General features: G+C 40.2%; 2 protein-coding genes and 1 long non-coding RNA gene across 3 annotated transcripts; 1 reads left to right on the plus strand and 2 right to left on the minus strand.

Moving 5' to 3' along the window:
• Window positions 1-2061: 2061 nt before the first annotated feature.
• LGR4 (leucine rich repeat containing G protein-coupled receptor 4) lies at window positions 2062-99009 on the minus strand. Its single transcript, XM_059931293.1, has 18 exons — window positions 98326-99009; window positions 47718-47789; window positions 30760-30831; window positions 29433-29504; window positions 20873-21088; window positions 19958-20029; window positions 18010-18078; window positions 17031-17102; window positions 16777-16848; window positions 16373-16441; window positions 14327-14398; window positions 13155-13220; window positions 12374-12445; window positions 10323-10394; window positions 9943-10068; window positions 8980-9095; window positions 8641-8724; window positions 2062-5085 (listed from the first exon to the last, which is right to left on the minus strand). The coding sequence occupies exons 1-18, from the start codon at window positions 98508-98510 to the stop codon at window positions 3809-3811; spliced, it is 2856 nt and encodes a 951-aa protein (XP_059787276.1). The 5' UTR covers window positions 98511-99009; the 3' UTR covers window positions 2062-3808.
• Window positions 34419-40431, plus strand: LOC132369907 (uncharacterized). The gene is made up of 3 exons (XR_009504487.1): window positions 34419-34536; window positions 34658-34841; window positions 40040-40431. It is a non-coding gene; the product is annotated as an uncharacterized LOC132369907 (long non-coding RNA).
• A 15824-nt stretch (window positions 99010-114833) lies between the features above and the next one.
• LIN7C (lin-7 homolog C, crumbs cell polarity complex component) lies at window positions 114834-123315 on the minus strand. The gene is made up of 5 exons (XM_059929619.1): window positions 123264-123315; window positions 119617-119735; window positions 119289-119360; window positions 117542-117751; window positions 114834-116945 (listed from the first exon to the last, which is right to left on the minus strand). The coding sequence occupies exons 1-5, from the start codon at window positions 123298-123300 to the stop codon at window positions 116790-116792; spliced, it is 594 nt and encodes a 197-aa protein (XP_059785602.1). The 5' UTR covers window positions 123301-123315; the 3' UTR covers window positions 114834-116789.
• Between the last annotated feature and the right edge of the window lie 20864 nt (window positions 123316-144179).

The following is a 144179-nucleotide window of genomic DNA, read 5'->3' on the forward strand; positions in this document are numbered from 1 at the left end:
AAACCCCCAAGTTTTAGTATGTAAGGGACCTGTATTTGAATCCATGGTTTTCCTCTTAATTTGCTAGTTTTCCCTAAACAAGCTGTTTGGCCTGTCCAAGTTCTGACTTACTCCTCTGTAAAATAGGGAAATAATCTATCTCCCAGTCATATTTTATTAATTCTCAAAGCTTCTAGCACAGGACCAGACAAGAGAAAATGGTAAATGGTAACTTGTATCATTCAAACTCCAAAACTTTCCCACTGTAACCTCTTGCTATGGGATCTAAAATGTTTTAAACAAATTATGCCCTTGACGCCTCAGAATCATCATCATGACCAACTACTGCATTATGCTGTAACAATCCTGGAGCTAAGAGGCTAAGAGCCGCTGGTGCTGGTGCTGGTGCCGGTACTTGAACATAATCAAGTCCTGTGGTCTCCTTTCTTACAGCGTCTTTTCATTACTGGGACAGAAACCATCATCAAGTTTGGTTGCATTATATAAAATGTATAAATAAGCTCAAAAGAGGGCCTCTCCCCTTAAGTTTCAGGGTATTAACTTACTAACTTCTTACTACTCATTTATTTTCACTTTCATGCTATATTTGAGATAATTCCTATTTTTTGCTGGCTTTGTAAACTTGTGTAAGTGAAGAGTGACCCTTGCTTGAAAATCTCTTTGTTTCAAAAATAACATCATTATCAGTGAGTCCTATGGCAATATATTACCCAATTTAAAAAAATGTATCCCTGGACATATTGAAATATTTTCAGATGAAACAATTTGTTTTAGGTTTGCTTCAAAATAATGCAGGGAGCAGAGGGATTAGAGAAGGTGAGTGAATGGGATGAAGGGGAAACAAGATTTACCATGTGCTGTTGACAGCTGCCAAAGCTGGATGTTGGGTATGGGCAGTGAGGGCCTAGGGCATGGGAGAAGGGGCAATCATAGTATTCTACTTTTGGTTATGGGAATTCCAAACATATACTGAAGTTTAAAACAAACAAAAACAAAAAACATCTCAAATTAAGGGGAACTGGGTGCTGGTTTGGGTTCTAATTTGCTGTATGTGTCAGGTATTCACTTAAATTTCATTAGGCCCTCTATTTTCCCATCTGTAAAATGAGGGCTTGATGACTGTGAATACTGAATTATTTCTAAGCACAACAGACCCTTCTTATCTACAGGGGATGTGTCCCAAGACCCCCAGTGGACGCCTGAAACTGTAGATAGTACCAAACCCTATGTATACTATGTTTTCTTTCCCATACAGTTTAATTTAGAAATTAGGCACAGTAAGAGAATATCTGAATTGCCAGCATCACTATTCTCATGCTTTGGGGCCATTATTAAGTAAAATAAGGGTTACTTGAACACAAGCACTGAGATAGTCAGAGACAGCTCCTAAGTGACTAACAGGCAGGATACACTGCACAAAGGGATGATTCGTTTCAGAGTAGAACAGCGCAAGATTTCATCACACTACTCAGAAGGGTGTGCAATTTAAAACTTATGAATTTTTTATTTCTAGAATTTTTCATTTAATATTCTTGGACTGCGGTTGACTACAGGCAACTAAAACTATGGAAAGTGAAACCTCAGATAAGGGAAGAAAGGGAGGACTACTGCATTTGAGCAATTGACTATATCTGGAATCATGCAGTTTTTTAAATAATTTGCTTTTAAATAAGATCCAATTGATGGTATCCTCTTAAATTTCACAGTTTGTTTTCCATGAGTATGGTTCAGACTTAAGATAGAATAAAACCTCACTTCTAAATTTCAGCAAAGTGTCCTCTCAACATTTCTTCTAATACTCTTAAAAATATTTTACTTCAATTTGCTTAGTTTAACACTAAGCAAATTCATTAATATACTAGTATACATTAAGGCAAAATAGATTGCTTTCCAGAAACTTTAATAATTCAACACACTGCATACAATATTGTATTTCCTACCATATGTATAGCACAGTTTACCACATATTTTAGATATCTGCTATTCTATTTTTTAAAGGAATGCACTGAAAGTATTCAGTAACATGACTTTTGAAAAAAAAAAAAAAACTTTTAGCTAGACTTTTTTACCAAGTTATGATTTAATATTTATCAAATGTGTAAATATACAAACATGATAGCAATTTTAAAAACTTGTGAATAGTTGGCCTTACAAAATTACAACACACTGTAAATAAATCCCTCCCACATTTTATACAAACTACATGATTTTGATATACAAAGATTCTGTTTTTATTACACTGACAATATACAACCGAGACTATTTACAATGCAAAAAGTATATAAACCACAATTTAACATTCTGCTACTGGCAGCCACTATAGTGTAGGAGGTAGCTTTAATTAAACGAAATGAACAGAAGCCACATTTCCCAACTTGTGTTCTAAAAATAATTTACATAAGATAAAAATTCATTATATGCACATTATATACAGTTTAATTTTTAAACTGCAATCTAGCTTAATGTTTTTTAGTATCTCCTGAACAACTAATATGGCAGTGGGTTTGCTACTGATTTAGCATATTGTTCAAAGAACATATTGAACATTTATAACTTTAAGACTCCACATAGTGAACATGTCAGAAGTCCATAGGTGAGAATCAAGTAAAATTTTTGATTTTTAAAGACATAGGCCTAAGCTTTATGCCTTTTTTTTTTTTCCTTAGTGACATATTTGGCTTGTCTCACAAGAACACAGTTTCTGAGCTGTTGCACAGGCTCTTGTAAATCAAAGTAAGGGGGAAAATGTATGGCAGCTTCCATGTAATAGTATAGGTTCAGGAGAATCCAGCTCACTAAGAAGTAAATGTAAGTGCTTTGTGTCATAATTACTTCCAATTTCTTCCAACTAAATGAAATCACTTGCCACAATTTACTTTCTGTATAATTTAAACTATAGGTAGATCACATACCAACAAAACTGGAAAATACTGATAGCTCCAAGGATATTAGGATGTGTTTTATCAGTGAGAACATTACACGGAGCCATCGAATCGCTCAGATACTATTAAAGTCCCACGTACGTAGTTTAGCCAAATCTCCTGATTCACGCAGCAATGAGCCCTTTACTTTTTCCTAATAGTGTGATCACAAAACACTGAAGAAAAAATTACTGTGATCGAAACAAAGCAGTGTATAATGACTGAAAACAAATGTGTTTGGTTATTCTTTTAAAATCTAGCAGGTGTTAATATTGTTTTAAAAACATCTTCAGGTTTTAGATTTAAATCTCTTAAACAAAATCGATGATTCTATTATGTCAGAGATGGATTAGAAAATGCAAGACGATGAGGCCTACATGCACCCTCATAGTCCTATCTGGGAAACAATCCCTTTTTTTGGCCCTGCAGTAAGTTGTCCTGAGATTAATGATGAAACATTAGGTAAAATTAGCAAGACTTTTTCTTCGGTTATACAAAATCACCATTTAAAATATTCTTAAAAAAATATTAACAGCTGTTCTTTATCTTGTGCTTAATTCAGAAATAGGTATAAATTTGCTTCTTATGGATCAGAAAAACCTAACGCTATATTGCTATGACATACATAGAATCTTTTTCAAGTTATACATTTGTTTCAAATAGACTACACATTGCTTGGACACTGCATTTTTTCATCCATTGATAGTTTAGGCACTTGTTCCTTGCAAAGGTCTGGTTTAAGAAATAAACTGCCGCCTTTCTCCTTCTTCTAAGTGACACCAGGCAGTGATCACAGAAGTGCTTCCCAGATGAGAGATCAGACTAGGGTTCATTCTATAAACACTGTGATTTGGGTTGATGGGGGAAACAGTCACAAACACACTGATTCAGTCTTTAACTCTTGGGAGATTGTAAGCATAGCGCACCAAAGGGAATCCTCGACTCTGATAGAAGCAGGCTCGTCCACAGGCCTGCACCTGGTCAGAACTGTCCGAGACAAAGGAATCTTCTTCATCTGCGTAATCAGAGTGGGCAGACTGCGTGCCACAGTCGGACCAATAGCCGTCCGGTCTTTGGCAAGAACCCACTGCCAAGGCAGGACAGCTGTGTGATTTTATTAAGTGTTTGCAGGACACTGGCTTTGTCAACAGAAAGGATTCACAGCAGTCACACACAGTCAGGTTACCCTGCAAGTGTGAGTACATGCCGCAGTCGTAGTAGAAATCCTGTTCCACACAACCAGCTTGGCTGCTGATGGAAACCGACACGGATCCGCTTTTCTTGGTAATATGTCGCTTCAGTAACTTCCAGTCTTCTTTAAACTTTGGGTTGAAGAAGACATACAGGACTGGATTCAGGCAAGCAGGCAATGGGAAAAATATCAGAGTAACAGACTTCATTATTTCGGGGCTGATAGAGATGGCAGTGATCAATGGCGCAAACGAGAAAAACGCTACGGGGCAGAAAAAGATGCAGTTGGTGAAAATGAGCCAAGCAACATGCTTAATCATGCTAGAATGGGAGTTCTCTGAAAGGTCTTCTTTTTCCAAGTTGCAGTAGAGTTTAGTGTAGATGATGGCCATTAATAAAAATGCTAGTGAGTTTAACAGCACTAAGGTTACGGTAAATCCCAATGATGGGGTCTCTCCTGTGGGAAATGGCAAGCACAGAGGTGATGCAGAATATTCCCCTCTGTGGAAAAGGGGAAAACAGCCTGCTACTGCAGCACCCAGAAGAGCAAAAAGGGCAGCAATCCGGAACTGTCTGAGATGATTGCTTTTCCCATTTTTCATTATATCTTTTGCAGATAAGCTTCTTTCGACGGCTGCTAACATTAATAAAAATATGGCACTTTCTGAGGAGAAAACGGCAAGAAACCCAGCTATTTTGCAGCCACTGCCAATCTCCCACCAAATGCCAAACTCGGCAAATCGGCCCCAGGACACAGCATCCAGAAAAGTTAAGATGCCGGTATAGGCTCCCATGAATAAGTTAGATACAGAAATCAAGCCTATGAACAATTTGGAGGAAGGCAGTGATGTACAAGATGCAAATGTTGTTAAAATGACAAGCAGGTTGAAAAACAATGCAACCAAGAAAATGAACCACACAGTAAGACGGATCATCCAACTTCCCAGTAAATGTTCACAGGGCTTAAAAGCACCTAAAATGAAAGAGAGAAAAGACAGTTTATAAAAGACCATATTCCATATGATATGGCTTGAGAGAGAAACTAGAATAATCTACTACCAAATTGAACTGATCCAAATTGAAAAGATTACCATTTCTTAGATATTTTAGTCATTGGACTGGGCTATTTAAAAATTTATTTTAACATGTTATTTTAATATATATTTATTTCATTTCTTTTATTAACTATTTGGCAAACCATACAATGATATTTAAAAGAAAATTTTCACTTTTTCTTATACCTAAGTTAATATACATAGCACAGTGTCTAGTACCTGAAAGGTACTTCATAAACTGAGGGCTCGCAATCAGATATACTAGAGTTTGAGTTTAGGGTTCATAACTTGCTGCTCTTACTTGAGAGGGCAACTTAAACCTCTAAGAATTTCATTTTCTCACTTGTGGATAATAACACCTATTTCACAGCGTTGTGTAGCTTAAGTAAAATTGCATACACAAGGTACTTAAGCGGGCTACTGGGTACATAGTTGGACTTCAGTAAATGTCAGGTCCTTTTCTTCTTCCTTCCTAGTTCCTAATATACTTTATACTAATTATATATTATATGTATGTATAATACATATATTTTTTACACATTTCTTATAGCTTTCAAAAGCAATCTGATGAAGCAGGTTAAGATAGGTATAATTATCCCCATTTTTCATCCAGAGAAACTGAGATTTCAAAGTGTTTGGTTGACTTGACAGAGGTCATTCAGACAGTATGAGAGCCAAATCACACCAATGTTAACTAGTAATGTAAAACTATGTCCAATAAAACCCTGCATAACAAACTAGGATTGCAAGAACTAATTTAGTAGCTGAGTTGTACGTTCTAGCAACTGACTGGCATGCTAGTTATGTCCCAAATGACAACTGTTTTATTTAATTTTTTTTTTTTTTTTTTTTTTTGGCCACACTGCGTGGCTTGCGGGATGTTAGTTCCCCGAGCAGGGGTCGAACCCAGGCCCTTGGCAGTGTAAGCCTGGAGTCCTAACCACTGCACCACCAGGGAATTCCCGACAACTGTTTTATTTAAAAGTTAGTGAAAACAGGGAGATCAGCTCAGTGCTTTGTGACCACCTAGTGGGCTGTGATAGGGAGGGTGTGAGGGAGACGCAAGAGGGAGGAGATATGGGGGATATATGTATATGTATAGCTGATTCACTTTGTTATACAGCAGAAACTAACACACCATTGTAAAGCAATTATACTCCAATACAGATGTTAAAAAAATAATAATAATATTAAAAAAAATAAAAGTGTAGTGAAGAAAAACAAAATTTTGTCTACAGAGCATAAGAAAACTATGTACTGCAATTGCCCAAAAGACACGTTCTAATTTATGTTTCTGGATTGTCCTGAAGTTTGATACATCCCAGAAAGCAACTTAATCATTGAGATATTCACAGACCGAACAAGCCAGCTCTGCACCATTTGTATCGATCTGACTCAAGAAACTTTAAAAAAAAATTTTTTTCTAATTAATTTTTTTATTCCCCCATCAGGGAAGTGTTAAGAGGAACCTTTCACCTTTATCTCTGTATCTGAACTCCTCCTTCTACAAGGAACTAGGAGTAGCTAATCCGACCTGGGAGAACAGGACACCCTTTGGAAAGTGTCTGATTAGTGGGTGGAATTACTTTCCCTCAAAAGCCTGGGAAGCCGATTCCACCCAGTCTGTCTTTGGAAACCTGCTGCTTCCTCCAGTTTTAAAAGAAGGTTCCTGCTCTCCTCCACTTCCTGCTTCTGTGTCAGCACATGGCTGTCTCTGTGCTACTACATACTACAAGTGAGCGGAGTGGAGGAAGCAGACCTGCACTTCACTCCTATTGCCACCTGGGGAGATGAGCTCAGACCAACTCTCCTCCTGGTTGACCCCCAAGGTGTAAAATCAGTGTGGAAGAAATGGAATCTCTGCATATTCAAGTTTAGACTCCCCTTTAATAAAGACATTCCGGGCTTCCCTGGTGGCGCAGTGGTTGAGAGTCTGCCTGCCAATGCAGGGGACACGGGTTCGAGCCCTGGTCCGGGAGGATCCCGCATGACGCGGAGCAAATGGGCCCGTGAGCCACAATTGCTGAGCCTGCGCATCTGGAGCCTGTGCTCCGCAACAAGAGAGGCCGCGATAGTGAGAGGCCTGCGCACCGCGATGAAGAGTGGCCCCCGCTTGCCACAACTGGAGAAAGCCCTCACACAGAAACGAAGATCCAACACAGCCATAAATAAATAAATAAATAAATAAATAAATAAATAAAAATTAAAAAAAAAAAAAAAAAAGACGTTCCCTTCCTTATGTACATTCTCCAACACAAGAACCCCAGCAGGGCAAGTGACCCCTTAACTCCTACCAATCAATACAGAAACTAAAGAACTGCATAGACATAAATGATTCTTGTTAATCCCATTCACTCAGCTGATCACTTTAAGATTATTCTCTGCACCAGGCACTGTGCTAAGTATTAAAAGAACACATACACAGCCTCTGAAGAAGCTCACAATTCAGTAGTAATCATTAAAGAATCCATAATATTTATGATTCTGAGTTATAAAATTAATGTCCAGATCATCCTGTGTGACCATATTAAAGAGGAATCTACTTCATAGTACACAGTTTAGCCATTATGTAAATTTTTCTTTAACAGTAAAACTCTAAATCCATCTTCTCTGATAGATTAGGCAGAATACAGGCCTGACCAAATATGTGGTGTCAATTTAATAACTTTCCCAAGTCTACTGAAGTTCAACAAAATAAAACAGAAAGAAAAATAATGGCAACCCGCTCGTCACAACTAGAGAAAGCCCGCGCACAGCAACGAAGACCCAACGCAGCCATAAATAAATAAATAAATTTTTTAAAAAAAATTTATTTATTTATTTATGGCTGCGTTGGGTCTTCGTTGCTGTGCGCGGGCTTTCTCTAGTTGTGACGAGCGGGTGCCACTCTTCATCGCGGTGCGCGGGCCTCTCACTGTCGTGGCCTCTCTTGTTGCGGAGCACAGGCTCCAGACGCGCAGGCTCAGTAGTTGTGGCTCACGGGCCTAGTCGCTCCGAGGCATGTGGGATCCTCCCAGACCAGGGCTCGAACCCGTGTCCCCTGCATTGGCAGGCAGATTCTCAACCACTGCGCCACCAGGGAAGCCCAATAAATAAATAATTTTTTTAAAAGTAATGGCAAGGTTTCATTAAAAAAAAAAAGGGTAACACTAAAAATCCTTACAGAACAGTAACCTCTAGAACTAGACCTAGGGTAAAAGTTGCATGAAGAAAGAGCCTCCCCATCCTTAACGTGCCTAACTCTCGTCTGGGGAGCTTGTTAACACAAAGATTCTGAGTCAGTGGGTCTGGGCCTGAGATTCTGCAAGAGATGCCTAAGCTCCTTGTATACAGACCACACGTTGAGTCAGGCCTTAAGAAACCATCGAGTTGCACTCCTGTTACAGAAATCACATCTCTCCCTGGAAGTTTTAGGTATATTTGCCTAATGTTTGTTTAAAGCGAGAAACTGCAGTCCAATGTGTTGGGCTTACCTGTCGAGGGTGTACAGTGGATAATGATTTGACTGTGCTCCTCATTTTCAGCACTGCTGGTGACAACTGCTAGGTCAGTGGGACCTGAATATATAACACAAACTGTTTAATTCAAGGTTCAGGCAGTTCAAAAGACCCATCTTTTCCTGCAGTCTTCTCTCTTGTACATGATGTAAGTTCAGCTTGCACCAGGCTTAATAACATATTAAAGATGTCAGGAACACAGTACACAAAAGCCATTTTTCTCCACAGATTTCACATTGATCCTTTGCAAACTGATTACAATAACAGAGACTTTGATTAATGCTGTGTTCTATTTTCAAAAGTTCATGCACTTGCCTTTATCCTTTGCCACACTGTGATCTTGGAGGCTGTTATCTTCTGTGTTTGAATGTGCATAAGAGTCACAACCCCAAAATGCACAGCACTGATAAGCATATGGTACAGATAAAGACCTGGAAAAAATGGCAAAATCTATACTGAAATACCAACTTCACAGACATGCTTTTGTTCTGTAAAAAGTAAATACTTTAAGCTGGTCATTATCCTCTCTGGACTTAGTTTCCTCATCTGTTAAAAAGCTCTGGTATCAGATGACACCATGAGTTTCTCCATTTATATAAGGTATGCTTTTAAAAACAATTTGAATCAAGCCATCTTTAAAATTTAATAGCAATACTGCAATTTAAAGTGAAATCTTATCAGACTCCTTTTATAAATGAATTAACCACACCCAATTTATCATATGAAACTGGTAGTTTCATTTAAAATTAATGTCCCAGGTCATTTGTGACTTTACAACATTAAATGAATTCACTTTGTTCATATAAGTATAATGAAAATATTTATTCGCTTCTCCCATAATAATATTCCCAAACCCTCTCTCTGCTATATCTAGTGAGGTCCCCTCTCTACTATATCTAGTGAGGTCCCCTCTCTAACTCTAATGTCTCTGTGAAGTATTATCACATTGTATCAATTTTCTGTAGGTTCACATGTGCTTTCTGCCATCTTGTTGCAAATGACAAATCCCACTATATACAAAACCATTCTGATGAAGGGCTAGATTATCTCTTTGACAGCAACATGGTCTGCAATTCATGTTCTCAACAACTATGGACTAATGCTCATGTTCTATTTTTTTCCAAGTTTGTGAGGACTGAGGTTGAAAATACTCTTAAATGACAGCCTCCCAGAAAATCTGGGAACCACAGCAAAAAAAAAAAAAACAACCCCAGGACACTCTATAATCTGGAGCCTTACCAAAACTTCCACAAAAAAGAAAAATAAGCAAAAACACACCTGAGATTAACAAAGTCTTTTGCTGCTAAGGCTTCTTTCAGCTTGAAGTTGCCCACAAGTTTCAGTTGATTTAGTCCATTTAGGCCTTCCGTTGGAAATGAAGTTAATTCATTGAAACTTATATCTCTAAAATGTGAATAAGACTTCAAATTAACTCCTAAGACACAAATCTGTACATGCGTTAACATCACAAGTATCAGAGCTCTAAGAGGAAGTTTAGGTGTGCGAAAACCATTTCAGAAGCTGCCACTACATCATAGCAGGTTAGCATTTATACAAGGGAACACTAAAAAGAGAAAATGATTTGGGTAGGACAATGCTGAAACACAAGTTTCTGCAGACTGGTCACTACTTTCATGATATTGCTGCATGGAACTTACAGGTTGGTTATTGACCCAAGCTTGGCAAAAGCTCTGTCGTGAATTTCATGGATCAGGTTTCTACTCAGATCTCTGCAATTATAAAAATCAATTGTTACTCTTTTAAAATACATTCCAAATGCAGACTACACTTTAGAATCTGCTGTAGTCACAATATCCCTGATAAGATAACAAAGATCTTTAATCTTGTTCAACAACATTTTTAATGTTTATGTTAAAGTCCTTCCCTTCACAGCCAAATATTTCTTGGAACGTGTTCCAGGGAGCAGTAATTCTAGCTGGCATCTGTTTCAAACAGTTGTGAATTTTCTCCACCTTATCATTCTGATACTAGTTCAAAAATATAAATGATATGATATAACTTCTGGTACTATTAACTAGGTGAGGAAAAGCACAGCTCCTGACAAAGCTGAAAATAAAAACAGGCTTCAGGTTATTTGCCTTCTCAAAGGTTAGTGATAAGGCCATGAGGGAAGACAAATAATCAATATGCAAACAAGAGCATTCCAGAAGGGCTTCAGATATCATTCTTTCCCCAAGCAGGAAATAAAAACCATATCAGCACCAGAGCCATATACTATATTCAGGAACACACCCTGAAGAATTCTGATATTACAGAATTAATAAAACAGAGAAATAATCTGCAACCACACTTACACGGAGCCTTAATGGAAATTTAAAGATAGGTTAAATTCATTCCATGACACATCTCCTGGATAACAGGAAAATTCGACAGACTTGGTTCCAAATCATGAAAAGGCCAGCTAGCTTTTCATTGTTGTCACTTATCAGCGCTCTAGAAGTGATGGCAGCTGGGAGCCAGTCCCCTTCCCCACTACTGCCCAGACCCACAGGAAGCCTGTTAGCAACAAGGAGAGGTCCAGCAACCCAACTACCAATAAAGTATTTTTCTAGTAGACGCATGTTTAATTTCTTAATGGGGAACTACTGGAAAACATGATTTTAGTATATGTAATTTCACTTCACTGTCAATGTTTCAAATTCTTTTCTGTATAAAAAAAAATTGTTCCCTATTTAGTGTATTGCGTCTTGTGCATTGCATGAAGGCCGTGACATGGTTTGTCTTAGTCATCTCTGTATTCCCAAGTGCTTAATAGCATACCGGGCACAAATATGCACTCAAATACAAATCACTTTTTAAATGAGTGCTTCTACTGCATATTAGCTGTGTTTGCCATGATAGGTACCCCAGTGCAGGGGTCAGCAAACTTTTTCTGTAGAGGGCCAGATAGTAAATATCCTTCACCTCTGGGGGTCACACAGTCTCTACTGCAACTATTTGACTATGCCTTAGTATGGTGAAAGCAGCTTTAGGCAATTCTTAAACAAATAGGCAGGGCTGTGTTCTAATAAAACTTAATTTACAGAAACAGGAGGCACGCTGGATCTGACCCACTGGCTATAGTTTGCCCACCCAGCCCCTAACGAACTGACAAACTTCATTATTATGACTTGAAAACACACAAGATGCGTTTCTAAAGCTATACACATTATACTTTTTCACTCACAAATGGGCAATCTCATAAATTAGCTAAGGTGAAAAAATGCTGAAAGGAAATTATTTATGAAGTACCAGGTGGTAAAGTTTGAAAAACAATATTCACGCATAATAAATCCTATATTTAAGTATATCTACTAACATGGGAATTATAAGGATACATTAATTTACAGTTTAACCAAAATTTTATTTGTCTTTAATAATCACAGAGGAACTGGGCTTCGCTGGTGGCGCAGTGGTTGAGAGTCTGCCTGCCAATGCAGGGGACACGGGTTCGAGCCCTGGTCCGGGAAGATCCCACATGCCGCGAAGCAGCTGGGCCCGTGAGCCACAGTTACTGAGCCTGCGCGTCTGGAGCCCGTGCTCCGCAACAAGAGAGGCCGCGACAGTGAAAGGCCCGCGCATCGTGATGAAGAGCAGCCCCCGCTCGCCACAACTGGAGAAAGCCCTCGCACAGAAACGAAGACCCAACACAGCCAAAAATAAAAATAAAAATAAATTAAAAAAAAAAAAAAATCACAGAGGAACTTACAGAATCCTTAGGGATGTCAAGCCTTGAAAAGTATCTTCCTTTATTTGGTGGATCTGATTACGTTGCAAAGAACTAAAAAAAGAATAAGAATTAAAGATGAAAGAAAGAGAGAAAAAAAGAGAGAAAATATTTTCTATTTTGAAAAATAACATTTCTTAATTAAACTTTTTCTAAGTTTAACCATTCATTCATGAGTAACATTAATTGATCTTGTTGAAAGTAAAACAAACTGTTGTTTCCTCGTCTAGAAGATGAAAGGGCTAGACTAATTGGTATTTCATCCAAAATTACACTGAGAGTTAAGGTACACTATCTAAATTCTTCACCAACTCCACACAGGCGTGAGAGCAGGAAGACAACATAGTGAGAAAGGACCCAAGACAATGCAACCATACCAAGTACCACAGAAGGAAGGTCAGAGGAAGGAGGAGATAAAACGTGGGAGTATAAGTTCCTCCCTTTCCTGACCTCTCAGTCAACTCCCACCAGAGCTGTCCTTTATAGCTACACTGTAGATATCCACATCTGGACCAGTTTTTTGTTTGGTTGGTTTTTCATATACACCGCCCTCCTCCCATACCATCTCATAGAATGCCTGACAGGTGCCAAATAAATGCTGGTCGCATGAACACACTTGGTACCATTGGATATTTATTCATAGGAACATCTGATAATGTGAATTTCTAAGATCTTAATATGAAAGCCATTTATTTACAATAGGAAAGGCTCAATGAATTAACCATAGACCATAGCAAAAAGAGTAAGTCAAAGACCAACTTACATTTCTTCCAGAGCATGGCAACCATTAAAGCTGGGAAGGTCTTTTATATCGTTATAAGATAAGTCCCTTAAAATAATGGAAATTAACAAATTAATTTTATCTTATCAGAATACTACATTATGAAAGCTGTACTCAGAAGCATTGAAAGCAGTGCTAAGATCTGTAATAAAGAGATACGGCTGAACAAGAAAAGCAACTTTTTTTTTTTTACCTAAGACTCATAAGCTTTCTAGAGCACCTACCTCAGTGACAGAACAGGCTTAAGACTGGCAAACTTCAAGTACATAATGTTGGGTATAGACAATATAAAATATATTTTAAAACATTAAGAATATACAATAAATATGGAAAATACAGTGCAGAAAATATATAAAAATTATGTCCAAATGGTAGAGTTATGAGTTTTTTAATTTATATTTTTATAATATCATTTATACCATAAATAATTTCTATGTTGTTATTGAATTTAAAAGCTGTAAGAGGAGTGTTATATGTAATCACATTTTTAAAAATATTTATAGTAAATAAAAAATTGGGACTAGTTAACTCTGTTAATCCCATGCAGTGTTTCCTCAGTGTTATCATTGTGTTTGATACCCCATGACACCATTTAATTACTTGCTTGATCAGTCAGTCATTTATTTTGTTACTATCTCTTGCCACGGAATACTTGTTAACAACTTAGTAACTTAATTGTTTGTTCTTGTGACAATTTTACATCCTTTATTTACTTTTAATTTCCAGGGCAGCTTGGAGATTTTGGAAAGCTCCATGCTTAATTGGTTCCTGATCCAAGGAAAGATTGGGGCTCTCACTTGGGTTATGGATGAAAGAGCAGCGTACAGAGAGCTAACTCCCCTGGGGCAACTAGAATAAGGGTGAGGAGTCAGGATGAAAAAAGAAATCAAGGAAGAGCCTATTTTGGTTTTACTTTGTTCAAAGTAAAGTCACAAGATGTGAGATATACACATAGCTGTAAAATCAAATACAGATAAACATTACCTACCCAGGGGGATACTAAAATTCCTGCTCATTTCCATGAAGGGAACCAATAAGAAATAATTATACCTTAATGTCACCTAATGAAAAGAGTTCATTAAAAATAAAACTCAACATGTGTGAAGTACATAAAACAAAGAAAGGCAGGAGAAGGGAAGAAGAATCCAACTTACAAAGTTCTAAGCATCTTTTGTTCTTGGCACAAATTACTGGATATGCTGCTTATCTTTGTACCGGTCAAGGTCCTATGGAAAAACATGGTCTAAGAAATGATTCAAGTTGAGATGGTAAACAAAATGCTGTTCTCATATAGAAAAATACATGTTCACATACTTGCATATGGACTAGAGTCTATGTATCCCACTGCCTAACTACTCCCTAAAGTAAGGCACGTGGGAAGAAGAATGAACCCTCGATACCCATATTATTTTCATAGTAACGCAGAAGAGCTTGTGACACGAGAAGTAAATATTGTCCAGGTGACAAGCCTGAGTTCTCATGTGGACCAACAGAAAAAAATGAATCCATAGTCACAGCCTGACCACAGTCACCTGCAAGTTCTGTCACCCCCTCACACCCAAAACATTTGAAACCAGGATAGCATCCTGCCCCCCCAAACCATGTTTCTATCTTTTCTTTCAATCAACCTGACTCAATGTTCTGAAATTTTCTTTTAATCCCTGTATGATCAGGCCACTCAAGATGGCTGTTCTCTTGCTCTCTGTATAGCCCCTGCCTGACCAGGGCCTGCTTTACCTACACCCTACTCACATGACTGACATTCCTTGCCCCAGACCTCAGCTAGTGATAGTTCTTATCAAAGGGTGGTTAGGGGCATGCCCCTCTGCTGGTTTCCCTGGTAACTAATGAGCCAACCTGATGTCAATTCCTATAACTGGCAATCTCCCCTTCCCCTCCCGGGAGTGAAGACTGCCGCCATGTCCTGCCTGCCGTGTGCCAGTGGGGTGTTGCTCCAGGACCTTGCCTGAGACATGTAAGCTCCCCCATCCATTAAACCACTGCTCTCTCTGTTACTGACTCTGGGCTCTTTCTTCGGTCTTGAAGCTGGACAAGTACAGGTCTTGTAGACCTGAGGGGTGCAGCCCAGCAATCCCCTCCCTTTCTACCTCCCCATCTGCAGTCAATCACCAGTTCCTGTTCTTTCTTCTCCTGTAGGTCTCAGCATCTGACCCTCTCCATTTTTACTGCTACTATGCAGATCAAGGGTGAAATGATGCAGACAGGGGTAGAGGAATCTCAGGCCACACGGAGGAACTCCAGTGATGGATTGAAGACACAGAACTCTCATGGTTAAATGTGTTCATTTAGCCAAGTGGAGTATTCCCATGGCCTCCTCACCGTTCTACCTCTGGTCTCTCTCTTCTTACCCTCCTCACGCCTCCTCCTCCAACATTTTCAACACCTCCAAACTGCCGTTAAGAGTTGAGTTTAAACTCCTTAGCTCCATGCTTCCCAACTTTTCTTACATCTTGGCATACATGAACATTGTAACTTCTGCAGCACCCTGTGGTAAGGCTCCTTGTGGCAGAGACCCTAACCACGTCAGGCCCCACGTGGCTTCTGGAGGGCTGAGGTCATCAAGATCTTAGATGCACCTGCAACCCATTCACAGACCACCCACTGAGAAGCTTGACCATAACCAAATGTTCAATACTCAAGGTTTGTCATTTTAAAATTACAAGCCCAACAACTTTCCAGATTTCTCCACATCATTCCCCATTTGATTATAAACATGCAGTTTTAGCTATATTTGATCATCTGTATGCCATACCTGAGTATATTTTCAGTATCCCCGGTTTTACTAAATCCTGCCTTTCTAAATAAAAGACCGGGTCTGGGAAACCTGACAGTATCCAATTTTGAAACATTTCACCTCTTCCATAAAGCCTTTTCTGATAGTCTACATCGATTGCTCCACTTCTGAACTCCTAAAGCACTGCTTCTCATTTGGTACTTACTTACTGCCTTCTATTTTCAGTGACCTTTTCAGAACTTACCTCTCACATACTAGGCTATATACTCTACCTGAGTTGACTGACTCCAAACCCAATATACCCATCTCTATGCATGATATTCACAAACCAAGATTGTAGAAATCAACATTAACTCATCATCATCACCAAAAAGCACTGGCAACCTATTAGCAGGCCAGTGTGGTGTTATCTTTACACAGCCCTTCTTCAAAGGGCCACACTTACAGACTCTCCAGATGGACAGTTCCAGTCAGATTGGGGAACCGCTGTACCATGCTTGCACCACGAATGACTCTTTAAGAAATTGGGAGATAAAAAGTAATTTAAAATAAAAAATTTTCATAGATAATATTTTCATTTTATTTTTTAAACAGCTTACAATTACAGTACCATTATACCTAAAAAGATTAGTTTCATCTCTTGATTGAACCTGAAAGTGTGATAATTTTGACCAAGTGTTCACATAAATAAGAGCCATCATAAATTTTCAAAGTTGTCTTTTGGATTTCCACCCAAGAAAAATAAAATAAAAGATTCTGTTTTCTGGAGCTACAATGATAAATTCTAGTTTTCCATTAAAGCAACTGTGTAAATATTCAGGTTTGTTTTTAAATTTCTATAATACTTACAAGGAATGCAGATCAGATAAATTGTGAAATGCTGAGTTCCCCACAAAAGACAGAGGATTATCATACAAATGTCTGTAAAAATAGCCAAAAAAGCAAAGTTTTCATATGTTCACAAGCACTCCAACACTAAATCTATGTTCACAAAGCTCATATATCTAACAGCCTGAATTTTCATTCTTTATCCAGATGTTTGGCATTGTACAGACATTGCTTTACATGATTACATATTTAAAAAAAATTTCAAAACTACTTACATAGTTCTTAAGAGTGGATTACCATCAAATGCTCCATCAGGAATAACAGAAATAGAATTACTGTGAAATAACCTACAAAGATAGAAGAAAAATATTTTGAAATGCTTATCCCCTTGTGAAATAAGTTAAAACCTGAATATCTACTACTGTTCAGTAGGATGTAAAATATAACTGATAACAACTACATGAAAATTTCAAAAATGTGGGGAAACTGAATTTTTAATTCCATCTCATCTTTTTCAGGACCATACCTAATTCTTTTTAAACCCACTGCTTAACCTACTACCACTGCCAGGTCCCTTATATACATTTAGCTTGCTTCATCCTCAAAGAACTTTAGACTGCAAGAATCATAGGTATTCTAACCCCAAAATCTCTCTCACTGTCACCTGCATTTAGTTTTTAAGCAATGCATCTCAGAATATTAGCTATCAATTCATGACACACGATCTCTGTTATGCCATGTGCATTCTTATCTCTGACCTTGACAAATCCAACATCTAAAATGCTCCCTCATCTCTTTCATTTATCTAAATATTTCCATTCTTTCAAGTCCAGTCAAATTCCTTCTCTTTGGTGATGTCTTTTCCAATGACCCCAAGCCTCAATGAGGTCTTTTTCTGGAATGATTTATTTATCCTATTCATTCAGCACTTATTTCCACCTAGAAACTGCTCTCTGTCTGTCTTACATGGTCAGCCTCCCCAGTGGGACTAAGACCACAGCTCCTACAAAGCAGAGACCATACCTTATGGCTTGTTTCACCGGAATCCAGCCCTATACAGTAATCTATGCTCAAAATTGTCAGTGCTAGCCAATATAATCCAATCTGTATGATCGTGTGTGTGTGTGTGTGTGTGTGTGTGTGTGTGTTATGATACATGTAATGGAACAAAGATGTTCTAAAATCTCATTGTTGGAACATTAAGTGCTGAGTTCCAGGGATATTAAGGCACAGATAGAGCAAAGCAATACTCACAGCTCTTTCAGGCTGGGAAGGGCTTTAATAGCCTGAGGAAATTCCCCCAAATTATTATAGTTCAAGTCCCTAGAAAAAATTGGAAAAATACGTAAGAACATTGAAGGATGGTCACAATTTATAAGGTGTTTTGGTACAATTTTTTTTTTTATTTTTAAATCACATCCTCTGGATGGTAATCTTTCTTTGACAACAAATTGCAAGTCCATTTAATTAAATTTACACCTTTTCTTAGATTACTGAATAGAAAAAAGTATCTTAATTCTTCTATGATGTTTTAAGTCAACAACTTTAAAAGCGCAAAGAATTCTCAGAATCACATATTACTGGTGCATTAAATAAACAAATCACCTGAATGGCAGTTCTCCATAAAATAGAATTTATTGACTATCATTTGTAAATGACAATAGCCTGAAACTGAGGTTTCTATTTTAGGTTTAGAGTGGCTTCCTGAAATTCTGGTATGAGGGCAGCTGACCTCAGCCCTAACATCAGCAGGATGACCTAAGTATGAATAAGGAGAAGGACCAGGACGGTTTCATACAACTACGGTCCTCAAGTAGGTTACAAATTGTTGAAAAAGTTCCATTAATTAGGAGAGAGAAAAGCCATAGTGATCTGTACTTTTAAAAGTCTTAATTCTGAGTGTATTTTATTTATTTATTTTTTGGCCATGCCACAAGGCACGTGGGATCTTAGTTCCCCGACCAGGTATCGAACCCTCATCCCTTGCACTGGAAGCGCGGAGTCTTAACCACTGGACAGTCAGGGAAGTCCCTCTGAGTGTATTTAAACTTTAATTTCTTTTAACCTAAAGAGAATGTTAGCATATGATCAGCGATTGATTTCAGAATGAGAGTAAATAAAATCAAAAGGCCAGCACCTTAGAGACCAATGTTGTTTTCCTTTTCTACATAGAAAAAAATGGTAAATAAAAATTTAACTGGGAAGAAAAGGTTTAATTTTAATATAATTAGAATAATATATTGGAATAATACAAGGTTTAGGATCAGAAGACCCGCCCAGTCTTTTGTTCCACTGGTATTTACATACTTAGAAGAACTGGGTTTGGCAGTATCTTCTTCAAGAGCTTCAACTTTCAAATATCCACTGATGCTTACTATCTTTTAGTGGTTTAAACAGGAAAGTGAATTAATAGAGTACTAAAAGATTTTAAGTCTTCTCATTGACTGACAGTTAACCCAAAAATTCAATTAAACAAAATATTACAAACCCTAAGCATTCCAATCAGATGTTACTCACCCATCTAACTGGGACATTCTCTGAATCATTTACTATACCACAATGGCAGATATTATAAATCTCTGAATAAAGGCAACTAGTACAAACCAAAACAACAAAAACAAAGATCCTACTCTTGATTACACACAGCTGCACTATGTCTTTTGCTCATATCGTGGTACAATGGACAGTTTTGAAACAGCCAGAATTCTCAAACACTTTAACAATAGAAACAACAATAAAAGTATCCTAAGCAAAATGGAAACCTTCATCGCATTTAGCATATAAAAGCAGAGATGGTATTCAAACCCACTGTTAACAATTAGCAAGGCAACTGAGATGAGGGAGAAAACAAAGAAATAAAACAACTTTTCCAGTATTAATTTTATAAGGTCCAAAGTTCCAAAACTGCCTATCATACTAACAAAAACCAAAGTTTTTGAAAAGGTGTACAGCTTGGCAGACTGAGCTGGTTTTACCATGTCCTTTTGTAAGAAATATCAATCTTGTGCGCCATTTTTAACCAGAAACCTAGATTAGTTTTCATGACTGTGTTATCTGAAGGCAAGACTTTAGTCATGTATTAAAGCAAATTAATAATGAGCTGAACTTAAGACCGTTACTTTTTTTCCTTTTTCTGCAATGAAATGCAAAATTGCACTGTCAACTTCCCAAATGTGATCATCCAAAATACGAATAAACTTACAAGGTCTCCAGGTTATCGAGTCCATCGAAACAGCGTTGACCCAGGCTTTTAATTTTATTGTTATGAAGATGCCTATGGAAAAAAGCATCAAAATGACTTTTGCCTCACCCAGAAGCAAGTATTATAATGTTTTACATGTCTAAATTGGTAGAGCTTAAAGGAATGGTGCAGCTAAACATTGCAACACTTGACTAATGGAAAACAAATAGCATTGGGTAGATATCTCTTGATAAACGCTGCACAGACTCGGATTCACTGAACATAGGAGGCCAGTGGAAAAGGAACATATCTCTAGTGGAAAAGGGGTGCACACATGGAAGATTCTTGAGTATTTACCCATATCCAAACAAAAGTTTTGATGAGCTTTTAATTATATGAAGCGAAACTTTGATGAGTTCTCCTATGGGGAGGTGGGGGAAATGTCAGCTTACATCAGTGAGAATCGGTAACAGATTTTACAAGAAATGCCACTTTATTATGTCCAAGTTTTTGAAACAACAGTAAATCACATACTCTTTGAATAGACAGTAAAAACATGAAAGATCACTGAAACTCATTTTCTATGGGCGTCTCCAAAAGGATTCTGCCTCTTTTAACACTGAATGCATTGCTGGGATACAAGTAAAAGCTGTACCAGTGTTTGCTGAATGACCCACTTTCTTCTCCTGACTACAAATGGCCATTTATTTTTGAGAGATTCAACTGTTATCATCGAACGTTACTTTTTAAAAAATTATCCTGTTTTGTATTTTTAAAAGTCAGCACATGTAATTTTGTAAAAAAGGCAGATCCCCCAAACACCAGCTCTCCAAGAACATACTCAGTGAGGTACTTTCATAACAATTTGTCACAAGAACTGTGCTGTTGCCCCCAAATTAACACAAATATATAGTATTAAAAGGGGTGGATACTTACAGAACCACCAGGCTGGACAGGTTAGTAAATGCAAAATCCGGGATGCTGGAGATTTTGTTGAGAGCCAAGGTCAGCGCCTGCAGGGTCGGCAGATTGCTGAGGGGATGCACTGGCACCTCTGTCAAACTGTTGTCATCCAGCCACAGATGCCGTAACTGAGTGAGCCCCTCAAAACTGTCCTCAGGCACTGCGGTGATATGGTTGGCATCTAGACGCCTGACAGAAAAAAACAACCACCTTCAATAATGGATTCTAGCAGAATGAGTCAAGGCAAGTCACACAACTCTCAGGGTTCAAAAAAAAAAAAAAAAAAAAATGGAGTTATAAAAATGACCAAAGACACAGCATCCCTTATTTCTTTAATTTCACTAGAAGTTTTCCTAAAATCTAACAATGTTTCCAAGACCAGCATATGGAACTCAGTTGTCTCCCTTCCTTCATAACAAAGGGATGCGTACAAATCTGAATCCTTCAAGAATCCTTGGCTAAGCACAACTGTACGGCAGAATGATATATTAAAGAAAGAAAGAAACCCTCAAAGCTCAAGCTCGAATTTCATGTTTCAGAATGTACTTATCAAAAATATAGAAAAACAGGGACTTCCTTGGTGGCGCAGTGGTTAAGAATCCGCCTGCCAATGCAGGGGACACGGGTTCAATCCCTGGCCCGGGAAGATCCCACATACCGCGGAGCAACTAAGCCCATGCACCACGACTACTGAAGCCTGCGCTCTAGAGCCCGTGCTCTGCAACAAGAGAAGCCATGACAATGAGAAGCCCGCACATCGCAACGAAGAGTAGCCCCCCCTGGCTGCAACTAGAGAAAGCCTGCCCGCAGCAGCGAAGACCCAACACAGCCAAAAATAAATAAATAAATTTATTAAAAAAAAAAATATATATATATATATACTTACAGTTTTATAACTAATATTTGATATTAAATTTAATTGCTATTCTGACTTGGTACCAAAGGGGAAAGAGTAAGAACATATTTACAATTTTTTTCTACAGCAACAAACCATTTCAATAGATTCTCAACAATCCTTATTACCACCAGGCAAGTTAAAAATATAAGTGTCACGTACTGGCAAAGCAACCCTCTCCTCTTCTCTTAGGCCTAAGTACATTTGAAAAATTAGTTTGTCAAAATTAACAGATATTAAGAAAAAGGCAAACTGTCCCGAGGAAAAATTAAACAGCTCCTTCGATCAACGTTACTGTGGCTTTACAGTTTCTTTGATTTTCCCCCAAATTTTGGAATTAATGACACCTCACTAATAGGATTACCCATACTTAAAAATTAAATCTCCATCTGAAAATCTGAGAAACCAAGTCCTAAATGTTAGTGTTGACATAACCAGGCGTAATTGTTGGAAGAACTGCTTTTCGCCAAAATGACAAGTTAGTATTAATATGATGAGGAACTGTATGCACCAGGCAAATCACAACTTTCTTCGCAAATACCTTGTTGATATAACCTCACTATTTAAATCCATATCTCACAGGCTTGGATCTCTTGGTGAAAATTAGGGAACACTAGAAAACAGCTGCAAGGTCAAAATGGCAGCCCATTTTTTTAAAGAAATCAACTTTGGCAGCCTTCAAGTTCAGGAAATTCTGACTTCAGAGTGGTTTTCGTGCCTCCTGTTTCCCTGTGCTGCTCCAGCTTCAGATCCTGCCATAACTGTCCCTTTCCCCTCCATGCAAGTGCTGAGCCCCCGCTCCCAACTGACTGCCCCAGCCCCAAATGCAGTCTCCTTTCCAGAGGCAGATTGGCCGAGGTCAAAGACCCTTGGTCCCGGTAAGGATCTGATGGAAGCCTTCTGTTTGATAATATAACTTGAAGAGCACTAAAAAGTGGGGAGATTCAGAAACTGAGCAGCTGCCTTAAGAATCCACTTAGAAACAAACAGTTTTAGGTTTGTTTATTCCTTGTACTTTCTAGAACCTACTTATCCCTGAGAAGAGATAGGCATCCTTTATATAACAGACTGGCAAAGTACTGGCTACAGAGCTGCTTAGCAGATTTTCTTTAATGAGTAGATGGCAGTGTGTTCAAGCACACACACACATACACACATACACACGCACATGCTTCACAGCCTCAAGGAACTTCTACTTAGGGAGAGAGAGACATTTTTTTGGGGTGGAGGGAGTTAAGGACATTTATTTCACATTCACACATCTGGACATTTTCTATAAATAATGTGGAGCTGAAATATAATCATATAATTAACCATATAATGTAACTAAATCATGCAATTAAATTCTACACGCAGCTAATCTATCTGCAATTCATTCAACACATGTAAACTGAGCATCTTGTTAGGCACAAAAGGTAAAAATGGTGAACACGACAGGAATGAGGAGACTGACCCACATTCTAGTGAGGACGGACCCACAATATAATTAACAGACTGAAAAACGATTGCAGAGCGCTTAAAAAGTGCTATGAAGGAAATAAGCAGGGTACTGAGATCAGGATTAGCAGGGGCTGAGGCGGAGGGTAGCTTCTTACAATGTATTGGTCAGGAAAAGCATCTCTAAGAAGGTACCATTAAACTGAGATCCAGAGCAAGTGGCAAAGGAAGCTTGGCAAGGAGTGTTTGAGGCAACGGGAACAGTGAGGGCAGAGACTCAGTAGCAGAAACCAACTGGGTGTGGTCCCATCAACTCCCAGAAGGTCCGAGTGACTAGAACACAGGAGGAAGAGAGTGGAGGGTCCAGGGAGACACAGATGCGAATGCAAATGGGGACCAGATGACGCAGAGCCCCATTAGGCCAGGTGAGGATTTAGATTGTATTTTAAGCACAAATTGAAATCCCTCCCCAGTTTCTCAGTGTCACAACAGTTTAAAAGTTTAAATTGCTCATGTTATAAGAATGAGGATAATGTTCATTCACACTCAAGAAAATAATGAGCAGCGCTCTCCACACACACACACACACAACACTCCACTGACATTAAGTCCTCTCTATATGTGTTTCATTAAGATGTACATCCAGTATAAGGTGAATAAGTATTAGGGATGTAATGCACAACATGATAGATATAATTAACACTGCTGAATGTTACATATAAATGCTGTTAAGAGAATAAATCCTGAGCTCTCATCAAAAGGAAAAAAAAATTTTTTTTCTATTTCTTTAAGTATCTGTATGAGATGATGTATTTTCACTAAATTTATTGTGGTTATTATTTCATGATGTACATAAGTCAAATCATTATGCTGTACACCTTAAACTTATACAGTACTATATGTCAATCATATTTCAATAAAACGGGAAGAAAAAAAAGATGTGGCAAAAAACTATAAGAAAAGTTGTCTAGGGCTTCCCTGGTGGCACAGTGGTCGAGAATCTGCCTGCCAATGCAGGGGACACGGGTTCGAGCCCTGGTCTGGGAAGATCCCACGTGCCGCGGAGCAACTAAGCCCGTGAGCCACAACTACTGAGCCTGCGCGTCTGGAGCCTGTGCTCCACAACAAGAGAGGCCGCGATAGTGAGAGGCCCGCGCACCGCGATGAAGAGTGGCCCCCGCTTGCCGCAACTAGAGAAAGCCCTCGCACAGAAACGAAGACCCAACACAGCCATTAATTAATTAATTAATTAATTTAAAAAAAAGAATCATGAAAATTTATCAGATTGTATTTTCTGTCAACAGGATGAACACAGTTAAAAAAAAAAAGAAAGAAAGAAAAGTTGTCTAGACGTTTTTAAAAAATTTATTTATTTATCTATCTATCTATCTATCTATCTTGGTTGTGTTGGGTCTTCGCTGCTGCGCACAGGCTTTCTCTAGTTGCAGCGAGCAGGGGCTACTCTGCGTTGTGGGGCACAGGCTTCTCATTGCGGTGGTTTCTCTTGCTGCAGAGCCCGGGCTCTAGGTACGCGGCCTTCAGTAGTTGTGGCACGTGGGCTCAGTAGTTGTGGCTCACGGGCTCTAGAGCGCAGGCTCAGTAGTTGCGGCGCACGGGCTCAGTTGCTCTGCAGCATGTGGGATCCTCCCCGACCAGGGATCGAACCCGTGTCCCCTGCATTGGCAGGCGGACTTTTAACCACTGTGCCACCAGGGAAGTCCCTTCTAGACCTTTTTAACATAAGTCCAGTATTATATACACCATTTAGGCTCCTGCAGAATTCTGTGCTACACCCCACCAAAGAAAAGGGGTGGTCTTAACTTAGCAAGATAACCAGGTGAGTTCTGAGCTAAGATAGTAATGAAACTACCTTCTATGCAACATAATAATACAACAATAAATGCACAGACACAATTTCCTCTGTTAAAAATTTCCCCAAATTGTAAAGTCAGCCATACGTAAGAGATCAAAAGGAAGAAATCTGGGAAAATGGAACCCTTAAATAAAAAGTTAATGAGAAAAAGGATTTGTGGTGACTCAAATGGTTAATCCTTATGCCTCAATCCACATGTGGGTGTTGGTGGCACACCCATAAATGTAATGAGTTTGCACTTACACTGAGATCAATGTTTCACAGAGAAATGGTCTTAGCGTGGGTTTGTACCAAGGACCTACACTATTAAAATTCATCCTAACTAACAGACCAAAAACCAAAATACTGTAACTGATTCTTTCAATAGGGGCAGTAAATGGCATTAGATATCTCACAACGTGAAGAGATTATGTGGCTTAAGTTATTTTACTATTTCAACTTCATTTGGCAAGAGATAACTATTACTTTATTTAAGTGCACTTGAGTTGTTAAACAGTTAACAATGTATTAACTAAATTCCCTTACTATTTTCGTCTTTAAAATGTGCTTCTTTTCCCTATTCTCAAAAGCCTGTTTTATATCTTACTGAGACTCACATACTTTTTTCTCTTGCCGTAAGTGAAATTACAATAACAATTTTAAATGCAGCTATTTACTGATGAATGTCTATGTTATCATAAACACTTGTTCTGTGTAATCAAAAGCTCTCCCTTTTTCTCTCTACTCCTCACTTACCAATAATGTAGACATCATAGTATTATATTCTGTTACCAGTTTCAAGTTCAAACTACTTAAATTCTGTTACGGTAGAAAACCTAGGAAATGTAGTCTTTGAAATCCTTTAATAGTCAATATAAGTGTGAACAACTATAAAGAAAAAAATTCTAGTGGAGCAAGTTCTGACATGTCATTTTAATATCCTGCTCAGGCAACGCTTTAGCCATTTTCATGGCTTCATGGAAAGTTGTTAGGTTAGCTTTTTATTAATATCTACAATTCACTTTCAGATTTTATAGCCATCGTCACCCACTTGCAGCAAACCACTTCTGGTCAATTTCAAGCCCTAATGAACTTTGCTCCTTCTGAGCACTATTATTTCAAAACCACAAGGAAATCTTTCATGTAATTCAGGTCTGAAGATCAGATTTGCAAACTGACTCAAGTGTTGATAACACTGTTTTACACCAGGACAGAATTTCAATTGTATCTAACTTGACCACTGCACCCACTATGCTAACAAACCCATGAACATTTCCTTCTTAAATAAAACAGGCCTGGCACATAGCTCCTTATATTTCTGATACATATAAAAAAATCCCAATGCCTTTATTAAAAAAGTAGTTTGACTCCTCTCCTTAACCCTACCTCCCTCCCATCCCAATTTGGGAGATAATTTAAACAATGCACTGCACTCAGTGAGTGATGAGCACAGTATGCTTGTTTAAAACATTATTTTAGAGGAAGAAACCTATGATTTTTGTGAAAATACTTTATTTTTTTTAACTTTTTATTTTATATTGGAGTACAGTTGATTAACACTGTTGTGTTAGTTTCAGGTGTACAGCAAAGTGATTCAGTTATACATATACATGTATCTATCCTTTCTCAAATTTTTTTCCCATCTAAATGATCAAAAATACCATGTGCACTTTAGAGTACTTATGGACCACAAGTTAGAAAAAAATCTATTTGTATATTTTCTTGGTAATTTTTCTAATGTCCAAAGACTTTAGCTTTCTCTTTTTCAGCCTTCCAACTAGACAAAATGATTATTTTGATCATTAAGTCTTGGGAAATAAGAACAATCCTGTATGAAGGTTTTGAAGGAAAACAAATTCTGAAGAAGCAAAAGAAAAAGAGAACTATTTAAAATGTCTAATGAATTCAGATCCAAGGGAGGTAAGATGGCTCCTTCTGTGTACATCCGTCCAAGGTTAGAAATGGTGCAGAGGCAGCAAAATCACGGAACTCATTCCAACCTATTCCCTGAAATAGTCTATTTGGAATCCTATTCAATTAGTGATGGCAAATAATGAATCCGTATGTTCCATAACTCGGCATTTGGTGAAATGAGCTACTTAACAAATATCTACCTTAAATTAAACTTATATTGAAACCAGAACTTAAATGGCCAATATCCCAGATACTCCTTTTTATGATAGTAGATACACTTTAAAGTTTAACCTTTACAGCACATGCTATGCTTTACTAGTACATATTTTCATTTTCATATTACTGCCCATTAACTACCAGACTATCTAATCTAAAATCAAAGGTAATCTATAATTTACAATTTCCAGTGATGTGCTTTTGGAGCAGTTATAAATGGTTTTATATCAGCGAGTGGAAGGGACAAGCCCATCAGTCACTTTCACCTATGTCTTCTCTAGCTCATGTGCATCTCTACAAATGCTCACCTTTACAGTTATTTCAAAGGGCAATAAAAAAAAATTTATGGGACAGATTAGTACACAAATATGTGATGTGGTTATACCCTAATTTTATAATTAAAATTATAAACACCTAAGTGTGATAACTATTACAGTTTTTCATTCAGTGATTCTCAGAACTTCTGTATCCATGAGGATGATCTGGGGAAATTTTTTAAAATACAGCTTCTTGGACCCTACCTTTAAAGAGACAGTATCATGACTCCTAGGGTATGGCCTAAGAATCTGCATTCTAGCAATATCCCCCTAGTGATTTTGTTGAGGGTGGGCCAAGTGCCACACTTTGAGAAACTAGGCCCTAGTCCCACTGTATTTAGTGTTAGGACATGAACTGAGGCAATGCAAATTTGTGTTCACTGTAGTAGAATAAGAAACTAATGAAATTGCTTGTTTTAAAGACTACTTTTTCATTACTTTCAGATGATTCCTTCACCTAGTTAGGCAAATTGGGTAATCTAGTAATCAAAAGAAAGAACAGATAAAACAGTCATCATTATTAATATTAATAGATTCTACAAATGTTTACTGAGCACTTACTACATGTCAGATATTGTTAAAAGTGCTTTTCATGCATTAGAGTACCTGGTAGGTAATAAGCAAACTACTGCACAGAGAATTTTAAATAACGTGCCCCAAACCAGCTACCAGCTAACAAGGGGCAGAGTGGGGATGCAAAACCAGACAGGCCTGTTTCAGAATTCTAATTAATCTGAATTTATCTGAACTTCCTTTGAGAGCAACGTAAACATTCTGACAGATAAATATGCAAAGGGCTTCTCCTAATCTTGGTGAAAGATTACAATAACCACATGCTTCAGTTCAGTGCTTCTCAACCTTTTCTAAAACCGAGCCCCTGAAGACAGAGAAGCTGGATCTTCTAACCCAGGGATGGGGAGACCTGACAACACTAGTCCACAACACGCAGTCTAGTCATGAACAAATACCTGTTTATGTAACATAAAAATGGTTGTTTCTTTAGAATCTTCTGTGGGTTTGCATGGTTCCTGTGATACTACTGTTGCTTACCTGATCCCCCCACTCTAGGGGGAAGCGGGGTGTGCATAGCTAAACCATGGAGGTAATGACCCCCGTTCTCCAGGTTCATATACATATTAACACATACATATGTTTATATGGGAAAGAATTCAAACAAGAATAAAGTGAAGTGCTATGCAAAAAAGCTTTTGAAAATAGTGGCTAAACATGATAAAAACCAAGAGCTGAAATCTTTTTTGTAATTTAAGTATAGTTGATTTACAATGTTGTGTTAGTTTCTGGTGTACAACAAAGTGATTCAGTTTTACATACACACACACACATATATATATATTTCATATTCTTTTCCATTATGGTTTATTATAGGATACTGAACATAGTTCCCTGTGCTATACAGTAGGACCTTGCTGTTTAAGAGCTGAAATTTTGAACATTCCACATCAAACCAAACTTTCCTCAAAAAAAAACCTGAGAAAAAGACAGCACAGGCGATTAAGTCACCACCCCTGGTGAGTGTTCAACATCCACAGATGAGGACCCATAATTAATTTGCTCTGATGATCATTACCACCTGAAACAGAAACCTCTCTGTGGCTGTTTCTTGAGCGTCATGGCACAAGACTCTAGAACTTCTGTACACACATAACCCTGATTCCACAGAGGGTGTAATCACCTGCTACATGCAAGCTTATAGCTTTCTCCCAGCCTTGGAGACAGGATATTTCAATGGACATTTCAGTAACAGCAACTAGCCATCCCCATTTTTATCCCAGATGAGAGGATACATCTCTTCTTTCCCTAGGATTACAGTTCTTTACCTACTTAGTAGCCAGAGTGGTCTCCTAATGATTCAAGAATGCAGAAAACCAAAAAGTTACTTACAAAGACTGCAAAGCACTCAGTCCTCGAATGGCTTCACTGGGTACTGTTTTCAACTGGTTGTTCTGGAGAGTTCTGGAAGGAAATTTTTGGTTAGTGAATAAGAAGCAATTATGACCATTTTTTCTTAGAAGAATTTAGAACCATTTCTTTCCAAAAAAAAATCTTTCCAATAGCAAAAAAAGGAGGAGGAGTCGAGGTGGAAAGCACCCAAGATAAGAGAGTTGCCACAGAGCAAGAGGCATTTGTCGTAAAGCCAGAAATGAAACCTAGGCCACTGTCCCAAGCCATCTCCTAACACAGACCTGCTGGGTCAGCCAGGATTGTTTCATTCTCAGGAATTAAGGCACCCTAATTAATATTCATCACCCAAGGTACCATTAGTGTTAACTGGGAGGTATAACAAGTTAACTGGGAGGTATAGCAAGCAAACCCACTAGAATCCCTAATGCCTTTTCAAATTGAAATAAAGCACAGCCCAGAAACACATACATTAGAGAAAGACAATTTTGTTAAGAGGACAGCAGACCCTGACTTCTTAGGGGGCAGTGGCCACGTCCCCAGTGAATGCAGGGCCAGGGCAGAAATAAAGCTTTAATTATCTAATACTCTCCGACCTGGAGAATGGAGGTACAGATCAGTAATGAACATGAAGTCTTTACTAGTTTTGCCTAATGTCCTTCCTGGTCATATTAATGAAATGACTGCCTGACAAGAATCATCACCACCAAATGGAATGGAAAACGGCCCGTCTAACTCACTGAACCAGAGAGGTCTAGTGACTTATAGATGGTCACCCAGCGAGGCAGTGGCGAGGTGGGGCCAGCAGTCAGTTCACCGGCTCCCCAGTGTGCCAGTTCCTCACCACTACCAGGAATTTATTTCCTGATCTCTCGCAGGCCCTGTAAATCATAGGCATCTCAATTCCCTTTAGCTCTAAAATGATTTTACATTTGGAGATCTTGGAAGCCTTTTTCCCTTTAGGGTCAGCTCATGCAAAGTTCTTAGAGCTATAAACGAGGTAGAAACAAAACCTTACCAGTGAAGTTTAAATACGATTTTGATTCAATGCATTAGCCACACAAAAAGCCTAACATTCAATTGTAATGCACCAGAGGTCAGAGCGCCTGTTATTTAGACGTTAACTTTTGTTATCTAGACCCAAGGTTGCCTAAATCAGCCTCTAGCCTCCCACACTACCCATTGGCCACTCCTTAAATCTTTTAATCCTGAACTAAAAGAAACTGTGCTTAACCTAGCTCCGAGCATGTTGACTACGCAGAAAGAAAATACACAGCCAGCTGTGAAACTCTAAAATTGCATTACTTACAGAACTTTGAGTTCTTTCAACCCCGACAAGGCCTTTGGGTGGATAAAAGAAAGGTCGTTGCCAGCCAGTCGTCTAGGAGAAAAAAAAAGTAGCAAGAGAAAAATAGTAATTCAGACTCTTAAAATTCATAACTCACAATAACCCAATCTGCTATTGAAGCTCTACATTAAACATCTCTCTAGTCTATCCGACATTAAACATGGACTTAAACCTCTGCTAAAGCGATCCCAAGGTTCTTCCAATGAGATAAATGCCTCTAGAATTTTTTTTTTTAACTTCAATACAATAATTTAAACAGGCACATTTTTATTCTGGTGAGGTCAAGCAAGCCAAAACATATTAGACCAAATTAAGTTTGCTATTCATGGTCACTCTCGGTCGCTTGCGGTGTTTTCCAGGTGCCTCATAAATACAGAGCACTGGGCAGCAGGCAGGAGTTTTACACAGATCAGAGCACACCAGTCTGTCAAGGAGGAATGAATGCCTTCGGGAGACAAGGAGAGCCTGTTATCTCTCCATAACCAAGGGCAGCATATTCCGTGGAAAAGAGAGGCAAAAAGTGAAAGTCACTATAAGCATGACTTTCCAAACAAAGGCATGTTTTTTTTTAAAAGATAAATGTTTTCCTAAAGACATTTCAAAGTGACAAATTTAAGTGCGAGTAAGAGTGGAGTAAGAAAAGGATAAGAAGTCCTTGGGTCCTTTAGTAAGAGAGGAGCACGCAATTCATCCTGAGCCCCCACGTTTTCTCCCATTTTCCCAAACACTCAGACATGGGAGGAAAAGTTGGACAGAGAACTTTAGGGAGAAGAAGCAGGAAGCAGGGCAGCAACTCGTATGAGTGACTTGTAAACAGGTGAACGGGAGGCAGGTTTTCAAGTACAGTTGACCCTTGAATAACAGCGGGTTTGAGCGGCATGGGTTCACATCCACGCAGATCTTTTCCAATAGTACATACTGTACCACACAGTCCGAGGTTGGCGGAATCCGTGGATGTGGAAGAACCTTGGATAAGGGGTGGGAGTGGGGGTGACGATACATTATCAGTGGATTAACCCCCATGTTATTCAAGGGTCAATTGTATTGACTTAAAAATGATAGTTGCGTGCCCCGATGATTAAACATAGGACTGTTCCAGCTTCCTGGTTCCATCAGGGGAACTCTCCCAAGCAATGAGATTCTGTATGCGTGATTTTTTTAAAAAATGCTTTCTCCCCATCAGGTCTTAGGATCATAGTCATCAAGTCATATTAAATCCTCCTCGAATGGGTCTAATTTCCATTGCCCTTTCTCTTCTTTCTGTAAGCACCCTGCCCTCCTGAGCCTTATTCGGCAATTCATTCATTCACTAAAAAGTTTCATTCACTGATTAACAAATATGAGCACCTATTCAGCTCCAGGCAGAGGACATCCTTTCCTTAGACTTCAAGTCCCCCCACTTCAATCTGTTCTTCTTAGACACCCTGATTTTAGGGACATAAGGAGGGCTCCTTTACCCTTCCTAAAACTTGAAGTCACAGAGATCTGAAACTCTATTTTTTAGATGCATTATTTTCTCTTGAAGTTTTTGTCCCAGTTAAAATGCAAATAGCCCTGGAAAGGATAATATTTGATCCTTACTAACTAAGCATTAACACAGAAATGTGTACTGAAGGTGTGTGTGTGTGTTGCAGGGAATGGGAAAGTGAAAGAGGACTCAGAAACCAAGAGTGAGTGTGTAGAATTATTTCTTCAATTGCAAGGACAACCATGCTGGATTCTCAGGCAACACTACAGGTTTAACACAGGGTTCATGCCCCTAAACTAAATTCTCCCTAGAAAGCCCTCTCACTGTGCACGACTTTGCTTCTCACAAGGCACCCTAGCACCTAAGCTCTAAACTGCATGCCCTTCAAGGGCATCCTTCAACCCAGGCTCACAACAGCTTACTCTGCACCATCAGCCTAATGGCCTTTCACCTCATGGGGTCCACCATATGTAAAACGAGGGACCGCAGAAGATGGTGTTAAGACTTTTCAACACTTCTATTTAAAACTATTCCTCCTCAGCAAATCCTCTGGGTTCTAGACTAGCCAGCTTGACCACTATGTCCTTAAATGCTTCACCTCACAACCTCATCTTCACCCCTTAAATCCCCGACTCCAGTGTGACTTCCCTAGAAAATGTCAGTTCTTACCAACATGCCTTATGTGTGAATTCTTGGAAGGCATAACTAAACAGGCTACCTTCTACTGGCTGTTTCTAGCACATTAGTTTTATAGGCCAAGTACAAAAGCTTCCAAGAACAGAGCATGCATCCCACAATTCTGTCACCACCTACCAGTGTGTCAACCCATTAGTCAGAAATTGCATTCTCAGCATTTCCTCCTTGAAGACAGATAGCATCCTATAGTCTACCTTAGTGCAGGCTTAGTACAAGCCCTCTCGAGGGGCCTTCTACACCCCAGACTCACTAATTACATTCAACTGATAATGCTCATAGCTGTAATGCAGTGTGTAAAAGGTCACATTTTATAAGATCAAATTGGACCATTAGGACTAGAAGGGACAATAGCCTCCTTCCCCCCAGGGCAGCAAGTAGTCACGTGACTCGCAAGACCAGCCTTAAGAAGCTCAAGTCCACCAAAAAATGAACACTGTAAACAGACCAAGGCTGTCACAGGATTCTTGTGCTTTCGTCTCTTACTTTTGAATGTCCCCCTATCTATGGGCTGTCCTTGAGGAGTTCAGTCTATTGTACTAGGGCTCAGGAAAAGAGGATTTTACAAGGTGACAAAGGAAGTGGCAAAGCACAGAACACCTGATTACCTTTACTTGTCAACAGAAAACAGTGCTGAGCCACATTAGCCAAAACATTTACTTCCTTTTCCCAATGAGCTGCCTCTTTATAAGCCTGGGAAAGCTAAAGGAGCCTAACCTCCAAAAGCATCCTTTCTTTCTACACTACTTCCAGTTCAGAGAAATGACCAAATGAGCTGTGCACGTGACTTATCCTGAAACCCAGGCTTGCTCTCTGGAGAAGCCAACACTGCTAGGATGCGGGCAGGGGGCGGTGATAATGCTGAGCGAGGGAGGGCTCACACCACTCTGATTACTTCGTTCCTTAGGAGAGTAAACAGATCAGGTGGAGCCTTCAGGAATGTATCTACCCATGTTTACCTAGCTCCTGGGTTAATGAATAATAAACACGGCAGCCTCTGCAGCTTCAGCAATTGCACCCTCTCAAGCCTCTTTATATTTTGCTGATTTTATGACCCAGTACTTCTTATAGTAGACCCTGGGGATGCTTCATGTCCAAAAACTCAGATCCAGGAGAGAGCAAAGTGAATAAAGAACAGGGTTAGGGACAAAGTCCCAAAATCTCTGGGAGAAAAAACCCTACCATGTCATGTGCCCAGAGCAGTTAGAGGCACTGAGCTAGGTGGTTTACATTCTTTCCTTTTAATCATCTCCTGACAGTGGCCTCACTCCTGAGTCCCTGAGAGGTTAGGTGACTTGGCAGAAGTCACACATCAGGTAAGCAGAGGAGCCAGCTTTCCAGTTCTCGCCTGACTGGCTCCAGCGCTTATCCGCGTCCTTCGGCAACTCGATGCCTCTGGTGTGTCACCAGGAGGCTGGGAAATAATTCCCAGAAGGTGAAACAAAGGGGACCTGGGCAAGTTAATAGCCTGGTTTGAGGAGCAACGGCTCTCACCCAGCAGATCAGTGCTCACAGCAGGGACTACGGCATTAGGAGCTCAGAACTGCAATTATGGAGGAATTTCCCCACAGCCAAAGGTGACCAGCGGGAAACGGGGGAAGATGGGATCCCTGGGTGGCTAAGGGTGGCGGGTGGCATGCCCTAAATTCACTCTGACTCTATTTAGGGTACAGAGCAGTCTCCACTGTGCTTTTTTAGCAACTCCCAAAGAAAAAGAGATGGCTGATCCCGAGGAAGAATTTGTCACCCATGGCCCTCTACTAGCAAAGGGCAGCGCCTTCCCCTTTTAGGCCTGCATTTGTCTGCACTACACCCAACAGTTTTCTCAGCGTCTCACTTCATGAGGACCTACTGGCTGGCTCCAGAAAACTTTTTTAATGTGGTAAATAATGATATTTATATCTTTTACTATTCTTCCAATGACTGTGAAGCCCTAAAGAAAAAACTCATTGGGGTGAGAACAGAAGAGTGAAAAGTGGTACCATTTTCTGCCTGCTAAATGTGGGCGGTCCCAGGCATCACTGCCTACCCCTCTGCATCCCGTAGCTCTTCAGTCTCCAAAGCCCATAGGGAGCCTCGTGCAAAGTCTCCATCCAGCCACTCTTTTACTCTTCCTCCTGCCACCTGAGTCTAGACCCTCATTTTCTTCTTCCTGGATTATTGCCATGAACCTCCACAAGACTCCTGCCTCAAACCACTTCATTATTAACACTGTGAGATCTAAATCTTAAAAAGCACAACTCTGAGCATTTTCCCAAAGGCTTCTTTTCCCCACTGAATTAGCTAGACCTTCAGTATGATCCTCTCTTCCCTTTTCACCTTATTCCCGAATGTTCCTTGTGCCCTATGTTTTAGGACACCCTGCTTTCCCACCTCGGACTCTTTGCTCACTCATGGCACTGCCTTTGTCTGCAATACCTCCACTCCAGTCTCTGCCAGCTGAAACCTTATTCATCATCATTGCAAACTGCATGCTACCAACAATGTGGAACTATTATGATATACCCTTTCTTGGATTCCACAGGTTATATCAGACGCAGCTCTCTCATCGGGTGCATCTTATTTTGCCTCTGGTTACTATGAACTTGTTGCAACTCCTTCAACTGTATTATAGGTGCCTTATGGGCAGTGACTAGGTCGTATTCATTTTGGACCCTCTTGTGTGGGACCTTCGATGAAACAGACACTCAGTATTTGCTGTAATGCCTCAACTAAACCCCAGTATAAGACTCTGGATTCAAAAAAGGTAACACTGCTATTTAAGGTGTGGGGAAAGCTGACTTCGCTTTTCTGCATGTTTTCTCCTCTTGTTTCATTGCTACTCCCCCACTCCCCTCTGCTCTCCTAACGGGACAGAACTACTTGGGCTTGATTTGAAAGTGCTATGGCAACAATTTTCTTTCTTAACCTGTTCTGGTAGTATATTTTCTTAAGGAAGTGGGATGGACCTTGAGCATGAGAACACCATCTCCCGGTCAACAGTGTTATCTCAACACACGCTTGGTCGTGCACACAATCACACAGAATTAAAACAAGTCTAGCAGGACTTCAAATGGGGACACAGTCTATCTCAAGGCAACTCCTATTTATTCTGCTTGTTAAAACAGTCCCAGAAGCAGAGATGGAGAGGGTAGAGACAGAGAAAGGGTGGAGGAGAGGGAAACTGATCCATTAGCCTTCCACGTTCCCTTCGGATTTGGAACCGTTCCAGGAAAACAGGATACAAGTGTCTCAGCATATGATGTCTTTATGAGTCTGTTTTGTGTGCACTTTTATTCATAAGGACCATGGATTCACATTAGGGGCTCCTTCTAGGGGAGGCTAGAGTTTTCAATTATATCCTCGATTCTTAATGCATATGCTACATGATATTTTCTATCTGCCATCCCTCCCAGAAGAAGGAAAGCAGGAACAGCGCTGGTTAAATGGACACTGGTCCATGGTCACCTGTGCCAGAGGGTTCCTACCTTCGTGAGATGCGCTGAATAGACTGGGATTTCTTCACTTGGGAAGCAATTTAAAGCAACAAGAGAGGCGAGTGTGAAATAGACAGTATGCCAATTGGTGTCATGTCTCTGAGAAGTGCCTGGATCTAGGTTTCTTCTGGTCTATGACAGAAATGTCCCCGTAGCCATTTGGCTGGAATTCCAGCCAAGAATCAGTGGGGTAAGGACTATACTATCCACACTGACTAGACACATGGGCTGGCTAGGGGGAGGGCGGAGGAGGGGTCAGAAGCTTCCAGCAGCTGTTGTGAGGAGCCATGGGGAGGAGCCAGCAGAGGGAGGCAAAGCAACTGCAGCAGGAAGGCCCAGGCCCCAGCACGCGCTGCAGGCAAACAATAGAGAGATTTGCTTGTGGCAATTTCTCCGTCCCCTGGTGGAGAGGACCTGGACCATAGGTGACAGAGCCACAGCCTCCCAGCCGCTCACATGCCCACCGCCACTCTGCAGAGGTGGTTACCGGATGGCCTGGCCTTGTGGCAAGTCCTGCCAGAAGAACGACAGTGAGCACCACCCTTCCCTTCTGGGCCCCGTTTATCTACCCCTTGGCCACGGCTTCTCGCCTCCCTCACCATTTCTTTCCACACCTACGTGTCCCCACCCCCAAGAGATCCTCATTCAACGCCATGCATACGACCTCTCCCAGATGGGACCCACACACATCCGGGCTGCCCCTCCTGCGGTGCCATTAAATTCTCTCGAGTGGGTGCACCAGCACGGTGCCACGCTCTGGGCCAAGTTCCACAGATGCAACCACGAGCCCTGACTCTGCCTTCAGAGATGGCGCGTCCAGTTCAAAACTGAACTGGGCCAGGAAGGCCACGCACGGGAAAGCGTCCAACAGGAGGTGAGCGACGCTCTCCTATGAAATATAATTTGACATCAGCAGGACCCAAAATGTTTGCAACAGTTTTAAAAGTAAAATTTAAAAAAAACTGATAATGTGTACCTCTAATAAGTCCTTAATCATCTATTTATTTATACCTTAAGGCCCTACTATGGGCTCAGAACTCTGCTGGCTCCTGTGAAAAATTGAGAGCTCAGGAAGTGTACTGTTCCCATTTAGGGATATTTGGTATCAGTACATCTTAACAAAAACTAACATTTGTGTAACAGTTTTCATTGTCATTACCCCACCATGTTGCAGTGGGCCTGCTCCTGTTATTTTTTTTTTAAACAGGTGAGGAAAGTGAGCCTCTGTTTCCTCTGTGCCTTGTCTAAGATCCTACAGCATAGCTAAAGAATGTAAATCTTAGAAATAAAATAAGGTGATCAAAACAAAATAATGGAAACTCTAGAAACAAAACCATGTTGTTTTGTGACTGACTTCCAAAGGACCAAAGGATGTGGCTCTTTTCTTGGTAATGCCGAGGGCCAACCACTGACTAGCATCCTTGACAGGTCTCCTTGGACATTCTTCCCACCAAGGTTAAATAAACTTCATCCGCCACAGTAGAGCAGAGAGTCCTGAATCAACTAACAATGTTTTACCCTATTTCTTCACATACCGGGGAAGAGTTTTATACTTTCATATAACTTTCATGGAAGAATATGTAAAAATTAAATATATTTTTTAAACATGCATGTATTAAGAACCCTTATTATTCCCAAGGTTTTTTAATGTAGTCTTCCTTTGCAGAGAGGGGAAAATTATTTCATATATATATCATATTACATAGTTCTGTCTAAATGCACAAAAATGAAAGTAGTAATGTTTAACAAAAAATAAGCTTGTCCTTGCTAAAACTCAGTCTACAGGCCATCTAGAACTCTTCCACATACTAAAAGAGCTTTATTCAATTCAAGAAACTTAAGTTCCATCGGCACCCGACTGCCCTTTTGTGTCTCTCACTTCCTCTTAGAGTAAGTAACCCATAGAAGGCTTTATTTTATAGGTAAATCAATAAAAACCCCGGCAATAGTTACATTTCCTGAGCAAAGTTTATCCTGACAACCTAGTCATTTATCTTCTGGCACTAAACACATGTAATATCTAGCCATATGAGGAAACATGTTACAGCTTAAAAAAAAAAAATTACAGCTAACATCAACCAACAAATATTGACCTTCTACTACAAGCCAAACACCATAGGTATGGCAAAGTTAAGTACTGAGTTTTCCCAAGACATTTCTCATTTCTTTTCTTTTAAATAAGGATAATTCATTAAACATAAGACGTCAATGGAATTTAGTTTTTATATAGGCTGATAATAAACTCAAAATAAGAAGAGATCCTTTGTCTTAACCCTTCCCTCAATTTCAAATTCAAAAATGTGGTCACTGTCACCAAAGGTCATGCAGGAGGTGTGTGACAATAAGTGCTGCTCTTAGAGGAAAGTCCATGGAGTTGAATAGACAGGTGCATACTGACACGCTTAGAGCACAAAATAACAAGGCACTCAATCCAGCATTAAATGGTGAGGGGCAGAGAAAGTGCAAGAGGAATTTGGATAAGGACCAGGGAAGGCTTCTTATGGCAGAAAGGGCTCAAAATAGACTGAATAAAATGGGTAAGCTGTGAATTGGATAGAGAGGAACTATGGTACATACTGTTGGTTGCCTACCACATACCCACTCAAGACTTCGTGGCAGAGCCTGGGTTTATTCAAATATGACTTAGCTCCATGAGTAAATTCTGATTGGTCTTAACCAATCATGCTGAGAAAAGAAATTACATACATATACTAAGAGAAAAGTCGGGAAGTATAAACAACAAAATATTAACCGTGGGTATTGCTCAGTGCAAGATAATAGGTGATTACTTTTCCTCCCTTCTCCTTATCTTTCTATGCATCCAGACTTTAAAAATTGAGTATCCATTAATTTTAGGATCATTTCCTTACAAAGGCAAGTGCATCAATGATACAAATATTTCTAGCAGCTCTAACGTAATCTTTGACGTATACATAAAGTCCAGCAGGGGAAAATGATGAACAAATTCTGAGTTAAAATTCTACTAAAGCATAAAACAATTGTGTTAAATAAGCATGACTTGACTAAGAGTGGACAATACATGAAAGAAATGACTTAGCCTATTTCCTTACTGGAAAATTCAATCATGCCAGTAGAATATTAAAGACATTTTCACTTACTTGTAGTCAGTACTACTTTTAGTCAAAGAACAAATAATTAGCTTTGATTAAAATAGGTAAATGAGCCAGCAAACTGTGGTTTCATTAGCCTCTCTACACTTTCTGAATCCCACCTGAAACACTTTAACAACGAACTGTTGATTCTCCTGCTTGATTTCCCCTAGTTGCTTATGAAACACTAACTTATCAAACCCCAATTCTGAGTATATCACATGTTTCACTGCCTCTACTTCTAAGCTGCTAAGCACTATAGGACAAAGTTACAGAGCCTGTTGGTTCCACTGTAAATTTATATTATCTAGGCTTTAACCTTCCTATTCTTCAGTGATCCTTTGTTCATTTCAGGTTGACCCAAGTAAACAAACATTTCCTACAGTTGTCTACTCACTAGGTTCCAGTGAGCCGTGATAACTATGGTTTCTTTCTCTCAGGCGTGTCTTCCTTCCCCCTTCTGCTTCCTTTGGGGGACTTCTTCTCTATTCCAGGTGGTCCTAGTGAGGATGAGCCCAGGACCCAGGATGGACCATACCAACCCAAACAGAAGAGAGTGACTGGTTCAAGGATAGGCACATGAAGCCAGCCTGGACAACGAAAGTTCTCCTAGGACTTTTCTGCTGAAAGCAGCAAGGAAGACTTTAGATATTCATCTTGGATCTCAAGATGCAAAGATGTACGTGGGGGCTGCTGAAGGTTATTTCTCCCACTATAGAACAAAGAACAAAGCCAAAACACAAAAGTAGAGACAACTGAAGCTGAGAAATGGAAAGCATGAGAAAACTCTCTCAACTGTGAAACCTCGAGATCCAGGACAATCTGAAGCCAATTCCACCTCTAGACTTCCTAGATCTACATGAAACAATAAATCTTCTATGCCTCAGCTGGGTTTTTGTCTCTTACACCCTGTGGACTCCTGTCAGATACTGGACATATTCCAAACTTTATCTTCTCTCCCCAAACCAGAAACTACCTACTAGCAGACCCCAAGTGCCTGCTTCATGATGAACTTCTTTATCCCAAAGTTACTCTCACAACCCTCAGTAGAAATGACTCTTAAAAAAAACACAACTTAAATTCAAGGCCTTTTCTCATAATCTGGCTGTGGGCACCTTTCTCTAGCATGTCAATGTTGAGCCTTCATTTCTTGTGAAAAACCTCCCTTCCTGCAGCTCCCCGGGCACAGTTCTGCCCTAGTTCTCCTGCTCCTCTGGCACTCGGTCTTCTTCCCACACCCTGATTCAAGTGTTTCCCAGCAAGTTGTCTTTGGCCTCCTTCCTTTTCCTTCTACCCTCTCTTCCTTGGCAAGCTCTTTCAACCTAATGTTTCCAGTAATCCCCTCAAAATAAAAGACTCTGAAATCTATACCCATGAAACTCCATTCTATAATCCACACCCATAAATCTCTAGTCTCAACTCCACACCTGTATTTCCAGACACCCCTACCCACCTCTCACCTAAATTCAAGATGTATGTTCAAAAACTGCATATGCTGTCTTCTCTTCTGAAACAGTTTCTCTTTCTGCATGGTCTTTCATTTTGTCAAAGCACCACCAGACTCCTGGTAATCTAAAAATGAAGTGTTATCAATGACACCCCCTGTCATCCCAGCTGAGATGTCCTCTTGCTTCTATTCCCATAACATCTTTGGCTGAGTTCCCTCCTCCCTCTCACTGCCTCTCATCTACCCTAGTTCAGAGTCTCACAAGTCTCACCTGGACTATTGCCATTATCATCTTCATCTGTCTCCTACCCTCTCTCAATCCCAAGCATCCTAACCTCTGCTATGAGATTATACTGATGGAAGGTCACATCTGATCAAGTCATTTCCTAGCTCAAAAAACTTCCATAGCCACTCAAAACTTGATACCCCTCCATGAGTCTGCCAAGAAAGGTCCTCAGCCTGGCCCTGAACTCCTTTCAAGGTTTCTTTCCCATAATTTCCTTTCAGGAATTCAGCCCTAAACTCAGACCAAATACCACAGCTTTCCTCCTCCCTATCCCAGTCTGTCGCCATATCTTTGCTCAACCTCCTTTTTCCACATCTCCTCATGAATAGCTCCTACTATCCCTCGAGGCTCTCCAGAAATGCCAGCTCTTTGATGAAGCCTCCCTTAATCTTTTTTGCTTGAAGTTATTTCCCTTCTGCTTTGAACTCCTGTAACTCTACAACACCATTCACTCATCTCTCTCGAAGGCAAGAATCCCAGTTTAATTCAACACTGCACATAGTGCTTTACCTAACACAAGTTTGGTGAATCAATGGATTGTCTAATAAGTCTTTCCTCATCCTTTCCACATCTACCAGGCCCATTACTAAAATGCTGTGTGACCTTGGGAAAGTTACTCAACCTCTCTGAGGAAACACTCAGCTTCCTCATCAGCAAAATGGGAATAAATATAGCTTACAGAATTTTATGAGTTAAAACAAAACAATGGTTGTTCTAGGAGGGCCTATCTGGTACATAGTAGGTCCAATTAGTACAAGGTCCCTCCATTTCTCTTTTCATCCTTATAACCTAATCTGAGAGCTCTCCACATGACACACAGGGAATGGTATGAATCAGAGCATTGATACTCCTCTGTGAGATGATTATGTACTTCCCAACAGCAAGTGTAGGGATCATCGCTACCAAGTCATCCTATCAGAGCACTAAAAAGTGGGACAAGAGAATGCTTCAAAGAATGTAATATTTTTAACTGTCAAATATCACTGGAGCAACTGAGGAACTCTTTTGCCTTTTGGGGGAAATTATTGCACTTGATAAAACTTATCTGAGAAGCCTTCATCAAGGGAGTAAATGTTAAGCAAGTCAAACGTTAGTTTGGAAGCAAAGGAAATTCCTTGTAAGTACTGGAAGAGAACAATGGTCAGCTATTTTCTAGAACTCTAAACAACCCAGTAAGACTATTTGAGACTACTTATGCATCTCAGAGATATGAAAGGTGACAGGATATAGTGGACATGGCACTGAACTAGGTAGGTCTAATTCTGGCTCAGATACATACTCACTGCGGCACTTGGAACAAGTCACTCATCTACTGCTGAGCCTTGATATTCTCATCTATAAGATGGTGTGGCTAGACCAGAAAACCTCATTCTAGGAAGACCTCCCTGTTAACAAGTGTTTTGTTCAATGAACTTATTACTAAGGGGAATGTTGGGCAGCCAACCACCTTTGATCGTTAGCTGTGGACATACTTAGAATTGTAGACGACAGTAAATAGATGTCCTCTTAAGCTTCCTTCCAATCCTGTGCCTCTTGAGGCAGTATCACAGCTTAGAAATTAAGAGGAAAGACTTGAATCAGATCGACATGTATTCAGATCCTGGCTCTGCTATTTACTATATGACCCAGAGAGTTTATCACCTCTCTAAAACTTCCATGTCCTCATCTATAAATCAGGGTCATGATAAATTCTATCTACCTCATTGGGACAGGGGTCTTGTGAACATTAAACCAGATAGTATGCACTAAGTTTTTGGTACATAATAAACTCTCAATAAATGTTGGCTGCCATTATTATTTCTATTGAACCCTAAAATAATTTCCCTTTGCCAGGCTTGACCAATTTTAATTATATGCAGTAACTCAAATAGAGACCACAAAACATAGTTTTAGAAATTCAAAATGGATTAGCAAGACAGCAAACAGGTGCAGCTTGTGGTTCTAAATTGTATCCTGAACCAGAATTTTTTTTTTTTTTTGCTATAAAGAATATTAGTGGAACAGCTATCAAATCTGAATAAGAATTACAGACCAGATAATACATATCAATGCTAGTTTTCTGAGTTTGACAATAGTACTGCAATTATTTAAGCAAACGTCCTTGTGTTTTTGGAATAAACAATGCACTATTTAGCGGTAAAGGAAAATTATGATTACACCTTACTTTCAAATGGTTCAGAAAAAAATCTACACACATTGAATATTGTGTGCACGTATGTGTGTGTATACAGTCTTATATGTAAGTATTGGCTAAATTAAAGTATTTAAAATTTTTAGTTTTGACCCACTCTGTATCTCCCTGTTCAAATTACTTACTAGTCCTCTTTTGTAAAGTAATGCCTCTACTTAGAATTAATTGTCCTACGTACCAAAAAAACGAGTACTCAGAGACCTAATTTTCACTTTAGCATTGCAAAGAGTTCTAAAGTCAAAGTACATTTTGACATGGATAGAACTAGGCCAGTCTTATAGTATGTATTAAACAATAACTGTGCAAGTGCCAAAGCTGGCAACGGTTTCCACTGCTGTTGCAACATCTAAGCTCAAAGTAACATCCATGGATTTCTCAGTGGGAGCCTACAGAAAAGTAGTTGGATATTCCTTCTGCTGTTTCTAATTAAATCAATTTCACAACTCCACATTTCAGCCATTCCCTAAATGGCTACCAATGCCCTGACAGGTCCCAAGGAGAGCCAAAAATAGTTGCGGCGGCATCACATCACACAACCAATCCTGTGGATGCTAAATTAATATTTTCCAAAAATTCTGCCTTTCCTTTCACGTCGCTAACAGAAACCTATATCGGCCCACTCCAATTCCCATCTCCAGGCAAAACAACCTCTCCCCCAAATACTTCAAGAAAGACTGCAGTGTTTAAGGGGATTAGTGAAATTTACATTACTCATGTCAGTGTAGCACTTCATGGTCACAAAGCACTTTTACGTAAATAATCCCCTCTTCCCTTTACAATACTACTGTGAAGAGTCCCATTTTAAAGAGTAGGAAACTGAGGTGAGAAAATCAAGAGACTGTCCCAAGATTTTAGACATTTTATGGATTGAATTCAGGGCCAGAGCCTATGTTTTTAGATACCCAGAGAAAGAAGGGGGAAAAAACATCAGTGAATGGCATCTAGTCATTCAGGACAAAGAATCCTAGTCGCCTCCCTCTAGCTCACCCTCATACCCAATTCAACTCCTTCAGGATAAAGCCTAGACTCCTTAGCTTAAAAAAGTCCCCTGATGATCTGGCCACATCTCCTAACATTTCTCTACCTTTCAGTATTTCACATTTCTCTGTATTTCAACTGGAATAACTAACAACTTCCTAACACTCCCTAAGTGTCCTAACACTTCTGAAATGTCTACCTCCATGCCTTTGCACATGCTATAAGGGTCTTCCTGGAGTGCCCTTACTACCCATCTTCACCTGGCTAATTCCCATGTGTCCTTCAAGACTCAGCTGAAGCTATTCTGCAAAGCTTTTCCCAAATCCTCCAGTCTCAAGTAAACAGGTTATTTCAGGCTTCTGCTGACCCAGCATTCACTTGTTGGACAGTCTTTACCACGTCACACCAAGTGTTGGTTCCACCTATCCCTCTGGACCCATGTTATCCAACTGAACTTTCTGCAATGATGGAAACTTTCTATATCCACACTGTCCATCACAATAGCCACTAGCCACAGGTGGTTACTGAGCACGTGAAAGATGGCTAATTCAACTAAAGAACTGGGTTTTTAATTTAATTTTAATTTTTGTAAATCTAGATTTAAATAACCACCTGTGGCTACAGCACAGCTCTAGACTAACTGTCAGCTCCAAGGACAAACACCATACTTACTTGTCTCGGTATCCCTGGCACCCACCACAGAGAAGGATTCAGTGTTTGTCGAAAGAATAAGTGAATGTGTAAGTATCTATAAACACTTATTAAGTTGGGAAGTGATTCCACCCAATATTCCCAGCATTCTGGATTATCATATAAAATTCGGCCAAACCAGTCACATCTTGTAAAGCGCACCTTATTAACTATCATGGGGGAAAAAAAAAAAATCCTCAGTAAATCACTCATTTCTGCTCAGGGCACTTTAGCTTCACAATCACGCTTAAATGACTTCCAGATGACTTCTGGACAAAGGGTGACGCTGTTTATGAAATATTACAATACTCATGCAGCATCATTTTGGAATGTCGAGCTCAACTGCAGTGTTTTATAAAGAAAAAACATGGGCTTCTTACCCTGATTCTATTAACATAGAAAAGAAATTCCCTTGAATGCCTTAAGTATTCCCAGCATATTAAAGACTATTCTGAAGAATTCTGTAAAATTAACCATCAACTCTCCGACTGAATTCATTTTTGAAATCCCATACAGTATTTGGAGAAGCTGTACAGACTTGATTTGATGGGCTTCCTCACTGCCATAAGCAGAATGCAGAGAGAACATGACCTCCTACAAAGAACTAGCAGTCAAATCCAATTTGGTTCCAATTAAAACTCTCGGTTGACAGAATTCATGAGCTTGACATATGCTCGGTCATTTGAGATTTTAAGAAATCCAAGATGCGAACTTCACAAAGCAGAGATTAACCAGGGCGGACTCTGCGTCCAGGCACCCACTACCAAATCCCTCCAAGTGCCCTGGCTGGCAACCAAAGGCATCGACAAACTGGTCGGCACACACCACCCACCCAGAGCATCGAGGGCTTCTCCATTTCCCACCTGGTGCGTCTCACATTCCTGGTGGTGATACAACGGCTGAACAACTGCTCATTAATGGCCTTTCGCTGAATAATTACTTCTGTAAAGGGAGACTAATCCTAAAGTCTAAAACTGTATGTGAAATAAAAAGAAATAGGTGAAGCATCCTAGAGCTTGATTGGGAGGGAGGGAAGTGAGGGATTCAAATACATAGTTCACTGCTTTTTCATTGAATTTAAATGTTTAATTAAAACTGAAGAGCTATGTCTTACAAAAGAATTAATGTTCACTCAAGAAAAAAAAAGGCAAAAATAAAGTAAAACATAACATTTAAACCTTGTACCAATGGCAACAGTTGGTATATAGGCTGCAGCTTTGTTTCCCCTTTAGGCACTTTTAAAATAGTGAAATAAATACCAGCCAGCATTTACATAACACTCACTCTGCTTCATGCACTGTCCTAAGTACTTAACATCTATTTAATTCATTCTGTCTTATCTGCACCTTAAAGACAAAGAAACTGAACAGAGGGAGGTTAAGTAACTTGACCCAGTTCACAAGCTTGGAAGTGGCAAATAATCTCTGTCCAATTTTTTCTGTGGGAACATTATGTTCAACTAAGCAGTGTGGGAAGGAAAACTTCTCCTTAACTTCACTAAATCCTTAACTGCTGTTTCAATACTCTGTCAGAAGAGGCGAGCACAACCTGCTTGGCTTATATTTGATTCCTGTTCCCCATGTGCGGGGAGGGGCCGAGTTAAGATAGGAGACAGTCACTGACTTGGATCTAATACTCAACAGCTGGCTGTAGGGCACAATCCGTAATATGAATTTAGATTCCTTCAGGGCCATAGCTCTTTGATGTTCTTACCATCAAACTGTCACCTTCTTGCCTCTACATATTACATAACCCACTGGCTTAGCCGTTTTTAAAAGCCTCCATTTAACTTGAGTCAACTCTGCTTTTATTTTTTTAACCTGGATTCTTAAAATCTATCGTTCCCAATTCCTATAAAATCTAAAAGTGCTTATTTTGATGATGAACTTCAAATAAGTGTGGAGAGCAAAACAAAATGGAGGTTGTAACAGGTGGAAAGAAATTTTCCCCCATGTAAACTGTTAAATTGGAAATTTTAAACTGTTAAATTTCCAATTTTGGAAACTGTTAAATTGGCAGTGAGATGCCACTGCCAAGTTCGGAAACAGCCTTAATGTTAAAGGTGTTCTCAGAGACCCGTAAGATGCTCCACGCCCTCATCCCAACCCCCAAGACCACCTGCCAATGTCCAAGGAGACAAGTTTTCTGCTCATTCACGTAGAGGCTGTCTGCCGCATCATGACCCTGAAATACTTTGGATTATTCTTCATGGTTCTGTTATCCACACAGCAAGTCCTGTGGCAACCACGGTAATTACACTGCAGGCTTGTTATCTTGGGATAACACTGTAATTAACCTGTGTCACTGCAGCATTCATGGTCATAAGAATTGCGGCAAAAAAGTCCTATGGAAGTAGCATTTTTCATTCTGGCTTTCAAAAATAACTTCAGCAATCATACTTCTTAAAAACTCAAATTTGTTTTGCCCCAAAACATATGATTTCCTCTGTACAAAGGCCACTGAACCAAGCTCTCTGAGTGCCCCCTGAGAAACGGCAGACTATCTCTGTCATAAGAGCTCCCAAAGAGAACAGGAGAAACAAACAAATAACCAAAAAACATTTCTCGAAAGAATACTTACAGCTCCTCTAGAAAAGGGAAGTTCTTAAATGCATCTTCTGGTAAGTGAGTAATGTTGTTCATGCTGATATCCCTGGAAAACAAAGTTAAGAAGATTGTTAACTAAGTGATATTAGACTTAAAGCACTTAAGTCAACAGAAAAATAATTAGGTGCCGAAATTTTGTAAAGAAGCAAGAAAAATGAGCATAGAAGACAGACATAGGAATAGTCATAATTTAGCTTCAGAATGCAATGCTCGGAAAACAGAAAAGTTAAATCTTTTATTATAAATTACGTCCCATCATTTATAACATACCCAGATCCTGGGTTTTCACCCTTTAAGTATTCTTGGAAAAAAATGTCTCCAAAGACCTACAATAAGTGAGCCGATGTGGCTTTTCATTGCTCTGGTATTCAAAGTGCTGTACCTGATAAAAATAAACCAATGAATACCCAGAACTTGATAAAAGAGATCTGCAGGTACGGATGGCTTCTTAAGCCACTGTCTGGGATAATAAAACAGGTCCTAACTGTACCCCAGTTGTATTTTCTGCAAAACCTATAAAAGTCCTCCAGGTAATAGCTGTAAGTAGATTTCATTTTTAGCCTATGAACAGATGCAGGCTGCAAACAAGTGCATACATGACAGGTATGCGGTCCATTTCCAGTTTTTCCTTAAAGAGGCAGCAGCAAGGAGGGTACTCACTCGACGATATCACTTGACAATTAACTAGTTCAAGCAGCTGAAAAAAATTCTTTATTAACCATTTCCTTCTTCCCTGGCAGCTGCCTTTTGAACTGGCTTTCCCCTTCCACACTCTACTTAATCTGGACACTGTGAAAGGCAGCTGAAGGCAGCCTCACCAGGGACAGCCCCTGCAGGCTCTGGGTTGCCTGCCTTACCCAGATGCCTCTGCCTCTTATTTGCTGTTAAATTATCTGGCTCAGCCCAGAGGTCTCTCCTTTCTAGAAACCACCATGAAAATTCACACGTGTGACTTTCCCACAACTGGATTAGACATAATAGTCTAAGGAGGTGGCAGAGACATCAAGCACACAAAAACCAGCCGACAACAATACCACTGTTCTTTTCACTACTTTGGTCAGGTAAAAATTTCCTTTAAAGGACACCTTGAGTATCAAGGTAGGTGAGTCCCTTCTCCCCATCTTTCCTCTCACGAACATTTAGAAATGGTACTTGCATCTCTTCTTACTAGCCTTTCCCAAGGCAGGTTTGGAAAACTTCTTGGCTTGGGAATAATAAGAATGGCAGTTGCAAAAACAGCAGTAGCAGCTAACATGTTGAGAGTACTGATCATGGGATAAGACTGCGTATCAAATCTCACTTTACGATTGGGGAAACCAAGGCTTACTGGGGCAAAGTAACCTCCCTGAGGCCACCAACAAGTGGTGTAACAGGAAATGTGAGCTCCACAGTCCAAGATCTTAACTCCAAACTCTGAGTCTTCTAAAATATCATTTGAATCCTGCTACTTTGCTCCAGTACGTAGTTAAGACATAAAGCAAACCCTGAGTCCTACCAAGGTTAAAAAGAGGGACGGATACTGCCTCCAAGACCTTGGCACAATCATCAATGAATCTCAGGAAGAGCGCTTCTGCTTGATGATTAAAAACAAGAGCTATAAATAGCTTTAGCCATTGAAGAAACAAAGTTCTGAAAATTCTCTGGAGACGAATCCCAAGACCATACGGATTCACATGCATTCCAAAATTGTCTATCATTAAAAACAACTCAAATTCTACTAAAGATAACTTACAAGAAAAACAAAATTAATATACTTCTCAAGGAATTATTATTTTTAAATGCAGGCCCTGATACTAATTTAATCAGCTATCATTATCCCTGGAGAAGGGGGAGGGGGAACCCTTCATTTTTCATAAACACTGGAGCAAGGTGAGAGAGAAATAGCACCCAAATAGGGGTCAGATGGAATATTGTTTCATCCTGGGCCTCAGTTTGCTCATCTGTACAATGGGGGAGTTGAACTGATTGACTGGGGGGCTTCCTGGCCTGACATTATATACTTCTGTGATTCACTTTTTTCTTCTTTTTTTTGGTAGTTTTCATGGAGGGGCTCATCCTCTCTGATGAAGATATATGAGGTTCATCTGATGGAAAAGGCATGTTTCTGAAAAATTTACCATAACGCAAAATTTAAAGACTACTAGTTTGCCATTATAAAACTACTGAGTCACTCCCACTGGAGCACATTTGCCCTTAACCAATAAATTCACTCTTAAGAATGCAACAAAACTTTTACTCACGTTGAAAAGTAAAATAATAATGAGTAAGCAGTGATTCTGTAAAACATCATACAATTTTGGTGTTCTTTTGTCATTCCAATAAAAGGAGAAAGGACAACCATAATTTATTACTTTACAAAAGAAGGCACTCCATACTGTTTCCTCTTAAGTTTGGCACACCTGAATTCAGGTGAGTATCACAGCAACAGAAAAACTGACTGACTGCCTCATCAGAAAAAGACACATAATTATGAGAGAATTTATACCACACTCTTCCCTGCATTCCAATTTTTAAAAATGCATACATCTATGTGTTAAACACGTGGTGAGGTTTTGTTTCAAAGCTTCAGGTTCAGAAACAACACTTGTTTCCAAATGGATGTGAATTTCACAGACTCAGAGTTCTATCTTTCTAGGTGTTTTCCATCATATTTTCTAGGCCTCAGTTACAAAGCATTTGTGAATAAGGAAGAGAAAAAAGTAAATAAATAAAAGAAAGGGAGGGGGGACCTGGAAGATGTTATCTCCAGAGAAGCTCTGGAAACATGTAGTTACAGAGTATAAGGTGGGTGGGTACTCATTTAAAATAATGAGGACTAATGGTGATAAACAACCTACAGACAGCCTTAAGAGTATATTCCAGACCTGACATCACCAATACCGACAAGAGAGCTTGAGGCTGGAAAGGATGCTGGGGGTGACGAGTTAACTGTAACCATTTACAAATGGAAGTCCTAAGCCAATAATTACAAGTATATTGGGCTCATATGCCTATAAATTACTAAAATACATAAGTAAAAGAAAGTGGTCTAGAAAATTTTCAGCTAGAAGGTAACACCTCTGGGTCAGTGCCTTGACGTTCCTTATGAGCACCACAATCTTGCCAGGAATATCTGTAATTAAACCGAGAGATCTACCATCCTGCGTTCCTACAAAGAAAATAAGTGTACCATAGAAAACAAAATAATCTTACAAGGTCAGAGCACCACCGACTCATAAACACCTCTGAAGAGTAATATCAAGAGAACTGACGGCCTTACTTGAAGCCAGCCCAGCATGGATGGAAGGGCGCAGGCTTGGGAGACCAAGGCTTACCTATCAATTCACCAGCACTAGCTCTGTGATCTTGGGCAAGCTGTTCATCTTTTCTGAGTCCTAGCTTCTTCATTTGGATAAATGGAGGAAGTAGTAACTAAACCTTGCAGAATGCTGTGAAGATCAGAAAAAGTCGTCACATGTAAGAAGCTAAATAAGTAACAGGTGTTATCTCATCATCCTCCGTGTTTTGGCTGCTCCTGGAAGCTGTGTGAATCTAGTGGACAGAGAGCCAGCAGGCCAAGAATCTCACCGCCTTTGGTGGCCTTCCTTCCCAGAAAAGAAACCACTTTTACACAAGGGAAACACTCAATGGTGCAGAAGGTCTAGAACCTGGAGTTGTTCCTAACTACAAAACCGGATTCTAAACTCCAGAACTCCAGGAGTCGAAGCTGTTAAGATAGAAGAGCTCTTTGAGATCAAGTACTTTGTTTTAAAAGAAAAAAGTTGAAGCCCAGTTGTTGACAGAGAAGGGAGGGAGGGAGGAAATTACATTCTTACTGGAAACTGTTAGAAGGACCGGAAAGACAAGAGCCATTTTCAAAAAGATCAGGAGGACCTCCAGCGGGGTAAGTGATGAAGCAGGGGACAGAACCTAGAGCTTTTGCTTAGTAGGGGGAAAATGCCTGAATGTATCTTTTCTATACATACTGGTTCCCTAACAGATTTCTTTATAGTTGGGCCTTTCAAGGTACAGCAACTGGTACAGGGCACATGCCTGCATATCACACCCAATGCGATATTCCCCAACTTTTACAACAGAGATCAAAAATGCAAAAGCACATCACCCCACGAGGAAAATAAAGGTGAATGCTCCAACACCAGCAGTCACTGATTTCAAAATTAACAGTGAAATGGTGCAATTGTTTAATTGAAACTGCTAAATCTCCCCAGTGCTTAAACTCTCATCTTTTTTTTCCCTCATAAAATTCATTAATATTAAAGTATCTACAGAGTAGAGAGGAACATCATGTTTCAACAAGGTACCTTTTAAAATCCCTGTAAAATGCTCCCAAAGCGAGCCTAACCTGTTTGCTGATGGCCCAGCGTGTACCACCGTGGACTCTGCCACCACATGCTTGCTGGTCTGGGCCTTTTGCCATGGAATTATTTAATTTTAATATACTGTGATTGACCCATGTTATCTAACTTTGAATAAACCTTCCTATTTGTGTTAGATAAAACTGCACTGCTGCTGCCATAATGTTAATAGTAAGTCAAATATTACCCGGCAGTCTGAGAATTTGATAAATTATGTTTAATAAATTACAAACAGGTTCTAGAGAAAACATCATTCTCTAATATATTCTCCAGAAAGTGGTGGTGATGTCCTTAAACTCAACAGACACATGCTGATAATGATTAAGAACTAATACTATTCCAATGACTTTTCTAGGGTCTTGTCATCCACCAAAAATTTTCAGGCCGCTCTCCAGTTAACAGATGTCTACTGTCTGAACAAAAACAAAAAACTAAACCTAAATTTGAAAAATGGCCTGGGTAGAACACATTGGAAGGGAATGTCTCTCTCACGCACAAGTAGTGTAGATAACATACACCACCAAAGTTCTAGACAAAGCTTACGTAGAGTTTAATTTCTTTTCTGACAGGGTTCCATACCTTTGGGCAAGTGATCTCTTTTTGCTCCCTACTTTTATAATAACAAAGCAACCTATGTTCACTGTTTTTAAAGAATTGAAATACAGGGAAAAGCATCCACAATATCAATACCCAGAAATAACCACTGTCCTATTTCATGGGTGTCATTCCAGCTTCTTTTTCTCTGGATGGTATGTATTTTTGCCAACATGAAATGCTATCGTTCTGAACATATGTATCTCCTGACACCTAAGATTCTTCATTTGCAAAATGGAAAAAAAATTCTCTGAAAATATATTTTAATGAAAGCATAAGTACTTAATATATCTCAATGCTATTTTTGGCAGGCCATACATCATGGGAGGGGAGCTTCACACCTGGAAGTCACCGTGCCAAAAGGAAAAGAGGTTAGTTAAGTCTCTTTTCCAGAGACAAGGAGATATACTGTCACCCATTTAACAAATATGTACAAAGCACCCAATTATCCGCATAGGTGCAAAGCACTGTGCTAGGATGGTGAAGTTTTATATCAAAAGATATATTCACAGTTCTGTTTTTTACTTTCTTTTAATTAAAAGCCATCACTCCACTCTATTCTTAACTTATTACCGCTTGAGACACTGTTGCAATGTGTAATTAAGTTTAACCTTTCTAAAATGCATTCTTGCATTCTGGAAGCAATAAGAACAGCTACATATGTGTAAAGACACTGCTCTTTAGTTACACTGCAGAAATGGGGCCAAAATGGTATGGATGCCATTTTAGTCAGATTTTGCTCTAGAGATATTTTTCTGACCTTACGTGTTTTTGCACTGCTAGAATCCAACTAGATGGCATGATGGACACCCTTCTGACGCCACGTGAAATATCTCTACTCCCATTTTAGGCAGCAGGATAAATTGGCTCCATACTATCTGGCATCTTCCCTGGTGTTTCAAGCACAAAGGCTCAGCGCTTCCCAGTGGACAGATCCAAAACTTGATTCTCCAAGCCCTGCAATCCTTAAGAGGAGAACTGCTACAACAACCATACTGTCACTTAAAAGATAAATGTTCATCACTGCCAAGAAGAGTTACCACCGTGTAAAGTCATTATCTGTTTAAGGTATTTGAATATCCTAGTATATAGTCTTCAAATCTTAAAAAATAATAAAAATACAGTCAAAAGTTCTGGCTACAGGAGATATAGAGAAGAATGTTTAATTCATTTTATGATCTTCTACTTTCATGGATTAAAACCCCTGTTTTAGAACCTTTTAGCATTTTTCCATTAAAGACTTCCAAAGCTCTATTGCCACTGTTATGAAAATGAAAAAATACAAAACAAACTGGAAGAAAACATTTGCAAAACGCTATGGGATAAAGGATTTGTATCTATAACACAGAAAGAACTCTCAAAACTCAATAATAAACCTGATTTTTAAATGGACAAAAATATTTGAATAGGTGCTTCACCAAAGATGATCACACAAATGGCGAAAAGCACATAAAAAGATGTTCAATGTTAGTCATTAGGGAAATGCAAATCAAATCACAATGAGATAGCACTCAGCTATTAGAATGGCTAAAATGAAAAAAAAAATCTGACAATAACAAGTGCTAGTGAGGCTATAGAAGAACTGGAACTTTCATACACTGCTAGTGGTACAACCACTCTGGAAAACAGTTTGGCAGTTTCTTATAAAATTAAACATATAATTATGACTATGACCCAGCAATGTTAAGTATAAATGGATGGGTTAGGAGAAAGTTTGGCTACAAAGGGAAAGTTTGGCCCACTGGAAATGCTCTATATATCTTGATTTTGACTGGTGGTTACATGATTGTATAACTTTATCAAAACTCTTAGAACTGTATACTAAAAGTATGTATTTTACTGTATGTATCAATAAGTTAAACGTCAATTCTTGTGTTGGCCTTTTATAAATAAGTATATATATGATACTACCTCTTCACGTTTCTCCCACAGGAAAAAATAATTCATCCTGTGGCTAGAAATCCTCTTTTCCAGGACTTGCCCAAAACCAAATAACATGAGGCACAGCACTGGCTTGGCTTGAGAGTCAGGAAACCTGCAGGTATTTTGCGTTTTGTTTTGTTTTGTTTTGTTGCCTTTTTTGTTGTTTTTTGGTTGTTTTTCCAGCCTCTGTTATCCACTTGCAGGACACTGGGCCAAGCCTCTTCATTCTCTCTTTACTGAGCACCTATTAGGTTTGCAACTGACTGTATGCTGGGTCCCAGATAGATAAAGACAAATAAGACAGAGTGTTTATCCTAAGGGCGCTCTGCAATAACAAAGCAGTAAGTAAGTACTGTGATCCGCGTGGCAGAGCAAGGGAAGATGGTCAACCTAACGTGGGACCAGAGAGAGACTTCCAAAGGCAGGGCAGTGGTGCCAAGTTGGAAAGGGCAGATATTACTTTATAGAGAGCTGCTATTTCAATCTCTGGTCTCACTCGTTGTGTCGGCACTATTTCCCAGCAGAGATGCAATTGGCTTTTGTGCAGGCCAGTTCTTCGTTATGCAAGACAGTCTTGCTCACTATTGGGTGCCTGGCATCCCTGGTGCCCCGGTGCACTAATTAGTGCAACCGAAAACATTCCCCAAACGCTTCCAACCTTCCCGCAGGAAGCAGGCAGCACAGAGAGGGATGTGAAATCTATTCAGCGGGTGACAAACGGCATCTTTTAAAAAGAAATATAAGGAATGGTTAATATCAAAGTTAAGCACATCACACAGAAAAAGAATAAATATTGTTTCATGACAGTTATTTAGATTTCATATATATATATATATAGGGTCATGATGTAAAACGTAGTCATTACTGGATTCATAGGAAAAAAAAAAATTTAAAGCCTCTGAATCAGATAACTTGTTTGTTTGGGTAGAGGGTGCCTTCCAGGCAGTGGGAATATCATGTTAAATGAGATAAAACCAGAGTGGTCAAAGAGATAAAACTACACAGGAATTGGGGTATTACAAGCACAATGGCTATAACTGGCAAGAGAAGCTACCAAGGCAAGCAGAAAGTATGTCCCCAAAGGCCTTTGTGTGTGACCTCTAGAAATCACAACTTTATTCTAAAAGCATGGAAAGATGCCAGAGGAAGTTTAAGCATGTCACGTTTGCTGCAGAAAGATCATTTTAGCAGCCATCTACTGCCATGGGATGAAAGGAAAGGACGTTATTAGGAAGAAGAAATCCCAGCTCCTCTGGAACTCAACCTCCTCTACTGAAAAATATTCTGTACTTGCTAACTTCGAAGGTCCTTTCCAAATCTATCATTATGACTCCTCCTTTGGCATTCCTGCTCCTGCACATTCCATGCATAATTAGTAGAAAATAAGAAACCCTGCGATTCACTTTTTTCCTATACGTGCAGGCACATTTGCTTGCGTTAGCCAGTGTGTGAGTGAGGACAGACTTAGACATAACCACTTCAGAATTACAAGGGTTCAGCAATTAAGAAAGATGCATGACTTCATTTCCAAAGGTAATATTTTATGCTGTAATTGTTTATGGTCTCGGTGAAGCAATACAGCCTAGGAGACACTGAAGGGTGTGTTCTTCAAGGAGATGCTAACCCAACAAGGTAGAAAAGAGAGAGAGCGAAACACCAATGTGTAAACCTCACACCGCCACGAAAGGCATGTGTCACGTAAATTACACATCCTCAAAAGGGTAACTTAAAAAATAAAGCTAGTTAGGCTAATGCAATAGTATTTTCTAATATTGAAAGAAGTTCCACTTGTTTTCGGGGCTTTTTTTGTTTTTTGTCTTTTTAAACAGAGCCTGTTTTCAAGTGTGAGATGTGTTCTAAAGAGGAAAATATAAAATACTCTAAATCCGGAGCACTGTTTACTAAATGGCAAAGAACAATGAATACCAAAGACAAAAAAGAACATTCCTTTCTATACTTTGATCGAGGACCCCTAGCATCTGGCATCACATGGAACAGACAAGGGTTAAACTGTAATATTCCTTGTTTTCTTGCTACTGAACGGGTGTTCTCAGGCATTCTTTGGGTGTCAACAGCTGTTCTGGTAACCCTAACGATGACAAAACAGTGCTCATTACCAGCCATGACACACAGACAAAATGCAATTTCAATAGTCCATTTAACATCAACAAGAAGGATTGTAAGGATTGTCGTCTGGGCTGATTGGAAACACTCAGTTACTTCATCCTAGCAGACAAAATGCACTATTCACAAAGAAATCAATCCCACAGCATTTATTATGGTAAATATTCTAATTAACTAAACGGTTGATGTTTTATTATAGCTACACTTATTAACACCACTGATAGGAAAACATTACCTCATGGTCCTTGCCTTCAGACATGCATACCCACCCACGAAAACTGCTGTTTAGACGCTCATTTTTTTAAACTTCAGCTCACAACCAATTAATGGGCAGTGAAATCATTTTACTGGTTAATAGCCAACTTTTTTTTTCAATTGAAATAAGAAGGAATAGAGAATAAAATAGAAAAATATCAGAATGCATCAAATGTAATAAAGGTAAGTATTGTCTCACGAAATTTTGTTTCTGCACTTGTGGGCTTCTGTCTTCCTGATGGCAAAGTCTCAAGTTCATATATATCGTGTAGTTTTAAGTTCATATATATGGTCTGTGTAATATAGCAAGAACCATGAGTTCAAGGACTTGGCTATTCAAGCCAAATCTTTTTATTCCTCCTGCCAAATGGATTCAAAGCTACAGCTGCTTCCCCAGCACCACCAGGTTGGCAGAATGGATTTAGTAACCTTTAAAGTACTTCCTTCAAGTACACCCCAGTACTTTCATATTTTAGTGACATCGGTTTTCTAAAACTGACAGTAGCAGTATGAGAGAATGTCACACGAGCTACCCTGAACTTTCTTTATTAAAAAGAGAGAGAGAGAGGGAGGGAGAGGAAGAGACATAGAGGCACACATTTAAAAGACTTTATTACAGTATTACTTTTCAACTGTTTCAACAGAACTGTGGATAGATCAGCTGAGTTAGCTAAATTTCTACTTGGCTACCCTGGGCTCTATCGAGATTTCTAGAAATATATGATAACAGCGTGACAAATTTCCACTTACATAAAATGCATAAAATGTTTACAAATAACCTGACAAAACCATCCTTCAATAATGTAGTGATTTGAAGGTTAAAAACAAAAAAGACCCCCTCACCAAAAAATCTACACTCCAGTAAATCCTTTCTAATGCCCCAAATCCAAAAGGGGCCTCCCAATAAACACTGTTTGCACATCCAATAATCATCCCAGGCAAGAGGAGCTTCAATTTCCAAGACACTGAGGCACTGACCTCATTATGTTGAGGCAAGAGGAAAATTCCAAATGATGAGGCAGTCTATACCCTGAAGGCCAGCTGCCAACCGTCAAGGCCTGAACCCAGGGGCAGACTCTGGGGTTTCACCATCCCTGTAATGCATGCTTTGTGGGGCAATTGCTTCCCTTCAAGCCAGGAGGCATGCAATACACACACACCACACACACCCTCCCCCTTCTCCGCTCTGATGGCCATTTTTTAAAAGGCTTATAAAGTGTATTCTATCCAAAGAGGAAGGACTCAAAATTGTAACTGGGATGACTCAATCATTTCTGTTGACTATTAGACAACAGACATTGATAATGCCAGTTGATAAAAAGTCATTCAAGATATTCCCTTGGGAATGACTTACAACTCATTAAAGTCAATATAGAAGAAGCTAGGCAATCAAATCTGAGATGATCCTGGATCTTTGGGAGCAAAGATTCTCAAATCTGGTTTTCTAATACTTCTGGACAGCTCTGTTTGTGATAAGTCCTCACGTTCTAAGAAGTTCAGGTCACAAAAAACTTCACTTTCCTTTTAATTTTTGCAATCATTATGGGTCATATGGTCCTTTGTTTTTTACCCTGGACAGAAAACAATAGGCTACCCTGAAATCTGTTTAATAAAAAGAAAGAGAGAGACACACATACACACTAGGAACTCCAAAACACAATACTCTGTAATGACCTATATGGGAAAATGACTATATGGGAAAAGAATCTAAAAAAGAGTAGATACATATATATGTATAGCTGATTCACTTTGTTGTACACCTGAAACTCACACAACATTGTAAATCAACTATACTCCAATAAAAAATTTAAAAATAAAGGCACAATGGATAGTTAAAAAAAAAAAAAGTTATTGCTTTAGAATGTCCATCCAGGAAAACCTCTCAATTCCTCAGTTGACTTGATGTTTTGTTGAAGCAGTTTTGTTATTAAATTGGAAAGCCAAGAAGAAATAATGTTTTAGAAAATAAATTCCTATAAGGAGGAGGATCTTTAATCCCCCCAACCTCCAGTGAAACCAGGTACACACTTCTGATCCATTTGTGCATGGGTGCACGCACGCACACACGCGCACACACACACACACGTACACTCTCCCTCTCTCCCCCCCCCCGCCCCCATAAAGAGCTTAACCACAATTAAAGAATGTTTCAGATTAGGAGGCCAATTCAGATACCAATAAGGAGGACGACAACTCACTCCAGTCTGCCTTGGACAATCCCAGTTTACATCTATCGTCTCAGCATAATTATTAATAGTCCTCCTTTTCACTTTCAAAGGGGTGGTCATTTGGATGATAAATTAAATCATCATCCCACTAATAGCTACAGGTATGACTGAATAGTGTTGAATGAGTTGCGATGGGAAGAAGTGGAAATCCTGGTTTGGATTACCTTGGGGAGGGCTTAAATAAAAGGCTAATTCCTCATCCGTATAATATTAGGATGATAATAATAATATGGAAAATATCTTATGAGCATCTGTAGTGTTTGTAAATATCACTTTGATCAATTTCCTGCTCCTCCACCTAGACCTTATGTCCCATTAGGGCAGGGTCTGTGTTTTGCTCAGGAATGTATCCCAAGCCTCTAGCTCAATGTGTGGCCACAGTTTAATGAATGACATGCCAGACACTACATTAAATGCTTTAACAGTCATGTAACAAGTACTTACTTAGCATTTCCCAAAAAAGAGAAATGTTTAAAAAGGCTTAATTTCCCAACCATCTAAAGATCGTCAAAGGCCTGGCTGCAGGAGAAAAGAAAGGAGAGGCATATAAAATATCTTCACCTTGACAACTGACACCTGATCTGCGTCCGGGACAGACATCAAGAACACATTGCTTATGAAGAGCAAAGAGCATTAATGACAGATTTCCTCCCAAAGTCTACTGCTATAACCAAGTAATAACCTTACATGCAAACACATTTGGGGAAAAGCAAGAAAGAGAGCAAAGCTTTCATTTCAATACAAGTTCCTGGATTTAAAAATAGCTTGGGAGGAATGATGTAAAATTGGATTTCAGTAAAACTAATTTTTCTTCCTCAAAAATTCAAAATACAGGCTTTGTCCTATAAATAGCATCTCAAAGAACCACTGAACTAGAAAGCAGAGTGATTAAAAGTTTCTCCCAGAAGCCTGACCAAGAGCCCTGGGTTTGAACACAGCTCTGCTCGCTCACTGGCTGTATAACCCTGTATAACCCTGTCGTAACCCTGTATAACCCTTAATTTCTCTGTGCCTCAGTTTCTTCAAGTGTAAATGGGGATAACACTTCTGACTTCAGAACATCGCCGTGAGCATTAGAGGATGTAACCTCCAGCCAATGCCCAGCACAGTTAACCTAGCCCACAGCAAACACTCAAAGTCAACTATTATTATTTTTACTATTATCATCATCCCCCATCACCACCTAATCTAATCATCTCATTTTAATAATGAGGCAAGAGACCCAGAGGGGTTAAATATTTAATTAATCAAAGAACCAAGATCAGAGTCAAAAAGATAAATCCCAGTTCAGGGTTCTTTCTACTACCTTAAACTAGAGCATGTGGCAGTAATATTTTAGCAGTATGCTTTGGGACTGGGGAAAATAACTTCCCCAGAAACAACGTGTTCAATGGTGCTTAGATTCTGAAGTTAATGGGTAAGAGCTGGCTGAGCCCCTCAACTGTAGCTCAACTAATGAGCCAGTACTACAATCAAAACACGGAAAGAAACAAACCAATGCTACCTGTACTTAACCCAGTAAATGCATGAAAAGTCTCTTTTTACTCATTAAGGATGTTGGTCCTTGAAGAAGTCTTATGTTTAAAATGAGGACAAACTGTAAAATGGAACTCTGGACACTTTTAAAAGGTGTTGATGTATTGATGGATTGATATGTTCAGTTTTATGTAAAGAACTCACAGCTTTTTTTTGTTGTTCATCATATCTTTAGGGGCTTCCCTGGTGGCAGTGGTTGAGAGTCTGCCTGCCGGTGCAAGGGACACGGGTTCGAGCCCTGGTCTGGGAGGATCCCACATGCCGCGGAGCAACTAGGCCCGTGAGCCACAATTACTGAGCCTGCGCATCTGGAGCCTGTGCTCCGCAACGGGAGAGGCCGCGATAGTGAGAGGCCCGCGCACTGCGATGAAGAGTGGCCCCCGCTTGCCACAACTGGAGAAAGCCCTCGCACAGAAACGAAGACCCAACACAGCCATAAATTAATTAATTAATTAATTAATTAATTTTCAAAAATAGCTAAAACTTAAAAAAAAAATCTGGTAACTTTTAAAAAAACAAAAAAGCATATCTTTATTGGCTTGATGATTAAAACATTCCCTCTGATCTTAGGGGGCGGGAAAAAAGGAGCGGTATGCAAACCAGGTAAAAAGGTAGAGGGCAGGGCCTCTGATGCTAAAGGAACAGCATGTGTGAAGGACAGAGAGGTTCAGGAAACAGCAAGTAGGCTGGTCTGGCTGGGATGTGGAGTTCACAGGTCGGGGGCAAACCCAGAAGGATCACATAGGCTCAGATTACAGAGCACACTGCATGTCCGTATAATAAAGAATTTGAGGACAGAAACAAGGAACTATGGAAAAATTTTTAAGGCACATAAAGAAGGCTGCTTTACAAAGAAATTCTGGTGGATGGGCACGACGTTTACCTTCTGTACACCTTTACGACTACCTTGATTGAAATGACACACTGGCACTCTGCTCCTGGCCCACGCTGAATGAGGTCAGAAGCAGCAGCGCCATGAAACGATTGCTGTGGATACTGTAAGAATGAGATGAGGTTATGATTCATGAAGCCACACAGTGTTCCCTTCAGCAGAGCCCTTGGGAAAAACTTCTCTCTGACCTCAGTTCCAAGAACAGCTGTGTTTCTCCTGCACAGTGTGTCCTTCTTATCTTATAGACACTGTGGAATCACAGCAGTGGATTCTCTCTCCCTCTTCCCATCAGCTACTAAGATTTTCTGAGCCAAAATTGTAACCCCCTCTTTCACAAATGTATATACATTGGATGGGCAGCTTCAGGAATTCCTGTCTTCAGTTGATCTTCTCTGGTCCTAATCTGGGGGGAGGGGATAGTCCCAGTCTTCTAGCCAGTTATTTTGTATTTAAGCATTTTGGTAAAAGCTATCTTGAATTCTTTTTGGAATAAGCCCATTTGGGTGGTTTTATAAAAAGGGTGATCATGAAAGCGAGAAGGTTGAGAGGGAGAGAGACAACAGCACAACGGCCAGAGAGGAAAAGGAAGAAAAGAGCCCCCTCAGAGGCAGAACCAGAAGAACGTAGCGATTAGAGGCTGGGGAAGAGGTAAAGTCGAACCTCGAAGATGACACCGTGGTTTTTCGCCCACAGATCTGGGAGGGGGACGCTGCCATCAGTGAGGGACATGACAGGAGGGCAGAGTGTGTTGGCTCTGTCAGGTCATGAGTTGTTATGTGTTGGATGGTAACAAATGCCAGCCCAGAATTGAGGCACACTGTCAGGGAGGGGTAAAGTCACGGGAGAATGAAAACTCCAAAGTGGGTGGCATCGCCCAGAGAGGACATGCAGAGATAGAAAGAAAATGGCTGAGAAACAAAGGTTTAGAAATAACTCAATTGGAGGAACAGAAAGAGGAAGGGAATGATCAGGAAGGGGAGGGAAGAATCTGAAGGGAAAGCTTCTGAGAGATCAAGTAAATACGCTGTCCAATGCCACCACGGTAATCAGGAAATAGATTAGCCACAGGATTTGGTAATTAGATCACTTGTCCATAGGCTTATCAGAGCATGAATCTCATAAATACTAACCATGACTAGAATTTTTTCTTTCTTATTTTGGCTCTGGGAATAGAACAAAGAAAGGGAGAGAATTTCCTGAGGTAACTGGGCAAGATTTAAAAGAGGAAAGGAAAAGAAACACAAGGTTTAAAGAGGATGTGTGTAAACATGTGAGAAAGAGACCGCCTGAGGTGGAACTGACTGGGCTAGGATGCTGATAGATGAGGAAAGGGGGACCTACAATGTGACGATTCCCCCTGCTGGGACGGAAGGGGCGGGAGGGCGGGCTCCCTCAGCAGAGAGCGGGTGGGGCTCCTGGCTGACCACACCTCCTAAGGGTGCGGCGGTGTAGACAGAACCCCAGATGTCTGTGAATACTTGGCATCTATTCCTTCATTCTCGAAGTCCAGGAGCACTGATTCCAGCCTCACTCTCACACTGAATGTATTCCTTTCACTCCTACAGCACATCACAACTACATTTTTTTCCCTAATGTGTTTTCCCAGCTCTTTCTCAGCTACAGTAATTAATTCAAATACACCACCACTTAAGTGCCAATCAAAGCTCCATCCAGATCTAAGAAGAACAATGGTGTGCTTATATGCAGTCTATTAATTTAAATTACCAGTTGAGTCACTACATGCCAACAATTAAGCAATGACACACACACAGATTATACTCTACATGAATATAGCTGAACCAGAGATTTCAGACAATGAGTTGTCCCGGATGGCCAAGTTTTCCAGATAACTGAGTGAGGGTTTGCCCCTGGGGGTGGCGGGGCGGGCGGGGGAGGGGGGGTGGTGGCACCAGCATCCAAATAACTTTTTTTTTTTTTACTTATTTATTTATTTATTATCTCCTTAGAACTCTATTCACTCTCCAGCAAGGCCCTACCTGACCTGCCCCTGGGCTCCTCCCCAACCTCATCCCAAACCATTCATTCCCCTGCCGCCGGCTCACCCAAGCTCCTTTCTGTTTACCACTCTGAAGCGCTTCCCCAGCTCCCCTCAGGGCAGGTTCATGCTCACCTTCTGGGTTCATCTCAAATGTCAACCCTTAGCCCCATGACAGTGGCTTCCAGTATACTCTCTCTCCATACACTTTATTTCCTCTTTCTAGCTCTCATCATTCAAATTATCTTATTTGTTACCTTTTCATTTTTCTAAATTAATTAATTAATTAATTTTTGTTTTTTAATTTTTGGCTGCGTTGGGTCTTCGTTCTAGCATCATCTGGGAATCTCATAGATAGGTACAGTCTTGGGTTCTACTCCAGACCTACTAATCAGACACTCTAGGGGTGTTAACAAGCTCTCCGGATGATTCTGATGCACGTGCAAATGTGAGAGCCACTGCAGTACATTATATTATGCTGCTTCCTTAAGTATTAATGGTCTTCCCCCCTAGAAAAGAACATTTACAAGGGCAAAGATCTAGTCTGTCTTGTTCACCACCAATCTTCTAACTCCTAGTCCATGACCTAACACACTGTAGTTACTTTAGGAGAGGAGGCATCTCATCCCATAATGAAACTGCGGGCTACTGAACTAAAACTACTCAAACGTTTTGAATGTTTAAATGCCTATCGTTATTCAATACCCCGAAGACACCACTAAACTCAGGTACCTTTTTCTTCTGCTTTTCTTACTTCTTGACGCTTAGGTCACTATATTTCCCCCCATATTTCTTAGCACTCAGGATAGAATGATTATCTCTTTGTAGAGCTGACAAAACCAAGGCAAGGTGACCAATCCTTAGAGCACTCCGGCCACACTGTAGAATCACATCTGTCTCAGGCGGCCAAACACAATTGGTAAACACTGGCTTTGCAGCAAGGCTGCCTGGGTTCAAATCCAGGCTCCACCACGTATTAGCTGTATGAACTTCAACAAATTGGTTAACTTCTGTGCTTCAGCTTCCTCATCTAAAAAATAATGAATAATGGCACCTACCTCAGAAGGTTGCTGGGAGAAGTAAATAAGGTAACACACGTAAATTGCTGAGATCGCTCCCATCATACAGAAAGTACTCCATACACACTGGCTATTATACATCACACCCTGCCGGTTACTAGCCCTCAGACTTTGGGTAAATTCTTGGCCATGGTAGTTCAGGACCAAAATAGGGGTCTCTATAGCAGAGCACTGCCACTCTGTAGTAGGCAAAAAATTTAAAAAACATTCCACATACCAGGAGCACCGATCCTACTTAAGATGGGCTACCTTTACAGTTCCCTGAATACCTCTCCCACATAGACTCTTCCACCTCCATACTCTCTCTCCCCAACCCCCATCTTTGACCTTGTGTTCAAAGTGCTCAGAAACAAAACAAGTACAGCCATCCCTTGGTATCCTCCAGGATTGGTTCCAGGACCTGTAGTGGATACCTAAATCCTCAGATGCTCAAGTCCCAGAGTCAGGCCCCTCTGCATCCGCGGATTCAACCAACTGCAATCGTAAACATGGTACATGGTCTGTGGTTGGCTGAATCTATGGATGCGGGACCCGCGGATACGGAGGGCCAACTGTATTTGCTTTAAAAATCAGAAATTTTCTGAAAGACAACTGCAATTGACTGCAGCTGCACAGAGGTGGTAAAGCAACAGGCGAGGGAGTGCGGGAAACTGGCTGATCTACTCTAGACAAAAGTGTCCCCCGGTGAAGGTCCAAAGGCAAAATTCAAGAAGAAGGATCCTGCAAAAGCAGCCCATGTCTGCTCTTCGGATGATATAAACAGAGAAAAATGAAGAAAACCAGAAATCATGGAAGAGTAGCTGGCATGCATCAAAGTAGTTTCAGATACCCACAGAGCTTACCAAGGCAGCAAGTATCTTAGTCACTGGGAATATCCAAGAGCATCATTCAGTGCAGCACTGACAAGCCAGCATTCTTGCTTAAGAACTTGCAGAGGCTCCCTGTTGCTCATGGTGCCAAATTTAAACTTCCCTCTCCCCGCTCAAGGTTGGGATTCTCTATCACCTAACACCACCTTCACCTCCTTTTTCTTTCCATGCTTCACCTACACACACCTGCTCTGACTATGTCCTCCTCCCTCAGAGCCCCGTGCCCCATCCCCTCCCCGCCACTGAGGACTAAGCCTTCTCACTTTTGTTCACGTGAGACAGTGCTCCTCAAAACGCGGGGACAGTGTGTAGTCTGTCAGCAAGACACATTGAGACCACAGAGATATTCAAAGTTCACCTTGGAGCAACCTGACAAAGTAATTTTATGCCTTAAATCAAATAATAAAAACTTTACAGGTTTGTATCTTTCCATTTTACTTTTTTTCATTTTAGTTTTCTAAAAATTAATCATGATTATATTTTACAAAAGTATCGAGCCACACTGGATTGGAAATGTAAAAGAACAAAGCTGGCCCATCACCAGAGATACGTTAAGAAACACTGCACTAGACCCCTCACCATGGGACACGCTTCTATTCTCTCCTCCCACAGCCTAATCTAATTTTTTTCAAGGTTGCCTATAAAATACCCTCCCTGAACAACACCACTCAATGTGAACCTTCTTTTCAAAGTTTGTACCCATCATCATTTCAGCTGCTGGAAATTGTGTAAGGAGCTGAACAGAAAGGTAAAACTAACCATTTGCAAATTCCTTGCTCTAAGGAGCCCTGTTTTATTTGCGTTACGCTTCTCTGCACCTACTGCAGAGCACAGAGGCAGCACGGTGTAGTGGTTCAACTTCTGGACCAAAACCAGACTCCAAAGTGGAACCCAATGCCCAAGGGCCATCACCAAACGCTGGCCATGTGGCCTAAGACAAGTCCCTTAACTCTTCTCTATTTCCGGTTTCTCTTCTGGGATGTGAGGCTGTCATGGTATGCAAAGCCTTCCCAACTCTAAAATTAAATGATGTCTGTTTGTTCTTAGAAAGGCTCTCAGGTTCCTCATGGGCAAATGGGAAAGCATCTGCCTGCCACAGGGCTGGGGAGGTAGGAAAGCATTTCGAAAACTATAGCGGCCTCTGTGAACTTGAGGATTACTATTATTACGCTGCATATACTAGGGGCCCAAGCAGAATGCATGAACTAAATAAGGAGACTTCATGTAGCCTGCCTGCAAAACTGAAGGCTGGGATGGTGACGGGCCTCGAAACTCTGACTAGGGGGGCCACAGAAAATACAGGCTACCTGGTCTAGAGAAGATGAGCTGGAAAGGAGGAACGGAAGAGCTCTCGTGGAGATCAGAGAAAATGTAGATGAGCAAAGTAGGTACAATGAACAGATGCTATAGATGGGAGAGGAAGAAGGAAAGAAACGATTTCCAACTGTCTTATATAGGCTTAGTGTTTACACTTGTGTCCCTTGTAATATTCATAACAACTCTGGCCTTACATACCCAAAGTAAGATAAAATTTGGAGTAGAAGCCTTTGGTCTTTCCATTATACTGAAACTGCAAGGCAGAATATATCGCAAAATATAACATAAAAGGACATTCTTAATGCTTTAGAGATGTTCAGTAAGAGAAGCCGCTGCTTTGTCGCCGGAGATCTTGGGCACTGGCTAGAAGACCATTTGTCAAAGACACAAGAGAGGATGCCTACTATGAATTCAACTCCCAGAATTCTGGTACCTAAAATCAGTAGAGCTTCCAACCCTACCCCCTAAATCCCACACGACTGGGGAGACCAAAGCAGGGTTGCCAATTTTTTTTTTTTGACGTGAGAACATCTATAAAACATCTATTTTAAGGGTGTGGGGGGCATTTAATATCAAAATAAGCCATAAGGACATAATCTTAGAATAAAAGATGGTCCTTTAAGATGACTAAAAGACTTATTTAAAAATCACAACATTACCCCTAGTCTTCATTTTTCACCCTGCAATTCGTCACACAGGCAGTTGGGAACCAACACCGTTACATCAGACGACCTTTCTGACTACTTACAATTTTTAAGTAGTTTTTAAAGGATCAATTTTTAAAGGATCAAATTCTAATAACAGTATTATCTTTTCTAGATAACATTTTTTGACCAAATACCACTTCCACTAAACAACACTACTTTCAGTGATAAAAAGAGCTGGCACTTAGTGCCAGGCACTGTAACAAATGATTAGCATGCTTTATTCTCACAACAATCCATTACTATTCCCATTTTCCAGAACTGGCAATGGAACTGCCCAAAAGTATCAAGCCAGGATTCGAGCTCCCAGACAGCTTGTCTCCAAAACCCTGTCTCCATAATCACTATACCATAAGCCTTAAAACACATGCACACCAGGAAACTAACACAATATTGTAAATCAACTATACTTCAATTAAAAAAAATTTTTTAAAACACACACACACAACTGTCAGGCACTAACAAATTATTTTAAGAAATGTTCTGAAACCATTTACTTTTCCAGGAAATTTATCCTATAAGAATGGGAGTGTCCTTTGGTTTGGTGGAAAGTGAAGCCACTTATATAATTAAAACATTTATTGTGTAGTTTTTCCACCATAGTTTTCCATCATATATGTGGAGAGAGAAAAAAAAAAAAAACAGAAGAAAAATCTCAGGAAAATAAATCATGAGAGCAGTAAAGATGTTTCCTAAGAGCCCTACAATTTTCGTAATTATAGTTTACAACATGGTAGTGAAAATCGCTAGTGGAGTGTTTGCCCTTGTCACAGGTGTTAACTTAATATTGCTTGTTCATAATGTTATCATGCAAATCATATTCCTATACGTAACTCCAGGCCTACATATCATGTGTTTGCAAATCCTGTATCTGCATGATGGGCCTCCTGCTTGGCTGGGCACTGCAACCAGAAAAATGGGTGGGGTGGGGTGTTGAAAGGAGGTTGAGGGGGTGAAAGATGGGTGACACTAAAAAACCTGGCACACATCATGTCTGTTCGGTTTGGTTACTAACTAGTTTTAATTTCAAATAATCCCCCCCAACGCTTTATTTTGGTTCTTCTGTTGTTTCCACCCAATATTTAGACAGCAACACGAGCCATAGAAAGTTGGGATGGGTCTAAAATTTGGGGGATGGCAAGGCTGAAACGCTTGGCCCAGAGTGCAAACTGCCACTTATGTGGCTGAGCCAGGACAACCAATGTAAACATGTAAGTTAGTCCAAATATACACACTCTCATTTTTATTTTAAAACTGATTTTGCATCTTAGTAATTTCTTCCTTAAAAATAACCGAAGAACCTTATTATCTTGGCCAATTTTTTTTAATAAGTTGCTATTTTGAAAAGAAATCATAATTAGCCAAGCACAGTGGATAGACCCATGACACGCTGCTATTTTCTAGTGTTGAAGAAAGTTTCAAAGTGGTACCTTGTAGCACTCATTCAAACCAATGTATCTCCATAATGTGCACTTTTTACAAAGTGCTTTACAAATAGTGAGTTAAAATTCGAAAAGAGTGGCTATTTTTACTGAATACCACCTGGTCAGGTATTTCCTATAAGAATAGGGACTAAATCTGTCCTTCTAATTCTTGTCATGCCAGGCATGGAAAGAAGATGGTTCTAATTCTAAAGTCTTTGTAGTTTTACCTGAATCTCACTTAAAGGACTAGAGTCGTGTGTGTGTGTGTGTGTGTGTGTGTGTGTTTGTGTGTGTGTGTGTGTGTGTGTGTTTATGCTAAAACAAGCCACAGAGATGATCTAGTCAAAGCTGCCTCCAACCCCAATCCCATCCCTAGAACTTGTATTGATGAACAATTCTAAGCCCCAACATGGGACATTTTCTTTTTTCAAAGCTACACAACCAAAATCAAGACCAGATTCTTTTCCTATATTCCTCCCAAATTAGTAATTAATGTGTATTACATACAAATATCAAAATCTAAAAACACATAAGAAGATAGCAAAACAAATGCCAAGTCTAGAAAGAATATCTATTTTCCTTACCTAAGATCTGAAGAATGTACAACGATGGTTCTCAAGCAGGCTTGATTTTTGTCACCAGGAGACATTTAGCAATGAGTGGAGATAGTTTTAGTTGTCACAGCTGGAGAAACAGGGGTTCATCTAGGGAATAGAGGCTAAGGATGCTGTTAAACCTCCAACAATGCATAGGATAGGCTCTGAGATGGTTAATTTTATGTGTCCGCTTGACTGGGCCACAGGGTGACCAGATATTTGGATAAACATTATTCTGGATGTGTCTGTCAGGGTATTTCTGGATGAGATTAACATCTGAATCAGGAGAGTGAGTAAAGCAGATTGTCCTCCCCAAGGTGGGTGGGCCTCACTGTATCTGCTGAAGGGCTGAATAGAATAAAAAGGTAGAATGAGGGGGAATTCACTCTCCCTGCCTGTCTTCAACCTGAGACATCAGTCTTCTCCTGCCTCAGACTCAGGCTTGGACTGAAACTACACTATTGCTCTCTTGGGTCTCAGGCTTTCAGTCAGCTCTCCTGATTGTCAGGCCTCTGGATTCACATGGAAACTATGCCATTGTCTCCCCTGGGTCTCTAGCTCACCAACTGCAGATCTTGGGGCCTCTCAACTTCCATAAATGCACGAGCCAATTCCTTATCATAAATCTCATATATATATCCTACAGAGTTCCATTTCTCAGAAGAACCCAGCCCCACAGCAAAGAATTACCCAGCGTAAAATGTCAATGCTGAGATTGAAAAACCATGATGGACAAGAATACTGACATTGTCTAATGAAGATATTATTTATATATAACATAAAATTTACCATTTTAACCATTTTTAAGTGTACAGTTCAGTGGCACTAAGTATATTCATATTGTCATGCAATGTCCATCAACCACCATCCAACCACAGAACTTTTTTCATCTTGCAAAACTGAAACTCTGTACCCATTAAATCATAATTCCCCATTCCTCACTCCCGCCAGACCCTGGCAGCCATCATTCTACATTCTGTCCCTATGAATCTTACTACTCTAAGTACCTCAAATAGAATGGAATCATACAGTATTTATCCTTTTGCAACTGGCTTCTTTCACTTAGTATAATGCCTTTAAAAGTTTATTCATGATGTAGCATGTGTCAAGATTCCCTTCTTTTTCAAGGCTGAATGATATTCCATTGTACCCATATACCACATTTTGCTTATCCATTCATCGACCAGAAGACACTTGGGTGGTTTCTACTTTTTGACTATTGTGAATAATGTAAGTGTAGGTGTTCAAATATCTCTTCAAGAGCCTGCTTCAAGTCTTTTGGGTATATAACTAGGAGTGGAATTGCTGGATCACATGGTAATTGAAATTTTGAGGAACTGTCATACTGTTTTCCACAGTGGCTGCACCATTTTACATTCCTTCAGGTGCATTTTGAATTGACAAGGTTCTCAACATCTGCAGTTTTTGTCTGTCCACCTCTCTCTGCTCTACTTCCCTCCCCATATCCTGGCCCTTTCATGAAGCAGGTAATGAGCCAATACTTTAAAAACTGGAGCACCCTGAAAGAAATCCTAGGGAATGATGTTTTAATATGAATAATCATTCTCTAATGTTCCTTGAGGTACAATTTCTATCATGCATCTTAACCAGGGTGAGGGGGCGTGCAGAGGCATGGAGAACGTGGGAAGGAATACACTTGCATGCCTAGGAGATCCTTCTCCAAACCCATTCTGAAAGCCACCTCTGTCTCCAGTCTGTGAAACCTGATAGAAATAATTCCCACATCATCTTCAGTTTTCTATGTGGTACCTTCTTTGAGAAAAAGGGTCTTCCTGTTTTTGAGACCTCTTATTTACAGACACCTTATGGAAGAAGATTCTGGTGTTACACAGTACAGTACTATTGAGTAGTCTTTTGATCCAAGATCAGTCATTTCCATGAGTTAATTCCCGGAGAAATATAGTTTTACATACTTAGGCACAAGACAAGAGTAGGTACAAGATGCTCAGGAAGTCTGAATTCCAATTATTTTGTAACTTTGTTCCCACAAAGACCCTTAGGCTTGTCCTGATTTCTGACTAAAATGTATGGTCAACAGGCCTACATGGAACAGTTCGGAAGGATAAGAAAGTGGTATCTCGCATGTCTAGAGTGCCTGAAAGCAGTGGTTCTCCAAGTGTGCTCTCACGACCAGCAGCAGCAGCATCACCGGGGGATGTGTTAGAAATGCAAATTATTGGGCTCCACCCCAGGTCTGCTGAATCAAAAAGTGGCACATTTGAGAACCACTGCCTACTTTTTTTTTCTTACTTTTACATTCCTGATATTATTTGAACTTCATAACAACCTTGTGAGGCAGACAAAGCTGGGATACTGGTCCCTTTTTAAAAATGGGGAAACTGAGGCCCAGAGCAGTCACCTGACTTACCTCAAGTGATATAGCTAAGGAAATGGAGGGTTAGAACAAATTAGTTTTTTATCAAGTCATGAATTACATTACAGGTAATGTAATTATTGATAGTATCATACATGTGAAGGGCTAGGAAAAAACTGGGGGTCACATAGCCAAGTAGTCTCATTATACAGATGAGGCAACTAGAACCCAGAGCAGGTTTTACATCTGAATAAGACCACACAGCATCACAAGGGAAAGCTCCTTCTCCATCAAGCCATTCCATCTGAGCAGTGAGCCTCTAATAGTTAGCTAGCTCCTCAAATCATGAGTCACTTTTTACTTCCCTGAGGTTCATGTGATAAGTATTTAGTTTGGGACCAACTAGGTATTTCACAAAAATAAGCAGCACTGATGACTAAATAGACTGTTCTCATCATTAAACAAAAAGTCACCTTTGATAAGACAACAGGATAAGAAGGTTAAGAATATAGGATGAGAGACACTGAAGGAACGTCAGTGGACCTTTATCCGACCAGGGAAAGAAACGATTAAACGATGGAGAGAAAGTAAAAGGATCCAGGGACTTGAGGACATGATGAGGTTGAAAAATCTGAGTAGTGACAGTCATGGAGAAACTGAGCTAAATATTTTCATAATAATAGGTTATGGTCAACAGGTATTTAGCAGCTTGGGGTGTTGGCAAGGTCCAGGCTGCAGCCATGGCAGGAAATGGCTGCAGTGGAGGTGATCAGGGCTCACTCACCAGCGTGATGAAGAGAAATGAAATGAGAAGCAAGGGTGTTGGAAGGCATACCCACGTGGGATAAATAAATGACAGGGCTTACAGTAGCGCAGAGTTGGCAGAAATAAGAAGACCATGAGCTTAGCACCTAACTCTTTAGAGGGAGCCAAGAGAGAAGCCAGCCGATGACAGTACTAGGGAGGGATCAGAACTGAAGGTCATGCACCACAGAAGGAGCAGAGGTCGTAATGACCTCCGGGCAGAAATGGGGCCAGGCAAGAACGTCAATGCTACTCTCTAAATGGTGTGGGAAGATGAACAGCATCTAACCAAAAGGCTGTAGGGAAGCAGTGTCCTCAGGAGAGAGCCAGCAAAGAGGCTGAGAATGTAGCAAAGTGTTTCAACCTGAGAAGGAGAGTTAGAAAGAACATGGGGCAAAGGTTTAAGATGGAAAAGAGGAATGGGGAACCAAGTGAGGGGAGAAGAGATACACAACCCACCTCCAACACCACGTCTTCTGGGAAGTCTACAATCATAGCAAAATTACTCTCCCGTGGGGATGAAAATGCTATCCCAAGACCCCAGTGAGCCCCAAACCGAACTTCAATATTAAAAAGCTTGTCCAAATGAAACAATCCCATGTAGCTACACAACTAGGTTACCTACCTTGCCATAAAATTGTATTTTATTTTGTGGTACAATTTGGGGGACCTCGCCCTTCCATTTTAATGTATTGAAATGATATCTACAGAGTTCTTTAAAACCACCTATGAGGTAATCATCTTCAAAACAGACCTGCAAAAGTGGGAAGTGAGCTAAGTGTTATTAGCACTATGTTGCCAATAAAGCCCAGAAGTTAAGTGACTTTCCCAGGGTTACAGAGCAAGACAGAGCCAGGCCTGAGAAGACTCTTAAATGAATTATGACAACAGTTCTTAAAGAACAAGTCCATATTCCAGGATGTTCCCAGATGGTCTACAAAGCAGGGAAGAGTCACACTGGTTCTGTCCTAGGACAAGGATTAAGAAAGCATAGCAGAGGGAAGCCATTTATTCTCATTAAATTATCCCTTACAACTCAACCCTCTGCTACTAGAAAACCTTTTAAGAAAAAACCAAATTGGGTAAGAAGTTACTGAACTCTTGCCCCCTGGCTTCAGATTTAGGTATGAGGTGACTCAAGCCTAAAAAGGGAAAGGGAATTAGCACAGATCAAACATTTATTACTGAACTGAACTTGGGTCTACTGGCCCGCCATGCAGCAAAGCCAATCTACTGACCCCAGGTTGTGATGAAGGAAAATACAGCGTTTATTGTAGGGTGCCACGCCAGGAGAACAGGCAGCTTGGGGCTCAAAAGACTTGAACTCCCCATTGGCTTTTGGAGGAGGGTGTTTAAAGGCAACATTTGGGGTGAGGGTTGCAGCTTGTGAACTTTCTTCTGATTGGCTGGTGGTGAGGTAACAGGGTGATGTTTTGGGAATCTTAACCGTCAACCTTCTGGTTCCAACCACTCTGGGGTCTAAGTGCTGGCGGTCAGCACGTAGTCACCATCGTCCACCTGAGTGGGGGTCTAGTTTCTGCAGAACAACTCAAAGCTATGTGTCAGACTGTTATGTGTATCCCCTGAGGAGGAACTAGGCCTCTGTTTTATTGCTGAACTATTGTTCAAGCTGTCATTACTTTTCTTGTTTAATCTCTTTTCCTTTGCTTCTGCACTCCCTCACTTCCCTGATTAGTAACTGCTTGAGTTTGCTCCTTGGAACTCAGGGAAGACCTAGGAGACTAAAGTCTTTTTCTACAAACAAGAAACAGGGGACAAGGAGGGGCTTTTGTATCTAGGAAGGCCCCGCAGGGTCCTGCTCAGTTTCAATCCTCCCTTTTCTTTGATACTCCTCAATTCTTAGGGGAACAAGGCCGGGACAAGAAAAGGCACAAAGTTTTGGACAGAGAAGTTAATCTTAAACTCAGCAGGGGGACTCAGTTTTAGGGGGGCTCAGTTTCACATTTCCTATGGGCCAGGCACTGGGTTAGACACATAACAGGCTCAGTTCATTTAATTCTCACAACTACTCTGAGAGACAGGTATTATTAACTCCAACTAGAGGAATAAACTGAGGCTCAGCAAGGTTAAGAAACTTGCCCAAGTAGACTGGACACGGTGCCTTGTCCACTGCACCAGGATCCTCAACAGATAAAAATGAAGACCTGAAGTCTCACTGAAGGAAAGCACAGCTGACCCTGGTGCCCCAAGCCCCACCTCTTGCCCCATCATCTAGGAGTGTATCTATCGGAGGAGGGTGGATCCCGAGAGCTGATCTCTGTGCCCCTCCCCCAGCTCTACCCCATTATTACATGTTAGTTTAATACCAAGGCTCATGGGAGATTCCTCCCAAGTTACATTCCTATTACAGCAAGCCTGAGAGGCCGGAAGTCTGCACTAATGAGTAGGTGGTCTCTGAGACTCATTTGCCCCACCTAAGTAGCCTATGTATCAAAATAGCTTGAGATCCAGGCGACACCACTCCATCTTCCACTAATTACTCTGCAACTTTAACAAGCGGGGGGTGGGGGTGGGGGGTGAGGTGGGGGTGGGGCAGGAGTGAGGAGGTATTAAAATTAAAATAGGGAAAAGTTGAAAGCAGCTTACAAATATACATATTAACAAATATCTTATGTACCTTTAATGTTGGAATCTCATACCTACAAAGCTGTTTAAAAATGAGTACATATATGTATTACACACACATACACACACACACACATAGATGTGATTTTTAAAAAGAGAACTGTGGAACAGCTAGAACATGAAGATCACCCTTTCATGATAAATTCCAGGGCATATTCATAACAGGAGTCAGACAGATTTTGTTTTCCACCACATAGTTCTATAAAAATAAACTGTCATCACAACATCCTTGTGGTAGTAAAAGGCCATATTTGCCTGCAGTTAAATCTAACAGCAGCTGCTCTATGGAAAAAGACGGCCCAATAATTGGCTTCTTTCACCTCTGTTAATCACGAACAAAAGTGTCATTCAGTTTCAAAATGGACAAAATGCTCCAATGGATGGTCAGCTAGCTGAGCCAATGGGGTGGAATAACAATAACCCTGTAGCATTTTCCTTTTTCCTTTTGTTTGGTCTTTCAAAGCCCTTAATTAAGACCTGCACAAAGCACCCCTACAGGCCTTTTTCAATGAGGCATTACACGCCTGTTTTCTTGTATTTAAAGAAAAAAAATAGCAGGGATTTTCTGAGACACATTAAACAGAATACACAATTTCCATTTATTTGCAACTGAAATACTGTTAAAATTTTAGAGCTTAAATATTATCATCAGTAACAAAGCAAGTTCTTTGCATGGCAGGCTTGGGGAGTGGGGCTGAAGGAGGGGTTGTTTAGAAGGGGGTGGGTAGAAAGCAGAAGCAGAAGTGCTGTGCAACCATTTCTCCAGAAATAACAACTGTTAGCAGACCTCATTTAGAAAGATCTAGATTGGGCTCCTAAACCTTTCCTTAGCTTCACATATACACACTGAAAGAAACAGCAAAACTCAAGAGGTATTCTTAAAGCGAACAGCTAGACAAGAGACAAAAAATTGGAATTGAAACTGCTTCTTACAAACTCGTTAAAAATCACAGAGAAAAAGATAAAACATTTTTACAGTTAAGCAATCTCGATAAGAACTTTGTGCAGTTCTATAATTCATCTCTGCCTCTTTTTTTTTTTTTTTCCTATCTTGGCTTTAAACAAAGCTTCACATATTATAGTGGATAAGAATCAGAATGTCTAGCTTTTTAAAATCTCCATAGCCTAATTAACTTTTCATTATTCAATTTTCTTTTTGCACAACCTAAAAAAGGCCGTTGTGTTCATTTTTAAACGCTCTGAAATATAATCTTTCCGGGTTGGAGACTGTTCTGAAAATACCTTGTCCTGCCCATAATTTGTTCCTCCCTCCCCCTCTCACAAATATCCTGAGTGACAGCTTAATGTGACAGCTTTCTTGCCACAATTCACTGAAGGGGAGTGGCAGGTAGGGTTCTTGGAGAACAAATACCTAACAAAGCCATCATTCTGGGGAGTTACTTCCAAACTGTCAATCCAATCCATCAAGTAGAATGTGCTCCACTATTCTCTTGTAAATGTGCTTATTTCAAACAGGGCAGAACTCGGGCAGCTGCCCCGCAGAAGACTAAATGACCCAGCTCAAATGTCACCTCTGCTGCGAAGCCTCCCAGCTCCCCAAGGCAGAGCAAGTTCCCTTCCTCTCTGCTCCCACAGCCCTTTGTTCATCCCTCCTGATGGCACTCCCACGCTGTATTTTATTTGTGTTTATGTCTGTCTTCTCCACCCAACCAGATCACCCGTGGACACTTGTGAGCCAGCGTGGGAGAGAGGAGGAGGGCACAAGCTCTGGAGTAAGACTGCTGGGTTCAAATCCTGGTTAGAGATTATTAACATATGACCTTGAACATGTTACTTAAGCATTCTGTGCCTCAGTGTTCTGAGCTTAAAATGGGGATAAAGAATACCTTTCTTATACATTTCCTGTGATGATCAAGTGAACTTGCAGATGTGAAGCTCTCCACACGATGCGTGGCACACGTAGGAGCTTGATCAATGTTAAAACAGGAAACGTCATCCTTATCGTCCCTCCTCCCCCCATGAAGACAGGAGCATGGCTGGAAGAAGAGGCACACACTCGATGTTCATGGAATAAACTTTTGCTAAGCATATTAATTTACTAATAAAATGTCAATTTCCAAAGGCAATCTTTCCAGGTCTTTCAATGTATTCAACATTTAAGAGTGTGTTACGTGCAAGGCACAAATATAGGCAAGGGAAGAGCTAAAGCGATGCTAAGTGAGACTTGATTCTTGCCCTCATGGAGCTTATAAGCAATTCTGAGCATGAGGCATCCGGAAATATATGTCTGTGGTATTAATGGCTGAAGTTATGCTTTCACAATATATTTGCCTGATACGAGTTTTCTCAACAGTGCGTATATTACATCGTAAAGTATTTCAGAGACTTATGTACAACAATGTGTCTCATTTTGCTAAAGAAACAGCAAGTAAGAGAGTTTAAGGATGTTATATTTCAGATACTTCAATGAAGTCTGTAATTCTTACGAATCCTCATGCTAATACTAATATAGCACGTGCACTGGTTCCAGGGCCACAGCTTGTCCTATGACAAGAGTCATTGCTCTCTGGAGCCCTGGAAGAGTCAAAACTACTTAGGAATGAAATTTAAAGATTTGGGTCATGAACAAATGTGTACCAAATTATTGTTTCCATTACGCTCTTTTCAAAGACTTTACTGTTAAGTATAGAATCACTTGTTTAAATGTTACAATTCTAGGAAGAGCTACTTTAATGAAATCATTGCTAATTAAAAACCATTGTTAAATTAAAATAAGTCATGCAGTGTTTTAGTTGTTCTCTAGTTGAAAAGAAGGTTATGGAAACAAAATGATTTTGCTACACATTTGCCCACGACACAGTTTCTTTTGTCATAAAACACTAACTTCATGAGAGTGAATAAATTCATGAAAGCTACCAATAAATATTTGCCGTTGACAACGTCAGGCAGATTTACTGCATCCCATTCTCTTTAGAGGAGAGTAATAACTGAGGAATAGAATTAACTCCATAAACCAGCCATTGGAGCAAACCCCCTGCAGGCAGGCAGGGGCACACTGCCGCTTCCCTCTTCTGTCACCAGGTTAGAGCACCAGCGAACATCTCTCACTCTCTCATGGATATTGCAAATTCAAACAAAACAAAACACCATGATAAATTCTGGTGCTTTTCTTATTTTTCCATGGAGGTATGCAAATGGAGGGGGGAAACTCACCTAGTTGACAATATCTGACGATCAGTTACCTAAACTCTAATAATAAATCAAACTGTGTCGAGTCTTATTTTCTTCATCTAAGAGCAAGTGGTGTCCAGCATCTTAACACTGTCCAGATATTTACTGTCTGTCTGTACAATAATCAATGCCTACTTAAATATAATGAATCCTTAAAGCATCCCTGAGAGTTTAAAATGAATAGTATTGAATTTATTATATTCTCAGGATAATTAAAGTTTAGTAGAAATCGATCTCAATCATTGTATGAAATTTTGAAAATATTTATGAGCAAAATTCTGTTACTTGAGATGCTACTTACAGAAATCAAATGGCAAATGTCTATACTATTTTAAACTCTCAAGAGTATTCTAGAACACATATTGCGAGAGGGCTTCAATTTTCTGCCATGCTTCCTGACCAATTCTTTAACAACTGTAACGGCTTTATTAGCTATTCAGTAAGTATTCCTTCGATTTACTCCTTATGTTAGCAAAATGAGTTGGTTCTCCTAACAACAGATCATTTAAGGCAAAAATGTCTCGTAAGCATGAAAATTGAAATTGTTTATGGATACATAAAACACCTCCGTTAAAAACATCTTTAACTAATGAGATAAATGTGATATTCTATTTTCTAAGAGTGTACCCTGACCCAAAACAGACTGGCCTACAAGTATTTTTATTGTAGAATAGCCAATGACCCTATGAAGCCACTGTTATTCTAGACATTTTCTGAGAGAAATGGAGCAGTTAATATTGTTTAAGGACATGGGAAGGGATAGAATTTTGAAGCTGGGTGACAGGGGCCTGGGGAGGAAAGTTCTGAAACTATGCTGCCCCCACCAAAATGACACTGAACAGTTTAGGTCTTATAAAGCGTCTATAGGAGGCATGGGCATATTACTCTACTTGAAACAAAGCCCTGGGTAGAATTAATACTTTCAATTTCTCCTGGTGGAATATTTTCAATTCCTCGGAGCAAAGAGACACTTTCAATTCCACAAACTTCCACGTGGGAGATGAAACAGAACTTCCTGCAATGCTGTGGCTGTGAAATTAAAAAAAAAAAACAATACTCTCATGGAAACTTTTTCTCGCATCTCCATGCCATGCTTTAGGGCTCTAGATGCAACCAAACTTCTCTTAAAAACTAAACAAACTGAAACAAAGACATCTCTTTGCCAGCCCCTCATAAGCCTCTCAGTTTCATCCCGCAGGTCGGAGCCTCATCTTGACAGTTACATAATGATCTCTATACTTTGACTATGACAACATGCGACTGCCTTACAAAAACACTTCTTAAAAGTACTCAAGTAAAAGTACTTGCTTTTAAGAGTCTAAGCTTATTTTCGAAGTTGGCATAATTGTTCACTTAAAATTAGGAGACAGTAACTTGAAAAAGAGAGACTGTACGAGAATTATTTAGTACCATCTAGTCATGAACTTCTCTGCCTGCAACTTCAGACAAATGCATCGCACCACTGCTCTGATGAAGAGCATCCACTGGGCACATCACGCAAGAACTGAGGCCTAAGTCACTATGTCAAAGGTATAAATTATGGTCCAAAGACAGCTCCAGGCACTGCTGAGCTTGGAATTGCTTGCTGAGCAACCGTGTTGTTCCAAACAAACTCAATGCTTAAGAGGCTAAAGGGCAGTGTAGGCAATTATTGGAAGGAAATTTCTCACTAGGCCAGAAAGGAATAATTAAGCCTTTGCATGCTAAATCACATCACTGGGGTTAACAATGAAGTAATCAAGTGTAAATGGTGACAAAGCCCATCTATAGGACTCATGAAAGGAAATTAAGGTTGTGGGTAATCTAAACTATTGTTGCTTAAATACCACAAAAATTAGTCCTGAAAACTTCATTCATTTATCCTCTCTTTATACAAATGTGTGTGCTTATGGTGGGAGGCAAGAAATTGGTTAATCCAGCAATTAAGGCAAATATACTGAATCATCCGAAGTAAAACACCACTCAGCTACTAATTCACAGGCAGAGATCCAACACAATGCCCCATACTACTTAGACTGGACCAAGTGCTCAGTAATGAAGAAGACGCATGTGGGATTTATTCAAATATATGGCTAAAACCATTTAAGTGATAAACCTAACGCCTACTTTATATATTACACTTTCTATGCCGCAGGGCATAGAAGAGAATTCACACACACACACACACACACACACACACACACACACACAGCTAGGTGGGATGATGTGGGGAGACAAATTCGGGGAGAAACATGGAGGATACACACATCATCTCCAACAACTGCTCAGTAGCAGTTAAAACTGGTTTAGGGGGGACTTCCCTGGTGGTGCAGCAGTGAAGAATCTGCCTGCCAATGCAGGGGACACGGGTTCGAGCCCTGGTCCGGGAAGATCCCACATGCCGCGGAGCAACTAAGCCCGTGCGCCACAACTACTGAGCCTGCGCTCTAGAGCCCGTGAGCCACAACAAGAGAAGCCACCACAATGGGAAGCCCGTGCACCACAAAAAAGAGTAGCCCCTGCTCACCGCAACTAGAGAAAGCCCGCGCGCAGCAACGAAGACCCAACACAGGCAAAAATAAATTAATTAATTAATTTATTAAATTTTAAAAAACTGGTTTAGGAATTCCCTGGCAGTCCAGTGGTTAGGACTCTGTGCTTCCACTGCAGGGGGCACAGGCTCAATCCCTGGTTAGGGAACTAAGATCCGGCATGCTGCGCAGCGTGGCCAAAAAAATTAAAAAATAAAAATAAAACTGGTTAAGCTCTAAAGGGAGCAAAATAATGTGGGCCTGACAGTTAAAAAGTCTAGATTTGACTTGGGCTTTGCAACCTCAGGTTATTATCTTACCTCAGAAATAGAGTTTCCTCGTCATATTTCAGGAGTGAGGCCAAGAGTAAGATTTCTACTAAGATTTCTCAAGACTCTAAACTGATCTGGTGTAGTAGTTGCTGTTGTTGGAAATAATTTAAGACTCAGCAAAAGTTGCAAAAACGGTGCAGAGTTCCTATGCATCCTTCACCCAGCTTTCCCAATGGCAACATCCGACATGACCAGAATACATTAGCTAAACCAGGAAATTTACTTTGGTACAACATTATTATCTTAAACTACAGACCCTACTCAGATTCCACAACGTTTTATATGCACTCCTTTTTTTTTAAACCACACGTACGAATTCATATGATCACCACTGCAGTCAGGATAAGGAACTGCTCCCTCACCACAAAAAAAAACAAAAACATGGGCATTTTACTCTACTTGAAACAAAGCCCTGGATAGAATGAATACTTTCAATTCCTCCTGGCAGAGTATTTTCAATTCCTTGCAGAAAATAGATAATTTCAATTCCACAAACTTGGAAAATGAAATAGAACCTCCCGTAATGTTGTGCTTGTGAAATAAACAAATACTCTCAAGGAAAACTCTGCTCTCACCTCTATTCCTCGCTTTAGGGCGCTAGGTGCAACTACAACTTTGTCAAAAACTAAACGAAATAAAACAGACTTTTCTTTGCCATCACTGCCTTGTCACTCCCTCCTGCTACCTCTTTAGAGTCTCACTGTCCTCCTATCTCTAACCCTAGCAACCACTAACCTGTTCTCCATCACTATAATTCTGTCATGTCTAGAGTGTTTTAAATGGAATCACCAGCACATGTAACCTCTTGAGATTGGCTTTTTCACCCAGCGTAATACCCTTGAGAGTTACCCATGCTGCTGCATGTATCAATAGTTGGTTATCTTACTGCCGTGTAGCAGGCCACTGTACTGATATACCAGTTTATTATGGCATGTGGATTTTCAACTTTTTATGTTTTAACTAAATTATAATTATGGGGTGGGGAGGAACTTTTAAAACCTTGCTTTGCCATTGCTTAAGATGGGTTCATACTCCAAGAGATACTGATTCTCTTAATTGGTAATTTCCTTAATCACTCCAAGATTCAAGGCTTCCCTGACAACCCTACTTAAATAGTGAGCCCCCTTCATCCTGCTTTATTTTTCTCCACAGTACTTAGTATTACCTGATCTTATATGTTTATTGTATTTATTTTTTTACTGTCTACCACCACTCCTACCGCACCCCATGCCAGGTAAGTTACATGAGGGCAGGGACGCTGTCAGATATCATCAGATGGGACTTCCCTGGTGGCACAGTGGTTAAGAATCTGCCTGTCAAAGTAGGGAACAGGGGTTTGATCCGTGGTCCGGGAAGATCCCACATTCCTTGGAGCAACTAAGCCCATGCGCCACAACTACTGAGCCTGCGCTCTAGAGCCCGCGAGCCACAACTACTGAGCCTGCGCACCACAACAACTGAAAGCCCATGCGCCTAGAGCCCATGCTCCACAACAAGAGAAGCCACTGCAATGAGAAGGCTGTGCACCACAACGAAGAGTAGTCCCCACTTGCCACAACTAGAGAGAAAAGCCCGCACACAACAACAAAAACCCAACACAGCCCCAAAAATTAATTAATTAATTAATTAAATTATTTTTTAAAAAGATATCATCAGTTATCTGTGTCCCCAGCACCAAGAATAGTTCTTAAGTTTTTTTTTTTTTTTTTTTTTAAAGGTAAAGCTGTTTTAATTTTTTATTTATTTGTTTATTTATTTATGGCTGTGTTGGGTCTTCGTTTCTGTACGAGGTCTCTAGTTGCGGCAAGTGGGGGCCACTCTTCATCGCGGTGCGCGGGCCTCTCACTATCGCAGCCTCTCTTGCTGCGGAGCACAGGCTCCAGATGCGCAGGCTCAGTAGTTGTGGCTCACGGGCCTAGTTGCTCCGCGGCATGTGGGATCTTCCCAGACCAGGGCTCGAACCCGTGTCCCCTGCATTGGCAGGCAGATTCTCAACCACTGCGCCACCAGGGAAGCCCCAAGAATAGTTCTTAATACTTAATAAATGTGTTGAACAAATTAACGTTTAAAATGACTTATTATCTCAATAAGTATTACTTTAGAGTTGAAAGACTACTGATTCCATGAACCATTATACCAATATTAGTAGCTCTCAGAAAATAGCTTGAACTGATAAAATTATTTGCACAAAACCTTTTTATTCACCTCTACAAATTAACTGCCTCCTATTATACAATTTCAATAAAGTACTGGGTCCTGAAAGACTGAACAATAGACAAGGAAGAAGCATAGGAAATCTTACCATCTGACAAGCATAAGCCATAAGCAACACAAGTCAAAAGTCTCATCAAATATTAAAGGTTTACATAATCAAAGAAAGGACCATCTACTCTGATAATGTGCTTCCTCCTGCTTTGTTTTGTCAACATACTCTGGAGGGCTACCAATGGTGCTGGGCAACTCATACAACTAAATGTAACTGGATTTCTTCCATGTTAAATGGAGAATGTGAGACAGATCAACTGTCTTCTACCAGTTCTTAAAAGAAGTGAACTTTTGGGGTTTCCCTGGTGGCGCAGTGGTTGAGAATCCGCCTGCCAATGCAGGGGACACGGGTTCGAGCCCTGGTCTGGGAGGATCCCACATGCCGCGGAGCAACTAAGCCCGTGAGCCACAGCTACTGAGCCTGCGCGTCTGGAGCCTGTGCTCCCAACAAGAGAGGCCGCGATAGTGAGAGGCCCGCGCACCATGATGAAGAATGGCCCCCACTTGCTGCAACTAGAGAAAGCCCTCGCACAGAAACGAAGACCCAACACAGCCAAAAATATAAATAAATAAATAAATAAAAGAAGTGAACTTTTAAGAAAGGAGAGAAAGTCGGAAAAATATTAGCAAAAATTTGGTTATGATTTATGTAGTTGAAATGCTGAACAAATAATAAATAGATATCAGGTCTCTTAACATGTACCTGTAAATATATGTATGTATATTTAAATATACATATATGTGTGTATTTATATATAAATATATGCATTTATATACTTATTGGGGACATATGTTTGTAAATATAGCCTCTTTGATGCGTGGTCCATACCACACACAAAACTTTTAGTACCACTGCACCAGAGACCTTTAAGATTTAGAAGGGTCCAAATCTACATTCTAAGGAGCTGAGAACACTTCAAGCAGAGGACAAACAGATTTAATCTCTCCAAAACTAATTCCTCATCTATAAAACAAGCAGTTCATGATATCCACCATACACAAGATAGATAAATGCCTGAATCTAGGAAGAGCACTAAAGGACACTGTCATACAACCCACTCAACCAAGGAACCCTGGTCTGAAAAAACAAGATCCAACACCCCATCCACAAAACCTCATTTATTACCTGTATGCCCTCACCCCCTGGGGTTTCTCCATCTCTAAAATGGAGAATAAAAGCATGTGCTTTAGAGGGCTGATGGGAGTATTAAATAGATAATGCATGCAAAGGCGCTTCACCTAGTACCTGGTACTCAATGACATTTATGATTTTTAGCATCTATGTTCATAACAAGATGATGATGATGGTTTATCTGAATGGCAAGACAGACCATGAAGAAGCTCTTCATGATAAAGAATGCAACTTAAGTGAAATAAAACAGCAAAATGCTTCCAGAAGAAGACAACCTGTAGAGTTACCAGGTAAATGACTCTCCATGATGGGGCTGGTACATTCAAAATCAAAACTGTGGTCACAGATTCAGTCATGAACAGCCCTGCTGCTAAAGGAAAGAGCACATAGATTGAAACAGGAACCCATCCAGTCTGTAAAATATTAACAGCTTAATAAACATCAGCTCACCATCCAAAAACACAGTATTCAAGTCAACTGAAGAGTACCAGCTAAATTAATACCAAGTTGACTCCATGAAATGCCTTGGGGGGAAAAAAAGGCTCATGGGTGATTCACTTTTATGCTGACTTCCCTATAAAAACATCTTCAACAAGAGAGGCAGGAAATTCCAGTGAGTGAAAGGGGGCAACTATATGGAAACCATCATACTGCACACTTTGCTTTTTAATTTACTTCAGTGTTTTGGTTTAAAGAAGCACATTCAGAAATTTGCTCCTTAAGAAACAAAAAAGTGAGTATGCTAACGGATCTGATCCTCATATACCATCCAACGGAATTCCAGAAAAGAAAAAGCAAGCTAAAAGGCACACAACTGATATTTACTTTCCTGACACGGAAAAACACTATTAACGTAGAAAATGATGTGAAAGCTTTCAAGGAGATCAAGTCATAGAGACCTTTTTAAAAAATTCTGCTAGAAATAAAAGATAACTTAATTTTACCCAGTAAATTGATTTTTGAACATAAGTTACTCCTAAATCAAGTCACAGTACCCCACTGTATGTACACATGTACTGATACATGTGTATGCTTTTTCGGGATGCTTTATTTTCAATTCTGATTTTTTTCCCTGTAGTAATCTGTAGCTTCTCACCATTTCATTTGTCACTTTAACCTTATCCTCTTCTGACACTGTCAACTCTCCATGCTAACTACAGAATGGACAAACAAATACCGAACACCAACTACCACCCACTAACTGGGATGTCATCACAAGTTACCTACACCTTTCCAATCTTTGTTTGCTTAGCTATAAAATGGAAACCATGCCATGTGTAACATGCCAAACACACAAGTAGGCCTAGCAATTCCTCACCAAATTTCCATTTTTTTGAATCAGACTTTCCAAACACAAATACACTAACAATTCAAAGTTTTTTCACTGTCAGCAAAATGCCCCACATTGGTATCACTTCTACACGAGTCCTTCAGGCATCATGGTTAACTGCCAGGTATCAAAAAGAAGGCTGGACTTCCCTGGTGGCACCATGGTTAAGAATCCGCCTGCCAATGCAGGGGACACGGGTTTGAGCCCTGGTCCGGGAAGATCCCACATGCCGCGTAACAACTAAGCCCATGCGCCACAACTACTGAGCCTGTGCACTGCAACTCCTGAAGCCTGCGTGCCTAGAGCCCGTGCTCTGCAACCAGAGAAGCCACCACAATGAGAAGCCCGCGCACTGCAAGGAAGACCCAAAGCAGCCAAAAATAAAATATAAATAAACAAATTTTTTAAAAAAGGCTAAGAATTCTACTCCTGTAAAAGCACAGACATTTAAACAATCAATTTTTAACAGCTTCTGCGAATACCACATATATACTATGTTAACAATATATTGAGGCTATAAGTAATTAGTGATATCAAGCCTCTAAGACACTAAAATCTAGACCAATGTTTTCTTATTAATATATACTTACCCTATGGCCCAGGATCTCACTTCTAGGTATTTACACAAGTGACATGAAAAGCTATGTCCATACAAAAATTTCTACATGAATATTTATAATGGTCTTATTTGTTAACTGCCAAGAACTGGACACAAGGCAGATGTCCCTCAACTGGGGAATAGATAAACAAATTGTGGTACCTCCATATAATGCTATACTCCTCAGCAATAAAAAGGAATATTACATACTGACCTACACAACAACATGGTAGAATCTCAAAAGCATTATGATAAGTAAAAGAAGCTAGGCGGGCTTCCTTGGTGGCGCAGTGGTTGAGAGTCTGCCTGCCAATGCAGGGGACACGGGCTCGAGCCCTGGTCTGGGAGGATCCCACATGCCGCGGAGCAACTGGGCCCGTGAGCCACAACTACTGAGCCTGCGCGTCTGGAGCCTGTGCTCCGCAGCAAGAGAGGCCACGATGGTGAGAGGCCCGCGCACCGCGATGAGGAGTGGCCCCCGCTTGCCGCAAATGGAGAAAGCCCTCACACAGAAACGAAGAACCAACGCAGCCATAAATAAATAAAAATAAATAAATAAAATTAAAAAAAAAAAAAAAAAGAAGCTAGGCACAAGACTACAGTCTGTTACTTTCCATTTATGTGATAATCTGGTAAATGCAAAACAATATAAGAGACCCAAGGTAGAACATAGATCATCAGTTGCCAGGGACCAAGGGTGGGGAGAGAGGCTGACTACAAAGGGCACAGGGGGGAGTGATGGAAATGTTCTAGATCTTGACAATGGTGGTGGTTACACTCCTATACACATTTCAAAACTGTACACTTAAAAGGGTGAATTTTTAAGATTGAGAGGTTTAGGGGAGTTCTCCCTATGAATCAGTAGTTATAAAGGTCAGTTAAGTAGTCAAAGAAGGAAGATGGAGCATTGGAGATTATACGAGTTATTTTAGAATACACATATGGAGTCACTAACAGAAAGTGAGGGGCTCAAATAGGCTCATTCGTGAACAACTGTATAACCAAAACTTTTAAAAATGTAACTGTCCAAATTTAAAGGAAATCTACTATAATCAAGAACTACAAAAGGAGTTACTCTTATAAGAAAATGTGAGAGGCAGTAATGTCTATTAGCATGTTGTTTTACAGCGAATGTTCAGTAATGATACCAAGAACCATCAGAAATACCTTCTAGATGAGATGTATATATACATTTAAATATTTGGCTGTATCTGGGACAAAACAGGAGCTCACTTCCTTTTTAAACAATCATCTACTCCTGTCAAAACCAGCCCACATGTCTGAGAAACAACAGAACTAGAAATTCAGGCTAGGGTAACTTAAGGGTTGGAAAGGACACTGATGAAATGTATGTCATTATTTCCTCCACCAAAGTCATGAATCTTCTTATCTTTGGTGTCATAGGGTTTTTTTTTTTCCTTCTCCTTCTGGAATGCCACCTCAGCCAGGGTGGTGCCAAGGGCAAATTCCTTTAACGCAGAAAAAGACCTGAAGAAAAACAGCAGTTGATTTACCCCTCTATTCCACGTCCTTGGCCCTCTCCTGCCACACCTGCTGACAAGCCTCCACACTGTGAATTCAGATGCCACAAAGCAAAGCCGTTAATGCTAGCTGAACTGAAACCAAGTCCCCAGTAGAAGCTGGTGCTACGCAACAGAAGCCTTAAAGGTCAATGTGGCAGGGCTTGGCTAGCATGAGAATGATCAACTGACCTCCTTCTGCAGACTGACAGGAAGATAAACATAAAGGCAGAAAGTCCTCAAGGTACGTTCTATCGGGAATCAGGCATCCTTGTTCCCAACTTGTGTATCCATCAAACACATGCCACATATCAAACCTGGGAGAACAGCCTTGAAACGTCCTGCAAACACACACACACACACACACACACACACACACACACACAAATTCCCTTTGGTGAAATAACTGATCAAGCAGGAAACCCCACCATGGAAGCAGGTCATACAAACTTAATTCAAATTGATATTAGAAACTGGCTTATCCAAAACACGAGATTTCCTTTCCACGGTATGTAATAGGGCTTTGGAAAACACAGTCTGATTGCTAACAGCAGAGCCTGTGGTTAGTACACAAACTTGCCAACCTACCATGAAGGATGAAGCCCTCTGCTGCATGCCCTCACAGCCCCAGACTGTTTGCAAAGGGCAGGAATGAAATATTCCATATGTTTTCTTTGTCAGTGACATGGCTATTGAAAGCAAGGCCATGGTAGTCTCCCTGCTGAGGGACTGGGTCAAGCTATTCATGTGTAACCGGGCAGATGTCAAGATGGTAATGGGAAAAACATCTCAAACATTTTTTTTTTTTTTTAAAGAAAGAGACCCAGGGTAGAAAATGCACAACTGTATCTGAAACACTCAACCAATCTAAATAGGTCGTGAGCACTCCTGCATATGTTAGCTGCTACTCTGAATTTACAATTCATTTTCAAATCAGAGCTGAATCAAAACCCAGAAAAGTTTTTAAGGGTTCTGAGAAAGGTTTAACTGTGCTTACCAAGAATGTCATATAACTTTTGAGAAATATGAAAGATTTTAAAGAAAGGATTTGAGTTCTAAAGTTACTTCAAGGATAATAAGCTTTTCTTTATCCACAAAACACAAGCATTGGTCTCAAAAGTGAAGAAAATACACAGGTATCCAATAACCAGTAAAATATCATTTTAAAGTACTTGCAACAAAAAGTTCTCCCATAATCTGAATATTGCTAGAAACAAGGTGATATGAAGAAACAAGAACTCAGCTAAATTGTCAAACCTGAGCTAATCTTATCCATCCCCAACATGGAAAGTGACGAGAAACCGTTGGGCACTCACTGGCATGAGGCTTCTTAAAGAGTTAAGCGTTGTTTCATGAAAATCCTCAGGGTTCCAAAGTCTGGAAGTAGAAAATTATTATCTAAAGCTCACACTGACACTGTCTAAGGTCACGTGCCCGTTTGCTGTGAGGAGAAACAATGCGTTCCCCTATTAGGAGAGCGTCCTTCAACTTGACCAGCCGTCTCAGGGAAGTAATGCCAAGTCAGAGACCAAGGCAAGAAAGCATGATTTCTTCCAAGCTCTCTCCTCTAGAGAAACTGTAACTCCCCACCACTAGGCTTTCCTGTTAGAAAGGGAGTAGCACCACCCTTAAGAAGGAATCTTGATAAAAACATATGCACTACTCTTTCTCCACCAGGATCTTTATGGTTTTCTGAATGAAAAGTCTACCAGATGAAGAGCCTTTTCTCCATTAGCACAAGGGCTCACTGTGAAGTCTCCAACAGCCTATAAACCTGATATACATTCAAAGAACCAGAGAAATAGGGTTTAGAATTTTAAATCTAAGTGACTTAAAGGGATAACACACATAGACAATTGCTTAGTCACTCCCCAAAGAAATGACAACATAATGTAATGGGTCCTTGCTGTCACTCAAACAGGTCATGCTGAAGTTTCCTACATGTGACCCTTGAAGATAAAGTCAAGTGACCTCTTCTTGCAGATGGAAAAGACAATGTCCAAAGGGATTAAGTGATACCTTCAAGCACACAGATTTAGGACCTCAGGGGTCTTGATTCCTTGTGCCGCACTCTCAAAAATAAAACAACTTCTGAAGTCCTGTTCATAAAAATAGGCGCATAAAAAGAAGACTGGAGAGTAGAGAGTGACATAAAAAGCTGGATTATGTGACCACCACAGACTCAAAATGACCTTGGAGAGAACAGAAGGCCAACTAGAAAACATTTTCTTTCTTACAAAGATTAGAAAACATTAAGATTTTAAAACAAACCCCACTAATCAAATGAGATGAAGTAGCAGTAGCACAGAATGGATGAAAACTGGGATTATGATAAACTGCTAAGTATCAGTTAGCAAATCCACGTGTAATCTTTTAAAACATGATACTAAAATGTTAAATGCATTGAACACTCCTTTCTTAACTCTGATCAAATTGTATGAGAATTCTGTACATGCTTGATGTGAGATAAGGAGAGCCTGAAGAGGACCCAAGGGGCAATTATCAGGTTCGGAAAATGCAAAAGCTGGATTTAGCACCTAAAACAGAGAAGCATGTGAACAGTCTTCAAGAACATTAAGAAACCTAAAGGTTAATCGACAGTATTTGCCTTCTCTCCCCTCACCTCCAGAAGAGTTGCTAGACTTCGGGATAGAGTTCTTAAGGTGTAAGGTATTCAAGAGAGAGAATAGTGCTGATTCTCTGGAGATTCTCAGGCAGAAAAAGAAGCTCCCTGAGATGGCTTCCACACACACGGGAAGGGTGACAACGTAGATCACAGTGGTGGCAACCACAGGTCTCCTCTCTCCTGAGAAAATCTAGTCTGCCAAGCCCTTCTTGTATTATCCATATTAGTCGTATGTTTTCTCTAAGGGCCTCTTAGCGTGAAGCTTACCCTGTAGGGAAATGGGAAAAACCAGAAGTTAAACAGCATCATAGCCCAGTCCCCAGAGTTTTAGAGAGAAGACTGCCAACTTGGAAGCATACCTCCTACCCTGCACTTCCCAACAAGAAACGTGAATGAGAGTGAGGCTTCTAATGGCCATCTAGCTGCCTCCCTAGGCAAACAGCTCTAATCAAGCTCTTCAGGGGAGTCTCGATGTCACCACTTGCACTCAGTTATGCTGCGGCTTATACTGAGAGCTCCACATGGGCAGTCAGAGGCCGGGCGGAGTGGGCAAGTGGGATCCCAAAGTAATCCTAGGTGCATTCCTCAGCCATGCTTCCCGCAGGGCCAAGGGAAAGGCGCCATCTCCCTGCCAAAGTTAGGTCACTCTACTCGGGAGGGGAAATTCCCCCAGAGAAAACTTTAAAAACGTACAGGGAACAGGGAAAATCTAACTCATGATTTTTCTGGATACCACGCTCTGAAATCTGATTTGCAGAGTAAAAATAGTCTGTTGCCAGTGTGCACTGAGATTTTCATTCTTGTAATGGTCAATTTTATATTTAAAACTTCGTTAAAAAAAAAGGGGGGGGGGGCTGCATTCTCCTAGTGTAAAAATAGAGGGGGAAAAAAAAAACTAGCTCAAGGGGCTTACATAACTTTTTACTTATCTTGACTCAGAATACTTAAATACAAATCAAATATGAAGGATAAAGGGTCATTAAATATCCTGTAATATATTAAATATGCTTTCCCCACACATGTTTTCTCACTAGCACAAACAACAGACCAGCCCGGAATCTAAACGTATACCCAGTCTTGGCCCAGCTGCCTCCCAAAATATCTATGGTTTACATTTCCTTACAAGGATATTCTTATATTCTTAATGGGCCAACATGTTGCCACAGAGGGTTGGTTCAGTGCTTTTCCCATAAGATCTTTCATTACAGAAAAGCTAAGAGAACTACCAAAATATGTATTTTTTAAATGTTCATTTCTGAAGCCTACACTCTTAGATGGGCATTCCTGAACCCCAGTCACTTGCATCTAAAATAAGAGACGCAAAATGCAAAATGACAATTCTTGCTGTAGACTTACTGCAGGGGCAGAGGGGGACGTGGCTAGTGTGCTTTTTTGACTATTAAAATATGCAACAGTATCAAAACACGCTTTAGAGACTAAAAACAACCACCCATTCAGAGTTTTAACTGCCTGTACATGACACAGAATAATTCTGTACACTATAAGAAACTTACTAAAAATAGTCCCAGCCATATACAAAGTTTAATAACAAATATCTGTCTATGGGTGGGTGAATCCAGAGTATACTACTACATAATTACATCTTGCCATTTAAAGGGGGTATTTGAGTAGTAACTTGCTCAAGTCTTTAGAAAGTTGAGATGTTACTAAATGTATATGAACTATAAAATCATTTCTAAACTCAATTTTGAACTCACCCAATTTCAGACAGTAGAGCCGATACCCGGCCTACAGTTTGTTCATCAAGTGTTTGAGACACAAAAGAAATGTCTAGAAAGGCAGACAAATTAGTCATTGTGTAAGAGTACTGATTTGCTAAATGCCCTAGTTTTTTTTCTTCACTGATAGAATTTAAAACTAAAGCATTTTATTATCCTCAACGAATCTTTCAAAAAACTACACTTCACTGAACAAAATTAGGGACAAAGTTATCCATGTTCTTGTATATACAGGAAAACAAGCTTTGGGCATTGCCAAACACTTGAAGGCTTCAGGAGGCAGTTAAAGAGCAAGCTAGATAATACATTTCTAAAGACAAAACCATGAACTCTCTTTTAAAAAAAATGAAAAGCAGAGCTGTCTGATCAAGTTACATCAGTTACGTTTGTCAGAGTTTAAGGCACATCGGGCAGGGTTTAACTTGTAACCCAGGTATACTGATAAATATTGTGGTTTTATGGAAACTTCTATCTTTTTTATAGAGAAAAAGTGGGAAACGGTCTTAGAAAAATTTCAATGAGTCACTAAAGTATTCTTACAACTTCACTTGCTTGATAGTCTACACAGATTCAGAGAGATTCAAAGCAATGAGAGCCATTAGTCACCAATATCCATTATTTCTTGACAAGAAAAATGGAAATAAAAGGATAAGCACAACCAAGGAGACCAAAGACCAAAATCCAAACTTGCAGGCTGTCAGTGCTTTCCGCCATTATAAAGATGACTAAAATAAGAATTTGAGAGATAACCTGACAGAGGCCAAGAAAACGCCCAAACTTGCCTGGATCCACCTACTAGTACAGAACTTTGATCTTCCCTAAGAGATTAAGTTGTCAAATGTTACCTTAAGATTCTAACGTAAGAGCCAAGTGCCTGGACATTAAATGCTTGTGATACCATAACTGCTATTAGCATTTAGCTGGACTGAAAATCATAAAATATTAGTGGTTACCACAAGCCTTCAGGAGCCTCGAATGAGAATCCCTGGTTTAAATCCTGGGTAGAGCTCAGACCACACCCAGCACATTGTTGCCTTCTGAGGCAGGTTCCCCAGTCCATGGATACATTCCAGTAGAGGTGGACAATTCGGGAAGTGTCCTGGGTCGGGGAGGGATTTCAGGATTGAGACACCTATACTATACTTAACACAACAGAGAGGATCGGACAAACGTATGGAAAAAAAATCAAATTAAATAGAAAGAAAACTTTTGGCAGTAAGAGTTGTTTACTTCCTTGTTCTCAGGTGAAGAAGCCAAGGCCCTGAAGGGTTAAGTGTGTCACCACCTCAAGGTCACTCGTGTGATTTATTGACAGATCTGGAAACCAGCTCTCCATATTCCCAGCAGAATGCTCTTTCCTCTCGTGTTTAAAGAGAACCCAGCAGTTCACTAGTCTGTAAAATAAACGACCTGTACTTAAAGATGTTCATATATTGGCCTTGTTTAGAATAAAGTTCCCTGGTAACACAAATACTCCTCTAGAAAGACACACCACAGAAAATAAGCTAACAGTGAAATTTACAGACAGTAACTTAGACATCAAAATATCAAAACTCGACCATCAAAAAAGGTATAAACATTTAGCCACTGATTACTGACCTGCCAGGGAATACAACTGACATTGGAGGAAACATAAGAAAATACTTTCAAATAATACTATTAAAAGAAAGGTGCTTGGAGTCGTGAAAAAAAGTACACCTTAGGGAAGAATCTGAGATGATGCTTCCCAAAGAAGAAAAAGCAACAGATTATTTTTTAAAACCCTTCAAAGCCCCTCAGGTAACCATCAGTTCTATATAGAAAGCTTGCTAACCTGCCCATGTACAAGATACACACACTGTGAAGGCTGCAGAGATTATGACTAATTATATGGAAGTGAGGACGTTGAGTAACTTTTTGTACAGTATCCAAATTAGTGAAACAGAGTGATTTTATTTTCCAAATGTGAAGCCATACCAACAGGAAACAAGCGGGGCTATTCTACCCCAGCAAAGAGCCTTAGCTAGTCATGCATTCTGTAACAAGTCTCCATGGCAAATTTCCTAACACACACTTCTAAACACAAAGAACTCCTCCTCCAAGTGAGTGGCAATAAATAGGCTTGTGCAACTTCAACTAGACGGATATTCAGATACTTCTGGGATCTTTTCACGAGAGCAGCCGATCGCTATCGTCACCTTGCCATCCTAAAACTGTGTAAGAATTATAAAATCTTATATAGAATGTCTGGAAGCTACAAGCAGCCTTAAATAGAATCTAGTGAATCCAATGACTTCATTTTTCAAATGAAGAAACTGTCACCAAAAAAAAAAAAAAAAAAGGTAGAATGACTCGCCCAAGGCCACACAATTACTCAGGGGCATGGTGAAGACTACGACCAAGGGCTCAGACCTACCACCCTCTCCACAAAGCCACAGAAACAGCCTTTATAATCCTAAAACTATGCACCAGACATAACCTAGGATGTGGAAATTTGTGACCCCCGTCTACAAGTCTCAAATTTTGTGACAGTAACACACAAACCAGAGGACACACGTTCTCTATCCCCTCCCCACCACCACGACTTCATCCCTTTCTCTCTCAATCAAGAATCTTGGAACGCAGGTGATTAAGAGGGACCTTATTAGCTCTAATAGAGGAATAAACTTGAACCCTTCTGATTAAAAATACACTTCAGAATTTTAATACTAGTCAGAGTACTTCCTTTAAAACACCTCAGGGTGAAATGTGACAAGCCAGTGCACTGTGACACAGGATCGGGAACTGCCGCTGCAAAATATAAATAAGCACTACAGGTGCAGCAAACGCTGTGAACAGGGGAATCCCATCAACAACACTGAGGATTACATCTGACTCTGCCCCCAGACTCAGATAAAGCAGCTTTCAGCAGGAAATAGACATTGTTAGGCTGAACAAGTTTAAACGAGCCTAAAGGAGAAAAAGCAGGTATCCTCTCTCTGGGGCCTTCTCAGATCTGGACAAAAAGCTAAATGCTGAGAATGCAGAGTTTGGCAATCCTGCGTGGGAATGAGGGCTGAATTCCAAGCCCCAATCCTGCCCCTCAGTGTGGCCTTAAGTCCTTATTTATTCACTGAAACATTAAGTGCTTCCTTTGTACCGGACTCTGGACTCAAGTTGAGTAAAATAAAATCCCTGCTCTGTCAACGAGGAGTCCCATTGTGGGATGTGTACACACCTGAGTGAGGTGAAGGTAAGACACCATTGAGGAATGACAAGAAAATAACTTCGATTAATAGTCTCATCTTTTTGACTTCTATTTTTGTGATTATCATTTTATGTATAACTAAATAGGCCTTGGTGTCCATGCTCCAGAAATTAGAAATCAGTGAATCAAAGTTTGGGAACCATGGATCCAGTTCCTTGGTGTGTACCTGTGTTTCACCAAAGCTGTGCTGGGACAGCAAATCAGAAGTACTTGCAAAGAGACCTTGGGTGATTCCAAGGTGTCTTATAAGATCAACTGGAGTGGGCAGATCACAGCACCCGCCCCTCTTCAACGTGGCTTTTGAGATCACTGGTTTCCCAAAATGCAAATATATTGTCCTTGAAATGCCCTTTACAAGGGCTCGTCATATAACATATACTTTTAAGGGTGAAATGAAGAGTGTTCAAGTGAAATAAGAAGTTATCAGGAGGTACAACTACTCTACAGGTCACGAAGGGAAAAAGAAAATATAACACATTTGTCCACCACCACAGCTCAGAAAGTGCTATGATGATGCTAGTTTAGGCAATCTGATCTGGACGGGTGCCAATTATTTATCTGTTTCCCAAGCCATGAACAGTCACTTATGTAGGGCTCAAGGTTGAGAATATAGCATTTCACTACCTTTGGTGAATTCTAAAGAAAGATGCCTGATGCTCTATAGCAAGGAGCGTGCTCTCATAAAAATAAAAATTTCTTTGTGGTTTTTAGGTACTAATGGAAAACAGCCCTCTTCCTTATAGGGCAAGTCTACACATTAAAACTCAAGGAATCTGCTAAACAAGGTCTTTTCAACTGGTCAAAATAGTAAAAGTATGCTTTTCTCTCTGGGACCTGAAAGAGGTTTCAGGGAAAGCCACCTCTCCTGAATGAATTCCCTAAAAGTATGAAGAGGTCTTGGGGAAAAAATACAGCCCCTTCCCCTCTACCCAGTCTTCTTTCCCTTACTTCTCCCCACTCCCACCCAAACTTTCCCACGTAAGGTACCTTTGTGGGCAAATTGCTCCTCACTGCAAAGTTAACTTTTTTTTTTTTTACTGAAAAGTTAAATTTCACCATACTGAAGGAAAATGACTTCAAATGTGTAACTAAAACCTGAGACAAGGGGAAAAAAAAAAAGGGAAGGGGGCTGGTGTCAAAGAATGAGACAGGTCCAAGGCAACTGGCCACAAGACTCAAAAAAACCCCACTGGCAGAGGGCAAGCAGAACACCTCCCACCAGCCACCTGGAAACAGCACCGCTCTGGCCTGCACAGAAAGGATCTCTTCACGGGGTCTGTTATTCCTTTCACACTGTCTATTTCTAAGAGGTCCCTCTCAGCAGCTATAAGGTAAAAGGAAATTCCCTTTACCCAAGGCCTCTCAGAATCCCTTCCTCTCTCAAACAGTTCTTTCACTGCCCTTGATTTAATCTGGCCACACAGCACAGCAAAGCAGGACAGAAGCATACAGCAAACCCTGCACGCAATTACCCCATTCTTTCTCTACTGGTGCCATCTGCCAAACACCACAGCCAACACCTATTTCAGAGTCTTCGTTTCTAAAGCGAATGTCTAAAGCTCTCCGTCCCGGTTGGTGGAGTGGGGTTTTGGAAGTCAGAACCATCTGAGTGACTTTCCCAACCTCAGGCAGCTCAAAAGAAAAGTTCTACTGGTTAAGGAACAGCAGAAAACTGCTACCTTTTGGGACAGGCAGAGCTTATGCTCTGGAACTTTCATTTTCTTCCAATATCCTGTACTTCAGGTCAGCATTCCTTCTTTAAAAGGCCTTGTTGGGTAAAAGTATTTCACCCAGAGAAACCTGCAATTTCCCCCCCTCCCTTCTCCGTTGTTTTCGCCCAGTTTCCCTGCGAGCTCCAGAACCCCAGGCGTTTGCTGGTGAGTCCGGAGTGGAACTGGACTGAGGTGCCAGGTCGCTCCCCACCCTCCCCCCCGCCCCGGACAGGGCCAAATGGGAAGGCCATTCGCCCCGACTGCGGTACAGGTGTTTTCTTCTCCCCACATGCTGGAACCCAAGGAGGCTCCAGGTGCTTCCCCACGAAAATTGCCTCGGTCTCAGACTCAGGCCAAGTTCTAGCTGCCCTCACCCCTGCCGCCTGCAAAACTCTTGCCAGCTGAGCAGGGGCCCGCGGGAGAAGAGAAAGTCGCGTGAAAAGGCTGCCAGGGGCAAGCGTTTCCAGATTCCTCCTTCCTCCTCGGCCCCACATGCACTTGGGAGTTGGGGGAGGGGGGTGGTGATCGTGCCCGAAAAGTCTGGGAAAAAGAGCTACACGGGTCTCGGACCCGGACTGGCAAAGCATGTAAAGCTCGCGGCGCTGGAGCGGGTGCCAAGGAGGTGACGGCGCCCCCCTCCTCGGGACACTGGGGATGGAGTGGGATCTGCCACTGGCTCCGCCCCCCGGAACCCCCTCCGGCGCCCCCTCCGACCGCACTCACAGCGCTTGGGTGAAGGCGCTGAGCCCCTCGGGCACGGCCGTCAGCCCCTTCCCGGAGCAGTCCACCCGACGGTCGCCGTCGCAGCTGCAGGGCGCCGCGCAGAGAGGCGGCGCCGCGCCGCTGGGCTCGGCCGAGCCGCGCAGCCCCAGGGCGAGGAAGCAGAGCAGCCCCAGCGGGCCCGGCATTGCTGCGGCCGCCTCCAGCGCCGGCCTCTCCCGCGGCGCCGCTCCTTCGGCGCGCCTCTGGCGCCCTCCGACGCCCCTCGCCGCCCCGGGCGGCAGGCCTGCGGGCTGGGCCGGGGGCTCTCCTCTCTGCAGTCGCGGGGGCTCGGCCCCTTCAACAGCCCGCGGCAGCAGCAGCGCAGGGACGCGGCGCTCCGGAGTTTCGCCCTACCCGCTGCTCCATGGAAGCGCAGAGGCAGCCCCGTTCCTCCGGCGGCTCAGGCCAGCCTGCCGGGCCGGGCGCAGCTGCAGGGGCCGCACTCTGCCATCGCACCCGCCTCCCGGTCCCCGGCCTCCCGCCGCAGCCGCTCTTCAAGGTTGCGAAGCGCAGCCTTCAGCCATGCCGGCCCCTCGCCACAGTCCCCCGCCCGGCTCTCGCACAAACACCCGGGCTCTTTCTCGCTCTCTCGCGGCCGCGGCTCAATCTCCTCCCGTCCTTTTCCCTTCTAGGGTTGCACGCTCGGGTTCCCAAGCCCCCAGCCGCTGGGTTATGCAAATCACTTAGGTACATGCAAAACTAACCCGTCTCCTGGAGCGCCATTGGCCGGGGGAGGTCTCGAGCTCATTACTATGCAAAGAGAGGAGCCGCCATTGGCCGAGAGTGGGACCAGAGGGGCGTGTTAATCGGGCGTGAGTGACAAGGTGGTGGTGATGGTGGTGGTTCGCGGCAAAAATCCCTGCCTTGGCTCGATTTGCGTGGCAGGTTGTGGATCGAAGGTGGAAGCATCCGAAGACTTAGAATCTGGGTTTTCCCTCCCCCACTCGTCGTCTTCTCTCTGCAGAAACTGGATCTCCTAAATTGGATGACCTGAAAAGTAGAGCTTGCCTCCAGCATTCAGTTAAGTTTCAAATGACTCTCCACTGTTCCAAATGGCGAGGACTTTGGGAGCTGTGCAAATGGAAGAAAGATTTTGAAGAGGAGAGTAAAAGTTTCTCTTAATCTGACATAAATATTTGAGCTTTAGCTATATACTAAATTAAAACAGTGTACCCCCCCACCCCCCAAGCGCCTCTCACTTCAACTGACATCTTTATACGTACCTTGATATGCACTTGATAGCTAAGTCTTAGCAATTAGCCATCCACCATACGGAGTTTTGGTGACCGCAACTCAGGTCGCTTTCTCATCTACTTTAAAATCCTAGAACACAGGAATCTTGTTAGGGTCAAAGGAGGTGATGTTTCTGAACACTGGACAATTTCTCCAGACAGCTTTTGCTGTCATTTGAGTTCTAGGTAACTACCCTTGAGAAGCCAGCAGCAACTTTAGTGTTAGGTAATTATCAGCATTCCTTCCTCTTCTGGACTTTTGTGGCTTAATAGACCCCACGTTATTGTTATTGTTTGTACCAAATACTGCTTTATGGGCACCTCCCTTCTTGCTTTCCACTGTGCCTTTGGGTTATTTTACTCTATTTTGAAGACATTGCCATGAATACTTTAGATTAAGGCAGGCAGGGTTAAAAATGTCACTGTCATCAAGTTGATTACTCATGTCATGTAAGTAAAATTAAAGAAAATGGAAATAAGTTGATGCAGACCCAAGGAGTTTAAAATGAAAAATTTCCATCATCTTTACATTCAGGAGTTTATTTTAAAAATAATGCCCAGTTGGGCACATGACTAACATACAATAAATTTATCCACACGCTTGAGAGTCAAATAAATACAGATATGCCTTGACTTTAAGTTTTAGGAATGACCTATTTCCTCTAATTGTAGGTTGGAAAGAGAAATTTAAGGTAGGTGGACAACCCTACCTTTTATAGATAAGAAATCTGAAGCTTGCAGATACTGTGCTCTGCCCAAAATCATCACAGAACAACTCCTGGGCTCCTGGTTCCTTGTATGTTGCTCTTGGAGCCTTCCTTAAATTGGTTTCCATTGTCTAAATCACTTCCATTATTTTCTAGCAACTCTCATGAGCAAGTGAAGAGAAAATTGTTTTCATTTCTTTATTTGATTCCTTTAGCGTCTCTCTTTTGTAACAACACTGGAAGATGACAGAATTTCTCTTGCCAAGGTATCAGTATCTTCTGCTGTTTTTTTTTTTTCATAACAATTATATATTATACTGATTGATTTTAATTTGGCCAAATAATTCCTTTCCTTTCTTTTAAAGTAGTGGTTTTTAAACTTTAGTTAGCATAAGAATCACATGCAAAGCTTGATTAAAACTGCAAAGTGTCTTAAAAGCCTTAGAGCCTCGAAATCAGCATTTTGATACATGTCAAGTGAAAGTGAGACAGGTGATCCTTGAACCACACTCCGGGAACTTTATTCTTTGCTTCCAAGGAATAAGATCTTAGGGCTGGCAACTTAGATGAAAGGAGAGATTTGGATTGTGGAAAAAGGAGAGATGTAGATTTTATTGCAGAATAAATTCCTATTATCTAGGAGATGAAGGTAAGGAGGATTCAAATTTGCAGCTTGTCCAAGATGACAAAATATCAGGAACAAAGGACTTGGGTAGAGAAAAAAAGAGGTAAGATATGCTAAAGTTTTAGTATTTCTGATAGTTGCTACATTGTATATGTTTTGCTTTAAAGATAAACTGGCCAATTAGTCTTCACTTCTTGGATAAGATGCCCCAAGAAAGAAAAAAAAAAAAAACACACTGATTTTTAAGATACTATCCCAGACAATTAGAGAAAAATGATCAGCTCTTACATAACCCTTAAGGACCTAGAAAGATATCTGGATGAACCAAAATTTGATGGCAAACAAGTAATAAACTTAACAGAGACTCTGCCTCCAGACTGGTTCCTCCTTCTAGTTTTTCATGGCCATGGATGAGTAAATGGATAGCATCCACAGGCCAGATAAGAGGAAGCAGAGCCTAGCTACAGTGCCTCTGCATTGCAGGGTACTTTTGGGCAACAAAGGAGGCACACCCTTCCAGTGAAGCCTCACCTTGGGGCTTTTGTGCAAAGGGCACAGGGCATGTTGACTCGTGGACAAGCTGGATTTTGTCCAACTCACCCCCTCACTCAGACATTCTTATAAATATAGAGCCTACACAAGTGTATGCAGAAGCCGTACCTGCAAGCTGCTCCATTAAGGAAACAAAAACTGGGAGATTGTGGGGGGATCTTCGGTAGTGCTGTAATAACTGGATTATAAGTCCTCGAATGTACAGAATTTCACCTTTTATAAAGTAACTCCAACTTAACAATAGAACAAAAATCTGAGTTCACAGCAATCAGCTTAAGAAATAGAATGTTACAAATGTAGTTGAAGTTCCGTTTATACCCCTCCCCAGTCATATTCCTTTCCTTCTTTCTCTCTCTGGGAAGTAAGACCTTTCCTAAACTTCATAATTAATGCCCGTGCATATTTTCATGCTTTTTGTACGGGTGCATCCCTAAACAATATATATTATTGTTTTGCATATATAAAGAATATCAATCTGTATTCTTTTGCAACTTGGTTTCTTCATTCAGCCTGTGAGCTTTATCCATGTTCATAAAATATGTGCTATTGTTAATTCATTTCCCTTACTACCTAGTATTCCATTTAAAGAATATACTCAGTATTTATTTATCCATTCTATTGAGACTTATTTGTATTTTTTTCTAATAATGCTATCATGAATATTCTTGTACATGTCTCCCTTATATATGCCAAGAGATTCTCTAAAAGGTATTTCCTTTATACATGTGTGTGTGTGTCTAGGAGTGGAATCGCCAGGTCATAGACTATGTGCACTCACTGCTATTGGATGTCAAATTGCTTTCAAAAGCGACTGTACTTATTTGTGCTTCCTTCAGCAGAAAATAAGAAACCCCATTACCCTACATCCTACCAATACCAATATTGTGAGACTTAAATATTTGTGAATCTGATGCACGTGGAATGAAATCAAAGTGTAGTTGAAATTTGAATTTCCCTGATTACAATTGCATCTTCTCATGTATTTACTGGGCATTTAGTGTGCTCTTCTATGCATTGCCTATTCATTTCCTCTGCCTGTTTGTTTTCTGTTGGGTTGTTTGTATTTGTTTTTGTTTAGGGCCAGATAGTAAAATTTGGAGCTTTGTGGACCACATGGTCTCTGTCGTAACTATTCAACTCTGCCATTGTAGCAAGAAATAAATGATACATAAACAAATAGATGTGGCTGTGTTCCAATAAAACTTTTTTGGCAAAAACACATGTTGGACTAGTTCTGGCCCGTGGGCCATATAGTTTCCCACCCCTGTTTTATAGGTGCTAATCCTTTATTGAAATCTAATTATTTTTGAAAACCATTTGTAGGATTATGTAAAATTCAGAAGGACATGCCTCAAAGGTAACCATCTTTCCTTACATGTTGACATCAAGCGCTTTTAAACTTCTGGTCTCCATGGTAAGCTCATACTGAAGATTATATTGCAGAATGAGCCCCAAAGAATCTGTTGCAAGCTTAAACATGCCCCTCTTTCTAGAATGAATGGTGTAGAAGTTATCCTGGGCACTTAGGGTTTATCATACCTCCCATCCAAAAGACACCCCAAATATTTGACCTGATGCAATCGCATGACCGGTGAATAATAGCTGTTGACTTTCTGAAAGCATTCATGCCAAACCCGCCACCTCAAGTTAGAAGCCAGATACATATACTAAAAATACGTATGTATCTATACATATACATACATATATATGGGTATTTGTATGTACATATACATACATAAACATTTCAAAACATAATAGGTTCAGGAAATAAAGAAAGAATATCAAGTCTAATCCCTACCCATCAGACATCTGATAGGTATCTACTCTAACAACTGAGTCCTCAAGATAAACGCTCTTGTTTCTGTGCTCTGATGCCTCCACATTTGCATCTGGGGCTTTGGGCTGGAGGAGCTCCCACACTGGGCCCAGAGGCTTGCAGTCTTAGTGTTTCACTCACTTGTCCTTTTCTTCTGAGTCTCAGTGTCTCTACAGTGGTCCTATTTTGCACAGGAGATAGCATCTATTTTTTAGGGATAATTTAACATAACAATGATTATTTTGAAGCACACAAAAAACTAACAATATGAAGTTGTTGAAAAATTAAAAATATCTTTTTAAGCTACACAAGTGGTCAAATTTGGGCTTCTGGGCCCTCTTTCCTCTGCCATCTGTGTAGAACTGATGGACCTTTGGGATGTGAGGACTGGCAGTGAGGCTTCTGGTGTGACTGACTGAAGGCCATTCTTGAAGCCAGCCCTTTTCAAAACATGACCCAAAATTTCTTAGTTTCCTGACCTGGTCAAATATCCTGTGGTCAGATGTCCTTTTCAGTACTTCTGAAGACCCATATTGACCCCAAACTTCAAAACATTAGGACAAATACCAGAAATATTTTCCTATACATAATATTCCTAATACATATTCCTAATCCTTTCTAAATCTGATTTTATTTTCCCAATCTTTCCATTTCAAATCTAACCCAAGAAGAGAATGAGACTCAAGGGAACAATTTCTGAATTACAGAACCGCACATGGATCCCAAGGTCTGAATGCATAAACTACTGGTGAGAAACAGAATGAGGCAAAAAATTAAATGAGCGTTAAAGCAACCAGGTGTTGTAATAGAAAAGTAAAGGGAGAAAAATCAGAATAGAAAACTGGGAAGATTATCACCTAGTCATGCTGAGAATTTGTTAGGGCCAAAGTATTAACACAGAGTTCAGTCATAGAATTTGGTTCCTTTTCACTCCCTCAGAATTCCAAATAGAACTTTAAACATTTTGGGAAGACCTTAGCATGAGACAATTATTCCAAAGAACTACATGCAAAGTCTGTGCATCCCATAAAAGATGTGTACAGAAAACCAGCACTTGGGATGGGGGTCTGCAGTAGGGTTGAGGGTAGTTCTGCTGAAGTGTCCTGGAAAGCTCTCTTTGTCTACAAGAACATATGTGGAAAGAAATCTAGAAAAGCAGGCAATAAGAGATTTTAGACTCAAGGAGAAACTGTGGGAGGATGTGGAGAGAATACTTTACATTCTGTAGGTTGTCTTTCTTTTCCTGACCTGGACACCTAATGCTGTCTCAAAAAAGACCTCTTGGGTAAACACCTCTTAGGTGATTCTCTTTCTTTTTGTCTAATGACAGCTGCCACGACTCTTCGAAATAAGAGGAGTGGCAATCAGAATGAAAATTTTAACAATCCCAAGGTTTTTAAAAATGTCTTTAAAATCATTTCAAACATAAAAAATTCTGAGGCAATGCTCTAAAAATTCAGGCAAACTACCAACCATCTGTAATTTTCAAGATTACCTTGGAGAAGGGCAAAGCAAGGAAAGGTCTGGAGACTGGATCAATGGTGCTGGATGTTAAGGTGATGCCAAAGTGCTTTCTTGGGGTCTGGTTGACAAAATCTGGTACTATTTATTAAACTCTTTTTTTTTTTTTTTTTTTTTGCCTCAGGTTAGTGTTAAAATATATGAATTCAATTCATAGAACATTATGAGGAAAGTTTAAAAAAAATTCAATATGAAAGAGAAAATGGAGGACCTTGAGATATCAGGGAAACACATTATAGTAACTTTGCCAGATTGCTCCTTTTATTCCAAAATAACACAAACTTGTCAAGCTTTTTAACATTTTTTTTTTTTTGGATTTTTTTTTCAAGGAATAGTTACCATGCACCTAGGCCTCAGAACTTACTCTGTTGGGGACTGAACAATTTAGATTTATGTAGGTCAGTCCACAGGTAAATCACCTGGAGAAGATTTTTTTTTTTTAATATTTATTTATTTATTTGGCTGTGCCAGGTCTTAGCTGCGCCGTGTGGGATCTTCTTTTTAGTTGTGGCACACAGGCTCTTAGTTGCAGCATGTGGGATCTAGTTCCCTGACCAGGGAGCGAACCCTGGACCCCTGCATTGGGAGCAAGGAGTCTCAACTGCTGGACCACCAGGGAAGTCCCTGGAGAAGATTTTAAACATAGAAATTCCACCTCCATTGATTCTGATATAGTAGGTCTGAGATGGGGCCTGGGATTCTCCATATTTAAAAAGTTCCTGATTCTGATGTAATCAGCAGGATTGTTGGTCAGTTAGTCTCCCTACAGGCAGAGATCTGAGAGGAGCATTTTGTTGTCAGCCTCAGAATATAAGGCATGATTTGGAGTCTCCTGTCAGGCAGCTTACAATTCAATTTAACTTACAGAATTAAGAAATTTAGGCTTAAAAAGGACCTTAAGGCTTGTTCAATCACCTGCCTAAGGCTTAAGAATGTTCAACAGCATCTCTGCTTCTTTTGGATACAGCTACCATCAGCACATTCACACTCCCATTGGTAGTGGCGGTTCTGGCTGTTAGAAAGTTCTGTCTTATGCTGTGCCAAACTTTCTTCTTGATACTTCTGAAATCCTCAGAAACAGAAGGAACTTTGGAGATCATAGGTTAAATCTCATTTACCAGAGAGAAATCAGACCCACAGAGGATAACTAAATTACCAAAGGCAACATACCGAGCCACTGGCAGAACTGGAGCGAATATCTAGGTCAGTTGCTCTTTCCACTCTATACTTGGTTTAATATGTATTTTTAATTTTCATGGAAAAGAGAACATTTTTTAAAAAACAACAAATTTAGTGTCATAGAAAGCAAGTTAATCTCAGTGCCTCGGTTTTTGATTTATTTAAAGGAACTTACCGTGTCCCCTCTGAAACGACTTTTCTCTTCATCAAACATCCTGTTTGAATTTGGGTGAAGATAACTGAAAGACGTAAAGCCAAAAATAATTTCCAGTCAACTGAAGTTGTTCATACTTAGTAGAAGGGCCAAAACAATACTGAATCAGTCATCCTCCCCTCCCTCCCCAAAACCTATATACTGAATGGTAGATAGTCATGCAATTCGGTAATTTATATAGGTTTGTTTTGTTTTCTTTTAGAATGTGTTTGGAAAGTTTTCTTTCCACTTCTACAAAGGTTTGAACTTCATAAAATACACTGAAATATTTATTTGGGGCTTTAAAGAAAAAATTGGTTACATTTTAAAACTTAGGCCTGATCTTTAATTAGCAAGAACTACTAGAAAATTCTAAAGTAGAATCAACAGCACTTTGGTGCCACCTGGTGGTAAAATATAAAAAGGTAGGAGAAAAAGGTTATACACAGTTTAAGAAATCTGTGAGGTTCTAGTTACAGAAGAAGGTGGGGATAAAAGGGTATGTGTGCGTGTTATTGACTCCTTCCTTAATCAGCTTTAAAAGAAAAATATTCATATTATAAAATGACACATTTAGATTAAAAAATTCCAATTCTGCCAATATTTGCAAATTTTAAGAATTGTTTAAGTGGTGGTTTAAAAATTTGTGTTTTAATTCTGTTTCCAGCCACTCTGTTTACAAAATTATTTACACGTTTACATTTTTATCTGGCTACAAGGACACCACAATTTCTAGGTTTTAACTTCCATCTCAGTTGCTACTCCTAACTGCTTCCCCCCTTGGAAACACTCACACCATGGGAGATTGGTGAATCTAGGAAGAAGGAAGAGGCATTTCTGTCTCACCTCTGCCCTTCTAGGGATGGGGTCTAGGGAGTGAGCAAGCTCTGCCCCTGAGGAACGCGGATGATGAGAACTCAGTCATGGTCCAGATGAAGAGGGTCAATATGGCTAATTTAAGGAAGCACATTTTCTTCTTAAGCCTAAGGTATGTATGCCTGCCTCGTCTTTAACAGAAAGTGAGCTCCAGGGGGCAAGGGCTTCGTTTTTATTCTCTACTGCACCCCTACCCTCTAAAACGTGACTGGCACAGAGTAGATAATCAATAAATACTCGGAGTATGAATGAATAAATAATAAAGGTGGTATTTTGGTCCCCATCTGCCAACTCATTTATTTCCTGCCATATTCAGAAACATAGTGGGGAAGAGAAACTATTTACTGGGCCCTGTCCAAAACCCAACTCCCCAGATAGTTACATAGATGACTTCTTCAATTCATACCATTCAGGTTTCTGTTCAAATGGCATCTCCTCAGAGAGGCCTTTCCTGTCCTCACTCTCTAAAATAGCATCATTGTGTTCTTTCATATCGTTCTCTCAACAAGTATGGATTGTCTGCCATGTGCCAGGCACTGTTCTCAGCTCTGGACATATGGCAGGAAACAAAACAGAGGCCTGCCTGTCCTCAAGAAGTTTATGATCTTGGAGGGGGCAGTGGGCTGACAAAATAGACAAATACCTATCAGCAGAGGGTGAAGGAGATTTCAGGCTGAGGGAACAGCAAGTGTAAAGGCCTGTCACGTTGGAGAAAGGGGAAGCGTGGGGCTAGAGAGGGGAATGAGTGTGAGGAGGGCTGCAGAGGCAGGCAGAGGCTGGCCATACAGGGCTGGGCGGGTCATGGTGAGGTGCTTAGATTAGTATTCCAGCTGGGGTGGGGAGCCAGTGGAAATGGTAAGGACAACTAATAGAAAGGGATCATCAGCACAGAGTAAACCCTTAAAAGATAGTGCTAGTACTCAGTCACTGCAAGCATTATGGGACGTGCAGTTGGTGCTGTATGGAGGCTCCAAAGAAAATCACAAGGCTAGCTGCTCAGATATGGCAGGCCCGTGTCCCTGAGCCCATCTCAGACAGCCCAGAATGCGAAGGGACCGTGGCGTCACTGGTTGTGAACCTTGAAGAGTGACTTAATGTCCCTGAGTCTTATTTTCCCTTTGGCTCTCAGCCTTCTTACCCTGCTGGACTTCCTAACACTCATTACCACCTAAAAGTACATTGTTTTCTTGTTCCTCTGACTCTCCTGCTTTTGTGCATGTGTGACACAGGACTCTAGCTCAAAAAAGAAAACATCTAAACCAAAAACACCGGGACTTCCCTGGTGGTCCAGTGGTTAAGACTCTGCGCTTCCAATGCAGGGGGTCGGGGTTCGATCCCTGGTCAGGGGACTAGATCCCACATGCCGCAACTAAAAAAAAAGATGCTTTGTGCCGTAACTAAAGATCCCGCATGCCACAAATAAAGATCCCACATGCCGCAACGAAGATCCCACATGCTGCAACTAAAACCCAGAGCAGCCAAATAAACAAAAGAAACCCCACCAAAAACACTGAGAAAGCTAAGAAATGAGGAAAAAAAGATACATATGTATGTATAACTGAATCACTTTGCTGTACACCTGAAACTAACACAACATTGTACTTCAACTATACTTCAATTAAAAAAAGAAAAAAAAAAAAAAAACTATTGGGAATTCCCTGGAGGTCCAGCGGTTGGGACTCAGTGTTTTCACTGCCGTGGCCCCGGGTTCAATCCCTGGTTGGGGAACTAAGATCTTGCAAGCTGCGTGGCGCGGCCAGAAAAACCAAACCAAACCAAACCAAAACAAAAAACTATTATATATAGGATGGATAAACAACAAGGTCTACTGTATAGCACAGGGAACTCTATATATCCTGTGAGAAACCATAATGGAAAAGAATATGGAGAACAATGTGTAGAACTGAATCACTTTGCTGTACAGCAGAAATGAACATTGTACAATAAATCAACTATACTTCAATAAATTTTTTAAAAAATGAATGAGAGGGGACTTCCTGGTGGTGCAGTGGTTAAGACTCCATGCTCCCACTGCAGGGGGCACAGGTTCAATCCCCGGTTGGGGAACTAAGATTCCGCATGCCACATGGCACGGCCCAGAAAAAAAAAAAAAAGAGGAAAATACTAGTTAAAAGTGCAGTGTGGCACTGGCGGAAAAGTATGGGTTTTGAAAACAAATTTGAGATTTAATCTTGGCTGTGTTAATTACTAACAGTGTGATTCTGGAAAAACTATTTGGTTTCTCTGATTCTGTGAAAGTTATGTGCCCCTATCTTGATGTACACCATCACTGTTATTGTTTTTATATGGTTCCAATGTAAGTTCTTGATCTACCTGTGGAATTATGAAAAGGAAGCCAATTCAACAGGGTATATAACAAGTCGCCTACTGTGCTAGGCGACGGGGGAACAAATGTGAACAGAACAGTTGGGATCCTTCTTGCTGTGATCAGAACTTAAAAATTCTAATGGGAAGGCACAATCAAGCACGTAATATAAACAAGGAAACAGGGTGTTGCCATATTAATAGAGGATGAGGAACCTACCTTTAGATGGAACAGATGGAGGCGTCACAGAGGTGGCGACTCCAGCTCACACCTGAATGAGGAGCAGCCACCCAGGGGAAGAACCAGCGGGCAAGCCTTCCAGTGAGGGGGATTTGGAGTGGAGTAGAGCAAATGGGGCACTAGGATGAGATGAGGCTTGAGAGGAAGTAGGGAATGGATTACGCAGAACCTTTTAAGTCATGGCAAGGGATCTGGACTTTATCCTAAGCACAAGGGGAAGTTTTAAGGAGGGAACAGCACACTCAGTTGTGGCTGAATTAATGCTTTGCATCAGGCACGCACAAGGAGCCAGCACAAACCTTTACAGGGTGAAATAACCCTGGCCAGAGACAAATGCTCATCGCGTTCCCAGCAGAGCAAGGGCCGCTGCAGAAACGCCTCTCCTCAGTGCTGAATATTCTGCCACTGCCGACTCCTGGAAAGTCCTTGAGTTGAGAACGATACAGCTCATTTAGTAACTGGCAGCCTAAAAAGAAAAAGCCGAGTTCTGAGGGGCTGACGAGCCCAGGGAGCCGCTGGAGGCATGGCTCAATTACACAGATGCACGGGTGTTACGAGAAAGCATTTCAACCACAGCAAACAAAGAACCCCTCCCTTCATCCCCCGAGGCCAGGACCCCATCGTTTCTTAACCAAAATCATTTCTACTGAGACCCTTTTATTGCACAGAGGAGGAGCCACATTTAATTTTGTTTCAGCACCCATTTTCAATAGTGATGCCACCGGAACGCGGATTCTTATGCATGTTTTCTAGGGCTGCCATAATGAAGTACCACAAACTGGGTGGCTTAAAGAAATTTATCATTCCAGTTTTGGAGGCTCGAAGTCCCAGGTCAAGGTGTCCGTAGGCTTGGTTCCTTCTGAGGGCTGAGGGAGAGAATCTGTTCATGCCTCTCCCTGTTTCTGGTGGTTTGCTGTTAATCTTTGACATTTCTTGGCTTGTAGAACTATCACCCCAATCTCTGCCTTCATCTTCCCATGGTGTTCTCCCTGTGTGTGTGTGTGCATGTGTGTCCAAATTTACCTTTTTTTTTATAAGGACAGCAGCCGTACTAGAGTAGGCCCGCCCTAATCATCTCACTTTAACTTAATCATCTCTAAAGACCCTATCTCCAAATAAAGTCACATTCTGAGGGGTTAAGACTCCAACATATCTTTTGGGGGTGGGGGAGACAGACACACAATTCAACCCACAATACCTTAAAACACAAAGTCAAAAGTTAGCACCTAAACTCTGGGTTCAATGTACATCAAATAAGAGATACCAAAAATAAAAATTTTCCCTTGGCTATTTCATGCTTTCAGATTGCATTTCTTTGCCAAATAAAAAACAAAACTAAAATTAAACGTTTGGGTTTTTGTTACTCTCTGATGAAATGCAATAACTGCCATGTAAAGGGACCTTATCTGCAGCCAATGGGTGCAGCTAAATTTTTTAATCCAATTGTTTAGAACAACTCTGGAGAGACAAACAAATTAGAATTCTTCCAAGCCTTCTCTCCTAAAGAAAACCTTTTAGAAGGACCAAATCTTGACTATGTCCAAAATATGCTTCTGTAGCTGATGAGAATTAGGAGAGCTCTTACACATAACTTGCTGTTGGTGTGAAGTGCTTGTCCTTTTTTTTAAAAAGAAGTTTAAATCAAAATAAAGTTGACAAATGGGCTCTGTATGAATTTACTTTTGCTCTGTATATAAAGTAAGTCCTAAAGATTTCATGCAGGTTTTCTGCCACCAAAGAAATAAATGTACAAAAAACTGCCACCAAAGAAATACATGTACAAAAATTTTCATCATATTAAAACCAGAATAATCAATGATAATGAATATAACAAAACCAGAATTTAAAGATTTAGAGAATGGGTATTCTGGTTTACTGAAATTTTGAAGAAACTGAGGGCTAACGATAAATGTATTTCGTTGTACCCCTGGTTGCTTGTATAATTTTATGCCTTTAAAAAATTCACTATGGTGAATTATGCCTTGTATTGTCTGAAGCCCATTCCAGCAATCCATTCTCTCTAGGACATATCCTCCCTACAAATTGCTTTTCTGATTGAACAAGTCCCTTATTGGGACTTATTTTCTTACGATTTTCACTCTGAATGTGACCTCAACCCTACATCCCTCAAACTCCACTATTTTTAGAATTCCAGGAGTTTCTCTGATCAGAGTGAAATCTGAAAATTCCTAAGAATCTTATTTCTTATTTTCAAGCATAATTTAAAGGTTGGTTATCTGTTTTCTAGGTATCAAAAATAAGAACTTGCTAATTTTAATTATTTGGCCACAATGTCTTCCTTTAGCTAATAAGGTCCTGAAGCTATTATACTTGAAAATAACAGCAAACACAAACAAACAGCACTTACTATGCAGGCACTTTTCTAAGGGATTTACAGATCATGATATGACACGTATAGGCATCCTTACTACACACGACAGATGAAGGAACTAAGGCACAGAGAGGTAACTTGTGTAAGATTACACAGTCATGGGAGCTTCCCTGGTGGCACAGTGGTTGAGAATCTGCCTGCTAATGCAGGGGACACAGGTTCGAGCCCTGGTCTGGGAAGATCCCACATGCCGCGGAACAACTAGGCCCATGAGCCACAACTACTGAGCTTGCATGTCTGGAGCCTGTGCTCCGCAACAAGAGGCCACGACAGTGAGAGGCCCGCGCACCGCGATGAAGAGTGGCCCCCGCTTGCCGCAACTAGAGAAAGCCCTCGCACAGAAACGAAGACCCAACACAGCCAAAAATCAAATTAAAAAAAAAAAAAAAAAAAAAAAGATTCCACTGTCATAGTGAATCTAGGATTCAAATCAGGGCAGTCAGGCTCCAGATTCTGTGCTCTCAATCACATGCCAGACAGCCTCTCTTAAAATAATACAAGAGAGGGCTTCCCTGGTGGCGCAGTGGGTGAGAATCTGCCTGCCAATGCAGGGGACATGGGTTCGAGCCCTGGTCTGGGGGGAATCCCACATGCCGCGGAGCAACTGGGCCCGTGAGCCACAACTACTGAGCCTGCGCGTCTGGAGCCTGTGCTCCGCAACAGGAGAGGCCGCGATAATGAGAGGCCCGCACACCGCGATGAAGAGTGGCCCCCACTTGCCACAATTAGAGAAAGCCCTTGCACAGAAACGAAGACCCAACACAGCCATAAATAAATAAATAAATGTTAAAAAAAAAAAAAGAGTATCCCAATAATCACTATTAAAAAAAATAATAATAATAATAAAAGAGAATCTTTTCTGTAGTTACATTTTACGAAAGGCAAAGCAAAATATGGGAATTTGAAGTTTCATTCCAGTAACCACTAGAGTATGCTTTTACCTCATTTAAAAGTTATTTTATACATTTCTTTCAGAAGAACATTGTGTAGTTGCATCAAAAATTTTCAAATCCAAAGAACAAGAATATAACTAATATAAATTTATTTTAAAGAAGCCTTTGAATCAGAATTAAATTGATAAATAAAGCCATCCACTGAAAAAGCGTTAAATCCATTTTGGCTATTATATTCCTTTACTTCAAACTTAAAGTAGAAGTATACTGTTTACTAATGTTTTTATTTTTTTTTTTTGTTTTTGTTTTTTAAATTTATTTTTATAATGGGGTTTAGCTGATTTTCTTTTTTTTTTTTAATGTTTTTAAACTATGTTTTAAAACATAATGTTTTTAAACATAGTTTTAAAAACTATGTCTAGATACAAATTAGTTTGGAAGTTCTTGAAAGTTAATGTGGAAGCAATTTGGGCTTTTCCACTATTTCATCATTATAGAACTACAACAACCTTCGAAGAAACATTGTTAGTAACATTTTGGACAATAAAAACTATAAACCAGATTGTTAGTAGAGGAACAACAAAAATATAAGTTAGAAAATTCATAAACATACATTTATTCAGGAAATACAATTACTAGAGTCCTTAATATTTCAATGATCATTCCACATAATAAAATACTCACAACACATATTCTTTTAAGTCTACACCAAGTCATGCTGACATTCTTTTCAGATAATCCATAGCCATTTCTTCTATTAAATGCTATAATATCCATTTGTATTGTAAACAAAGTATTGAGCCAAACTATTTAAGTACTTGAGCAAAGTAACTTTCAAAAATTTAGAAGAGGAAGACAATGTTTTGTTTTGTTTTTTTTAAAAAACACATCTGAATTATCAAACCCCAAAGAACTAGGCCACTATAACCTAGTGTTATACTAATGGATAAAGCGGCCATATGAAGACAGCACATAATTATCAATGAAAATATTTCTCATCTGCAACTTTTAAACATGCTTCTCAAATAATAAACATTTAGTTTTGAAAGTTTTAAAGGCAAAGGGGGCAGAAAGATGACAGACATTAAAAGTTTACATTTAAACTACTGATAGATTTTGTTTAAAAAAAGAAAGAAAAAGGGAGGCTGTATTTACCACCCAAATAAGGAATGCCAAGTACCTTTATTTCCTAAAGAAATTACTAAGAAATATAACCAATCATTACATTTGCAGCTATTTAGTAGTAGCTGTAAACTGAATTATTCTGATACTTCCAAAAGTGTACTTAGAGCATTTTATAAAGGGGAAAACAAGTGGTTCTCAACCCTCGGTGTCCTTTAGAACCAGCTGGAAAGCTCTGAAAAACGAAGCATCTGGCCCCACCTCAGAGATTCTGATGGAGTTGGTATCAGATGGGACTCAAGTGTCATTATTTTTTAAAGGCCTGCAGGGTGTTCTAATATGCAGCTAAGGCTGAGAATCACTGAGTCAACTCATTTTGAAATACCAAGAAAATAAATGGAAATTGGGAAGGGAAGATAATTTATATTTATAATTTACAAATCAAACACCTACTATATACTATGTACCTAGTTATGTTCATGAATCATACATTTATAAGATGAAAATTCCCTTCATTTCCTCACTATACTAGACCACTACCGTACATCTTTGCCACTGAATGACTGCATTTTTCTATGGTCAGGATTTAAAATTCTGGGATACACTATGAAAACTGCATTAAAGAAAATAAACTACTGCTACTCATGCTCAACGGGAGCAAGCAAAACTACTGTATTTGGCTCTTTTAAGCTATCCATATTTTAAGAATTACAAATAAGTGCCAACCCACACAAAGAACAGATTGTGGATTACTGTAGAAGAAACAAAAAATAGCTTACTCAACTTACTAAGTTTCAACACCAAAAAAGGTTTAACTTGGCTGAAAGTTCTGAAACAGCTGAGATACTGAACCAGGAAGCTATAATTTATAATGAAATGTTGACACACCCTTAAAAGCTACTGCAGCTGTAGTAATACTAAGATTTCTTCAGGGTTTAGTTACCCTGTAATGCAAGAATACAAGCATAACAATAATATTACTGTTTTTATATGCACCGATACCTCTCTTTAATATATAAAGCTCTACAGCAAATACCTCTAATAATTTTACAATTAAATTAAGTCCGTAACTCTTCTACACTACTTTGGTCTCAACATTTTTAAAACATCAATTAATTTTGGAAATATACAATTTAATAACATGATCCTATCAATAACAAGCACATTTTGTAGTGGACTAAAGACACATTCAACCATGCAATCCAGTGTTCAATACCTAAAAGATAAATAACAATGCTGACTTTTATTCTGAAAATCATCGGAAACTGGAATCTTTTAAGACTCACAGTGCTCACAAACATGCAGAAAAACATACACATTTCTATTCTTCCTGAAGGAATGTCACAAAATGCCCACTCTTTACACAGGGTTGATAATTATTCTAAATTCCCTATGTATTTCAATCCATTATTTTCTTTCTAGCACCTGTCACTTAAAATTTTTAAAAGCCTGACAAATGTTCCTGTAAGTTGTGTCTGAAAATGAACCTTACCTCTTTAATTTCTGCCTTTAAAAAGACCTCAGTCACAGTCATCCACTAATAGCTGCCTTTCAGTAAAACAGTGACATCCAGTGGACAAATCAAAGTATCTCAGAATTCCCATCATTATAGCTGAATCATAAAGATCACATCTCTAAATCCAACTAAATAGTGAATGAGTTCTTACTCATTTTGACAAAGCGTCTGCAGATTCTTATCAATGTATCACCTCATGATTTCTATATATCTTAAATATATCCTTCTATCTTTTTTCTATTTAATATCAAGTCTTTAAATTGAGCTACTTAGGAGTGTGTAACTCTTGAGCCTAGTGAGGTTAAAGGTATTACTTTTTCTTCTTTGCTATTTCCCACCACAAACTAACTGGCTCATCACTACAAATGGAAGGATGAAAATATAAGAAATATATTTAAATAAAAATGAATAGCATTAAAAAAATTTGCAAAAGATGAAACCTAAACCTCTTTTTGCATTTGTAATTTATGATATATTGTTGACTATAAATAGAAAGATGTAATCAGTAATGCTAACAATCAAATTACATTCTCTTGCCTCACTGCTCAAATATTATGAAAGAATACATATTTTAGCAATGATTGTATCAGTGTTTAAAAACTTTTATAAATCAGTATAAATGAATATTCATTATATATTATGTTTAAATAAAAGTAAAAAACTTCCACTGTGCTGAGTTATAATTTACCATTGATAATATATATTATGTGTGTGTTCCAAATACAAAACGCAGCAGTGATGTTAACATTGACAGTGTAATAAACTGCTGTAGCTGAGACTGTTATGTTTAATTTCTTGGAAAACCATAAAGAAATGTTACAGGTGGGAAAAAAAAAAAGCAAAGAAAAGAATGGAGAACTGTTATTTTTAAATAAGCAGCCAAATAAAGAAAACTTTTTTTCCCTAAAAAAAGGTTAAGAATGTAAAAGTACATTTTAATATTAAAAAAGCATTTTTAAAAATCTATAACAACTTTATGACAAAATCTGCATTTGTTGAAAAAGGCCTGTAAAAACAGCAGGGCAGAATTGCCCTCATCACCTTTTTACTTTTTCTTGTCAGAAAAAAGTGTATGCATCTCTGGAACCGTAAATGATGTTAAAATAGGCATTTATAAAATGGCAAGGAGGATTTCACGGGAAGTTTTTTTTTTTTTTTACAATCATTGGCATTGCGGCCATCAGTAGGTCACAAGTAAAACTTCTCTACCTAAAAGCAAAATGGAATGTAAAGTTTTAGGTCTGTTGCCTGCGTTTTGCTGATCTCATTTTTTCAAAGCGTGACTCCATTTCTTCCAAGACCTTGGGTGTGTACCGTACTACTAATTTAACCTTTCCTTGAGCTGCTTTCAGCAGTTCTACAGCTTTTTCATGATGTTCTCCTTCAACGCTCTAGGAAAAGAAAAACCACACAGACACAAACACAATTAGTATCTAGGTTTTGTAAGTAACTCAAAATGAAAAATGTTTAAAATATACACAAGTAAAAAATTTTTAATGTTATATTTCAAACTATAAACCTATGAAATAATCCTGCTTTATCATTTTAATCAGTGTAAAATCCTCTGCTAAATCATATTCTGTTTGTAGTTTAGGAACTGGTTTTTTAGGTTCCAGATAATTAGCATATCAATCTACATGCTCTATTATTTCACTAGGTCAGAAGTAAATCAGGCAATTGCCATTCTATAAGACTAAATTGAGGGTAGACTTTCAATTTAATGTATTGCCTTAACTACTAAGGAGCTTAGTTACTTCATAAAAATCACACTAAGCATTGCTAATTTACATTGGAAAGAAGCAAAACACACACAAAGTGCTTCAAAAAGTATCACTCTACTAAACAGTAGTGCCTAAGATTCCCCCAAGGGATTTCTAAACTACAAAGCTTCTTTGGTTTTTCCCTACATCTTCTGTTTCTATAACTCAAGTACACCCCCAAGTGGTCACAACACATTGCTACAAGTAGAAATAAAATGCATCCCTACCACTCCATTAACAGAAAGGAGTTGATCTCCTCGCTTGAGGCCCCCATGTCTATCAGCAATTCCACCTGGAATTATTCGAGATATATAGATTGGAGAGTTTTGCTCTTTGCCTCCCATAATATTGAATCCAAGGCCTTCTTCTGTTTTTGGTAGCTCAACAACTCGAGGATGAGAATGTCCTTCGCTGGCAGCAAATGCAGCAACAGTAGCCTGAAAGAAAATTTTACGTATTTAAAAAAAACAGGACATTTGTTCACTTCATTCTTTTGTCCCTTTTTAAAAACCACTTTTGAAGTAAATATTTTTGATGTCTGAATGCCCACAAATGCACTGACAGTGAAGGTAAGCTAAGCAGATGGTGTTTTAAGGAGGATGAGTGAAAAGCCTACCCTGGGATTATGCAGCAAGTGTTAAGGTCGTTGAGGCCACTCCTAGGCCTTCCAGTGCCCAGAACTTCTGTGCAGCGCTTGGCCAGCAGGCTTGCTAGGAAGATGAACAACGTGCGCACTAAAGAGGAGAGCCCCTCCCCTCGCATGCCAGCAGCCCTGCGCTCCGGGGCTGGGAAGCCGGGCTCCTCCAGGGGCTTCTGGGCAGGGCGCAGCCCACCTACGCAACCTGTACAGGGGCAGCTGTCCTTGTATGCAGTCATTCTGGCGGCTGTATGATTTGCACTGGATACTAACTCATCAAGAAATAACTCAATATTGAAAAAAAGAGGGGTATACAGAGTCAATGTGAATTGTGAAACAGAGCCACATCTTTAAAACTTTCAAATTTAGACTAATCTAGACTAATTCTAACACAGAGTTGAGATTCTGGGTTTCATTTTGCTTTTAAAGATAATGAAGTAATCTGGTACTATTTTTTTGTGTGTTGGATCAGGGTACATGAGCAAACATGGGAAGGAAGAGAGAAAGAAAATCAAGATTTGTTGAATACCACCATATTACAAGCTCTGAAAGAGGCCTCATTTTACAGATAATGGAACTAAGGCTCAGATATTCAGGAAGCTGTGAAAGTCAGGAATTAAACCCAAGTTTTAATCGTTTTTTCCTACTCTGTCAAATAATACCCACATGTTTAAGTGTTTGTACTCAACAGAGGATCCAATACTGCCTTTTGTGAACCAGTAACTATCAATGAAAAGTTACCTGTTAATGACTAGTTCTAGTGTAAGTCACCTACTGCCGATATTAACTTATTCTAACCACATATCATGGACACTGAGGTCAATGCTTGAATTATCTGAGGAAAATAGTGGCACAGAAAAGCACAAAAAACCTACCACCTGCAGCTCTGAAAAGGTAACCTCCTATCTGCAGAGTTATGGTTAAGGAGAAAGTGAAGGGCAACTTGGGGGGCATACCCCAGATCTACCATTTACTGTTTGTGTGGTTTGAGGTAAGTAACCTAATCTGATGCTTCCTCACCAATAAAGTGAGGCTAATAATTCATACCTCAGAATTTTGATGAATATTTACATAATGATATATACATTACATATAGCAACTATGTATATATGTATTATTTGTGTGCAAGTATATTTTTAATGCATCATCTAAACTGCATAAAATATCTTTTGTAAAACCAATTAAAAAAGTCCTATTTCTCAGGAATCGAGAAGTTTAGTGTACCTTGAAAGATACTGTTATTTTCAAAATAAGCCTATTATGAATCTAATAATTGCACATTTTAAACCTTTAATTTATGAAGAATCCTCTCCCTTCTAGTAAATGAAAAAATGTACCTTTGCAGTCGCATTAGCTCTCACTTCAGGACTGCTACTGATGTCCACAGTCTCGTAGACATGTTCATATACCTGCAAAACCCAAAGTTATTATTACGATTTTAAATCTCAGAATATACGTTTGAGTTCTTTGTGAAGTTACTGAATGTGTTAAAATTTTAGACAAAGTTATGCATTTTTGTAAAATGTTTTTCTATTAGAAATTCCAAAAACAAGAGAGGCAGGTTCTAAAGTTCACTTTTTTAAGAAACTCTGAACCCAAATTTCAGAATATTACCTTACCCTAATTAACTCAAATTTTTAGTAAATTTTAATCCCATTTACTCACCTCTCTTACAGCATTGCAGAATTCACTTTGAAGGACTCTTTGTAAAGCTTGCAGTTTCTGTGGTGGTACTTCTCCACTCCTTTGCAGTTTTTCCAACAATTCAATTGCTCTACAAATATCTATAGTTAAACAAACACACACTCATAGATAATTTTCTCAGAATATTCTCTATTATTTATTTATATCTTTCTTTTTTGGCCATGCCATGCAGCATGCAGGCTCTCAGTTCCCCGACCAGGAACCAAACCCGTGCCCCCTGCAGTGGAAGTATGGAGTCTTAACCACTGGACCGCCAGGGAAGTCCCAGAATACTCTCTAAATGCTTGTGTAACAGCACAGCATTTAGGATTCATTCCTTAACAACTAACAAGAAACATGTATAACACAGAGAAAAAAGGAATGAGTATGAACTTGTGTGTGGTATTGTCTGTGTGTGTGTTCATGTATGGAGGATGGGAATGTAAAGTCTGAGAAGAATGTTAAATTTTACTGTAGATTAGGAATAAATACTGATGTTGCACAAGCATAACATCTGGAAAACAGCATCTTTGAGAGACACAGGAAAATCAAATATAAAGTACTAAATGTCATAGGAAAGGACTGGAGCTCAAATGTCATAGACACATGAACACTGTACTGCTTCAGAAAAGCTGACAGTATTATCAGAAGCTATTTAGTCAATAAAAATTTACCTACCATCATTAGTAACCAAAGCACTGAACAGTATAAAACACTGTGTGCTAGTGAAATCACTGTTTATTTCCCAAAAGGAAACGCAATATATATGTAGATAGGAAAACTCTTCAATAACAGGTGCAGTTACTGGCAGGAACACATTTAAAACAATGATGAAGTGAGTAAAATTAACTGGTCTGTTTTCAACTTAGGATCATCAACACAGTGTATTTGGGATACACAGTGTATGGGATTCTACACATCTATATAAATACATTATGCATGTTAGGCAATTCTCATTGAGAAGTGTGAGGGTAAGTATTTTATGAATTAAGAAATTTTACAAGATTCAGTCATGTTCCAACACTTTCTATCTCTCGTAGGATTTTTGTTTTTAACTTCTTTTGTACCACAGGGGGCTAGAGTACCTATTACTCTAAACTGTTTTGTATTTTGTAAACATGTATTTGACTGAGCTTGTCTTAATTAAAACACTGTGAATCTGGTCTCTGTAACAGCTGTGTGATCTTGGGCAAGTTACTTAACCTCCCCGTGTCTGTTTTCCACTGTAAAATGGAAATAGCAGTATCTCCTTTATAGGAATTACTTGAAGACTAAAACAAAAAATACATGGTAAGGGTCTGGCATATAGCGAGCATAAATGTTATGTTACATCAGCACCAATTAATCATAAGATACAAGGGATTCTACACATCTATACAAAGACATTAAGCATGTTAGGCAGTTCTCATTGGGAAGTGTGAGGGTAAGTATTTTATGAATTAAGAAATTTTACAAGATTCAGTCATGTTCCAACACTGACTATCTCTCCTTGGATTTTTGTTTTTAACTTTTTTTGTACCCAGGGGGCTAGAGTACCTATTATTCTAAATTCCTTGCTTCCTTTTGTCTTAAGTGGAAGAAGTTCTGAATTTTATATTATACTAAAGGACTGGAACTTTTTTCTTTATAGAATTAGTATGGCCTTCTTTGTGTTTGCATCTGGAAACCTAGGAATAAATTGTAGTGAAGAAAGAAGTAGATTCTTCAGTTTCAGGTAATAAAAGCTTAAACTGATGTTAATCCAATGCAATGGAAAAAGACTTTCCCCATTCTGATCTCCCACCACCAGAATGGCTGGTGAATGAGGAGTGCTGGTTCATCAAATATTCTGACTTAAAAAATTACAATACGTAAGCTCTATAAAAATTTCCAACTAACAAAAAACTGAAGAAGTAAAATACTCTTTACTGAAGCAACACTGTACCCAATATGTGCTCAAATGGGTTCCACTGAATCTTGTTTTGACGACTTTGAAGGCATTCAGGATCTTGATCATATGCACTATTTTTGTACTATAGGATTCCTGGAAGAGTTTCTTAATAGAGTCTGTTAAACAGAATGCTAAATATTAAGAATCACAGTTGATGTAATCTGACTTTCTTATTCTGCTGAATGGCATCAACTAGCAGTTCATCTTACCAAGGTTCTGAGCATTCTACTGTGGAACTAAAATGAACTCTGAAATAGGAGAAAACAAAGCCATGACTACCAAAGCTAAATGCCAGAGGTGAAGTTTCATATTTTGTACTGCACTTAAAAATACAAAAGACCGCCAACATGTTAGAATCCTACAACTGGCTTTCAAAGAAAAACACCTACTCCTGTTAACACCAAACAAATTTGTTCCCATCTACAAAGCACACTATCATTGTGCTCAGGGAGAAGATGTCACAGTCTTAGGCCTAACTTAGCAAGTCTTCCCAGAGTAGCTACTCCTCTGTCAAAAATGATACTTTAATTAATGGTCTGGTGGGCTGGAGAAAAACAACATCACTTGTAAAGAGACTTACAAATAGTGAACACCATAAGGAATAAACAATGTTAAGCATGCACTGGTTTGTGTGAAGGCACGAGGAAAGACTCCACATACAATTCTAAAAATGTATTCCTTAGAGCAGAAGTTAATATTCAGACTGTAAATGCAAATGCTAATATTTGCAAGATGTTTTCAGTCTCCATCTTATACTTTGTTTACTACTAGTACTCCAAATGTTTAGTTTGTACTTTTTGACTCTTACCGATGACTTCTAATACTGGTGTGTCAAAAGTATGCTTGAAATTATTTGAAATAAAGCATTTGGGGAAGAGTGGAATGCTGACAATCTGCAACAGGACCCTTTAAGGCTCATAGCCTTGTACCTCCACTGGCTTTTCCGTTTCTAATTACTCAGCAGAACGGGTTTTATTTTCCTTGACAGCCTGCTCTAAAAAGCAAGCCACCAGCCAGTTAGCAATCGTAGGATTTGTAAACAAGGAATAAGGCTGCACTTTCGAGTATTTTACAATCTATCACTATTCCGCCTAGTTATGTAACCTTCTTCCCAAGACCGCATCAGGAGGATTGTTTTTAAAGCACCTTCTCCGGTGCCCCGGGAGGGGCACCACAGCCAGGAAATACCCCCAATACGAATACAAGTGAGGTTGTAGTGGAAGTAATGATGCGTTTTGTGCACAAATAAGGGGGGTTCTGTGGGAACGCGCTGTGTGTCCGGGCTGTGTGGGTGAAGGCGGGGACACTGGGTTGTGCACGCACCAACACCGGCAGTGCGTGTAGCCTGTCCGAACTGGGCGTGTGATGTTTGCTCAGCTTGACACGTCTCTGAACGCTGCGTCTGCCGTGCCCACCCAGGGAGCGTGTGTGCAGCGTGTGTCCGCGAATGCAGACAGGTGGTGGTGAACCGTGCTGTGCTCCCCAACGGTCCGTGTGAACACAGGACGGGTCTGAGGATCAGTCAAGAGCAGCAAGCGCCCTCCCCGGCGCCGGGCGCAGCAACGTCGGCGGCCACCGGCGCCAGCGCGAGGGACAACCTGGTTCCGGGTCTCGGAGCTTGGCTGCCCCACGCCCCCCGGGGATAAGGCATTCCCCCACCCCCTCCGCCCACGTCGGTCCCTGCCTCGGCCCCACTCACCCCTCTCCAGTCGCACAGGCTCCCCCAGCGCCGCCATCTTCCCCCTTTGCTTGCAGACCCACAGGAAATGACGACACAGGGGCTGAGGTGGAGGGGCGGGGCCTAGCGGGAGCCGGGAGCCCGGAACAGGGGCCGGCCAGTATCGCGAGAGCGGGCGCGGTGGATCGGAGGGTCGTGGCCGTCTCTAGAGTAGAGGGTGTCTGTGTGCCGGGCTTTCGAGTTCGGCGTTTTGCTGCACCTGCAGCGGTCGTAAAGTTCTCAAATCCCCCGGCCAACTACGATTGAAAAGAGTCCCTTTCCCGACTCTTACCCCCTGCCTTGGGATTCAAGCCTTATCCCACTCGCTTGGGAACTCTTGGCTCCACGTGCTAGAGTCTGGATTCTTGTTCCACCTTGACTGTTCGTGGCTCTGTGAGCCTGCACTGCTCACTTATCCTCTTTCGGCCTCAGTTTCCCCCTCCGTCCGTCAAAGAGTCCTGTCTCGGAGTTCTTTACATTCTTAAACAATGAGATTCGATGACAGGTGTGTAAATGAACTATAAAGTCTCCATTTGTGGCTGCATTGCATTAATTAATTTAACAATCCAAGGCACGAATCTTCCCTAGAAATCTGTTTGAGAATAAGGATGGAAAGTGCAAAAAGCATGAAACATACCCGGGTGAGCGAGAGAACAAGGCACTTTGGTGCACCCCAAAGCAACAATTTTAAAAAGCTGATCCAAAATCTTATGTAAATGAAATATTGGGAAGCAAATAATATTCTTAATACATTATAGATTCTTAGGGCCACTTTTGAAATTTTCATGAACCAAGAAAAGTTTTAGACCTTAGTTTAAGTGAAATATTAATTTGCCCAGTATTCAGATTCCACTAACATTTATTTGAGCGCTAGTCTATGCTGACAAACAACTTTTCAACACTTCATGACAGGATTGTTTTAACAACCTCCTGGTTGCCCCCGATCCACCCTTTCCATTCAACTATAATGCTTTCTTCCAATCCATCCAAATGCCACCATTATACTCCTTTTTCCCCCTTGAACCCTGATCCCATCATCAAAGGTTTCTGTACAAAAACTTTCAATGGCTTCTCCTCTTGTTTCCTGTTTCTAAAGCCTTGCATACTCTGAGCCTAACTCATCTATCTAACCTCATTTCTCATTATCCCTCCAATGCAATAACCACTCCAATAGAGGCAGAATATTCAAAACCATGTTTCTTCTTGCTTCCAAGTTTTCACTTATGTCATTATTACGTGGAATGCCCTTCCGCATTTCCTCTGGTTCTCCAAGCTGTATACATCCTCAAACTGAACCCATCTTCCAGGGCTGCAGAAGACATGCCACTTCTACTAAGCTTCCCTTTCTCCATCCTCTTCCCCTTCTTTGGTCCCTAATGGCCCTTATATCCTGCAAAAGCATTCATGTACTTATCTCTTATTCATTGTTGTCATTTGTTGCCACAGATATTCAAGAAATGTTTATTAAACGCTTAATGTCTTCCAGGCACCTTGCTAGGCACTGAGAATAATACCACGTGGAGAAAGACAAACGCAGATGTTCCAGCTGTTTCTTCAAGTATTTTCTTTTCCTCCATCCTCCAGCTCCTCTCCTTTGATAACTCCACTTACACGTATATTCCTCTGCCTGACATCGTCTACAGCTCACTGATGCTCTGTTCGTTTTGGTTTTTCAAGCTTCTGTTTCCTTTTTTCAACCTCTAATATTCTCTTAATCCCATCTAGTTCATTTTTCATCTCAGATATTGTTTTTATCTCTAGCAGTTTGATTTAGGGGTGTGTTGGGGGGTGTTCCTACATTTTCCGTGTTCTCACTTAACATGCTCAATCTTTCCTCTAGCTTCCTGGACATATAGAATAAGATTATAATGACAATTTTAGTGTCTTTGTCTTCTAAGTCTATCATCTGTGCTATTTCTGGCACTGCTTCTATTGACTGATTTTTCTCTTCATTATGGCTCATAGTTTCCTGCTTCTTGCATGATTGGTAACTAACTAACTAACTAAATAAGGCTAAGCATTGTGAAATTTACTTTTTTGGGTGCTGGATATTTTTGTATTCCTATAAATATTTTTTGAGATTTGTTTTGAAATGCAGACAGAACACTTGAAAATAATTTTGTTTTTTGAGGCTTGATTTTAAGCTCTGTTAAGTGGAACCAGTTCAGTCTTTTGTGAAGGGCTAATTGTGTCCCACCACTGAGGAAATACCCTTCTAAGTTCTTTACCTCATGCCCCATGAATTATGTGGTTCTACTCTGATTGGCAGGGATAGGAGCTATTCTTATGAACTGGGATGGTGGATTGTTTGCTTTGTTCCTTTTGAGTGATTCTTTCCCTATCCTTGGTAATTTTTTAATACACATAATAATCATGAGATTTCACAATTCCAGGGATAATTAGAAGATCCTCAAAGTTTGCAGAGGGAATAAAAAGAATGAAAAGTCATATTCTAAGGAGTGGGACTCAGAACATTACAAATCATTAATTATTTGAAGCATAGGTAAGGAAGAAAAAGTATTAGGAGCTACTTCTGAGCAGGGAAAATATGATTCAATTAATTAAGAACCCATTTATATTCAACGTACAAAGTAAATGAAAGAATCAGTTAATTTGTAAGGAGAGATCTCCTAAAATGTCCCTTCCTAATTCATGTATCTTTGAGAATTAGAGTTAGGAGAGATCTAGAGAGTTCCAGCTCCTTCACTTTATGGGAAGAGAATACTGATTGCTGTCCCGCATCTCAAAGGAGGCAATTGTGAGCACAAATGAGGCAGACCTGCTTTTGCTTTTATGCCTCTGCCAGGTTATTAAATCACTCAGCTTCTTAATCGAGAATTGCTCTTCCTGTGGAAGAACTCCTCTTCACCTGTTGCTTCCTCACATTACTTCCTGCTTCGGAGATGGAGAGGAACACTCAAATTAGAATAGGAAGCCTGAGTCTAGACAAATCCCAGAGAAAGCTAAATTATGTAAATGTCATCTTTGTATAAGAAATGAAAGTCCTAAGTAGGATGCAGGTATGAAAACTTTCTTAACTCAAGACATTGCAAATAGAATGTACTAAGACAGCATCAATTAAGAGAAAACTGGAGTGGGTGGGGAAAATTGGGGGTAGAAGGCTGTCTAGTGAAGCTAGGAAAGTGGAAAGTAATATGAGGAAGTCAGACACTCCAGGTGGAATGTTTTACTATTTCATTGCCTGTTGAACCATATACAAATAGGCACTACTATATAGAATAGATATTTAAAAGAGTTATATCTTATTACAGAGTAAAACATTACTCTTACGCAAAGGGACCTATTCAGGCTTCTATTAGTACAATTAAAGTCTCAGTTTTCTTTCTTTTTCCAACCGAGTTTCTATAATATACTCCTCAGAAAAGTAAAAGTTTTGATAAATGGCTTTCTTTATTTGAAGTGAATGATCTTGTCAAATCTGAAGTAGCCTGCATTTTAAATAAATTAAACAATATGTGAAAACACTTGGTCTAATCAACTAAACACCACAATATGGGGAAATCTCTACAAGAACACCTTTTGAGGGGAATTTTTCTTGGTCACAGATCTCAGCTCAGAACACAAAACCCCATCTCAGAATACCAGAAATCTAAGGTAAACCCTACTTGTTAGAATGAGTTGCAGGTTATGTTAAAGTGTAAGGGTTTACTTTTTTAATGTCAGTTGTTTCATCATCACTCTACACTACATGTAAAGGCACAGATTGATGTATTTTTCTGGCATCTTCCTGACGCACCCTTCCCCTAAATAAATCTGTTTGCCAGGATCTTGTCGCTTAAATTAGCCATCTCAAACTCTTGGTCCTGCCAACACAGGCAATTGTGCCAATGTTCTCAGCATTTACTGGCACACGAGCTGTTGCCTTTTCTTTGGCTTTCTATGTGTACCTAAGGCCATCATCCCTCCTTCACAAGACAGCAGTCTGGCTTATGTGTCACTGAGACAGACTTCAGAATTGTTTGGACTCACTCTGGTTCTCTCCAGGGTGTTCATCCTGCGCGATGTATTTTCAGCTATACAATATATTGTTCAGAATTTGTCGTGCACATACTTGCAGATTGGCAGAGCCACCTGCCAAAGATGAGAACCTTTTAAGTTGTTGTCAAACGTCATAAAATGTGTTCCGTGATTAATTCTGTGGGCACAGATTGGTTTTTGCACAGAGTCCAAAATTTGGGATATGTCACAGTGACTAAATGGCACTGGCATGCTGAATGAATTTGGAATTTGTTTTGTCAAGTGTGGGAGCAAGCACACAGATGGGCTTTGATCCAGTGGTGCTGCTTGGAATTCTCATTATAGCAATGATGTCACTTGTCACGTGGAGTGGGTGATAATGCTGCCAAATCATGGACAAAGCAAGGCAAATAACAAAGTACAGAGGCCAGGGGAGAGGGTTTATGTAGCACAGGAAGCTTTCACTATTAGCTGACCTCTGCTTAAATGACATAAACATTGTGTCAGGGCTGCCAAAAACACACTTAGTTGAAATACAAGCAGACAAGTAAAATTCCAACTGAAAGGGCTTTTTAAAAAGGGCCCATATAACCTAAGTCTTCACTTCCCAGAAAAGACCAAGTAAAACAAACATGCCCTTGCTTTTTAGATAAGGCTGTGAAAAAAATCTTTGAGCTTCAAGCAAATTCAACCAAACCAAACCCAAGGCACTTTGCTTTATAAGAAAAGCTTTGTGGATTCAAAAGGTCAGCAACCATGCTGGGAAATGGAAAACAAACAAACAAAAATCTATGGTGGCAAAGAAATACAGCATATTCTCACTAAGTATGCACATCAGAATTCTCTTCAGGGCTTTAAAAAAATACATTTATAGTGCAGCTAAAGCAGTACTCAGAGGGAAATTTATAGCTATAAAAGCCTATGTTAAAAAAGAGGAAAGACTTGAAATCAATAACCTAAACTTTTATCTTAAGAAACTCAAGAAACAAGAGCAAACTAAAGCCAAAATAAGTAGAAGGAAAGAAAAAGTAAAGATTAGACAAGAAGTAGAATATATATAGTAGTATATATAAGTAGTATATCTATACATAAGTAGGATACATATATTTCTGATATATACATACATGAAAAAAATCAATGAAATCAAAATTTGGTTCCTTGTGAAGATCAACAAAGTTGACAGACCTTTAGCTAGACTGATCAGGAAAAAATGACAGAAGATTCAAATTACTAAAATCAGGAATAAAAGAGGGGACATTACTGCCAACCTTACAGAAATAAAAAGGAGTATAAGGGAATACTATGAAAAACTATACAAATACATATAAACTCACTATATATTATATATAACTAATATATATATTCATGCCATCTAATTTATCTAATTTGTTGATACATATAACAGTGTGTATGAGTATGTACATGTGTGTATATATATATACATATTTTTTTCATGCCAGAGGCCCATCATATAAATTTTGATTCAGAAAGTCTCAAGTATGACAGGAACATTTGTATTTTCGGAAAACTATGATGGTTTTTGTAATGTGCTCTCTTTGCTGAGACCTACTGACCTAGTGCATAGCACTTATTCAAAAATATTGTTGAATTACAATTAAATATTTATATATTAGTTAATATTAGGTGCAGATGCATATAAACACAAAACTTTGAAATATCCATGCATCTAAAGTAAGTAAAAGAAATTCAGAGATAGGTAATTTGGGGCAAGTATTTTATTTTGAATGACAAAGGGCCCAGTTACAAAATCTCAACTCTGTCCCTTGGGAAAAAGAGGAAAAAGAATGCTGGGATAAGCCTCTAGAATATTTGCCATACCATACCACAGCTTCTAAAACTTAACTCTAAACTTCATTCCTGGAGCATTCTAGGGCAATAGATTTATTTTCTCCCATTAGAAAGTTTCAATCAATTAATTCAAAAGAATTTACTTAGCAAGTGCTATGGGAAAGAGGAGAAATGCCAGATGTGTTCCTCCCCTCAAGGAACTTGCAAGCAATTTGGACAATGAAATCTGTACAAATGAACCAATCCAGAATGCTTTCTACCAGCACTTACCAAAGTGCTATGTTTTACAGTTTGGCCCACTACTGTATATTTACATTTAAACTTTGAAAAAGCATTCAGTCTGCAAATGGACTCAAACTAAAATATTCATTGAAATGAACCACATTACTATGTTAAGGTAAATTGAGTCTGAAAAATTAACATTTATTCAACCACAAACCATTCCAAAATATGAAGATTTAAAAAAAAAAAAAAACCCAAACTCTCCAGAATCCATTGTTCTTAATGCTTCTTATAACTTAGCAGGCATGGACAGAACTTTGCAAAACAGCATTAGAATAATTAGCTTCTTAATCTTTCAACTAATGTGGTCATCAAATGGCTAGTCAGAAGACAGAGACTATAGCCTTATCACATCAATTCTGCAAATATGTCCCGATTACCCACTCTAGTAAATCACCATGCTGGGTCCTACAGATACCCGGAAGATATCTTGCTCTCAAAGAGCTCACAAATCCAGTGGAAGGGGATAAGGGGACAGACATCTAAGCAACCCCAGAAACAAAAGAGGGATGTGCTAAATATTATTTCTGTTCTTACTGCTTTTGTTGCAGGGGTTTTAATTGAGTACTGTTGTGTAGTAAAGAGTGGGGTGAAGTGCTTTCTCACGGGGGGTAACTAGAGAACATTTTAAAGAGCAGGGGTTCTCAGTCAGGGGCGATTTTGGAGCCCAGAGAACGTTTGACAGTGTCTGGAGATATTTTTAATTGTCACGACTGCAGATGGTGGGATGGGGTGAGGATTGCTACTGGCATCTAGTGGGTAGAGGCTGGGATGCTGCTTTAGCATCTTACAATGTGCAGGACAGCCCCCTCAATAAAGAATTATCCAGCACAAAATGTGAATGGTGTGAGATTGAGAAACTCAGCTTTAGCAAGAAGGAAACATTTGTTCAGGAATGATGAGGATGTTGACAAGTGGGTAAGTGGGGAATGGGAATGCCAGAGAGAGGGTTTTATGAGCAAAGCCATGCAGGAAAAAAAATGTATGCCCTGTTTAGGAAATGAGGAGGGCTTCAGTGGGGTGTAGGTGCCTACCTGGGCTTGGGGAGTGTGTGGAAGAAAATGAGGGTTAACATTTAGGCTGAGGTGGGGACTTCCCTGGTGGTCCAGTGGTTAGGACTTCATGCTTCCACTGCATGGGGCACAGGTTTGATCCCTGGTCGGGGAACTTAGACCCCACAAGCCACGCGGCCAAAAAAAAAAAAAAGAAAAGAAAAGAAAATTTAGGCTGAGGTGGATTGTGGAGGCTCCTGAATGCTTGGGTTTCTTCTTTGGGCTAGAGTGAGCCATTAGAGGATTTTAAAAGCTGAAGAACTACAATTAGAACTGTTATTTTAGAAGTATAATCAGAGGGAGAAGCTTAGACTCTCATAGCAGATAGTAAGAAAATTCCTTTGAGAGAGTAACCTTTGTTTGAGTGTTGTCTGTTGTTAAGCTCTGATTCTTCGAAAGTACCAAAACTTCAAGAAGAAAGGAGAGATTCTGCGTAATTAGACCAGGGTGAGATGGTGTGAGGTGATATGGGATGAGTAGTGAGATGAGGAGGGGCAAAAGGATAAGGGAGAGGTGCACTGCTGAATTTTATGCTGTGAGATCCTTCCTCATGGCCTCTAAAGCTGAGTAATATTTACAAAAATCACAACATGCTTGTTGTATTTGGATTTCCCATGGAAGGTGACTATATTTGGATTGAATGGGGGTTGGAAGAGCAGGATGGTGAGAATGGGGCAATGATGGCTAGAAATGGGGCAAAGGATTTGGATGCTTCTGTAATAAGCAGTTTTGTCTCCCATTCCTTCCTTTTGGGTTCTACAGTCCTGCTGTTCATGCTCCCCAAATAGTCCATGCTTACCTGCCCTTCTTTCTGCCTGGCTTGCTTTTCTTCTCCGTCTAATAAATTTCCGCTCACGCTTTAAGCTTACTTCTAATGGTCCATTCTCTATACTGCACTTTATACAAGTTACCAATATTGTATTGTGTTTACTAAATTGTTTGTTTTCTCCAATCAGATAGTGAACGCTTAGGTTCACTAGGCGGGTAAGAATGGTATTTCATTCTTCTCTGACTCTCCAGCAGGTAGCAAAGTATCTGGCATGTTACCCATGCTCAGCGATCATTCAATGCGTGAAGCGTGGGTGAGGCCAGTGAGTGGCAGAAAGATCGTAGTGCTGGGCCTACCTTGCCTTTGCATGCTGTTGTTAAAGCTATACTTTTCCTTCTCATTAATTTTCTGTTTTAAACCTCATCTTCCAACTTAAATATTTCCTTCCCATGGATGATATTCTATTAGGAAGAAAAAAACCCCCAGAGTATGGCGTTAAGCCTGAGTGAATGGGTTAAAATCATGTTTCAATATGCTTTTTCGAATGCTTCCATGTTATTAATTTAACATCGACCTGCTTATTAAGATCCCATTTTTAAGGAAACAATTGTAAAAATCATTAAGAGCATTTCAACAGATCTTAGCCACTGAGTCATCTTGCTGGTTCTCAATGAGCTTGAGCTGAACATCCCTCATTCAGAGTAGCAGGTAAAATTTTATTTTTCTAATCATTAGTAAACATTTATCTGTGTGCTGATTTTTATGTATTTTTGTTGTTGTTGATGTGAAGAAGGTTCTATATAGGAACAGCTGCACATATGGGACAGTGCCCAGGTATGGTCTAAAGATGCCTTTTCCAAAACATCTTTCCCACACTGGTGGTATGCAAGGTCTCTGGTCTCAACAACTAATAAGTATTTCCTTTGAGTTAAAGTATGAAGCCTCTAGTCACATGCCCTCCTTTTGGATTAGAGCATAATGCTTCTGGCATCAAAAACCTATATTTGGAATGTGAATTTGGAATAGAATTCTGGACCTAGAGGTGGGGGAGATGTCTCTTTGGTTTTCATTGCTTCTACCAGATCAAGTTCTCTTCTCTCTTAAAGAACTTTGGTGTGAAGCTTGTGGCATCATTACCAGCTACCCCTCATTATTGCTGTCATCTGCTGACCTGGGGACACTCCCCACATTCCTTGAAGATTTAAGCTTGGAACACACCCTCACTCATTCCAATAATATGCCTGTGATAGTTCTTAGCAATTTCAATCTCCATGTAGATGATCATTTCAATACTCTGGTCTCTGACTTCCATGACCTCTTCTCCTCTAATGATCTCCTTCTCTCCCAATCTCAACCACTCATCCCCCCCAGAATGGGCCATTCATCCCCTACCCTCGACCTTGTCCTTATCAGTAACTGCTACCTCCCATATCTTAATCTTAATCTCAAGCATTCCACTCTAGGACTCCCACCTCATATCCTTCCAGTTCTCTGTCCCTTCCACCCTGACTTGAAAATACTTTGACCAGATAATTCATATGTCCTACCATCTTTTCACTGTCCCCATTTCCCACATGTCCTAACTTACCTCTTCATCCAATCTATCTATAGATAGATTTTATATTCTATCCTAATAATCACTCACATTACACACCTAAGTCCCTGGCACCGCTCTTATTTCTTTGTCCTTCTTTGGCAAAACTCCAATCCTGGTCATTTGCAACTCTCTTCCTAGTCTGCACTTGTTTTCTGGTTGCTGAACTTGGATGGAGGAAAACGCCCAATTTTACCCATGGTCTCACTTTAAACTCATGAACCACTAAACTCAAGTGGGCCCAGCAATTCTAATTCATTTCCTTAGTCTATTCACTCTTACTTCATAAACAAGATTTCAAACCTCTCTTCAAACTTTCAACACTTTCTCTTTCTTCATCATTCTCGGCTAACAACCATAATTTCTTTTTCACTGAGAAAATGGAAACAATCAGAAGCGACCTTCCATATGCTGCTTCCAGCACTTCTACCAACCTAGTTGCATCTATGCCCATGTTCCATCTTCCATTCGGTTACCCTGAGCAACTGTCCATGTTCTGATTTAAGGCACGCCCCTCCCTTTGTACACCAGGTCCCAGGACCCCACATCTACTCAAGGAGAATACTCTGGTAATTTTTCTCTAGAAATGTTGGAGAGGCTCCCTCTTCTTCATTATCAATTTATTTCCATCAGTATATAAACATGCTGTATTTCTCATATGAAAATAGTCTCCCTTGATCCCATGTTTCCCCCCAGCCACCTGCCCATTTCTCTTATCCCCTCTATAGCAAAACTCCTTCAAAGAATTGCCCATACTTGCAGTCTCCATTTCTATTTCTCTCACTTTCTCTCTCTCTTTTTTTAATAAATTTATTTATTTATTTTTAATTTTGGCTGAGTCTTGAGTCTTCTCTGACCTCATTGGACACCTTTCAGTCGTCTTTAATGGTTCATCTTTATCTCCCTGGACTCTTAATTTTGCAGGGTCCCCAGAATTCCATCCTTAGACTTTTTCCGTTCTTTGTCTACTCTCACTGCCTAGATGATCTCATCCAGGCTTATAACTACATACTAACCATACCAGCACTGTCCAATAGAAATAGAATGTGAGCTACAAATGAGTTTTAGATGTAATTTTGAATTTTCTATAGCCTAATTTAAAAAAGAAACAGGTTAGATTATTTTTAATAATATACTTTATTTAGCTAAATATAGCCAATATTTTAACATATCAATATGTAATCAATCTTAAATTATTAATGAGATGTTTTCCATTCTTATTTTCATACTAAGCCTTTGAAATCCAGTGTGCATTCTACACTTAGAGCATATCTCAATTTGGACGAGCCACATTTTTTTATGGACTTAGTTTTTTTTTTTTGATTGAAATACGGTTAATGACCACATTTTTTTTTTTTTTTAATTTTTATTTATTTATTTATTTACTTATGGCTGTGTTGGGTCTTCGTTTCTGTGCGAGGGCTTCCTCCCGTTGCGGCAAGCGGGGGCCATTCTTCATCGCGGTGCGCGGGCCTGTCACTATCGCGGCCTCTCTTGTTGCGGAGCACAGGCTCCAGACGCGCAGGCTCAGTAATTGTGGCTCACGGGCCCAGCTGCTCCGTGGCATGTGGGATCCTCCCGGACCAGGGCTCGAACCCGTGTCCCCTGCACTGGCAGGCAGACTCTCAACCGCTGCGCCACCAGGGAAGCCCTGAAATACGGTTAATTTACAATGTTGTGTTAGTTTCAAGTATACAGTAAAGTGATTCAGTTATATATATGTGTGTGAGTGTGTGTGCACGCGCGTGTGTGTTCTTTTTCAGATTCTTTTCCATTATAGGTTGTTACAAGGTATTGAGTTACAAGGTCATTACAAGGTATTGACCTTGTTGTTTACCTGTTTTATATATAGTAGTGTGTATATGTTGATCCCAAACTCCTAATTTATCTCTCCCCGCACTGCTATCCCCTGGACGAGCCACATTTTAAGGGCTCAGTAGCCACCATGGCTACTGTATTGGACAACATGGCTCTCAATGCTGAATATTGGCTTTTACTGAGGAAGATGAGGAGTTACTGGAAAGTTTGGAGGAGGGAAATAGCTTCTTTTTAGAAGATCACTCCGGCTGCTGTGTTAAAAATAGACTAAGCGGGAGCCAGGAGGAAGCAGAGAGACCAGGTAAGAGGCTAATGCAGGCGAAAAAGAGAGAGACACTAGGGAAGTTATATTATAGGAAATATAAAAAGTGGTTATATTGAAGGTAGAACAGATAGGACTTCTGGATGGATGGTACAGAAAGAAAGGAGTTTAGGGTGACTCTGGGGTTTTTGATCTGAGCCACTGGAAGAATTGGAAGAACAGAGATGCCTTTTTAATTAATTAATTAATTTGTTTATTTATGGCTGCGTTGGGTCTTCACTGCTGTGCACGGGTTTGGAAGAACAGAGGTGGCTTTATTTATTTATTTGTTTGTTTGTTTATGGCTGCGTTGGGTCTTTGCTGCTGTGCACGGGCTTTCTCTAGTTGCAGCAAGTGGAGGCTACTCTTGGTTGCGGTGCACGGGCTTCTCATTGTGGTGGCTTCTCTTGTTGCAGAGCATGGGCTCTAGGCACGCAGGCTCAGTAGTTGTGGCACACGGGCTTAGTTGCTCTGCAGCATGTGGGATCCTCCCGGACCAGGGCTCGAACCCGTATCCCCTGCATTGGAAGGTGGATTCTTAACCACTGTGCCACCAGGGAAGCCCCAGAGATGCCTTTAAGCAAGGTGGGGAAAACTGAAGTTGAGCAGGTTTGGAGAAGGCTCAATGTTGGTTTTGCTAAGTGTGAGTTTTCTATCAGACAAATAAAAAAAAGAAGAAGATAGTTTCAGATAGTGATGTATGTCATGAAGAAAAGAGAATAGCTGTTGAGTGACTCTGGGGGTCCTCCTTAGATGGGCTTATCAGTGAGAGCATCTCTGAATAAGGGGCATTTGAACTGAGTCTGGAACGATGAAGTGACGCCAGCCAAGCAAAAATCTGGAGGAAAAGCATTTCAGGCAGAGGGCACTACAAAAACAGAAGTCCTGAGGCAGGAATGTCTGAGAAAGAGAAAAATAGCCAATGTGTCTGAAGTGAATACAATGGAAAGATGGGGGGTGGGCAGCCATCCAGCACCTTTTCAGTTGTGGTGAAGGAGCTGGGATTCTGTTTTATGTGCACTGGGAAGCTTCTGGGAGGTTTTAAGCTAGAAGTGGCATGATCTGATTTACATTTTACCATGAAAACTCTGGATCCTAAGTGGTGAATGGATTTATATTATATTACATTGGTTATTATTGTTATTCTTATTATAGGGAACAAAGGTAGAAGCAGGGAGAGCGGTTAGAAGCTTTTCCAGTAACTGACCAAGACTTTATGGCTCTTCCCATGGCATTGCTCTACGTGTCTTGTGCTAGGTCTTTTCTTTTTTTGTGTGCTAAGTCTTTTCATGAGTTCAAGGGATTTCTCGCGGTAGAAAACGCATATTCCTCACCTCTCTATCCTTGGTTATGCCCAGCGCTATGTCCTACCCACAGTAGGGGACTCAATGCATGTTGCTGAGTGAATTATAAGGCTCTACTCATCAAGGATCAAGAGTAAGTTTTTCACATCTTTATCTTTCTTATATATGGCATTTTGTCTGTCCCTTAATGGAAGCTCAGTAAATGTTGTCACGGTGGGGCAATGCCTCCTTTCAGATAACCGATTTACTGAGAGGGATCCTTGGAGAGCGAGAGGGAGTAGGGAGGGTTTGGGCCTTGCTGGGGTGCGGGGCAGGGAGAAGTCAGGGAAGGGGGAGCATGTCGAAAGAAGGGAGGTGGGTAGAGACACTGACTTTGAGCATGCCAAGGACAGATCTGGCCTCGTCTTTAATTTGGCCTAGGGCTGGCCTGCTTCCCTGGATGGTGATGTGATCCCTCTGTATGGGAATGGCTGAAATGGTTTGATCACCACGGGACCATAATCCGTCATCCAAATCCTTCATTAAGGAGGGCTTTCTGTTTGGCCTTGTTCAAAATCAAGCCTAGAGGAATCTGCCATCCAGCATCAACATTTTCTCTGTTGACACTGATGCTGCAAGTCCCAGCAAACGCAGGACGACAGGCTGAATGCAAGCTTTCTGGCACTCCTCCTTTCCTGGCTGGGACAGATGTCCTCAGGCCTAATATCAGCCTGGCAGAGGGTTGAATGCTGGACTGAGTCTGCTTTGCTGAATGTACTGGGCTTGAGTTTGATTCTGTCCTATAGATGTCTGCAGACAGGAGGGATGACATTTGGCACCAAGATAGAAACCCAGGTGTCTGGCTGGTTTTCAGTCTCAAAAGCCTTGTTCTTTTCCTTTAAGTCTCTGCAGCTATTTGGAATCCATCTCTCATCACCCAGAAGTTTCAGTGCCTTTAGATTAGGGATCTACACCCACAACTGATGATCCACTGGACTCCCATCCTTGGCATCTGAACAGAGCCAACAGGGCTGGTTACAAATTCATTGTTAATTACCGTGTGTAATCACATTAGATCCAGGTTTGGAGACACCCTACTTTGTTATTGTTTTGGATCTGAAATGTGTATAAAATTCTTTTTAAAAGCGTGTCATTTTTGTTTTCTAATTAGGATATTGGGGTTTGGAATGGCACCATTGTGCTGTTATTTAATCACGCTTTTTCTGGGGAGGGAGGAAGGAAAAGATTTTCCTTTTTCTCTCAACCATTACTCTCATTTCTGCATTAAGAGGGTGGAAACTTGGTTCCTCCCTCATGCCCTTTAGGCAAAGAGTCGATGGCTCAGATTCACAAAGATTGTTGATTTTGACTTTGGGTTGCCCTACTCTGTTTTTCCCCTTCTCTCATGCTACCTAACACAATAGGTAAGTTCTTCTAGCCAACACTCCGTAAGGGTGGGGTAAGAAAGGCAGTCCATTTAAGGTTTTTTTAAGCTTTGGGTAATCCGCCTTTATATTTACTAAAACCAGCTGGGTTGGTGGCATATTCTCCTTTGTCTTTACTTCTGAGCTGAACTTAAAGTTTAAATGGTGCCTGAATGAATCACATTGCTTGCATTCTTGTAAGTAACTGCAAAACATCCCAGGCTCACAGGAACCCATGGAGGATGGCGTACACGGGGATGTCACTGCTGCCATATTAGTCACTCCCTGCTTTGCTAAAAACTTGCATTTCTTATATACTGCCCCATCCCCATAGAGAACTGAGGTCATTCTAATATCATTCTTGCCCATCACCTCCCTCCTTTGAGAGGGAGTCAACATTTCCCCTTTCCCACTGCACCCCATTCACACTTTCTTGCTTTACAACCTGAGCCTCAGTTTCCTCATAAGTATAATGGGGATAATAAGAAATAACTGCCTTGCCACATGACACAGAGTTATTGAGGATCAAATGAGATAATGGCTATGAAAGTGCTTTATTTCTACAAATGTATTATCGTTTGCTTACTGTTTTTTGTTATCGTTTGCTTACTATTTAGTGTTGGGGAGGAAGACATTTTCCCCTACCCTTCTAGGTTCTTCTGGCTGGTCTAAGAATTAAATTGACATGAAACAGATTAACAGGAGAAAATCAGATAAAAGTTTAATAACATGTATACACGGGGAGAGACCCAGGAGAACGGTAACTCACCAAAATGGCTGAAGCTCTCACCTTAAATACCATATTCAGCTAAAGACAAAGGAGCATGTTGAGGTTAGTGGTTTGGGACTTCAAAGGGGAGGAAGGCAATTGACATGGAGATGGAAAAGCAGATGTTTGGTAAACAAATGTTTGCTGGGCTAGGCAGAGATGATGGGACACGGAGAGGGATTTTAACAAGCAGACTTTGCTGGGTTCCTTTCTGTCTATATATCTAGTACATACTATACTGATCTATGGTGATAGCTCCCTGCCGGGGACAGGTCCTCTATCTACATTCTTTAGGCAGTTAGAGGAAAAGTCAAAGTTTCTTCTTGAGCCTTTTGGGTCTTGATTGTTTTCAGTTTGAAATAATCCACATGCCAAAGAGACATCTTTTTTTAAAGTTTTTTTCTTTTTATAAATTTATTTATTTATTTATGGCTGCATTGGGTCTTCCTTGCCGCGCGTGGGCTTTCTCTAGTTGAGGCGAGCAGGGGCTACTCTTCCTTGTGGTGCGCGGGCTTCTCATTGCAGTGGCTTCTCTTGTTGGGGAGCACAGGCTCTAGGTGCACGGGCTTCAGTAGTTGTGGCACGCGGCCTCAGTAGTTGTGGCTCGCGGGCTCTAGAGTGCAGGCTCAGTAGCTGTGGCGCATGGGCTTAGTTGTTCCACGGCATGTAGGATCATCCCGGACCAGGGATCGTACCCATGTCCGCTGCACCGGCAGGCAGATCCCTAATCACTGTGCCACCAGGGAAGTCCCCAAAGAGACATTTTGAGGTGGCAAATGTTGCTTGTGTACACTAGCTACATGGTGTAGCCTACCTTGTGTTTCAAAGGTGGAAGTTCTGTTGGTCCTGGTAAGTTGAGGACCATTTCAAAGCCCCAAGAAAAGGACTGGAAAGAAAGCATATAAGAAAAATTTCTGCTTGGATTGTTCATTCATTTCCTACGCATGTTATTTATATTCTTTTCACTGGGGCATAGGTTGAATGTGGCTGCCAGGGCTGTGAAATAAAAGGCGGCATCACAAGTCCTTTGGGAATCAATCAACCACTCAGAATTGGATTTCCTCTTGATTTTCAATAAATGGAGAACAACAGAATGTGATTTGTTCTAATTATATAACAACAGGATTCTAAGCAATGCTTTACAAATAGCTGCTTTTATGTCATAATAATGAGCTTTGAGGGGAAGCATTCTAAGCCCTCGTAGCATATTCTTTGTTTTCTCTATTTTATCCCCTTGAGGAAGACGGATAAACTGAGGCGCGAAGATGAGTGTAAACTCTCCAAAGCCGTGGAACTGTCGTCTCAGCTGTGACAGCTGCTCACCTCCTTTGTTTTCCGTTTACACATTTTAAATGTTTTCTACAAGCTTTATAAAAAATAACTGAATAAGTCTATGTTTACAATTTTCACACTGCCTTTTAATTTATTTTTGGTTAGCGTTCACTCTAGGTTTCTGAGGGCTTAAAGCTAGCTGCTAAAAGCTGCTTTCTCTGTCCCCAAAGAATATTTAAACCACTCTGCCAAATAAGATCTGCTAGGTGAAGCCCATCTTGACACAGGAAAAAGCAAAAGGAAGTAATATTTATCAGTGTCTACTCCATGTGTGGTCTCATGCTAGGCTCTTTACACAGGTCATTTTATTTAATCCTCACATCAACTCCACAAATTATATAAAATTATTTTCATTTTATTGACAAGTACACCGAGGCTAGTAAGTTGCATCATCAAGATTTATCTACCTATGAAATATTTTCGTCCCTAGATGTTCTGGTCTACAGCATTTACATTTTTGAAACATTTATCATCTTTCCAAAATTATAGTCACATCTCCCCACCTTGACAGACCCCACTGTCTTTGATTTTAAAAGAAAGTATCCCCTCCATCTACAAAGTAGTAGTTATAGTCTAAAAGTTAAATATAAATCTGCAAAAATGCCCATACAAATAATTTATTAATAATTTTTCATCAAATATAAAGATGAAATATTCGTGGTCCTGCATGTATCATTTTATGAAGATTTAGGCATTTTAATTATGACTTACATCAAATACCTCAGATTGCATTATATACTTTTCACAGAGTACGCAAATGTACTTATCATTGTTCTTTGAATTAAAAGATTCTCTGGGTACAAAGTTTTCCTGGTGGCTGGGAAACTGCCAGAATGCACACTGATGAAAGTGCACTGAGGAAGTACAGAGACCATCCCGCAGTCTGCAGCTTTCATCACTGAAGCTCCATCAGTGCATGTGTCTGCCTCTTCACAGGTGGGAAGGTTATATCATCTTTGCCCAAGGTAAGCCCTTAGAGTTAGTGTTACCTTTTTCAGCCAAATCTGAGCTACTTAAAATAACCACTTGGAGCACAGTATGATCACCCCCTAGTGGAAACTTGCAAATGATATCAGCACCAAGAAGCTAAAGGGCAGAAGAGCAGACGGCCTGCCACCTTTTCAATTGTTGTTGTTTTTCCTATTGTTTTCCTTGTTTTTCCTGAAGAAAACTATAATTTGTTGCACAAATACTATGTGCGTGGCTTTCCAAATGACATTATCTGATTTATATCTCATAATAACTCTGCAAGGAAGATATAATTATCCCCAGTTTTTCCACAAGAAGTGGTTAAGTATCTCACTCAAAGTCATGTGGAGGCTCAGATTCAAACCTAGGTCAGTAGTATTTTCCTGCTATATCAATAGTTCCTCCCTGGGGAACAATTCCCAGGATTTTCTTCATAGAAGAGTTGTCAAATACAATAGAACAAGTACCTCAAAAAAATAATAGAAAACAGCAAGGACCTACTGTATAGCACAGGGAACTGTATTCAAAATCTTGTAATAATCTATAATGCAAAAGAATATGAAAAAGAATATATGTGTGTGTGTGTATATAGACATACACATGTATGAATCACTTTGCTGTACACATGAAACATTGTAAATCAACTATACTTCAATTTAAAAAAATAGTAATAGGAAAATGAAAAATGTTTATAGAAACCATTTCTAGTACATTGTTGGGCTTTTTAAAGTTCTGGGTTAGTATTAGATAGGCCTTTTACTAATTCATTTTATTTCCTTCTGTCTGCCACCAGCTGTAGCTACCGTATAAAAGCCAGTCACTTAGAGTTAGAGGTATAACTCTGGAATATGGTGCTAGACTGCCTTTGTCCTCAAACAGCTTGGGATAATCTCTGGAAAGCCACAGATTGAGAAATGCAGTGTCATAGAGGGTTAAGTAGTTGGACTTAGCTACTTAGTAGTTATGTGATTTTGGGTAGGTTATGTTGACTTTCACCCCCAGGTTTTTTAAAATTAATTTTTATTGGAGTATAGTTGATTTACAATGTTGTGTTAGTTTCTGCTGTACAGCAAAGTGAGTCAGTTATACATATACATATATCTACTCTTTTTTAGATTCTATTCCCATATAGGTCATTACAGAGTATTGAGTAGAGTTCCCTGTGCTATACAGTAGGCTCTTATCAGTTATCTATTTTATATATATGGTAATGTGTATATGTCAATCCCAATCTCCCAGTTTATCCCTCTACCCCCTTTTTCCCCTTGGTAATCATAAGTTTGTTTTCTACATCTGTGACTCTATTTCTGTTTTGTAAATAGGTTCATTTGTACCATTTATTTTTTAGATTCCACATATAAGCATTATCATATGATATTTGTCTTTCTCTGTCTGACTTACTTCACTCAGTATGATTATCTCTAGGTCTATCCATGTCGCTGCAAATGGCATTATTTCGTTCTTTTTTATGGCTGAGTAATATTCTATTGTATATATGTACCACATCTTCTTTATCCATTCCTCTGTTGATGGACATTTAGGTTGCTACCATGTCCTGGCTATTGTAAATAGTGCTGAAATGAATATTGGAGTACATGTATCTTTTCAAATTATGGTTTTCTCTGGATATATGCCCAGGAGTGGGACTGCGGGATCATATGGTGTTCTATTTTTAGTTTTTTAAGGCACCTCTATACTACTCTCCATAGTGGCTATACCAATTTACATTCCCACCAACAGTGTAGGAGGGTTCCCTTTTCTCCGCACCCTCTTCATCATTTATTGTGTGTAGATTTTTTGATGATGGCCATTCTGACTGGTGTGAGATGATACCTCGTTGTAGTTTTGATTTTCATTTCTCTGATAACTAGTGATGTTGAGCACCTTTTCATGTGCCTCTTGGCCATCTGTATATCTTTTTTGGAGAAATGTCTATTTATTTATTTTATTATTATTATTTTTTTTAATTAATAGCTACTTTATTTATTTATTTATTTATTTATTTATTTATTTATTTATTTTTAGCTGTGTTGGGTCTTCGTTTTCGTGCGAGGGCTTTCTCTAGTTGCGGCAAGCGGGGGCCACTCTTCCTCGCGGTGCGGGGGCCACTCTTCATCGCGGTGCGCGGGCCTCTCACTATCACGGCCCCTCCCGTTGCAGGGCACAGGCTCCAGACGCTCAGGCTCAGCAGTTGTGGCTCACGGGCCCAGTTGCTCCACGGCATGTGGGATCTTCCCAGACCAGGGCTCGAACCCGTGTCCCCTGCATTAGCAGGCAGATTCTCAACCACTGCGCCACCAGGGAAGCCCGAGAAATGTCTATTTAGATCTTCGGCCCATTTTTTGATTGGGTTGTTTGTTTTTTTGATATTGAGCTGCATGAGCTTTTTGTATTTTGGATATTAACCCCTTGTCAGTCGCACACCCAGTTTTGCTAGTTGTAAAATGGAGATAACAGTACCAATCTTGTGGGGATCATTATAGTGAGAATTAAATGTTGAGTCCTTAGGACAGAGGCCACCACATAATAAATACTCCAAATATGATCATTAATATCACTCATAGTTATTATTAATTTTTTAATCAGTACCATAGCCCAAGGAATGCTCAATTCATTGTAATTACAATTCATATTATTACCCATCATTGTATACTCACACATCACTTAGCAAATAAGAAGTGCTACTTGACTCTCCATTACTTGGTGTATGATTTTGTGGTGGTTTGGATGTTGTATAGTTAAGGAATTATTATACTGATGAGCTTGAAAACGGCAAGAGCATTCTCTGTCATAGGGATAAGGATCACATCTGAACAGTGAGCTCATTTGTTATGTCAATCACTCAGTAAGGATGGTATTCCAGTAAATGACAGAAAGGAACAAAATGAAAAGTTTCTCCTGGATGAAATGTACTAGCTCAACAGGAGATAGCTTCATTATGATGAGCAGTAAGATGGCACGCACACATGGAGGCATTGTGCTTAGAGATCAAAGGAAGCTGCTAAAGGTATATTTGAGGTGGGTTGGATTCTTTTGGGCAAGAGCAGAGTTTCCCAGTATGCATTCTGCAGACTTCCTGTCTTATGTGGCTTAAGCTTCCATGGTCAAGTAAGAATGGGAAATATACCATGTTATATTCCTTTCCCACATTAGGAAGTCACAATGCATATGAGACATTTAAAGCTCTAAAAATACTGTAGGAATCAACCCTTCTTCTATTTACGCCTGATCATGAGTGATTTCCTCATTTTCCCCATGAAAATGTTTTTAAAAAGATTTGGGGGAGCATACATATGTAAAATTGGGAGATGAGTAAAATAATAACATGTCTACTTACAGTATTTAATTTATAAATTTAGATGACATAGGTATTCATAACAACATATTACAGAAAAGTATTTACTCAGAAATATTGCTTTTGCGAACTCAAATTTTATGAGTTTTTTTTTTCTGCCCACACAGAAGAACCCCCAAGGGAAAGTAAGGGACTGGGGATACAGACTTGGCCCCTCTTACTC

The sequence above is a fragment of the Balaenoptera ricei genome, chromosome 8 (genome assembly GCF_028023285.1).
Source record: "Balaenoptera ricei isolate mBalRic1 chromosome 8, mBalRic1.hap2, whole genome shotgun sequence".
Lineage (NCBI taxonomy): Eukaryota > Metazoa > Chordata > Mammalia > Artiodactyla > Balaenopteridae > Balaenoptera > Balaenoptera ricei.

Coding starts and splice junctions, on each gene's coding strand:
- LGR4 (XM_059931293.1), bottom strand. CDS start 98,510: ATGCCGGGCCCGCTGGGGCTGCTCTGCTTCCTCGCCCTGGGGCTGCGC. Junction 30,832..47,717: donor TTCCCTTTTCTAGAGGAGCT/GTAAGTATTCTT, acceptor TTTTTCTCCTAG/ACGACTGGCTGGCAACGACC. Junction 14,399..16,372: donor ACTGTCCATCTGGAGAGTCT/GTAAGTGTGGCC, acceptor GTTTTTCCATAG/GACCTTGACCGGTACAAAGA.
- LIN7C (XM_059929619.1), bottom strand. CDS start 123,300: ATGGCGGCGCTGGGGGAGCCTGTGCGACTGGAGAGGG. Junction 119,736..123,263: donor GCCTGTGCGACTGGAGAGGG/GTGAGTGGGGCC, acceptor GTTTAACTATAG/ATATTTGTAGAGCAATTGAA. Junction 116,946..117,541: donor TCCTTTCTGTTAATGGAGTG/GTAGGGATGCAT, acceptor TTCTTTTCCTAG/AGCGTTGAAGGAGAACATCA.